The sequence below is a fragment of the Styela clava genome, chromosome 5 (genome assembly GCF_964204865.1).
Source record: "Styela clava chromosome 5, kaStyClav1.hap1.2, whole genome shotgun sequence".
In the NCBI taxonomy this organism is placed as follows: domain Eukaryota; kingdom Metazoa; phylum Chordata; class Ascidiacea; order Stolidobranchia; family Styelidae; genus Styela; species Styela clava.
Window position 1 is genome coordinate 14,465,234 of NC_135254.1, and position 143,794 is coordinate 14,609,027.

At 35.2% G+C, this 143,794-nt stretch overlaps 14 protein-coding genes across 23 annotated transcripts in view; 5 read left to right on the forward strand and 9 right to left on the reverse strand.

Annotated features, from left to right (window-relative positions):
* Positions 1-206: 206 nt before the first annotated feature.
* On the forward strand, positions 207-3,609 carry LOC120344033 (deoxynucleotidyltransferase terminal-interacting protein 2-like). Its single transcript, XM_039413113.2, has 4 exons — positions 207-774; positions 1,134-1,515; positions 2,243-2,367; positions 3,156-3,609. The coding sequence occupies exons 1-4, from the start codon at positions 275-277 to the stop codon at positions 3,247-3,249; spliced, it is 1,101 nt and encodes a 366-aa protein (XP_039269047.2). The 5' UTR covers positions 207-274; the 3' UTR covers positions 3,250-3,609.
* Positions 3,610-5,655: 2,046 nt separating this feature from the next.
* Positions 5,656-13,475, reverse strand: LOC120344032 (mannosylglucosyl-3-phosphoglycerate phosphatase-like). Of its 4 annotated transcripts, none has more exons than XM_039413110.2 (10): positions 13,340-13,475; positions 11,328-11,439; positions 10,682-11,213; positions 10,328-10,570; positions 10,031-10,204; positions 9,546-9,801; positions 8,880-9,085; positions 8,028-8,318; positions 7,610-7,888; positions 5,656-7,262 (listed from the first exon to the last, which is right to left on the reverse strand). In XM_039413110.2, the coding sequence occupies exons 1-10, from the start codon at positions 13,392-13,394 to the stop codon at positions 6,816-6,818; spliced, it is 2,595 nt and encodes an 864-aa protein (XP_039269044.2). In that variant the 5' UTR covers positions 13,395-13,475; the 3' UTR covers positions 5,656-6,815. The 4 variants fall into 4 exon arrangements, with proteins under 4 accessions (XP_039269044.2, XP_039269046.2, XP_039269045.2 ...); XM_039413112.2 differs by lacking the exon at positions 13,340-13,475 and adding an exon at positions 12,776-13,102; XM_039413111.2 differs by lacking the exon at positions 13,340-13,475 and adding an exon at positions 12,763-13,102.
* Positions 13,476-14,798: 1,323 nt separating this feature from the next.
* On the reverse strand, positions 14,799-17,748 carry LOC120344162 (protein ABHD18-like). Its single transcript, XM_039413261.2, has 2 exons — positions 16,601-17,748; positions 14,799-15,642 (listed from the first exon to the last, which is right to left on the reverse strand). Exons 1-2 carry the CDS (start codon positions 17,744-17,746, stop codon positions 15,352-15,354), a joined length of 1,437 nt encoding a protein of 478 aa, XP_039269195.2. The 5' UTR covers positions 17,747-17,748; the 3' UTR covers positions 14,799-15,351.
* A 50-nt stretch (positions 17,749-17,798) lies between these two features.
* LOC120344164 (WD repeat-containing protein 82-like) lies at positions 17,799-20,119 on the reverse strand. The gene has a single exon (XM_039413262.2). The coding sequence runs from the start codon at positions 20,058-20,060 to the stop codon at positions 19,116-19,118; it is 945 nt and encodes a 314-aa protein (XP_039269196.1). The 5' UTR covers positions 20,061-20,119; the 3' UTR covers positions 17,799-19,115.
* A 3,509-nt stretch (positions 20,120-23,628) lies between these two features.
* LOC120344988 (uncharacterized) lies at positions 23,629-34,095 on the reverse strand. The gene is made up of 14 exons (XM_078113013.1): positions 34,068-34,095; positions 33,719-33,831; positions 32,987-33,179; positions 32,710-32,887; positions 32,192-32,289; positions 31,233-31,334; positions 29,990-30,174; positions 28,102-28,324; positions 26,603-26,809; positions 25,790-25,879; positions 25,567-25,627; positions 25,243-25,385; positions 24,776-24,967; positions 23,629-24,200 (listed from the first exon to the last, which is right to left on the reverse strand). The coding sequence occupies exons 2-14, from the start codon at positions 33,829-33,831 to the stop codon at positions 24,039-24,041; spliced, it is 1,947 nt and encodes a 648-aa protein (XP_077969139.1). The 5' UTR covers positions 34,068-34,095; the 3' UTR covers positions 23,629-24,038.
* Positions 34,096-35,835: 1,740 nt separating this feature from the next.
* On the forward strand, positions 35,836-49,358 carry LOC120345124 (uncharacterized). Of its 4 annotated transcripts, none has more exons than XM_078112985.1 (5): positions 35,836-36,181; positions 39,274-39,698; positions 40,058-40,131; positions 40,671-40,731; positions 40,990-43,344. In XM_078112985.1, the coding sequence occupies exons 1-5, from the start codon at positions 36,085-36,087 to the stop codon at positions 41,005-41,007; spliced, it is 675 nt and encodes a 224-aa protein (XP_077969111.1). In that variant the 5' UTR covers positions 35,836-36,084; the 3' UTR covers positions 41,008-43,344. The 4 variants fall into 4 exon arrangements, with proteins under 4 accessions (XP_077969111.1, XP_077969112.1, XP_039270456.2 ...); XM_078112986.1 differs by having other exon boundaries at positions 35,837-36,181; positions 40,058-40,125; positions 40,990-43,343; XM_039414522.2 differs by lacking the exon at positions 40,990-43,344 and adding an exon at positions 48,980-49,358 and having other exon boundaries at positions 35,838-36,181.
* Positions 49,359-52,010: 2,652 nt separating this feature from the next.
* Positions 52,011-73,393, reverse strand: LOC120344819 (uncharacterized). 3 transcript variants are annotated; one of them, XM_039414130.2, is made up of 26 exons: positions 73,206-73,393; positions 72,369-72,644; positions 72,054-72,125; positions 70,897-71,214; positions 67,516-67,726; positions 66,909-67,036; positions 65,929-66,085; positions 65,435-65,515; positions 64,704-64,930; positions 64,207-64,394; positions 62,900-63,062; positions 61,131-61,343; positions 60,522-60,647; positions 60,219-60,271; positions 59,948-60,138; positions 59,264-59,366; positions 57,874-57,957; positions 57,674-57,799; positions 56,508-56,673; positions 55,779-56,032; positions 55,268-55,374; positions 54,950-55,076; positions 54,761-54,856; positions 54,123-54,249; positions 53,181-53,283; positions 52,011-52,667 (listed from the first exon to the last, which is right to left on the reverse strand). In XM_039414130.2, the coding sequence occupies exons 1-26, from the start codon at positions 73,336-73,338 to the stop codon at positions 52,637-52,639; spliced, it is 3,861 nt and encodes a 1,286-aa protein (XP_039270064.2). In that variant the 5' UTR covers positions 73,339-73,393; the 3' UTR covers positions 52,011-52,636. The 3 variants fall into 3 exon arrangements, with proteins under 3 accessions (XP_039270064.2, XP_039270063.2, XP_039270065.2); XM_039414129.2 differs by having other exon boundaries at positions 65,929-66,136; XM_039414131.2 differs by lacking the exon at positions 72,369-72,644 and having other exon boundaries at positions 65,929-66,136.
* Positions 73,394-79,418: 6,025 nt separating this feature from the next.
* On the reverse strand, positions 79,419-85,910 carry LOC120344914 (argininosuccinate synthase-like). The gene is made up of 8 exons (XM_039414241.2): positions 85,731-85,910; positions 85,067-85,135; positions 84,079-84,267; positions 83,382-83,584; positions 82,615-82,821; positions 81,743-81,939; positions 81,272-81,428; positions 79,419-80,752 (listed from the first exon to the last, which is right to left on the reverse strand). Exons 1-8 carry the CDS (start codon positions 85,848-85,850, stop codon positions 80,644-80,646), a joined length of 1,251 nt encoding a protein of 416 aa, XP_039270175.2. The 5' UTR covers positions 85,851-85,910; the 3' UTR covers positions 79,419-80,643.
* Positions 85,911-97,723: 11,813 nt separating this feature from the next.
* LOC120343925 (FAD-dependent oxidoreductase domain-containing protein 1-like) lies at positions 97,724-112,753 on the forward strand. Of its 2 annotated transcripts, none has more exons than XM_039412974.2 (12): positions 97,724-97,939; positions 98,272-98,386; positions 99,559-99,707; positions 101,368-101,481; positions 101,985-102,100; positions 102,924-103,071; positions 104,803-104,940; positions 105,720-105,866; positions 106,725-106,880; positions 108,862-108,963; positions 109,866-109,972; positions 110,746-112,753. In XM_039412974.2, the coding sequence occupies exons 1-12, from the start codon at positions 97,796-97,798 to the stop codon at positions 110,900-110,902; spliced, it is 1,593 nt and encodes a 530-aa protein (XP_039268908.2). In that variant the 5' UTR covers positions 97,724-97,795; the 3' UTR covers positions 110,903-112,753. The 2 variants fall into 2 exon arrangements, with proteins under 2 accessions (XP_039268908.2, XP_077969395.1); XM_078113269.1 differs by having other exon boundaries at positions 98,275-98,386.
* Positions 112,754-113,755: 1,002 nt separating this feature from the next.
* LOC120343928 (calcium load-activated calcium channel-like) lies at positions 113,756-116,714 on the reverse strand. The gene is made up of 5 exons (XM_039412976.2): positions 116,474-116,714; positions 115,913-115,990; positions 115,439-115,613; positions 114,529-114,673; positions 113,756-113,942 (listed from the first exon to the last, which is right to left on the reverse strand). Exons 1-5 carry the CDS (start codon positions 116,538-116,540, stop codon positions 113,853-113,855), a joined length of 555 nt encoding a protein of 184 aa, XP_039268910.2. The 5' UTR covers positions 116,541-116,714; the 3' UTR covers positions 113,756-113,852.
* Positions 116,715-116,883: 169 nt separating this feature from the next.
* Positions 116,884-125,999, forward strand: LOC120343926 (uridine-cytidine kinase 2-B-like). Its single transcript, XM_039412975.2, has 7 exons — positions 116,884-117,027; positions 118,085-118,241; positions 119,135-119,231; positions 119,660-119,805; positions 120,861-120,958; positions 122,743-122,791; positions 123,512-125,999. Exons 1-7 carry the CDS (start codon positions 116,944-116,946, stop codon positions 123,700-123,702), a joined length of 822 nt encoding a protein of 273 aa, XP_039268909.1. The 5' UTR covers positions 116,884-116,943; the 3' UTR covers positions 123,703-125,999.
* A 726-nt stretch (positions 126,000-126,725) lies between these two features.
* LOC120344396 (U4/U6 small nuclear ribonucleoprotein Prp4-like) lies at positions 126,726-133,810 on the reverse strand. Its single transcript, XM_039413604.2, has 12 exons — positions 133,590-133,810; positions 133,074-133,192; positions 132,214-132,381; positions 132,051-132,133; positions 131,509-131,602; positions 130,979-131,132; positions 130,272-130,488; positions 129,531-129,627; positions 129,038-129,171; positions 128,586-128,704; positions 127,969-128,018; positions 126,726-127,237 (listed from the first exon to the last, which is right to left on the reverse strand). The coding sequence occupies exons 1-12, from the start codon at positions 133,735-133,737 to the stop codon at positions 127,079-127,081; spliced, it is 1,542 nt and encodes a 513-aa protein (XP_039269538.2). The 5' UTR covers positions 133,738-133,810; the 3' UTR covers positions 126,726-127,078.
* A 659-nt stretch (positions 133,811-134,469) lies between these two features.
* On the forward strand, positions 134,470-142,157 carry LOC120344395 (5'-nucleotidase domain-containing protein 3-like). The gene is made up of 7 exons (XM_039413603.2): positions 134,470-134,751; positions 135,179-135,640; positions 136,159-136,409; positions 137,362-137,756; positions 138,540-138,719; positions 139,305-139,534; positions 141,676-142,157. The coding sequence occupies exons 2-7, from the start codon at positions 135,189-135,191 to the stop codon at positions 141,770-141,772; spliced, it is 1,605 nt and encodes a 534-aa protein (XP_039269537.2). The 5' UTR covers positions 134,470-134,751; positions 135,179-135,188; the 3' UTR covers positions 141,773-142,157.
* A 777-nt stretch (positions 142,158-142,934) lies between these two features.
* Positions 142,935-143,794, reverse strand: part of LOC120344773 (centromere/kinetochore protein zw10 homolog) — a 2,456-nt gene continuing 1,596 nt past the window's right edge. Inside the window, exon 1 of the mRNA XM_039414087.2 lies at positions 142,935-143,794. This exon is cut by the window's right edge and continues 1,596 nt beyond it. Coding sequence (XP_039270021.2) covers positions 143,011-143,794 — 784 coding nt within the window. The 3' untranslated portion in view covers positions 142,935-143,010.

A 143,794-nucleotide genomic window follows, 5' to 3' on the forward strand; every position in this document is an offset into this window, starting at 1 on the left:
TTGAAAATGATGGGTTTTTACCTTGAGTCTTGTTATGTTAGTTTTTCAGTTTTCGATCTTACAGTGTCTTTTTATTTGAAGGCTGTTTAATTTTTTAAAATTTCAATCTCCAAAATCTACACCCTAAACTCACAAGGAAATTTTTAACCTACTCTTACCAAAATTCAAAAATTTTGTTGTATTATCTGTGACACATTGAACTTATTTGTATATTTTGTTACAGTATTAAAAATAATTATATTCTAATTGTTACATCTATATTTTAAATGAAAATATGGTGTCAACACGTTCACAAAATTCGCCTAGAAAACCATCCACCCCTGTGAGGAAAAAGAGACCTAGAAAAAAACTGTCTGACGAAATCATCAGCGATGAAGACAGTGACACAGAACTAAGAGTCCGGGAGGATCAAATTCCATCTGAAAATCTAGAAACAATAAATGAAGAGAACGAAGAGATTGAAATGAGCAAAAATGATGACGACATTAAAACAACAGTTAAATTTAATGATTTGAGACAGAAACGGTTGCCACAAGATGACTTTTCACACACAATAAATAAGATGCCTATCAAGTTATTAGAAACAATTACTGAAGAGACTGCTCATGATGACAGTGGTAGGGTTGGTGCAGAGATTGGGGCAGATGAAATTCAAGTTAATATTGAAGCGTCATCTTCAGAATCTATAAAAGTGGATTCAAATGATTCTAGTACAAAAAAGAAGCATAGATTTCATTTTCCTTCTTCTAAATTATTGGTACCAGCAAATATAACGTAAGTAATTATGGAGTTTTATATTCTATTTATATATAGATCAGTATTTGCTCAGGATACTAGATTCACATATATATTTAATAATTTTATTGTATCCTTCTAGAACAGGGGTCTTAAACTCATTAACCGAGGGGCCATTGGTGGCAGAGTCTGTGTGGGTCTGGGTGCTGGGTCGCATCAGGTTTTCCACAATAAAAGCTTAGTCTGCAAAATTCAAATTTTCTCAAATATCTCTATTTTTTTAAACACAAAACAAGTTAAAAAACATGATTGAATAAACTGCGATTGAGTATGAATTTCTAAATGGTTTTCATTCCCTTTATTTTTTTCATTAATACTTGCATTTTTTTATATTTCAGCCCAACGAGTATAGACGTTGGCATGGAAATGCAAGATACTTATATAGATGTAAAATCAGCAAAACAGGGAAAGAAAAAAATAGAAAGCTTATTTGCAGAAGTTACCGTTAACAAAAAAGACTCTCAGCTTAAAGATTCTGTAATTACTCCAGACTTTGAAACTAAATTAGCTATTCCGTCTGAAAAATCTTTGCAACAACAACGCAAAGAAAGAAAAGAACAACAAGAATCAAGTGCTGGAAAAGACTGGTTTAATATGAAACCACCTGAAATGACGAGAGATGTTAAACGAGACTTGGAAATATTGCGAATGAGAGGTGTCCTGGATCCTAAAAGATTTTACAAACATAATGACAGACAAACTATACCACGATACTTTCAGGTATTTTTTTTTTAAATTAGTTGTTTGAACATATTTATATTCTTCAAATTCCTCTGAATTGCAAAACAAAAATGAAACCAAAGTGCATGGAAAATTACAATTTTCATGAGGCCTTTTTATATATTCACTGCGATGGAGGCTCGACAAGAAGCTCCTGTCATGTATAATGTACTTTTTTGGAATGCTCAATCTTCTTATTATCGCAGTGCCTGACGAATTTATGGCACCCTGAACAAGATGGTTTGCAATAGGTATTGAACCCAATGTCTCCAAGCTTGATGCCAACATGCCTCTAACCCTGACATGGGCAAACCACGGCTTGCGGGCCAAATCCGGCCTGTTGGGTAATTCAATCTGGCCCGCTTGATCAAACTAAAACCAAATTCTGATATTTTAGCTAAAAAAGAATTTGTTTAGATTGGAATTAGGTAAATTTAGTTTTGGCACGGGGCTTATTGTTTTCAACCTTTGCTTCTATACACTGTAAATATTGTTCATGAAATGTAAATTTGTACGTCACTTACATGGCCCGCCAGTCTAGGCGGACAAAATCTTTGGCCCCTGGTACAAAAACCTTGCCCGACCCTGCTTTAACCACTGGTCCATTGCTCCCATCATGTTTGCTTGTGCCACAGTATGTTTGATGTGAGCTAATGGAAAAGTCAATATAAAAATATTAACATGTTGCGGTGTGATTCCAATAAACTTATCGGAGATATTTCTTTAGATTGGTAAAGTTATGGATAGCCCTGCTGATTTCTATTCATCTCGCGTTCCTAAGAAGCAAAGAAAACCAAATCTTACTGAAGAGCTCCTTGCAGATGCAGAATTTCAGCAGTATCAAAAACGAAAGTAAGATTTTTTCAAACTCTTTTTTTACTTTTTTCATACCTCAATGTAATTATTTTTACATTTATTCTGTCTTCTTCATTTTAAAAAGGGATTGCAAAGCTATGTGACAATTTACTTAATGCTCCCATGGCTCAACCAGTCATTTTGGTGAGCATGGCTTGACCTCAAACTTATATCAATATATGTTAAACAAGGTCCAATCTTACTTTTTGCTGCCTGTGACCATGATATGCTTTATCAAAGCACCTCATTTACTTCGAGGACATGGGAATAGTCTTCAAATTCTCTTAGAATATTGAAAATTACTTTCTCCAAAACTTGCTTTCTCCCTGTTGCTTATATTGCTACCCATCCACTCTCCTTGCACAACTGTCTGTATGAAAGACCATATCATTATACTTATTTGATTTATTGCATTTTATGCTTATCATAAGGGGTGTGTGCCGCACTTTCATGTGTTTTAGACCAGTATGGTCTTGTGTATACATCCCGTCTTCAATGTTTATATTTACTAACTCCTGTGTTTTTACTTTTATGAGACTAATAAACATACATACATACATCCAACTATTTGAGCCTTCGCTTTGAATGCTTTTGTTAAGTGGCTTCACAGTGTGCTCATCTATATGTGTGTGAAGGTACCAGTGACATCTTCCCATATATCTGAGCTCTTTGCTCATGCTTATAATAGAAATATTCAGATATTTTGTTTTTATCATGCAAGAGTCAATGGCTGACCGAAATTCCCAGTACTGTAACTGTATACATGACATTCATCCTTTTTTTAGATACAATGAAATTCAAATGAAGAAGAAAGCTCTTGGTGCTAAGCATCGTAGGATGAAACGAGGGAAATTTTCTAGAAGAAACAAAGATGACTGAAATATGGAAGCTTTGATCATATTTGGATAAGAAACGGCTAGTTTTCCTCATAGGAGTCTTTTGGGTAACTCAATTTTTTCAACTATTCTGACATGAAATATAGGTGGAAAGGCATCAACCCCCAATCAATTCAACAAAGAACAGGTGAGCAGCAGGTCATTGGAGATCGCTGAAACTGAATACTGCTTTAGACAAGTGTTCTATTCAAAAAAGCTGTTATGATTGTATATTGGAATAAGAATACTACAATGCTGCTCCCTATCGCCCAAGTTGTACCATGTCTGCACGTCAGCCAACACAGAATTTGTATATTTCTCTGCTTCACAATCTGCAATAAATTAAATTAATGGAATGCCTGGGTTTTGTTGTCATGAGTTTCGATTCCGTACAAGTAGGGCTGGGAATGGTTAACCGGTTAACCGATTTTAGATGGTTAACGGTTTAGATTTATTTTTAACTGTTGACTGACATCTCAGGTACAAATCATCTTTATAATGTACAATTCTTTCAAAAATGATTACGTCATCGCATCGCAAATTTATCTCCTGTGGCCTTTAATTCAAAAGAATATCGCTAGCTGTGTTGGCGAGGACCTAATAAATGGGAAAAATAATTGAAGTACCAAGATTGCTGATCATGAAAATTTGACAATAATCAAGTATGAATCAGTTTTTCGGTCGAAATATATGGTGACCGTACATTTAAACCCATGTACATTTGAACCCATGCGTATATCCACGGGTTCAATCTATATGCGGGTGCTAAAACCCATGGGTTAGGGTTAGTATGGGTTTAACTATCCGTGAAACAAAAAAAAATTCCATAGGTGCAATTGTCATGGGTTCAAATGTACGTTGGTTCAAATGTAATGGAACCGAAATATATTATTCACGATTTTATTTCAAAATCGTACATCCAATGTCTACCAACAAGTGCGTAGTTGATGCTGTTTTTCTTTATAAATCTCAAAGTAGAATTTGCACATCAAACGCAGAAAATTTGTCACATAAATAATATTTAGTAACGGAATCGGGTTTTACTAAAATACTTCCATATTTCCTACCCACGCTACATATCTCTTGTAGCAGAGCGATCACGAAACTATATCGATTCGTGAATAATTTTGAGCGATAGCGGGATAAGGTCACGCGAAATTGCTTTGTAAACATTGTGACGTAACAAGCTAAAATTAAGAAGTATTATGTGAAACGTCACGCTGCGGTTAACCGATTAATTTTACCCGGTTAACGGTGAAAGTGTTTTCCCTGGAATTCCCAGCCCTACTTACAAGTGACATATAAACACAAGAGATCCACAAAAATGGCAATTGCATCTTATCAGATACTTTAAAATGAGATTTTCTACGTACAATGCTTGATGTAACACACGGCACAATTATCAGAATATTTTGAACTCAGTATGTGACAAAGCCAGTTCAAACATAGTTCATTGTTATATATATGTTCATATATTGTTATATGTCATTGGTGAATGCAAGTAATTTTAGATTGTCACGCAGGGCATTTTTACCGGTTATCGTCTTCACCAGTAGCTATAGTGCAGGAGTGGCCAACCCGCGGCTCTTTCTCCGGTTTCATGCGGCTCTTTTCGTCTTGGTTATTTTAAGGAAAAAATAATTCGCGAACTACGGTTCGTCATGTTTCGATTATTCATCGTGCATCCTTCTTTTACGAATTTACGTCAAAAATACACAAACGCTTTCGTTCACTCCACCACTCAATCGTCCATTATTACGTCACAATCAAATTCTTTGTTGTGATATGTTTATTGCACTACAACAGCTGTCGTAATCGTATCGAAAACGAAGTTCGGCGGAAAACGCGCAGTTTTCCATTTGGGTGAAGTAATTGAAGTGCAGATAAAACGCCACAGATTACGTCGTCGAGGACTCATTTAATTCTGAGACGGAAATACCCCCTAGTCGCAGTTGACCTCCATCATCAAGTCCATGCTTCCGAAAACAAATAACTGGCTAAGTATCCCATACCCGACCTGGACTGGTAACCGGACGAGAGGCCGTGGTTTGCCATATGATTAAGCCGTCTTATCGGCTTTCCTCTCCCCCGGAATAAATATGTAAATCCTTGAGGCTGCGACTGAGTTGAAGATGGTCAATCTTTATGAGGAAGACCCGCTAAAATGAGCTTAATAGGAAGAAACCACTGAGTTGCGCTTAGGATATTGTCAATGTTCGGGCGACATACGTCTGCGAATATGTGTTTTCTACCCTAAAACACGTGAACTCAAAGCAATGATCTGTTCTGACTGACACCCATGTAAAAGAACCGCTCCGATTGGCTACAACGACATACAAGCCAAATTTAAAGAGGTTTGTTCAATCCATGAAGTCCCACTAAGAAGCATGTATTACAATAAATGACTTGTAAATTTCTGTCATAATCATGTTGGTATGTGACATTTAAAATAAACATATCTGATAAATCATTGAAAAATAGCCTGCAACTGAAACAAGCATAATTATTTTTATTGATGAGCAACTAAGATTTATAATAACTGAAAAAAAGCTTTCTAATATTTAATAAGCAACTACAAAAATTTAGGATTGAATGTAAATTTTGATCGTATACTATTCTTGCAAAAAAGTATGATTCGACAAATGAAATGATAGTTACTATAATGTTCATGCCATCACCATGCTATTTAAATCAATGAGAAATATTTGCTAATTGCTATACACATATATATGTTACTTTGACATGCGTCGGTATGGACATTGATCACTGTAGTCATTTGGTGTTTTGCCGAAAACAATTATGACAGATTTACAAATTAATTGCAAGCTATCGTAAAGGGGTTTACTATAAAATGGTATGTCTAAACTGCAGTGATTAGTAGCGAACCTGGACTCAAGAAATTTGGATAGGGAAACATAGTTATATGTTAAAATACACTGGAGATTTTAATTGTTACAGTAATGTTTTTGACCTATGGGCGTTCTAGTAACAAGTAAGAACAGCTCGGTCAAACCAAGTTGTAGTGCATAGATGTATTTTGCACGTTCTATTATGAGAACAATAGCTCACAGTGAATTGCAAGAAAGTGAAACAAAAAATAATGAAAACGGTTGATAAAATTGATTTTAAATCTGATATAATATAATCTATTATTTACAAATATTAACAATGTTGGTGGATAATTAAATGTAAAAACTTAATAGAATCTGTAAGTGCGTATTCATAACTTAATGTTGCTGACTTCGCCGGGGCTAAAAAAATTTGAAGAGAATCATAATGAGACCAGGTGCGTTATGCCAATTAAAGTATTCGTCAATCAATTTTTGTAAATAGGAATTTTTTTTTAAATAACCAATCTTATCTCTGGAATGAAAAGTCCGACTGGGTCTTATTAATTATGACTTTTATACAAAGCAAAAACATAAGACTTGAATGTATAGGTATCATTTTGTAGTACCTTGCTGAAAGTAAAAGAAAAAACGTATTGCTTTGTTCATTTACATGATTATTTTGGTAATACCAGTCCCCAATATAATGATGTCACCCATACGAATGTATAATATTTTTAATTTATTTTTTGGAACAGTGAAAAATTCTGCCTTCCACCAGTGGCCAAATTTGCCACCTTACATCTTCATAACTTTTCTGTCGTTCTTTTAAAAGTTTAAAATTATTTTTGTTTTCTTCAATTGCGGTTCTCCGTTGCATCTCAGAAGAATCGGTTATTTTTTTCGACTCGTCAAATATCCCATCGCGGTTTATTTCAAGCAAATGTTGCATATGCATCGCTCGTCTATCATAGAGTGCGTCACTGACATCATTTACAAAATCGCGCTTTCTTGAAAGCTCACTGTCGCGTCGTTTTCTGTTGCCATTTATGTCGAGGTCTTTTGGTAATATGTCCTCCATTGATTTCTGAAGTTTGTGAACTGGCGAATCTTCAAAGCTAGCCGAATATACTTCGTGTAAATGCCCACTTGCTGATATAATTTTTTTTCCACATTCAGTGACCCTCAGCTAAAAATGTAAAAAATATGGGTACAGTTAACATCCCAATTAGCCGAAATGCAGAAATAAACAATGTGCGTCCTTGTTTTTGATTTTGTATGCATTTGATAGAACTTACTTACAATTTTTAGTTCCATCAAATGCATATAAAATCAATTCTACACGTTGGTTTAGAATAAAAAATATTGTTCACAAAATGAATCCGATAAGACGACATATTCCGACTACCATATTAGATATGGAAGGCAGCTAATTAGTCAAATATTTCGAATGCACGCTGCCATCTACATGGCAGCACTATGTAGGAAGTCTTTGAAGAGACATATTGACCATATATCTACTCCTAACTCACAAACCTTTTCTCCTGTTCTTTCTTGATGTTTGAGCAATTGAGCCACATTGGAAATGTGATTCCTTACCACCGTCGATACGATCGGGCCACTGTCAGGATCGTTGAAAAGCCTGCACGAACGAAAGCATTCATATCCATCTCGCCCTCTTGCCACATAAGCTTTAGTAGCAAGCTTATAAAATCTTTCCAAGTCCAAGGGTTCCCCGTGGATCTTCACACTCTCGCGAACCACGCGTTTTCCTGGAGATGCTTTAGGATCGAATCCAAAACAAAACCCAGAGACCTAAAAATGAGATAGTGCAAATGAATTATAAACGCTGGATTTTTCCAGAAGGAAAGTAAACATCGAGCTATGTACAAGCACTGGTCCAAGGCCACTATATAACAATCGGTTCAGAAATATGGTTAAATCGACACTTTACCTGAGCAAATCTTCCTTCATGTCTTGGGTATTTACAAACGGCATTCTCTAAGCCTCGTAAAAGCTGTTGACCCGTGACTTCTAGAATGACAACGTTATCGTGTATTGGAAGGATTGACATGAGGTCACGTACGCGGAACTCTTCATCACTGTGAACTGTGTTTGATCGGAAAGTGCCAGAGTTAATGAGAACGATGTCTGCTCTCGTTGTCATTCTCATTACATCGGCGACAAAATTTCCAAGATTGGTTTCACGACTTCTCACGTGTTTGTACAGCCCGTCCAATGACGTCTGGAAATTTATAGAAATGAGTGTTGCTCATTGTGTTATTAGTGGCTAATGCATATGACAAGATATGAATTCCTAATTGAGTAGGGCTTTTTCGCTAGGCTAGTCTTGGCATATAAATCGAAAAAGGCCCGTTACGTTCTGTTTTGAGTAAGAAAGGAACATTTATATGTAAAGCACAAAAAATCGACACCCTCGTCCGAAAGTTTTGGTTTTCGGCGTATACTTTCACCCTGGAATGCGATTTTTTTGTATTTTCTTTAATTCGTGTATGTAAAGTTCGTACTTTCAGCATAGTGAAGAAATAAATTACTGATTGATGATCGCAAATAATGAATACAATTAAGATTTTATTAACAATATCAAATTTTCGTCAGTTTAGCTCAAAAGTGATGACTTTTGAACAGTTATCTGGTACCGCAGGCTAAAAACTAATGAATTAAATTAATTAATCATTTTTGCAAATCATGAGTGACTGTGCATGCGGTACCCCTTTTGTGGTTTAGAAGAACATTGGCTTATCCCGAATAGGTCATTAAAACAGTGTTATATTCAGCACAATACCCTTAGTGGTCCGATTGATTCCTGTAGTTGCCTTTCTAATACAGTCATATAACGGTTAACGATATTTTCCATATCTACAGCTGGTTCAATCTTGGAGGTTACATCGTATCTGGTAACGCTCACGTCGAAGTCTCCGCCATTTTTTAGAAACAGATCAACGCGGGAAAACGTTTGAAATTCACAGCCACTTTTTACTATGACGCAATCTAGAGATAAAATAATGGTTTCATATTCCTGCATTAACACATCATTATAATGATGATTGATGGCCGACAATATATGAGTTACGTTACTACGCAATCATGGTACGTTGACTGCACAATGATTAATAGTACGGTTTTTCAATTTATTGTCATGATGCGTGCCCTCATCAATGTGACTCCTGCAGTGATATAACAAATGAGAATAAAAATAGAGCATAAACGTATCAAAATGATTACTATTTGAAACCGCATTACGCATAAAATTATTAAACTTCTCGACGTTTTGAACTTTGGTGGGCGTATCAAAACATTTACAAACTATATTATATGGTGCAAGTTTTACGAGTTTACACTGTTTAGACTTTATAATTCAGATTATATTTGAAGGGAGCTGTTCCTTGTTCATTTTATCTTGTGATGCTTAGTTTATCCGCGTTAATAAAACAACGAAAGAGATAATTACCATCCACAAGTTTGACTCCGTACTCATGGTCATGCCCTCCGAGAATTATGTCGATATTTTTCACCTCCTGGGCAAGACGAATGTCGTTCGGCCAACGCATATGCGTTAACGCGATAACCAGATTTGCACCTTTTGTCTTCAAATCACTCGCAAGCTCGTTTCCTCGTGTGACGTAGTCTTCAAAACAGAGCTCTGATTTGTCCACAGTTGTCAACGTGTCTAACCATTCTTCTTCTATCAAACCAATGAGGCCAATCTGAGAAGACACACAGTGAAAAAAACTGGGATACACAACAAGAGTAGTTTTAAATTATTTTCCTGTGTAGATATAGAAGATATGTTTAGAATCATGACAGTAATTGTCTTCTCCGATATCCCGAACATATGGAGTGCATAATATCAATTTTAAAATCCTGGTGGTTTAAGTAATTAATTATATAGTTTATAATTTGGTAATAAAGGATATAATTGATTAATTGGCCTACCTTTAAACCGTTCCATGGCATGATTCTACTGATAACTCCATCGCCAAAAGGTTCCCCGTTGTCTTTTTCTGTGACGTTACTAAGAAACCAAGGGAAATTCATGCTTTTCGCGCAGTCTGCTGCATGTTCCACACCGAAGTCAAACTCGTGATTTCCAAATACAGCTGCGTTTACCTAGGTTTTGAAATAGATATATATATATATAAAACTTAAAATTACAAATTTGAATTCTCGAATCCATTTGACTCGCATTAACACATGCCGATTTTTCTAAGTGACAGTTCATAAATATTTCACCTTTATATGATTAAGAACTTCGATCATGTGCCTTCCCTTTGTGGCACTAGACAGGATGGATGGATTGAGACAGTCGCCGCCAAAAGCAATAAAGGGTTTCTCTCCGTTACAATCTTTTTTTGCAACTTCGAATATTTGTTGGAAAAGGTTTGAAAATCTAGCAGCGCCACCCACTGGTTCCTTTTTTCGCTCCGTAAGTTCGTAAACATCATTGAAATGCAGAATACTGAACCTTTTTGTAACCTGTTAAAGTAAGTTATTGCACAAGTTAATATACCGACATTTTGGATAGAAGCCGTAATATCCCGTTATCGATTATGCTGAGAAAAATATTATTCAATATAATAAACTCACATCGGCAGGAAGTGAACAGATACTATGTGTCCGACTGCTGGTTGAAACAATGGATTGTTCCTGAGATGGTTTTAATCTGATATCTAGTATTGATCCTTTCTCTGGAAAATCAGCAATTGTTTTATTTTCGCTGTTGATAGTGGAGTCGTCATTTTGATGAATATCACGCTTTGCTTGTGCGTTATTAGAGTTTTTAATGTCGGAAAAATGACTGCGGATCCACCTATCTTCAAGTCCTGCATTGTCGTTGCACTTTTCGCTTCTTTGCGATTTTATAAGATCAGCGTCGCTTGCTGTTGCACATCCTTTCACTTCCAAGGCTCTTACTGTGGGATCTTCGTCGCTGCTGCTTGACTCGGTGCTGATCGCTTTTTCGACTATTCTATGTTGATTATGTGGATTTCCAGCCGTTACTACCCCATTTTGTTTATCCGTTGTTTGACTAATATTGGATCTTGTTGGGGACTGGGCAACACTTTGAGAGCATCCCATAGTGTCTTTGGTATTTATCGATGATTCGTCATAACTTCCTCTGAAATATATATACATAGAACGAGTTAATTACTCTCAAAATGGCGAGGTAAACGGCACAATACAAAAGTGGGCAATCTAAGCACCTCCATCATTTTAAAGTTATATAACTTACCTAGGACTGGGAAGGCCGGGCTTCGAGTTATTGGAATCGCTGTCACTAAATCCGAAACACGCGTAGCAACCAACGACGTCGTCATCACTTGAATTCTCACTGCATACTTTTTCTGCAAAAATAGACAAATTACAAACAACTTTATTCCGTAAATTTTATGAACTTTTGTGAATGAATTTTTATGACGAGGGTTTGTTACCGGTACTGCAGTTAGAAAACGAAATTTAGCAAGTTCGCAGTTAACGCAAAGCTAAAAATTGTCTTCACTAAGAGGCGAACCCTTTTTTTTCAATCAGCTAAAAAAAATATGGTTAGAGCAAAATAGCCTTAGCCAGTTTCAATAAAAGCGAAATCCTTTCAATTCGGCAACATTTAATTCGAAATTGCATGATCTTCTCTTCAAATTTACGGAGACTATGCAATTCTATACTGAACGATTTTAAAGAGGCAACGAAGAAGTTTTACAGGGGCATGAGCAGGCGCAATGTGTATTGAATATTTTAACGTACTTGTGTGACCTGCATTCGGTTAAATACACTCAGTGAAAGTATGAAAATTTCATTACTGTACAATTATTAATGGCAAAGGTACGGAACGAGCGGCCATGGTGGGTTAGCTCTGTGTGAAAACGGCCTATTCAGTCTCGATAATATTATTGTTTTTTACATCACACGCTATGAAGGTCGATGTCACCTTATTTTGCGATAGTTCTCTATCGATATCTGGTGACTACGAATCCGTGCGTTGCCAAAGTGAAAGCGTTCGTTGTCACTCACGAATATCAACAGGAATCCGAGAGCGTAGTATCGCATTGAGGTATTTGTTGAAGGTGAGACAGATATATGAATAATAAATGGGTCGGGTTTCTCTGGCTATGTATTGGCCCAGGGAAACCGTACGCTGCAGAATCGGAGGCCAGTCGATACTTTGTTCTCCGTTGAAATATTTGCGGGAACTCGCCCCCGTAAACATATATGCTATGCAATTAAAAAGTTGCTATCTCATAAAATTAAAATAATAGAAACACCGATCGGCCGGTATCGTTTTACGTCAATACCATGGTATTTTTAAATTTCAAAATTTATAATTTTTCATGCACCTATAATTGTGGCTTCAATATATGCGGCATTCGGATCCATTGATGGTGTATTTTGTTATAGAGGCGCGGAATCAATCATGCTTGACAAACTTTTAAAATATATCTTTCACATTGTAAGCCTTTTAACGTTGTAAAAATAAGCAAAGAAAATAACCAACGATAATACTAACTTACGAGACTTAATACCACCAGGACGCGCAAGCCCGTGAGCTGCGTTCCCGAGGTGAGCAATGACTCCCCGAACCCGTGTGCATAGCATATTAGTCCACTAATATGAGACTTGTTCACCCTAATAACAGGTCTAAACTTTCAAATAAAAACACAATATGCACCTACCGGCTGACTTTACCTCAAAGAAAAATCTTTTCGCAAAATATCCAAAGCGATATCTATCTTGCTGGCAGCGGGCAGAAAACTTCACACTTTTTGAATGCGTGTTATAGTCATTTATTTCGATTATTATGATGTCATAAATCCTAACTAAATTGATTTCCAGAATACACTCAATCAACCACGGGAGGTAAATTAATCAAGCTTTTCAATGGGTTCGTCAACGGTATAAGAGTCGCGATTGCATCTCTGAAAGTGTCAGGTCGAGCGATTTGAAAATAGAATATGCCGATAGCAGGTAATACGGAGGCGGCAATCGATTTTACACATTTACGACCGACATACTATTGAAATACGACAGTGCAAGCTTTGCCCGGTGCGCGGCATTCAAAGTCGTTGGACTTGAACATGAAATACTCATAGAACTGCCTTCCATAATTTGCCCAGGGGTGTATTCAACCTCATCATTTACTGAATAAACTTAATCGATACACTGCCTACCATATTATGTACAAAGTGCTACTTCTGAATAACCTTTCCTTGTACCGAATGTTTTATTGATTACTACAACATATTAACATACCTTGAAAGCGTTCCCGTACCGCCGTCGTGTAGTCCTTTTCCACTGTCTTCGGCATTTTTATAACCTATAGTTTACTATATTAGAAATCACATAACATTCTAAAAGCTGTAAATACAAAAAAAAGACAAGTTATTCTGGTATACCGCGTCTGACAAAACGAAAGGAAGAAAGTGGGTCTCTATTTTGACCTTATATATTGTGTCTTTTACGTGGGACTGCGACATAATAAACTGTTCAAATAACCACGCAAAATGTACACACAAACGTATTCCAACGCCGAATTGTGTGAGAATACCATCGAAGGTATATTAAGCCTTCAAGACATAATTTTATCTAAGCCAGTTCGTTGGGTATGTATTTGAACGTATATTACAAGCATAGGTTTGCTCATATCATACAACTTGTTTCGTTTCGAAGCAATACTAAACCACCATACAGTATTATAAAGCGTTATCGATTGACGTAACAAAAGCCTGCGTAACGAAGGGACAAAGAAGGAACTCGCCCTAGCGCGTTTAGCCTTTTTATTGATGAAACGTTCAGGTTTTGCCTTTTTCTCGCTGTAAGTACACGGCGCGTCACCATTTGTAGCTGAAACCATTTTATTTCTGTGATATTTATGAAATTTGGAAAGATTGATGAATTTTCAATAATATAATTTCAATATTTCACAAATATATTTTTGAAATAAAAGTTAGTAAAATGCTAATAGCAACCGCCTTATTGAGATGACAAGGAAATCGTCACGGCATGTAAAAACAGCTGATTTCTGTTGCCAAATACGAGTGTTGTGCTCAATAGTACACTTCGCTATGCGCGTGCGTAATGCATATACACAAGGCGGAAGTATGCGTTTTCCCACTCAAGCTGTGACTTCAGGTTATTATTCTTTATATGATTTAAAGACGCGTTAATTTATTTCGTTTCTGAAATACACGGCCACCTATTTAAAATTCTGTACTACTGGTTGCAATTGTGTAAATATATGAAAAAATTATCTTTTTTTTTTGTTTGCTGGCGTGACGGGCTATTCATTTCAGTGCTGAAACCAGTATTAAAAAAGCTGTTTTAAAGTGACATCTCGTTGATAAATTCTCGATTAACACATCTAACATTTTCTGCTTATGCTCAGCGTGCTTTCACCGCAATTTTACCCATGGCGGATTTGAAATAGATTATCTGTTCTCATCTAAGAAGTGTTGATTTAGGATGTTGATAAAACAAAAGCTACGACCGAAAACATGTGCATGAATCGCAAGACAGTTGTTGCTTTGGCTACAGGTTGATATTTTCCAAAACCATCTTAGCTATACATTGTTCTATGCTATTTTTGCTCCTGCATTTTTCCATAAACTCGAGTGTCTCACTAGGTAACTTATTTGTAGAACAATTGTGTCTGGTAAATTATATAAATGAGCAAACATTCACATTTGGCATACATGACAAGGGAGACAATATCCCACATATTTGTCATTTTATTGACTCAAACACCCAGCAACAGCGCATTACAACATCGCAATCAGGGTTCAGATTATGCACCAATAACATGTTTTCAAAGTATTGTATTATAGTGAATACGACATCCTGACCATTGACACATCTGAGGCAAACATGACTGCATAAATATGTTTTAGATATAACTGAAATTTTTTTCAATTGCAAGTACAACAGTATATAAAAGGAGTTACAATAGATGGAAAACTAGTTTACATCTTAACTCATAAGCTTAATAATACAACACTGAAGCACATTTGTCGCTAGCGTTTACCATATCTTTGTCGTAAATGAACTTACAGCAGGAAAAAAAGATTGGGATTATAAACAAGAAAATTAAATCTTCTAATAAAAGATTAGATAATGAATTTATTGAGGAAAAAAAAAACGAGAAAATTGAACCTTGTAACAAAAAATGGATGAAACAAATCTTTCTAAAGTAAAGTATATTTGAAATACTGTGGTGATTGAAGAGCCAATGAATGGGCTTCCTTCCGATCCTCCTCCTTTTCAAGACATCATGACTTGATTGCAAATATTCTGAGGGTTTGAAATAAACCTATTAAAAGAGTAGTTTTACTTTTTGAGATGCTTGAATTGTTATCCAATTCACGAATAGCGATAGGGCTGGAAGTAGTTTCACTTTCTTCCGACTCATTCAAATTCATGGTTTCATTACCGCAACTGTTGCTCTCTTTCGATGAGTGATACTTCTCTATAAGTTTTGAGAAAGTGTCAACAATAGCATTACAGAAATCGGTTTGATGCATCAAAAATCCACCTATATGTCCTGTGTTGAGTAGCCTCACCTGCAATAAGAAATATTAACAGTCAGACAGCTTCAATGACTTGCAACTTCACAAAATAGATTTTGAATTCATATTGCTAAAATAATTTGAAAAAAAAAAGAATGAAATGATTCCTTTTTAATCATTAATGGCAAAATTCAAACAATTTGATATTCAGAATATTAAAGTATACTCTGAATTATCAATTGGGTCATAATATAAACAAGCTGGTAGGCGCCCAGTATGGATCTCCGCCATTGCTTGAGCTATGAAGCCAAGTCATTTCAGGTTTACCAACTGGTAATAGGAAGACGCCATTGTACCAAAACTGCCAGGTCATTGTGAGCACTGTGCGTCTCATCAGTTTCAATCAGCGAAAGTTATGCTGTGGCTAATAATTAAAGCATGTTCAGTGAAACTCCTAAAGCTTTATCAGTTTATGGACTACAGAGATGAAAGACTTGTTCTTTGGATTGTTCGAAAAAGTATTTATTTCCGCAGAGGGTAGCATTCGCGAAATTTTAATATTCAAATTGGTTGAGGAAAAAGGCGAAAATTTATGAAAATAATCGGAATATTTTTAACCATCGGCACATTTTTCACTGCTGCCATGGAAACAAAATATCAATCTCGGCTTTCGGTGAAACGCACATTACTAGGGTGACAGCATTACTCGCGTTGGAAATTTGATACAGATCAGTCAAGCTGTTAAGAAGCTACAGCTTCGACACACTGACAGGACAGAATGACTGAGAAAAAGGGTACATATGTTCAAAAAATTAATTCTAAAAACACATGAAATTCCAGAAACAAGAGTTTGATGAAGCTATTTTGAATCTGCCTATCACATTTTAATCAGTACATAACATTACAAGCAGAAATAATCCAAATTGAGGAGTATCCAATATGACCATTTTTGATCCATTCAAATATTTGATTCAGTTGGGAATTTAATCATAAAAAAATTATTGAATGTTACCTCACAACCAGGCCAGACCTCATTCATTGGTCGTAAACTATGTATCGGATAATACGCATCAGCTTTCGCGATTACGAATGTTGCCATTGATGGGTCAATTGGAACTGAAAAATTTTGGAGATCTGTCACTTGATCCATAACACCTTTCATAAATCTAAGGGTCTGTTTCCGCCTTCTCTCTCTGTCATCCTTCTCCGATACCTGATCCCCAGCAACATTTTTCATTACATATGTCGGTTTCAGAGCACCTTTATCTTTCACATAGTCTTTACCTAGTTCATAGGAATCCACAGTGTTATATTTAATCAGGTCATTGATTTGGGTCTCATAATTTGGATCTTTTGCATATTGAGATTCCAACACCCTCCATGGTATGGCGTTACTAAGAACCCCTTCTGTCCAAACTACAGAAGAAGAAGTCCAAGACATGCAAGGTACAACAGCGACTGGTTTAGGTGAAGTTGTGGCTGCTAATGAAGCCATATGTCCACCCATTGATATACCAGTAAGACCGAACGGCCCAAAACCTTCTTTTTCAAGCCATTTTAGCAGAACTTGAGTTTCTAAAATAAGGCATAGACCCATTAAAAATAGGTCTTTGACATGTAGCAAACCGGAACGAGATTGATCTTTTGGTTTTCGTAAACCATAGTACGGATTTTCCAACAATAAAGAAGAAATTCCATGCGACAATAACGGCTTAGCGATGAGTTCTCGTCTTCTAGAAAACCCATGGTCGCCCGTTCCAGCCATATGAATGCACAGCGGATTTAAGTCAAGTTGTTTTATTCTTCTTTTCAAAGAAGTAATACTATCTGGTTTGGATTTCCTTGGAGTTGCAGGTAACACCATTTGGAAGTGTGACGTCTTACACTCTTCTGGTAGCAGTTTGGGTAAAAGTTTACAGACTGGAGAAACGAAACTACCATCGACAGTCACGCACCCATTGCTTGAGACTGGATTTTCCAAGGTCACATTAGATTCAGATATGTGATCATTAACATAATCCAAACATGAATCCCTGTTGGAAATCACACCATGGACCTTCAATATTTCCTGCAGTTCTTCTGGTTTACCCCATCCTCTGGTATAGAATTTTGTTAAGATGAGCCTTCGGTAGAATAAATCCAACTTGCTTAAATTCATTTTGCCACTCCTCGGCCCTCACACTTTTAATCAAATACTTTATATTATGTCATTATTCTGCAAAAAATTTATTGTAAAAAGAAATTGCAGCAACACAACTTACAATTTTACACCCTACAAAAATCACTTGCACGAAAGACTTCATATGCAAAAAAGATTTTCCAATCAACACCAAGGTCATAAGCATAAAGCCTGTCCACAACAAAAAATGCAAGTTCAAATCTGAATTACAGGTAAAACACTTCCAAGAGCTCAAAATCCAGTCAATTTTAATTCCAGAATAAAAGCATGCATATTCAGTTGTAGCAGTTCACCAATAAATCATGAAACATTTTTAGCATAATCCAAAAGAGAGCATGTAGTTCTTGTAGCATTTCTTGCACAAACCATATTAAAAGAAGGATAAACATGGGCATCCTCTAGTTAGGATAAGTTTATCAGGTCCAGGGATTTCCAAGATGAATCAAAAACATTTAAAATTGGATACATTTAAATTAGTTAAGTATTGATTTGGGGATTATTTTCATCTATCATTTAAAACATTTGACATCCAATAGTCAGACAAAAATAGACTTCAGTTAACTTTTATTAAGAATAAATCCCAGTAATGTTTATTCCAACTATCCTGTATTAACAAATTTGAGTGAAGTCGTCGATGAACAAGACACAATTTAGACACATTCGAAATTTATATCCAAAATATTGTTTCAGAATAATTTATATAACTTTAGCTATCCTTGAATTTCAGCCTGTTACGTACTTGACTAGTGGGGGGTGGTTGGGCTAATATCATACTTGGAAGTGGGGGAGAGACATTTTTTCCCTAGTTTCACTAAGGCCAAAACTTGTTAGTGTAAAGTGATATGATTCACATTTTAGCAAAAAAGTATGAACTATCTTTCAACTGTTATTATACTAGCAAATTGAACAATAAACTGAGACATTCCAGCCTAGACTAATATTTTGAGGACTCTCTCATATAAAAGCAGTCACTCACTCAGCTACTCCAGCCGTAATTTACTGTAAAACAAGTCATAGACGGAAAACTGTGGGAACAGAGTTCTTTAGTCATTGAGGTGAAAGTGTCTCGATTTCACTAAGCTTATAGGAAGCTGACCTAAAAATGAAATCTAAATAATCATGACAGCTTTCAGTAAAAATGAACAGTGACAGTCGACAGCAATAAAAGTGTCAAACCCAATAATTAAAGTACTGAACCCAACGTGGAGCTAAAAGTTTTTTTGTCTTTACTCAAAATGTTTTTATCAACAATAACAAACTAAGTGCTCATGGCGTTACGGCTTTCATCCGCATTTGGCAGTATGGAGTACAAAAGGCTTATCAATGCCTTTATGTCAATGAATCATCTTTATTCTTCTACAGTAGGCAACCAAAATGCCATGTTAGAGCATGTTGACGCAATCATCATATATCTCGGATTAAATTGTACGCACTGAAGTGGGCCTGGATGTTTTCCATCTAAAACAGCCGTCTTGCTTCCGTCTTCAGTACTCCAAACATGGATTCGACCATCTTGTGATCCAGATAGAATATACTGTGCATCTGGGCTGAAACTGGCCTCTAAATATAAACCTTTAGTGTTAATATGACCCATAAAAGTTTGGAGTGGCTCGCCATGAAAAGCATCAATCAATCGTAATGTTGAACCATTGGTTGAAATTAGGATCATTTTTCCATCGGAGCTGAATTTTAATCTTGTCCAGTCACAGTCTTTATCAGGAGTCAGTCGAAACGTTGTAAATGGACCTTTATCAAATGATCTCAAATCATATAATTTAATCATTTCAGAATTTATTCCAGCTGCAAAAATCAAACCCTCTGGATCGAAAGAAGCGCATGGTCGGCCAGGGAGATGCATTAAACCCTGGCAATTTGGAGATCTCAAGTCCCATAAACGTATTGTCTTGTCCAATGATCCAGATAAGAATGTGTCATCCACAGGGGACATACTTAAGGTCACTACTCTTTTTGTGTGTCCAGTGAAATAACGAAGATACTTATTATCATGTAATGATTGATATCGAATTGCGTCATCAACTTTGTTTGAAGCATAAATTACAGTGTTTCCAGCGTGAGTGTAGTTTATGTGATCGACACCATATTTTTTACTGTACAATGTTCTCTTTGGTTTTCCTTCTGTACAGCAATCATAAATTACAATCGAATCGTCATCGCTAGCTGATATCAAATTTTCACCATTTGGTGCAAAATCGACGCTGTTTATTTTTTCATTATTTTCACGAAAAACTTTGGCAACTCGAAAACTTTTTACTACAGAATCCAGTAGCTTCATTATAATATTTTTATATTCCAACTGAAAGTTATCAACTAAAAATAAAATGATACAATAGTTCCATCATAACATGAACTAAATGGGGTATAGGAATACAGAATAACTAACCAGATGGCATGGCTGATGTAAACAATGAAAATTTACAAGTTTAAGTGTCTAATTACAAGTCTAATTTTACAAGATCACACCATATGAATTAAGATGGCATGAACTTCTTTATAATGCCTATACTAGTTATATAAAAGGAGGTAAATTTCACGGTCATATTTTAGAAAACATTATTTCGTTCGTTACCCTGAGTCCCTGGGAGAATGACAAATGTTATGTGTTCGTTCACACTCTAGTTTACTGCATGTCACAAGGTGTGTTTACATTTTATTTACTGCATTGCTAAGGGGTAATTACAACTCAGGGTAACAAGGGAATGAGGGTCAAATTTTATCATAATTGTTTAAAATGCAACAGAGAAAATATTAATCACTGATATTTGATTAGTGATTTTATGATTAAACTGGCAATGAACAGCTAGAGTGGAGTCTAATACCAATAAGTTTAGGATATAAATCTCTAAGTAATTAGAATTGACCATATAACCAACATTGCACTTTGATCACTATCCTACTAATTTTCAGAAGCAGAGAATATGCAAAATAATATAGACAAATATTCTGCTATACAAAGTTGATTTTGTGCTGAGAGTTGCCACATTTTACCAGACAATATGCCAATTTCGGGTGGATTCAAAAGAGAGAGAGAGTTTATTTCATTTTGTCAAACCAAGAAAACAATTTATGCACACATAAACAAATACCAAAAAAATAGTTTTCGGTATATGACTGGAGGGCAACAATCTGACCTTTGGGGGTCATCAGAGTCAGTTGCCACCCAATTATATTAAATAAGCAAAAAAACAACTGAAGATGAACAATAAATTTACAAACTGTAGGCCTATATCTCTTTGTGTTAGGAAAAATTATTTATGAAAAAATATGGCAACTCTCTATGACTAAAAAATCAGAATATTTTTTTTTAAATGTCTGAAATTTCAAGATTTTATCAGTTTATACTAAGGATGCCGTATTTTACCACTGAGAGTAAAATATTTCTAAATGTATTGGATAAAATGATCGACTTATATTATTGTTCCTTGCAATACAGCAATATGAAAATGCAAATGAAATGGAACTCAAATCGATATGAAATAGTAAAATTAATAGATAATCAAATTACTTGAAACGTTGCCTATAAATTGCCTGGTTTTAGGGAGACCCTATGAGTTTTTTTTAAATAAATCATCCAAATTGAGGTTTTGAGGAGGAGCAAAAAAAACACATTTTTAACATATCTAAGAATATTATAGTTTATAAGAGCATTTGTTAAAACTATTTAATGATAGCATTGAGCTATTGAGTTGTTCAATACAATTCATGTCAATCTTAAAATATTCTATGAAGACTGATTTTTTTCTTTTACTTCAAGATTGTGCTAAATTTGATTGGTGATCATTGATATGTGAGTTTGTGTATTTGAACCAAATGTTGGGACATCAGAGAACTGCGCCCTACTGTTAGAGAGTCAAATGTTAATCATACATATATATTTATGGTGGGATTTCCGGCATTACTAATTTATGTACGGTAGTTGAGAGGCTAATAACATTGTAAGTATAATTTTATTGAGACTCCATACTGCCATAACCAGCATCACAGACCTTAAATTAATAAAAACATGCAAAAAAAAAAACTGATTACAAAATCAGTAGAGCAAACAAAACCTTGAGCGAGGTTTAAAAGGTAGGCTACATAATTCAAATAAACAATCTGTTGCCTAAAAGTGGTCGGTGTTCACTCATCTAGTATTTACCACCAAAGTCAATGCACACAATCAACGTCATTTCAGCATGTCATGACTGCATGAGGTACAGTGTCAGAGTGACTCAACTCACCTGACTGATCCAGCCTGACTCAACCAAAAATGGAAGTGTGGGCTACAGGCTACAGCAACGATGGCATGAAAATATACTTTATATCGGTTCACCAGAAAACTTATGTAATATATGAATATTATGTTGAAACTGCCACAAGATTTCTCATTCCTACATTCGCTACCGCTGTAATTGAACATCCTTTGCACCAAAGTTACCCCAGCCCACACTCGCTCAGCCTGACGTCAAGGGGTTAACCAACTATTTTACCACTTTATAAACGTTAATACAAAAAAACTTGGTGGCTATGACAATATAGAGACCATATGTGATATACACAACGCAAATGCAATACCAAGCCCGGCCCAGTTACCCCTAGTATGGCCTGTCAAAAACGAGTGTGGGATAGCGTCTCGAGTGTGGGCTGGGGTATTTTTGGTTCCTTTGCGACCCTCACAGCCTTATGAATAATTCGAGTTCAAAACATGACACACTATAACTAACTCGCTCACGGAGTATTGAACATAAAAGTTTACCAAACACTACTGTACTCTACATTAAAATACATTATCCTAAAATATCTTCACCAGGAAGCAAAACCATAATGCATGCCAGCCATGCCGACGCAAACGCCTGCGAGACGCGACACGCACGTGATACTTATTAGCATATTATGCATTTTGAATTCATGATAAGTGGCGTGATGCTGTTTGTACGCCTACACACAGTGTTTGCATTCTAAAATAATTCAAAGATTGATATTTGACTAAATTCAACTGTTTCATTAATCCGTAACAGGATTTACCAATTTATGAGTTATTTTTTTACTTTGCGTGCGTTCATGAATAACTATACGCACTCGTGATATTTCAATGAGTGCGGGGGAAATACATCATTTGTTCATCGTGAAGCCAGAGTTCTGATATTAGTGTTCTATAGCAAAATTTACTTGTATATCCAGAAATTTAAATAAAAATATGACGTGTCTTTTTCAGATGATTGACACGCGTGCAACATGATTGGTGATTTGCCAAACCTATGAGCATATATACATATACATATGCTCATTGGCCAAACGTATCGATGCCGCATATACGGTACTGGTGCCATTATAGACGATGCCCTGTTGTTCGAACGATTTGCCGCAACAAGACATATGCATAATCTTGTTCGTTTTATTCCATGACAACCACACCACAAATGCGAAGGAATGTAGGGTTTTCCCATCCGCATACATTATTATGCATTGTAAATTTATGGCGGTGCTCAATCCAGTTTATTTAGAGGTGCACCGATATTTCGCCGAAGATTTTCTGTGCAATTACAGCCCCCCGCTATACCTTCTTCATTTAGATCTAACATAGATGATATTAAATATTCTTATTGAAAAAATCAAGATCCATCAAATTACTGCAATTCATATTTTGACAGGAATGGTCCCAGCAGAAGATTATCACAAGAAAATACTATTCTTGTCAATTCCCATCTTTTAGCGATACAATCAGGCGTTTACCATTAAAACAATTGCGACGACCAATATTTCCGAGTGAAAAAGCTGTGCGAAGCTGCAGCTTTATTTCCTTTCAATCTCACAACCTTTTACTAGCTGAGGCACCAACATCAACTTGTGAGCATCTCACACTATTAGGCAAAATTAATATATTTAAATCAATCAAACAATATAAACAAATATTAAACGGTGAAACTCTTGACTAGATCTATTGCATTTTCACTGAATTCCAAATAGAAAACTATACCATATTCACACTCGAAAAATATCGGAAATATATAACCCATAGAGGCGGGAACTAAGGTTGGGTACTGAAAGTAAATAGGTATGGATTATCTCCACTAACACGCCACATTTTAATCTTTTGAGAATGCAAAATGAAAATAAATTATTCGATGTAACAGTAATTACAGTATATCAGCTGAGGTTAATCCTGGTCTTGATATGAAACTCTTGGGTCTATGAGATAATACAGTTATCGATATCCAACTTGATATATAAATTAAATGTGTTGGTCTCCATACAATAAATTTGGGAAACTTTATTACAGCTTCGACAATTCCCCCTGATTGTCACCCACATTGTATTCCACCCAGTCTTGTGCGATTGGGGCAGAAAGCATTTCATCACTTAATTTGAATGATGAACAGAGATGAAGAGCATCAGGTGCAAGATCTCGACATGCTTCAGCTGCAACTTCATTTACCTGAGTATAGAAAGTTAATTTTACCGTATATTATAACCATTTAATTCTGCAATCCCTAATGTTTTAAGTATGTCAAACACATGAGTGATAGGATAGGAAATACATATTATCTCAGAGGATATGAAAACTGATAAAATTGCTTAATCATATGCTGAAGCACGGACTCCCTATTACCAGACCATGTCTGGTATGGGATTAGTTAGCCATTTATTTGTTTGAGATACATGAACTTGATGGTGGAGGAAGCCGTAACCGATCACAGGTTATATGAACCACCCTATGGCGGTGAGGAGTCCAGAAACCACCGCAGGATGATCAGAGGTGCAATGTGAAGCATATTCCTAATGTTTAGCACGACACGCCACACCGCCAAGCCTGCTGTCACCATGTCAGGTATGGTATAATTACGCAATTCAATTGTTTCCATGCATAGTTATGATAAGTAAAAAAAAGTCATCTTTTTAATTTGTTACTCGAACCTTAAAGATTTTGCAGGTCCGAATGTAGTCAGAGTTGTTTATCTGAAATAGCCCACTTTTAAAAGATGGTTGAAAGTACGATATAAGATACTTTACCTGCTTTGCTATTGAAGGCGTGATGACCTCATTTGCCGCAAACCATCCAAGATCACGTTGAATAGTATCAATCAAAAATAAGTGATATAATTTTGATAAGATGGTTTTGAGTGATGAATGAGTATCTGGAGAATCAATTGTAAACTTCACCCTTTCGCTAATCAACCTTTCTCCATAAGATCTTGCAGCATTCTGGATGAAAAACAGATTCAATAAGTAATCATTTGAGTAAAATATTCAAAAGCAGAGCGCAACTTAATCATATGGCGAACCACCGCCTCTTGTCCGGTTACCACTCGTATGGGATTAGTTAGCCAGATATTTTGTTTCCAGATGCATGAGCTTGATGTTGGAGGAAGGCGCAACCGACCAGCGGCTACATGAACCACCCTACGACGGTGAGGATAGGAAAATAGTCATTCAATTATCTTTTACAGTCTAAAAAATACAGTAAACAAACTTAGTACCTGCACAAGATCGCTCTCTTGTAACATCCATGTATCGAAGATTTTGTCCATTCCTCCTTTCATTAATTTCACTCCAAGTTCAGAGAACTGAGAAGTCTCCCTTAGTTGGAGTAAATAATGAAGATAAGCCGGGCTCTTCAAATCTGAAATAGAAACAAAGGAATAGTATGAATTTTTTAAAATATACAAATTAATTCAAGCAATTACAAAAGGCAATTTGACAGCTTATAAATTTGGAATATTGATAACCTATTTTAAATAAAGCATAATAAAATGATAGCAGCACTTCTTGTTTAAATATATAATCTTTATAAATATTGTTACCTGCTTCAACTGGTTCAAGTTTTTCAGGATTGAAAAGGTTTAATCTCTCTTTGGCAACTTTCTAAATGGTAAAGGCAAATTTGAGTCGCAATTAATCGAAAACCCGCATCAATTTTACCATCTTATGGCTATGCTTCATATGCCAGACATTTCAAAGTCTCTACTCTATTAATCAACATCTGTTATGTTTAGGTTACACATAAATATAACAAGAAAAATTAACCTGCATGAGAACGCTGTTGTCTCCTTCCGCAGTTATGGAAGCATGACTCGATCCAATAAATGTACCGAATCTGTTAACACTGAGGTAGCCCTGAGAAAGGAAAATATTTGTAATAGAAGTAAATGTATTATATTCAATCATTATCTATTACATGGTGGACAAGGGATTTGAATCAGAGAATTTTAAGTTGCCATGAAAACATAGCAGAGCTTTAATGCTTTAACCCAGGGGTGAATCACTTTCCAGGGTAGGTTCCAGATAACAGACCTTCTTACTGGGGTGGAGGGTCAATATTAAACTATGATTAAAAACAGTTTACGGTTTACAAAAACTAGCGTAACAGTTATGTACAACAAACATCTATTGTACCACCAAGTTGCACAATGATTAACAGGACCTCTGTATCCAGCTGCATGCGTCCAAGCAGCTTTTTTAAATCAGGCTTGAAGCTGCTTGTGCTGATTCGTTACACCGCTCATAGGTTTGAAAACACTAGAGGAGATCTGTTTTTGCTTTTATTAATCTTCATACTTCGAAATAATAATTCAGAGATGGGTGAATTTGAGATCGCTCCTTATGCACAATATATTCAGGTGCGAATAATGATAAGGAATTATGGTATTTATTTTAGCCGACGATTCGTTATTTCAATCGGTATTTTTAACGAAAATTTATATCCCTAAAAACCGTGTCATAATTTCAGCACGTACAAGTGGGCCAGATAAAATACTTTGGTGGACGTTATTGATCCCGCTGAAATTCTCTTAAACGTCATATTAGATTCATTCTCCAGTCTATTTTACTAGGATTTACCTGACCACCACATCTCTCTCTTGCTACAGCAGCCATTTCCACAGCATGCCATCCGATGATTGCTTTGAGAGCACAGCATAAAGTCACAACATTGAGATGGCCGGTTTTATCAGTCGGTCTCTTGGCCCATTCTTCTTTGACATAATCAAGAGCAAGATTCATGGCGATTGTTCGAGCCATGAAAGGCATAAGTGATCGTTGTTGCAACTAAAATATATGACTAGGTTAGAATGGTGCTAGGTTGGAATGGTAGTAAATGGTGTTAAATAAGGATATATTATAAAACAAAGCCAATATAATTATCATACAAAGACTACTCAATGTAGCTCATCCTCCACAGTATATACAGGGTGTCTCAAAAGTAAGTATACACTATATTAATTTTGATTTTCTTTTTAAATACTCATGATAGAGCGATCATTTATTCAGAAAACATAGTACGAATGAGTAGTAAAATTTGGGTATTGTTTGCATTTTTCAACACCCACAGAATGACAAGGAGATTAACCCAAAAAATGAGGTGCAAAATTGCTGCTTGGCAATTTGGAATTAATTCGGCTCCTACACAACAAATAATTTATGTAATTCATTTTAAATTCATAGAAACTGGATCTGTAGTTGATGCAGAAAGATCAGGAAGACCAAGGAGCGGGCACTCTGAGGAAAACATTCAGAGCCGAATTAATTCCGAATTCTCTGTTAAAAAGAGTCACTGAGTTTGCCATACTGATTTATATGCTTCCTGCCAAACAGCAATTTTGCACCTTATTTCTTGGGTAATCTCCTTGTCATTCTGTGGGTCAATCAAAAATGCAAACAATACCTAAATTTTACTTCTTATTCATACTTTGTTTCATGAATAAATGAAAGCTCTATGATGGGTACCTGAAAAGAAAATCAATATTAAAAGTGTATACTTACTTTTGAGACACCATGTATAATAAAAAAGGCAATTATCAGTGGCAAATCTGCAATAAGCGATTTGATTTGTTGGAAAAAATTATCCAAACCGACTTGGACACGAAATTCATTCTCAGTATAATTCATTTTGGAAAAAAGCTGTTCACTGCAATATGTTCTTCCAAACATTCACATTACACATTTTGCATTGTCATGCAGATGAGTATACGAGTATAGGTGGATTTCTAGACATATTCATTATAAAGTTGCCAATCAGAACTGCACAATATATGGCAGACTTTTCTATGTTACCCAAACATTTTCATGTCAAATTTTGAAAATCAAAATTAACTAAACAGATAATTATACCAACGCCAGGCACATTTGGCAAGTATACGACATGCAACTGACATGCCCTTTCTCTCCTGCTACTTACTCCATTGTTATGACATAAAATGTGTGCAGATAATAATTAATGTATGAGCAATTTTGTGTTATTATGCATAAAGCATAAAAGTGGGGTCTCACAAAAAGTGAGGGCAACAAAAATTTTGTTTGCAGGCCGCAATTGGCCCGTGCCACCGCAATCAAGAACTAACCTGATACTGCAGAATTGCCATGTCAGATTTGCCTTGAGGACCAACAGTCATTCGAGTAGCTGCATACCGCATTGATATGGAAAGACCAGCTTTTGCACAACCGATTGCCATTGAAGCAATACAAATACGTCCGGATAATAATTGGTCAGCAACAGTGAGGAATCTCCCACGATTACTTTTAATTGAGGTAGTAAATGTCCCGTCCTCTGCTACATCCGAATACCTGTAGTAGTGTAGAAGGATAGTAATTTTACATTTATATATTGAAAGCTGTTAAGATGGGCTAAACTTATAGAGAACTACAGCCTCTTGTCCAGTTACCTGTCCATCTTAGGTACTTGATTAGTCAATCAGTTTTTGGTTCAGATGCATGGAATTAATGTTGAAGGATGCCATAACTGACCAGCAGTTACATTACCACTATGGTATGAGCCCAGCAATCTTCTTGTACATACCCCTCCTCAATAGAGGTGCGATTGATTGCAAGCATACTTCTTATGCTTAGCATGATGAGAGAAACTAAGACAAGAAATACAAATTCCAAAAATGACTTTACAATAATTTGTTCTGAATTTCCTGAAATTGAATAAATGGGATTTTACCTTTATTATATAACATGTAAAAACAATATTATTAAACGTACATGGTAGATAGGGCTGTCCAAGCGAACCAAATATTCGAAATCGAATCGAATCGCAAATTATTCGAATCGTTTTTCGGCTAATTTCCGAATCACTAAAATTAGGTACAAAAAGCGGAAACCACCCTTGCAGGACGTTTTTCATCGGACAAGGGGCGGCGCTTCGAGCTTAGACCACTCTCGCTCCCGGCTTAATTGGTTTCCCAATATTTCTCTGCCTTCATTTTGTGATAAACATGTTATTCCTAATGCCTACCCGGTGGCACATGATCAGCCATTTCATGCATGGTCATCATAACTTAAAAGTTAGAATCGGTAATGACGTTTTTAAGAGAGTACACCATTTCATGCATGGTCATAATAACTTAAGAGTTATAATCTGTAATGACGTTTTTGAGAGAGTACACAAGGAGAAAAAAGGGCAAATTAGAAAACGATAGTTCTATAAATAGAATCGATTTGAAGCTGTTGAGTTAGTTATCATAAGAACATGGTACAGGCAACTCAAAGCTGAAACAGGTGTTTTGGGATCCTTATGATGGCAATACCTTCTTTCAATGGAATATGTAATTTTTTATGATGGCAACACTGTATTATCCATCTATATACCAAGACAAATAATTGCACTCTTGAATTTTGATTGCATATTATAGTCATCAAACTAGCTTCGAATTTGTTAAATGCAATTTTGAATTTGAGCAACAGTTTTATCTATATTAATGGTTGTTATTATTTTGCTGAAAATTACACAAAAAACATGAGACTAGTGAATAGGATTAGAATAGCATTTACAGGCTTTACATGTCCTATTAACACTGAATCCATTAGAATTGAGATTGCAATTTTTGAATTGTTTTGCAATTTTTACTCTTAACACTCAACAGTTTGAGACCCAAATTTTGGAGTCCTCCACTTTTTTTTGACCAGTTCATGCAAGCGTTTGATCACCTTTCATCTGAAATCATTGTATTGCAAAATACCAGCAGTAAGTAAGATGTAACTGCACATATGTTACCATAACATTGAAGGGTAGGCGGTTATTGTATAATAGAGACAGATTCAGGATTGCGCAACAATATTCGATTATTCGGTTCGATTCGGCAAAAATATTCGATTCGAATCAAAAAATTATTCGATTTTGGACAGCCCTAAATTGGTAGACAACCCAGACTTATTTTTGAGGTTGATATCGGAATGAATAACATGAACATAATTTTGCTAAAAAATAAAATAAAATATATTTCCTACTTGTTTAGCAAATTTTCTCTTGGAACTCGTACTTTGTCGAAGGATAATTTGGCATTATCAACCCCATTTAATCCCATCTTGTGGCCCATGTCTTCAACTATGACCCCTGGCATCACTTTCATGTCATTGTCACGAATTCGCACCAAGAAGCCATGTATTCCATGATGGGTGCCATCCACAGAAAGCTGATAGAAATGAAACGTAACAATGTGAAATGACACAAAGCTGAGAAGTTACACGCTCTGAGACAAGGGTTTTCAATCTGGCTAAATTGAAATCTGGGGTCAAATTTCATCTGCCTCGGGGGTAAATTTTGCAGGCCAGAAAAATCACTTTTTGTTTTTATACAATAAAGCTATACATTTCTCTTCATAAGATAACTAAATTTTGCTGAGTCATTAAGGCACGGCAATGTGGCTCATCGTGCTTAGCTTTAGGAATACGCTCGGCACCGCACCTCTGATTACTCTGCGTGGGTTCGCAGGTTCGAATCCCATGCAGGGATAGTTATGTGCGAGAGGATTGCTGGACTCCTCGCCACTGTAGGGTGGTTCACGTAACGCTGGTCGGTTACGGCTTCCTCCACCATGTCCATGCGCCTGGGAACGAATAACTAACTGATAACTGACTAATAACACCCGACATGGAATGGTAACCGGATGAGAGGCTGTGGTTCGCCATATGGTTAAACCGCCTTATCGACTTTTCTCTCCCTGGGATAATTATATATTCTTATCGTGCATCAATTCTTATATAGTATTTCTATAAGGTAAAGTATTTAAGGGAATTTAAACTTTTGAAAAATTTGAATCATTAAACGCTCTGTTCAGGCAGTCTTAATTATTTTTTATTGTAAATAACAATATTATTATCTAATCTCGTCTTAATAATGCATAATGTATCACTTATTGTATTGTATTACTGTAATCAGTATTCTCTGAAGAATGTGAGTTAATACAAGATAAAAAAGATCATCTATGCCCATAATGTCTTTTTTGGGAAAATAATTCAAGGAGCACTAGACTAGATAGAGTCCAGCTAGATTCCTTATAATCATATTCCCTCCCTACTTGAGACTTCTTTTTCAAAATGTTAGTGCAAGTGAAATATCATTGGCAAAATATCACTGAACCTAATATTGAAAAGCACTGTTTCAAACATGACGGGACCATTGTTTGAATAAAGACAACAGCCAAACCCTTAATCACACAACTCTTAATGTTAATAATCAAGGCGAGCTTACCTGTGCAAATACAATAATGTGTTTGGCATGAATAGCACCGTTAGTAATCCAATATTTCTGAGCTAGTGTTGTTGGTGTATTAATTATGAATTCTTGCGTTGCCTGAAAGTGAAAAACGGACAGAAATAATGATTTAGCAATCGAAATAATGCATCACGATACACGAAGATTGCTTTTCATATTAGGACATTTTTAAGAAAGACAAATTTTGCACAAAACAGCAAAACCGAACTTGACATAATATATTGAAGCAAGAAAACTGAATGTGTTATATACGTTTACTGAAAAAATTATAACAAAAATATGTCTTTCAGCGTATATTATTGGGTTTTTCTAAATTTGAAGATGGCATTTGATACATTCTGTTGCAAACCTTAACAATCTTTAAAAACGTCTATTACACTGGATTTGCTATCAATTTGTAACTAGCCAAATTTTGTTGAAATTTCGGTACTCCCGTAGTATGTGCACCAGGTTAGGCCATAATTTTATTCCGATTCTCCTTATTTTAGTTCTATACCAGTTCGGGGACTGTCTGTGTTAGCCAAGTGAATATCCCTATCCCCCCTGCCCATAGGTTTCAGTCCCTTTACACAACTTGATGTAAAGTAGGCAAACAAAATTAGTTACCTCCATATTGGTACGCATACCGTACTTCTGGAGCGCCAACATTTTTATATCGAATAATAAACTGCCATTACACTTTTAATATTTTAGGTTTCAGAACATTAATTGGCAGTTTACGATTTCTGATCAGTTGACCAAATTCTTTTTCGATTTTAAGTTCCTGCCCTGATCAACAAATACCACATATGCCTCAAAATTATGCCAAATTATGATTTCATACGTGAATAAGGGTACTAAAAAGTGTAACTTAGATCTCTAATAAAATAACTACTAGGTTTATATATGGCAGCCACTATTTGAAAATCCTATTTGTTTTTCTGATACAAATTTACCTTGTCATATACTGCAGTTGTTTCCATCTCCACTGCGTTATTTCCGTAACCAAGTTCTGTCAGTCCAAAACATCCAATGTCATGAAGGCTATCAATACCTGAACAAAACAAAAATTGATTTTAACAACCCTAACTTGCAGAGAGATGTGTTAATGGGAATATAAAAGAACAACATGTTGTTCTCACTGTTTTCCACTTCTCATTCCTTTTTTCACTACCTATCTTCAGAGCCATGATCCACGACAAGAAAAGGCACTAAATCATAAAAATTTCTCAACACGTTTTATCCCGCTAACGTTCTGACTTGAACTGTCGCTTGTTAAATTGTCGAGAGCCAGCTGAGAAGCACAGCTCTTCATTTCACTTGGCCGTGTGCTCGGCTCAGGTGTTCAAGCTCCAAATTTCCATTCCACAGAATTTTTGACTCAAATTTTTTGGTTGACCACTGAATTGTTCAAATCCTTCGACTACGGAGGTATAGGTAATAATATATTCAGATTTGAAGTATTGATGCTTACCTTTGATAAGCATGTCATGATGTCGTTTTGTTCCAAGCATTACTATAGTTCCTCCAAACAAATTAAACTGCACTGTCATTTTTGTTGCCATTGCAGGATCTATGATAGCTGCAATCTCATGAGCTGCAAAAATTCTTAGTGGATTATGCCAGAAGTCAGTGACAGATATGAAACCAGCCTGTAAAACAGTAAAGATGAATAAAATTTGTCAGTATTATTTATGATGCTTTTCAAGCATAATTCAGACAATCAATTCAAAAAAAAATCTTAATCTCACATCACAAATTCTCTGCAATCGTTGTAAAGCAACATCTCTCTCCTCTTCAAGAGATATATTGTATCTTGGAGTCATACAAGGATCACTCATAAAGTCTCGAAACTTTGTTCGCATTTCATGATTGTCATGATCCAGTAACTTATTCATTTCATCAATGTCAAAAGATGGCTTGCTACCGCCATTCCAATTTGACCTGTGTTTTTGAAAAATGTTTACATTGTTGTAAGGTATGGCCCCCACAAGATTACATAATAACAATTTTTAATTAGTACTTGTACATATCAGCTCTTATTATCATAAGTTCAATTCAGATATAAATACTGAAACAACTAACTGGTAACAATTCCCATACCCGACATTGACTGGGAACCGAACGCGAGGCCATGATTGAGTCGTCTTATTGGTTTCCTCTATTCAGAGACAAATATGAAAATCCTAAAAGAACCCTTGCATGTGCATATTTAAGTCTTTGTCTCCCACGTCCCACTGAATATGGCTATAGAGAAGTGCATAGGGGAAACATGGTGGGATTCTCGGGGAAACATGCACTGAATACACCAATTTTTATGATCAAATTTTTCGAAGCCAGATCTAAATTCTTTCATTTGGTAATTCGGCGGGAGTCGCAATGGGGTAGGTATTGAAATTGAAAATTTCTCCGACCCCATAGCACAAGTATGTAAAGTTTGGAAAGGACGTGACTTGAACATAGAAACATAAGTAATTACTTACAAGATTTCAGGTGGGGTCATTTTGTTAGATAGAGTCTGATTCATAACCGCAGACGTACTACACAAAGTCTTTGTCATCAAATTGGAAGATTGATTTTGTTCGCAGATATTCATCTGAAATTTAGTCATTAATTCATATAAAGTACATATAGTGCATAATATAAGTATAAATTTACATTTTGGTTTAAGAAAAAAAAACATTTAAAAATTCATTATTTCATGGAACGAATAATATTCAATTGATCATTTTAATTCTGCCAACTTGGCGATACTCTCGAATATAAGCTTACTAATAATATAAAAATTCAAAAGTAAAAATACAGAAATATCATTAGAGTATAAATATATACCAAACCAGTCTCAAATATTGAAATCTGCATACCTTCTGACCTGAAAAAAAATGAAATGCATTGTAGAAATATGTGCTATATACACACTAAAAGTTGACATAGTAAAGTGCCAGGGCAGCACGGTGATGATGGCAAATGTGCCTTAAACTTCTAATTTTGAAACAACAAAATTGCGTAATTCTGTACCGGTACCGTAATTGAGGGGGGATTGTATAGTCTTGCAAGTACCGGTATACTGTTGCGTAAAATCTAAATATAGTCACAAACCTTACCTTTTGACATCGTTGATATCTGTCTAAAATTATTAACAGAATTGCAAGCTCTGAAAAACTGTCTGTAGTTAGCAAGAGAAATTCTTCCGGAAGACAGCATGGTCAAATAATACAAAAACTCGAGGTTAGCCTAAATTCTACAGAAAAAAAGGTCTCAGCAACAGATTACTTGAAACCAGACAAACATCAAAGTCCAAAGGTCTGTACACTCTGCGGGAGACCGATTACAAACTTGATCAACACGATTAGTCCATGCATGGGCCAAATAAAAAAGATTTGGTGTCAATTTCCGACCCACTCGCAATCTGTGTTGATAGGAGTCAAGAATATCGTTACTTTAGCAGTGCATAACGTAACCCCGTTATCGTGAATTTACATTGTCCTACTTTTATATTTTCCTTGTTTATTGGACCGCGTCAGTGTACATAACGATCGTCTCAATATTATATTGTTGTTGATGTTATTATTCTTCTCTTTCGTCATGATGAAATCCCTTTTCTCTTCGAATACAGGACCAATTGTTTTGAAATTTTCATCAGTTAAAGATTGATTTTTTTGCCAGAAAGCTATTACTTTTACCTATTTCAAAAATTTCTGTGGACTTTAGAGATTCGTTTGAGATGTGTCAGAATCAAAAATAGCGACACCTTGTGACATGTCCATATATTTGAGCACAACTCTCTTTTTCATTTAATATTAATTCTTGGATGTTTTGAATCAAAAAAGGGGAAATGATGCTTCTATTTTTATCAATCCCAAACAATCAAACAATACATGAAAAAATCCATGATGACTGTATTTTTTGGTTAACGAAATAATAAAACTCTCTATCTCTCTCCACGACTTAGGATAGGATAGGATTTACATATTTATCCCGGGGGAGAGGAAAGCCGATAAGACGGCTTATCCATATGGCGAACCCCGGCCTCTCGTCCGGTTACCATTTCAAGTCGGGTATGGGATTAGTTATATTGTTTGTTTTCGGAAGCATGGACTTGGTGGTGGAGGAAGCCGTAACCGTCCAGCGGTTACGTGAACCACCCAACGACGGCGAGGAGTCCAGCAATCCTCTCGCACATAATCATCCCTGCATGGGATTCGAATCTGTGAACCCACGCAGAGTAATTAGAGGTGCGGTGGCGAGCGTATTCCTAACGCTTAGCCCGTTGAGCCACACCGCCGGCTTCCTATTCATTCAATTCGTTTATCACGGTAAGCCGCGGCCTCTCGTCCGGTAACCAGTTCATGTCGGGTTTGAGAATAGTTTACCATATATTTATTTCAGATGCGTGGACTTGATGGTGGAGGAAGTTGTCACCGACACAAATACAGCAATCAAAAATTTTCGTGTATTAAAGTGATATTCTGGGAAGCACACGCATGGCGGCGACATAGAGCGGCCAAAATAACAAATCGTCCTAAATTTCCTCTTTATAACTCGGCGTTCATAATATACTGCTTCAGTTTTAATATAGTTCCGTTGAAGTCGGGCCGAAACCATTTTATACGTTGCCTTATTTTCTGGCGGAGGATAATTATTGAATGATATTCTAGTTACAATTTTTGCGCATAGTTACGAACGTCGATATCTAAGTTCTTCATAAAAAATGATGGTTCAATTGTGTTAGTACAGACGAAATTTCCCCTCAATAGGACTGATAGATACTTGTAGTATATTGTCTTTATTATTTAATATTGTAACTTTGTTCTACAATAAGCAGTGAAGCAATAGTGATCAACCCATAATGGGTTGTGGTTCATCACAAGCTGTTAAAGTTGGTAGTCACAGTGGTCTGGAAAATAGTTCGAGTAATGGATGGACTAAAGGCAATCTGATGAAAGGTGAGGTAGTAAAACATAAATTGAATTTCACTACGGATTCATAGTAAAACGAACCATTATAAGATTTGAATCGATGGATAATCAACTGTGCAATTGAAAGAGCATCCCTACCGATTATCGCGACGAGCCAAATGGACCAACCAGTGACGGGTCACGTAGGCAAAATTCATCAATTTATATGTAGGGATTTAAGCTGTGTAATGAAATTTGCAGTTTTTCAATTTTTTTTTTAAACTTGAACAAATGCAAGTTAAATGTATAATGTCCGACTGGCGAATGATCGATCAGTACTTCATTTTCTAGCTAAATTGCGCAAATATGAAATGTGACAAATATTCTGCTTATGATCGGTCAACGATTATGAAAATTCACATTTTTATTTTTTATATTTCTACAGCGGCTTTCAGGGACATAATTTGTATAATGAAGCAATTAAATTTCCATAATTGTAGCAGCCTACATGGTACATTACTTTATTCGACCAATAAATCACTAATTTCGATGTCACGCCAGGTCGTAAATATTTATAATCCTTTCTACGCGGGGGTTCTGCTAGTTACCAAAGTTCAAATAGTTTGATTACCTGTTTGCTAAATGTTGTGACATGTTTTTTAATAGTCGTTTGTTACGTCACACATCAATTTTGTGTTAATCGTGAGTATATTCAGTTAATCGACATTCTTGTTGTGCAAAGCAATTGTCGAGTACAATATAAATATATTCTTGTTACTTTCGAATTTTAGATGGTGGCCTCGTGGAGGCATTGATGGATACTTGATAGTTGTACTGGGGTTTTGTTGAACTCATTGCATGCAGTCCTAAAATGTATTTTTAAAATGCTCCGCAAAGCACATCTTTCTAACTTTTAAAGATGTTACCATTGATTTAAATAGTGACAATATTATTTATTTTTAAAAAATCCAATCCGAAAATTGGAAATATTCGAAAATTTTGCTAGGCACACACAAAAAAGTGAAAATGGCGTATATTTACTCCAAAATGTTAGTAAAAGGCCAATTTACTGTGCTATATCACAGGAAAACAGCCATTTTAATATTGTAAGAATGATCAATTGTAATTTAAGGTCAGCCCACTAGATATTTCATAAGTAAACTCTTACGGCTTATATTCTTTTTGGCGTCTTCCTAGTATCTATTGGTGACCTACTACATAGTTCGTCAAGCTGCTGTACAATCGATTAAAATTTAGGGGAAGTAAAACATAACTACTTCTGACCAATTCAATTTACGTCTAATAAAGAATATAAATTATAAAGTACTGCAAATTTGATATTAACTGAGAAACAAGTATGATTGTGAGTTCAATTGTTTACAAATTCCATTAAACAATAATTTCAACTTTTTCAATATACATAGTACGGTTAGGTAGTGACCTCTAACTCCAGAGACTATAAATTATGAAGCCCTGTCTGTCGTGTAATTATTCTTATCAACGTTGGTAAATATGCTTCAAGGGTCTGTACGAATATGGAACGTCTAGCAATGTTTACCAAGTCAATATTAAAGATGGTGTTAAGCTGGCTGTTTCAGTTTAGACTTTGCGTTCGGGCCCAATGAAAATACATTTATAGTATGTTAAACACTAATCATACCAAAATCGTTATATTAAGCATACCCGCTTTATTAAATACAGGTTTGCTCAGCAGTAAGCGCCGTATTCTGCTTAATCGCCTTTGATGTTATTTATAATTATTATATCTTCGTTACCCCGTTTGATTTAAATGCAACGCAAAGATTTTCACGAGTTGTTCAAAGTTTCAGATTCATATCTTTGCCCATCACAATATCAATATTCGTTTCTTGTAACCAATCCAGGTCCACATTTGAAATAATATTTTATTACCCCACGATGAAGTTAACGATAGATTTTACATGAAATATTTTGTGTTTTTAAAATATTGAATTGAATACCTTATTCGCCCTGTCGCTCACATGCAGCAATGGTTTTAATAAATTACTGGTTTAGAATTTGTCCCCGTTCCCCAAAACAGGTATCATATCGTTTTCGAGTGTTCCCAATGCAATGAATGCCTGTAATGATTCGGATTTTGTCGGTCTTCGTCGGATATATAAACGGCTAAGGATTTGGCGACAGCATGAGGATAATTATATCGAAAATATGCAAGTATTTTGAAATATTTGTTCTAGTCGCAACGTAACGTCAATGATGCGTCAGTTAGTGATACGCAAATATAATTTACAAACATGTAACTTCTATTTATTATTTGTTAGGATATAGTCGTATATTGTCGTCATGGGCGCGGTGATTACAAACAGTAAAAATATTAAACTTTGTGTTAGATAAAACGATTATACTCTAATTTAGTCAAGAAAAACATGTTTTTCTCCATTATGACATACCTTACGAAATCGCTGCCGATTTCCGTTTTCTTTGTAAGCAATTCATTATTTATTTACTGTGTAAATACTATTACCAGATTCCATTTTATATTCATCAATGAAATTATCACACAAGAGCAATTCTCCGCTATATAGTGAAGGACAATTCTACTTGAGCGTCCTTTGACATTTTTACTATTATCAATATGAATGACTATGTCGTAATAAAAATCTTTCAAAGCCTAAGCGGCTATTTATGCAGTGAATTATTAAAATTGCGGAGACACATTTCTCATGTATTACAGAGATTCAGAAATATTATAATATTATTTTGTTTTGTTCCCAAAATGGGGGGTTAACCTGTATATACTGCAAAACGTATCATATGCCGGCCACATAACCATTTTGCAATTATTTTCCATTCACGTGGTGGCTATTGTGCCCCGATATTTGATGAGGAATTAGAAAACTGTTTGGTAACAATGTAGGAACATTTATTATTTTAAAATAATAGTGACCCATAATCTATAATTCATCAGGAGTCAAAAAATAAAAAATCCGATTTACAACTGATGAACTGCGGCCTTGGTATTACTTGGATTGTTTGTAGGTTAGTCGAACATGGATATCCATGCCGTCACTTAATCTCCGTAGATAACCGTTTTAATTAATACCACTGGCTTGGCAATCATAACTGTATAAATTGCTAACCCCTCGACCGATCTTGTTCAGATTTTGATTCGGACGAAGTATTTCGGGAAGCAGACGTGATATCAACAAATTCAACAGAAATAATTGGACGTCGAACGTGGAGTTGTGATTCGGACAGTGATAAAAATGGTTATAATACAACATCATCATTACAAAAATCATCCGGCAAAAACGGCACTCCGGCATCAAATGCAAATAATACTGCGACAAACAAAAACAATGTACAAAGTCCGGAATTATATAGAACTCAAAGTCCTGGTAAAACTCCTGGAAATATGGACCTCAAAGAAAGAATTGATATTTTATCACAAAGACGAAGGAGTTTACAATTTGAAATTGGTCGTGATTCGAATACAAGTGACAATTTTGATTATTTACATGCTAATGGTAATGGAAGTCCTAAGCTACAAGGTTCGTCCAAGCCGCCTGCTCAAGAATTTCCAAAAGTAAGATTAGGGTTTATTTCTAGCAGTAGTAAAACTCAATGAATAATGATGTACTTTTGATGACGGATGGAATTGAATGTATATAAAGATAAGAATTCGCACAGTAATCAACTTTTCTACATTGCTGCTTGCCACTAAAAAGCACTCAAATGAGCCGACTATTTTACTAGCAAGTTTCAATATATAAGCATGTAAAGGGGTAGTAATTTTTTTAAACGCTCATCGAATCGCCCATTGAAAATTTGTAAAATTACAGTTTGTTTTCAGAGTCAGAATATTCGCATGGCGCACTTCTTTTTTAAAGCATTTTTCGAGTCCGACTCTCAATTGAGTTTTTGAAGTAAAAATATTTTTTTCAGAGAAGATCAATATTCCCTCCACCTCCCGATCGCAGTGAAAATCCGTCACCATTTGGAACAAGAGCCAGGTATCGGTATGATCATATTTTGAATATAGTGTGAAATAATTTCGCACACGCTTCTAATTTGTAACCAACAAAAATGTAATTGATTGAATTCTCTCTACTGGACTTTCAATAATTTGAATAAATAACACTATAATTCGTGAAATTGTCGATTGGTATTAGATGCCGTCTTACAGAACAATGAGCAAGCAGAAGTTAGTATACCTTTGCGAACATTGAATTGATTTGTGTTACCACCGTTATATTCGGTAAAAATGAATTCCACATTATGATTTATAATATTCATATGAATTATATTCATTTCTCATTTGGGAGTTTGCACGCTGGGTGATATCGAGTGACCAAACTAAATTTCGAGCTAATTATGATTTGTGTTGTATTTTTATTTGTAAATATACCCAACCCAGCGACACAACCGCATCAATCGCAAAATGCTAGTGTCGATAAAATTGGTTAATTTAGCTATTTTGCATGTCGCTAACAATCGCCGTAGATTTATTACGTTTGGCAAATTATTATTTTTATACGTATTCGTTATTTTATTTCAGATTAACCCTCACAGATAGCCAGAAGGAATTTTTTAAAATGCTGGACGAAAAAATTGCCCAGGTAATAAAAATAAATACGAAATTATGATTATAATTGATGATACTTTATGTAACCACCGACTCTATGTTGCTTTTTATGTGATATATATATTTTTTTTTTATATACACAACATATATTGTTCTATAGCCTACGACGCACTTTAGCTTAGCATATAGTCATATACCTTGCATAGGTCATGAGCCTACAACAGAAAATCATTATAACAACCGAGGCCATATCTGGCAACAGGCACTAATCATTGGAACTATGTCCGTTCAGATTCGTCGGGTGCATTGAACGTCGCTAACACTTAAGTACACACTTGTGGATTTTCTTACACAATACAATACATTACAAAGTTATCATTATCATAAGATTTTCAATACAAGATTCAATTCAAACGAAGATCTATTGAACCTCATGGTATTGTGCCGTGGCTTTAGTGAGCCACACAATTAACCAGCGAAGGGTTCGAAATTTGGTTCATTCATATAGAGATTTTTGAATGACTGAATAACCACGCACTTACAGTAAATATACTGATTTTTAAAAAGTACTCTCAGATAGTAACAAATTATTTGAATAAAATGCGAATGAATCGATTAGGTTATACTCTTATTTATTAAATATTAAAATTAAGAAAACGGGTGTTCGTTAGTCGTTTTCGGCTAGGTGCCAAAACAGGAAACTTTACTGTGGATATGTCAGCGAATTTTGATTATGCGTCATAAAAACAGTGATTCATTGTACCTCTGTGAAATTTTTTTTTAACACAACTGTGTTCTGGAATGGGTACTTATTTTCTATTTGTCGATTCCGCTGTCAATTAATGGTTGACTTTAGCTGCTTCCAACATTTATAGACATTGCGAAATTACCATCTAAGTATATTTCTAGCTATATCAATCAAATGTTTCCATGGTGCACTAAATATTTAGGTTTTTATTTGTACATAATAAACTAAAGACAAACAGAGTTAACTGTTCGGAACTATATTTAGAATTTGTACCTAGGTACACGACCAACAATGCGGTAGTGTAACATATACGATCTCAAAAGCAAATAAATTGTATATATGACAGTAATGCCTTATTATTAGGTGATCAACACCTACGGTATTGGTAACCGTCACAAAACAGTAATCTCAAATAACATATTCTTTGGAATTTTAAAATCATCCAAAATATGAATGCTGCAATACTGAAATAAATATAAATGAAATAAAATAGTCATGCGTGGCACAGAAATTAATTTTTGGAAAATGTTTAAATTTGGGGTTTAAAAATGCATTTTTGTCATCGGATTTTTCGAATTTATATATTTTGCATATTTGATGCTGAAACGCCAGTGCCGTTGCTTATTTTCATCTATGGAGCAGTTCGATATATAATAATAGATACTTGATATTTAGGCGATTGGTAATTTGGCAGTAATATTACTGATTTTAACACGCATCAGTTGTCCTTTGTCAGAGTATCACATTATAGCACATTGAAAACAAAGCGGCACGTGTCATAACCAAATGTTTTTTTTATGAAAGGCGTATCGCGTTTTACCCAAGTCAAGCTTTACGCAGGTCCTTAGCAATATTCATCGGTACATGTCTGGCATTGGATCATTATGACATGTACTCTATGTGCACATGACACAATTGGCAATAAGAAATAGCCACTTAGATTACTGTATTTTAGTGCATATTCTAAAAAATTACCGAAATCACTATACCCCTGGTGGATACGGAAATTAAAATTATACAACTTTTATATTGTAGATCCGTAACAATCAGTTTATTAGGTTAAACCTTTTTGTTTTGATATTGCCAGCTGTATTTATGCTTTATGTTTCGGTCGCACCCATATTTTCTTATGTATTGCTATGGCGGCAAGGACGTTTACTAAGATTTACTGTAAGAAAATTCATCGATTTCAAAATGCATTTCTGTGTATTTGAACCTGTTGATCATGCGTGACAAATCGCCATGTCTGGTTGTATATTGAACGTAATAAAAGTGTACCTAAATTATCAAATGTGTCCAATTTGGCTATATAAAAGATATGAATTACGCGGAAAGTATAGTGATTTTTCTACTTTCTCTTTTTATAAGCCATTTTATGATGGCATAAAATATTATTGCTCATACAGAAGTTACCTTTAGTTTTATGACATAAAATTGAGCCCTTCGGGTTATTGGGCTTGATGTCAGCACAATACAGAGTTTAACAACTGTGTAACGGAAGGTTGTTTACCTTTCATACGCTGAAGATTATAATGTTGCAGCAGTCAGTTATTTGCGTAGGAAATTTCTACCATTTGTTGCATTCTGCAGCTGATGAATATTTTCGAATGGGTACCAGGGAAACAATTTTACAAATCTTATTGTGCTATTCATATATACCTAAGAAACTGAGCGTATTCAATTGACAGTACAAGTGTGAATAACTATTTGAGCGTTTGTTCACGACTTCTTTTCTTATCGAATACCTTTCACATATTGCCTTGTGGTAAACTGAGATGTACAAGAATCTATTAAAAACAAAAAACATAGTAGCGTGGTTATTGGCCTGTATCATTTTATGAGCGTCAACCGGCGGTCATGTTTCAATACTATCACTTTAGACCTTGATGCTGTTGTTGAATGTTTGTCTAATCATGTTACAAGACAGTATCTGGTCAACTGTCATGAACTAATGTTTGCCAACAATGGATGGAGCACGCTATAATTTACAAATTAAAGCCGTGACTAGAGCAACAGCAAATATCAGAACGATGACTAGTGTTTCTACCAAACGCCAAGAAAATTGAGCGCCAAAATTGTCAGCATTTTTCTGTATTTGACTAACTTTGCAAACTTGGGTGGTTTTTCATCGCGGTTTGTAACAGATCATATGTCTTTAAAATCATTTCTTCGCAAAATTCGAACTGCATATTGTGCTTATACCTTGGTAAATCCAGTTTACTCTATATGTAATCTCCAATGGAAGCGTGCCTTGTAGAAAGCAAACATTATAACGCCCCAATCTGAGCGATCAGCACATGAAAGAGACTGTTTTTGACGTCATAGGGAATATTGATATTATTCGATTGTCCTATTTTTTCATCACTCAAATTCGTTTACTAGATAGTATTCACTACTTATTTTTCAACCCTTTTTATTCTACCAATCGATATTTCTATATGTACTTTTTTCCTATTTTGTTAATGGTATGATTTCACCAGAAGGCTCAACGGCCTTTGAAATACATTGCTTGAAGAATATCAGAATACTGACAAAAACTATTCTATATCGTCGTGAAATGTTGATCGGGTTTCTGTTATATATTGTGAACAATATCCAAACAGGTCACACAAATAATTGTTTCTACTAATATTGAGAAGATTTAGGATTTCCTAAATTTTTTGAGTCAAGCATATAAAATGCATGAATATAATTCTAATATACCGTATGCTGCCTATTTTCACCTAGTTTAAAATTTCTTCGAAAAGTTTAGGACCTAAACTGTTCATATTCGAGTATGATAAACAAATAATACGGTCTATTCAGAATCGGTAGATCATTGAATCATGGTTGGCAATAATAATATGAAATCATAAGTTTCATGTTTCAAGTGAAATCACTATGATGAAATTAAGTTAGTTTTGGTTATGGAATCAAATTTGATCGTTCTAAGATAATTTTATACAATTCCCTGAGTTTTGTTTTTTAATGCCTACAAATCTTAACATTCGTGAGTCGACCCTGTCACGTACAATTGTTCATTTTCCTTCAATAAGAAGATTTTACAGCTTTATAAAGTAAACACATTTTAATAAAGCTTTGTTTGCGTTGATAACTCTTTGTTCGTCCGATTAACTTTACCCATACACTTGATTAGATGGCATGTTCTGTTCTGATTCAGTATAGCTTTATTGAGTTAAAGAACATTCATTTTGTTATTTAAGTTATGACTATATAACTCTGCTCCTTTGTTTACGCAATTTAAAAAAAAAAACATTAAATATTTTTTATAATTAAAACGTGATTAAACATCGGGCCAATACTTTTGTGGTAATTTACACAACTGCTTAAATTGACTGCATAATTGCGGGGGTTGGGGGTGGGGACATCATTTTGTTGTTTTATCTTACCATCTTTTGTGTAATATGGGAACATTACATTTGGTCATCTTTATCCGCCGATCTTTCTGCAAACTCGATGCTCACAGCCCGAGCGCCACTTTCGTGTCCATATATTGCTCTCTTATTTGTACATATTGGAAGAGTTTTCCTGTGTCCGGCTCTTATATATATTATTAAGTATAAAATCAACACGGAAAGCTCGTTATATCGAAATTACTATGTTTCCCTAAGAATTTCAATAAATTGATTTTAACAATTAAGCTGAATAAATTAGCGCGGGAATTCATCTATTTTAACGCATATTTATCTTTGATGTTGACTTTGCAGTGGCAATTTTGCAGCGAATTACTCAATCTAACACTATTGCATAGAAATATGTTTCGTGAAACATTCAAATTTGAATATTCCTTCCCACACAACATTAGGTATAGTACGATATATTTTATGTGTACATTGCTCTTTATCTACATAGACTCTTGAGATGCGAATAAGGGTCGCCGAAAAACAACATATTTGTAATATGTCGGTCGTTAGGCGAATAATATCAGACAGTTAGACCACATAACAATACTCTTATGCTTTAATTAATCAATATAATACTCATGGTAACAAAGTTTGAAATCAGCTAAAAAATACGTTATTTTTAATTTGAATATTAAATCTTTTGATGTGACACAAATCGAGTAAAAGTGGTAGGCTACATTTTATTATCCGCCGCAAGGCGTTGCTTGAAATTCATTTTCTCAAAGATCACAGGTTTGTCACGTTACGTGGCAATTGTTTGACAGGCGCTCCGAATGCTTGTACCTTTGGACTGTATGCCAATAAAAACTAAAAATATCATTGTCAGTTGATAGACTAACCTGCTGCGCGAAAATGAATCTACAGCAATAAACCACCCATGACAAATATTTACGCGTATTTGGTGTAGTCATTTTATTGCCTTGCTGAAAAGTTTCGTCAAGGACATGTGTTGTAAGCACTTTTCATATAAATTATTATTCAATGGTTTTATATTTCACCCCATTGCTTCCGATGATGCTTTCACGAATTAAGATATTACTAAACTCATAGCATCGATAGCTATGAATGTTTAATTTCTGGGGTATATGGATCGATTCCACAATATATATGTTCCGTGATAAACCTTCCCTTTCTTTAAACGTATTGTTATCCTACCAAAAACTAGATTTCCTAAATAGGGCAAAAACCAGTGCAAAGAAAATATGCTAATGATGAAAAAACAAAATTTGAACCGAACTTGTTTGTGAAAATAGACGAAGATTGTAACTAACGCCAAGTTGGTGTGTTACCATAGGATTTTTAAAGCGCCCGTTTCGCAATTTAAGTCGAGACGAGCTATTCCGGAAATCAAATCTTCGTATTAGAAAATTTTATTTATCGATTTCTAATTTGAACTCTCCGGATGGAAGTGGCCTGTTTTGCCACTTAACAAGAATTAACTGCTAAGCATTCGATCCAGAAAAACTCAAATGGATTTTCCTCTTTTCATTGTTTTATGTGAACTCACTCGACTTTAACCGCAAAATCGGACTGGGTGTCAAAACGTCTGTTCTAATGACAGCGAAAACGTGTCGTGGGCTCGCGGTCAAGTTCAAGTTTAGTATTTCATCATTGTAATTCAAGTTTATCCCGTGGATAAGACTATTATCCTTATTTTAGTTTATTACATGATCATGCCGGATAGGATATGTTTACGTTAGTTGTTGATTTTGAGAAAAGCCTCAAACTAGCAAAGAGAAAACTGCGCCATATTTTTCGTCTTTAGAGTACCCCACTCAATTGAGATAAATTACAAATAACCTTTTGCGGTACGTCATCTAGCTATGTTCTAAGTGGATCGAGTCCTCTTGAGCCTATTTCATCTGTTTTTTACCGGATTGTGACCTCTTTCGGCATGGCTTCCGCAGTTCACTATTTCAGAAGATGACAGCGGAAACAGCCCCTTGCTCATTTTGAAATATGATGGATTACCTTGTTTATACAAATTTAATATACCACTTGACAATAGCGCTGGCGAAATCTATATACATTTTGAAAGTTATGTGTCGATGGTCATCTATTTAAGTTGAGCATTTGAAATTGGGTTTTCATTTTATCTCCTACATTCATCGCGTGTTTAGCCTACGGTAGTCTACTGTTGATCGCGTAACGTTACTCTGATGACAAGGACTTTGTTTACGCAGGCCTATTCTGTATTAATTCGCACAGTTTTGTAATCCTAAGTTATCGTGGAACGCAAAATCGGTCTTTCAATCCTAATACTAAAGTTTTCTTTGTATTGTTCGAATGTAACAAAAAAACATCCAAAGTATTATTGTCAACGCGCGTGCTGTGCTGGACATTGGTTAAGCCAATGTAAACATACGTAAAGGCTACCTCTTTTTGAGCACATACAAAACTTATTATTTACTTATTTCATAACAAACACATCTTTGACGATCTTTCATCACTGAGTTCACGGAAGAATTGAGAAAGGCAAAACTATTCTAGCCTGCATTTAGTTGTTGATAAATTGTTACTAACAGCACATATGATACGTGTATATTACGTACTCTATTGCTTCAGTTTTATTTCAACTCTACAACTTTGATCAATGTGTATTCACCAAAAAGTCTTTTTTTAAACACCTAGACCAGTGGTTCCCAACCGGTGGGAAATTTCCCACTAGTGGGAAATTTGGGAGTTGCTGGTGGGAAATAGAATGCCCCTCTAAAAATATACGCACAATAACACAATTATTATATACTACACAATGAAAATCACCATATTTATAAGCCTTGAAGCGGAAAAAGATTCCCATTCAATTAATCGAAAATTTGGTAAAATATCACGGTGTTTGCCATGATATTCGATCGATTTTCGTTGCAGACCTGCTAAGGGGGGTACTCTATTTTCATATGTCTCTGATATATTGGGTAGACATACGCTCTGATGAACAAATATCTGGCCGGCTCCCTCATTCTAATCAACTTTTAATAAAAGGTAATTATGACTATGTAAAAAGAAATACGATAATAGTTATCTCGGCTACGTCTCATGTTCATAAAGAAAAATTTTGAGCAACTTCTGCAATGCGTTGTTTGCCCATCTCCAATGGTCCGATGGAGCCTCATCAAATAAAGCAACATATTTCAAATATCCATTTGCCTATCAGTTTGCTAAAAAAATCGCAAAATAAAAACAAGATGAGATTCGACAGAAATTCAAATAAGTTTTAAGGTTACTGCGTCTTATGCAGTTGTCCTGCGAAAAGCAAGGACTAAAAAGTCCCACGCAATGGTGAGACATTGATGAAATTTTGTGTGGCGGAGTGTGCTGATATTCTGTGGCGTCAAAGACGAACAGGTCTCATTGTCCAATCAATGACATTTGATGTCATTGGTCCAATAACAATGCGCTTTTTCAAAAATCGGTTCAAACATCCAGTTCATCATATCGAAAAAAAAAATGTAAACTCTGATGTGTTCTTTATAATCTTATGCGTTGAATTGCTCTATTCGATGAAGAACACTAGTTTTCTTTACACGGATCGTCAATATCTTGAGATGCTAGATGGCGCAATGAATGTTCGTTCTCGCAGGGTTTCAACTTCTGCACCAATTGCAAAGCCTTTATTATACAGAAAGTCTTACCAATTTAACAAAAAAATATTCTTGTTAAGAGAGTCAATATGTAGTGGGAAATAATAACTCAGCCTAAATCGTAAGTTGGAAATCAAGATAAAAAGGTTGGGAACCCCTGACCTAGACTCTCATCCTTTTCCCTTGTTACACACACGATATTTTCCTATCTCAATCTACTGTATCTCACGAAGTGCCTCCCGCTCATAGTTACCATGAAATATTGTGGATAAATCCAAGGCCAGCATTGTTTTTGATATGACTGGAGACTTTGCAATTGCCACATACCTACTATAAACAGCACTTAGAATCCCATACCCAACCATAATTCGACCGTCGCTTGACTTATACAATTGTAATGGGAATTCGACCGTATTTATGCATTTTTATTATTAAGTGAGTTTAGGTAAACGAATACATTTTGAAGTAAAATCAAATGGCGACACGATACCTTACTGCCTGCTTAATTATAGACATAAATTTCAGAAACTATTTCTTATTATTTGTCAGGGTAAAGATTATTATTCCGAAGACGAAAAGTCTATTTCGTCTCTTGTGTCTCGCAGTGGAAGTGGGAGACTCACACGTATTCTCGCGTCCTTACGACCACAGCATGCCAGGTGACAATGCAACTACATGCCTGCTCGCAACGATATGAATCAGAATTGGGGGACGAGGAGCTTCCACTACGAACTATGATTATTTAATAAATCTTTGTGTATACATGAGGAGCACCAGCGACGGTGAAAAAGGCTTGGTAGCCTCATACACAACATGTATTTAGTAGTCTCACCAACACACATTCAACGTTGGCAACCGGAGCAATCATTCGCCATAAATACGATTTATTTGCTTTCCAGTGTTTCGTAACAAAGACATTGAAATGAAATCCACATGTCATCAAGAAACAATTTATCAATCAATATATTTGCACCATGATACAACAGATACTGGTAATTTTTCACTCAGATAGGTTTGCATCGTATCGAGTACTATCTCCCAAATATTAGGAAGTTTGATACAAATCAGTTTGCTTGTATTCAAGGTCATTCAGTGTAACTTCTCGGGTTGAGCAATTTAATTCGGAGTAATTGATTCTAATATTTTTAAACTAAATTTTTGTAAACAATCAGCATGATTATGGTTTGGTAAAACGTGGACACGTTTAGTGACTTTTCATCACTCAGCTAACGCTTTCCTTTCAACAGTGTTTAATATAACTCCAACAGGGTAGGGTGATGACCTGATTATCAAAATTCCGCTTAAATAAATAACCTAGTAATTGACTGAAAACGGATTTCTATCTGGTAATGTATAATATATATATATTTTTATTAAGTGTTTTGGAAACCGAAATAGTATATTTTCATTGCGTTATTTTTTCCACCGCACAATCCATGGCTTTTTTCATTTTTTGTCATAATGCCGATATGCCATACTCGAATATTTGCTATATATATTAGACATTTTATATCAGGTATTCGAAATTACATTTGAATCTAGTTTTATAAACTTCAAATTACTATTTAAGAGGTTCAAAACAAACAAAAAAATTCGACTTCCTAGTTTAGCCAAACCACTAAACATCCATTAGCTCGTTATATTGAGCTATTTATAAAGAATTCGTACTATTGCGGCATAAGTACACTTTTGTTAATGTACTTTTTTAGAACAACAATGTCTGAAAATTTTTATGGTCACCTTTTTTGTTATATTCAGTTGATTTTATATTACGTCATATCCGTAAAATATTTAATCGCACTTGTGACTGAAGTTGCACTGTACTCAAGCACAACTGTTAAATTATTTACATTTTCATATATTTGCCTTTATCCTTCTTTTATCGCACTTGTGAAAATTTTTCGTTGAAATTGCTACTTTATAAAATATAATAATTTTTTTTGTATATTTCTTTCACATTCATTTGACACGGATTTTGCCAATCCGAATTCTGCAAATTTCATTTTTCTCATTAATATGATTTTTATTGTCATTGCTTATTTATCATTCAAAAATACGAAAGAATCACTAAATGTCGAAAATGCCCCATCAGTAAGATTACTATTTAAATACAGTAAATTCTGAATTAGTTTTAGTCGATTCAACCATTTGGCTATAGTGTCAGTTGACATTTTTATATGCCAATTTGAGTTGACACAAGGTTACCACATTAGACCTTCATTATTGTTGCTGGTTAAAAATATGATCCCATGTCCAACACCTCATTTAGGAAGTAATCAATTGGCTAGGCTGTGCCAAATTTACCCATGTCTACAGCTTTTCGGATTGAGGTTAGATTGGTCTCATAAAGCCGTTTTTATTTTGAAATCTTCCTATGCCAATGGGCAGGGCTAAACTACATTCTTGCATAACCTACCACTGTAGCCGAAAACAATTTCAAACGGTAAAAACAACAAAGAAGGCGCTACACTATTATAAACTAAATCTACGCTGACGCTGTTGTTTTTGCATTCTCTTTCATCAATGAAGTATGTTGCAATATATATCATAAATTTTTCTTTAAAAACTCTTTTCCAATCCGTTCGGCGTTGTGCCAACGATATTTGCACTGTGTCACAATTTTGAACGTGATTCATGCTTGATCGAGTATAGTTTATGGTGCTTATTTTTGATATTCTTTAACGACAATAAATAATACTCGTTTATAAGTATTTGAAATTATATTTGTGCACGCCCATTTGAAACAGCCATAAAACCCAGCAGGAGTACATGTTATATGTCAGCCACGGGAGGACTATATTTGAAAAGTTTTGTAATTATTTAGATGGACCGATTGAGGGCCGTGTTAGATCTCGTGCTTTGGCAATTTTAATTCGCGATAAACAATGACGTGGTATGGCAATATAGAAAGAAAACAATGTTTTACTTCGAAGAGTTGACGTACTTCCCGTTTGATTATTTAGGTTTGAGGTTTAATTTCAAGTGGTTTCAGCTGGTTTTAATCAAAGATATGAAATATTTATTGGATTTAGTCCCGTTACTAGAAACTTCAACTTTGATATTGAAGTTATATGGAATTTACTCATAGATAATTAATGTTTGTATTCAAACAGGTTGTCTGCCAAAGTTCAGGTGTTACAGCTATATACATATCACGAATTCTGCTATTCATTATGTTTTAATTATAACCCAATGCGTTCACTCCAATTGTTTGAAAACAGTAAGAATTTACAAAGCTTTACAAAAGTATCCGTGCGACTGGAAGACGTTCTAATCCTCGCGTTGTTATATCATTCAATAACTCAGCCCGAAGGAATCGAGATCGCGACCGCAAATTAGTCCTAATAGTAAGAATTGTGTTCAGGTTTGTTACATGCACATCACGTACGGCTTAAAAGTTCCTATTGTTACTGAACCTTTTTTGAAGCTCAAATTAGATTTTGGGATAAGGTTCAAAAGAAAAAAGTATAATTATTAGATAATATATCTTTCAACCACACAAATCATTTTCTTTCATTATGGCCATTGAACGCTTCACTTAATTTTACGTGACCCGTATGACTGAAAATAAAAAATTGAGTCGGATATTTATGATTGCTTTATTAACGTAATCATACCAGTAAAATGATGGGTAGGAATGTCAGTTTTAACAAGTATTAGGAATCGGTGAAGAAATAAAGAAAAAATACAAAATATCGAAACACATCATCGTATATCATTTAAGTAACAATGACACATTGGAGTAACGCATAGATGACAATACTGACGCTGAATTAAAAAGAAACGCACTCTATTCAATTTCCACATGATGCGCGCTAATTCTCCCCTCGCACTTACTCTCTACAGCAGTGGTTCTTAAACCTTTTTGAGCGCGACCCAAATCTGAGTTTTGATGAATTTTCGCGACCCAAACCCTAACATCGCAAAAATGTATTTTTAATTTTAGTACTTTTTGACTCAAATACAGACAACGATATATTAAAAACCACTGCTCTACTGGAGCGTCTGGTTTAATATTAACGTGGCAATCTGGTACTTATTGAATTTTACAGGCTTCGCGATGTAAAATGAGCCTGCGAGGAGCGAGACTGCGACATCTTCGCAAATGCTTCCGCTCTTCGGCATACTCTGGCGGATTGTGTCCATAATAAAATTTTCCTCCAGGTTCTGAGACATCAATCGGGCATATAGTTCCAATACTTACACTCAAAGCGAACTTTCACTTCGTAAAGGAATCCTAAAAATATTGGAAATTTTAGATATTCACCCAAAAATTTGGAACACTATTTTGTAAAATAGGATCTAATTCCGCATAAATCAGGATACCATACAATGAAAATGGCACGTGTAGAAGAAATAATAGAGAGATGCTCAAATATATGGACAAGAGATCCAAAACGAAGTACGGATATCTGATCTTTTACATTACCGGTCCGATAGGATACTGTTGTCTTGCCAACTTGGATTGACCATCAGCACGCAACAAGCGTGGATGCTTAATTTTGATGACGTCATCGCATACAAAAAACAACTACCATAGAGAAGTCTTTGTAATAAATAAGTAAAAAAGTAATTGCCCTCTAGCGAAAATTACAATCTTTAAACACTAAAATTTGTTCTCCCTCTCCGCCATGGTACAAAAAATTACAACACATAAGACAAAAAAAAGCATAAAACGGTAATTCAGAAAAGTTGGAAATTATTGTATATTTTACCACTATTTTTAATTATTGTGGTAGATTAAATTTACCTTGCATTGTTGTTTATATACTTTTCTGAAAATATGTCATCACTATCGAGTTTATCCGCATGAGTTGTTGAACTTGAAGATAGTTGAGTCGTTAACTTTCGTTCTGTGAGTAATGTATAATTAGAATTGGTAAAGTGTGTGCAATTTTACCGCAATAGAATAGTGCAAACAGCATATATATATATTCATTGAATAGTGTGAAGTGTTTTTTTTTTCACACCATTTTAGTGACAGATTTACCATTGTTCAGCACGAAATGCTATTTTGCGAAGTGCTTTTTATTTCACCTTTTTAAATAAAAAAAAATAAAAAATCTATGCTGCAATCGTGGAAGGTATTGAGTGGTATCACAAGTTGACACTGATGTTGGTTTGAGTCTCTGACATTGGCAAACTACGGCCCGCGGGACAAATCCGGCCAGTTGGGTAAATCAATCTGGCCCGCATGGTGCTGCCACGCCAAACTAATAGCAATTGCGATTAAATTTAGTTTCGGCACAAAACTTATTGTTTTCCACTTCGCTTTTGTGATACTGGTCCAAAACCTTTGCCCACCCCAGGTACAGACAAATATTGAAGATTATAAATTCAACAGAATTAACAAACAAGAGAACAGAAAGGGGAAAATGTAAAAACAATAAATATTTTCAGTCTATATATATATATATATATATGTTAGGTACGGTAATTACAGTTGGCAAAATGGTACTCCTGAAGTATGCGCACCAAGATGTCGCACAAACTGAACCCTAACTAGGTACATAACCTGAGTTCAGGTTGTGCGCCATCTTGGTGCGCATACTTCAGGAGGTCCGGCAAAATTATAATTTTATCAAGGGTAAACAAGTTGATCAAGGGTAAACAAGAGTTTTCACGGGTTTCATGTTATTTGCTAAAAAAAATCACCATTTTAAAACTCTTATGATATTTTTATCTTACGTACTTGAGTCTCGTTTTATAAGATCTGTAGATGAAGTTATTCTCGATTTGGTCACCGAACAAACTGATTTTCTATTTCCGCTTTTCTGATCAGCATAACTGTGCCTTCCTGACATGTTACTTGACCAGTTCTGCAGCGGTAAAGTAAATTATATTTGTCGTAATATACGAGGTAAGTCCCACGGTACTCCTTCGGTGAGAATGTTGCAGAATATTGAATAACACTACTACTAACTGTGTAAAACATGCCAATACCTACAGCGCAGCCAATCAGTACAGCGAATAAGAAAATTTAAATAACCAATAACGGGATCGCAATTTTCTATTGCAACTAATTTTAGAATAGGGACTTATTTCACAGTCATATTCCACCCATATGAGTGTGGCTTCCTATATTACGAAAACATGTGAAAAACAGACTTTTTTACTTACGGCACAAAATGTGATTGTATACAAGCGTACACTTCATACTACAAATCCAATGCGGATCAATAGACTTTCATTGTTAAATTGAGCAATTGCGAACTGGAAACATACCAAAAACTGTCATTTTAAAGATGCTTTCAATATCAATAGATGTTCTACATGTATATGAAACGGCGTATGGATGTAAAGATGAAACATATTATGCCAACGACATACCTGAGAGTGAAGTAAAGTTTGTTTTCGCACACATCGAATGAACGCCGATCTCACTTCAGAGCTTAGTATGCAATAAAATAGCAAAATGAAGAATCCCTGTCAATATGAATGAATTCTGATGTAAAATTGGAATATTTACATAATTTCCCATCTAAACATGATGAAATCCTACGCGGAAAACTAACTTACTTGTAATGAGTTGAATATAGCAAACGCGTATAACAAGCTAACGTGACTTGCAGCTTGTGGTATCAATCCAAAAATCCACGGCACACCCAAGATAGGCATGAGTAACATCGCTCCTTTCAAGCATTTTCTTAATTGAGGAAAATAAACATAGCAGATTATAATTCAAACAATAGTGCAAAAATCATTTTATAGACTGCTGTGCAGAACCTTTATTATTTTAGAGTTTTAGTAGTCTTCGATAAAAATGTACTCGTCAGATAAATGATGTATAATGAAACTTATTTATGTAACTTTATTTATGTAGTCTACTACCGGTACCTGATATGTTTTTCTTTCTTCTGCTCTGTAGTAGGACGATACATATTAGCTGACTTTGCCGTTTGTGCAATAACCCAGGATACCTTTGCCAAAATTACTGCGTTTATCTGAAATAAGTAAAAACGTCATTCTAATACTGGAGATTATTAAGTAATGTGTTAAATAATTAATCAGTGACATTGTGGATTGTTTATGTCTGAATGTCAAACAAGGATGGTAGAGAGAATTTAACGGTGGTTTGCACCGTTAGGATAGATACAAAGTTCAAATAAAAATTATAGTGTACCAAACCAATTAGGACCTCCAGAAGTATGTGCACCAGAATGATGCACAACCTGAACATAGTATGTGTGTACCGGTTAGGATTCAGACTGTGCGATATCCTGGTGCACATACTTCTGGAGCACCAAAAATTACATAGTAGACGGTAAATCAGAACCCAGATTCCACACTGAATGCATCTACCATATACATTGCGGATACTAATATTTCACATGTTGGTCGAACTTACCAATAGTGTTACTACCGCAGGGGCCGCCATAGCCCAAATTAAATAATTAGCAGTGCTCAACCAGCACCATTGTATAAGTTGAACGTCGGGTTGTGCATCCGCAGAATCAAATGCTGAATTTGTCTCAGTTACATTTGGATCATCATTCATATTAGGACAACTCGTTTCTCCAACACCTTGCAGGTAACAGGTAGGATACGGGTGACGCGTAAGCCCGCATGCTATTGTAATTCCAGTTATGAAAGCTGGTATCACTAAATAAAAACAATTGATGAGAAAATTTGAAAAATAATATCATCTGCTAGGAGAAAACGCAGTTATATTGTGAGGAGAAATGCTTTTTCTTTCTTTTTTTTAGATATGGCGCATGCTAAAGGCAGTATTTGGGTGAGCAGTATTAGTAAGAGGCAGTATTTAGGTGAGGGGGGACGTCTCCCAATGCTAGATTCTCTATTTTTGATACAATCTGATCGAATTTTCAAATCATTATTTTAGCAAATATTGCAGAAACAACCACGTATATTGGAAAGTAAATATATAAATATATTTGTCGTAATTTTTATTTTATTCAAGAATAAGCTTTTTAGTAGAAAATAATGGGAATTGACTAAATATGGTAATCATGTTGTAAATTATAGGCTATACGAAAATTGAAGAAAATGCTTTTCAATTTATATTATTACTATACTATATCAATTATTACCATATTATAAATATAAAAAAACATACCCCATCCCAATACATATCTGATAACATTCATGTATTTCATTGAATGAAAAACGCTGATAACACTCATGTATAAAAGTATTCCTTCACATAACATCCAACAAAATGTTGCCAGGAGAGAAAAGTGAGTCAAAATTGTAACAATGATGCAAGGTAGAACGTTGGTGCTCTGGAATTAACACACAAACAAATCGTGGTAACATGGCTTGATAGATAACTTACATCCGAAATTTATCAATGGTAAGTCGGAGTAGAAAATATATACGTATTCCGAAGCGCTATAGACAGGGGTGGGCAAATAGCGGCGCGCGGGCCGGATCCGGCACACCTGGGCACACTGATGTGTTTCATCCGGCCCACTTGTGTCTGATGAGATTACGACTATAGTCTTTATGGTTATAAATTTCGGGTAATATCGATGAAAATAACGTCGTAATGACCCCGATCGTTACTTTGGGCTTCTTATTATTATATAAACACCAGCCTAGATTTTGTAAATAAACTGTTTTTTATTCATAGTTTTTCATATTGAGTTTTGAGCCTACGGCCCAGTAACCAAGTCTATATTTTGTAAATGGCCCACTCAGAAAAGTAATTGCCCACCCCTGCTATGGAGTAACATTCAAATGCTAAATTATTATTTGGGTAAAAAAATCATGTTAATGGAAGGTTAGCAGGCACGCCCTGACTATTGCTGATGAAAGTGAGAAGCTTATGCGTATGCTGAAGCGCTATACACTAACATTCAAATGTTAACTTCAATTCTCTTTCTGGTGAGAGAAAAAATCATGCTAATGGCATGTAAAAAAGCACAGTGACTCACGAAAAATTACTTTTCTTGAAGTACAATCCAAATTAATTTTGAAGTGAACCAAAATTTACCAAGTTCGAGTTAGGTTTTTGGTATATTTTGTTAATTAAATAAAGAAGTAATTTAACTTTTTAAATACGCTGTAATACATTCAAACTATAGGTAGAGTATGATGCGCAATAAACACGTATATGTGGAATGCAATTTGCGTCACGAGTCAATGGAATAATCAAATATGATTCATCAGAATTTAAGAATTCATAATTTAATTCTAGATAAACTGAAGATAATTAGTATCCATTTACCAGCACACCTTAAAAAAATAGATCCATTCTGTTTACCTACTGTAAAATAATACCTTTTCTTTCTCAGCAAAGACGACCAGTAATTGTGTAGTATGGAAAATAATGAGAGCAGAAACGAGATGAAAGTGCGCTACCATGCGAGGCGATTTCAGAGTTCGACGAAAAACGATAAAAGTCGTCTATAAAAATGAAAATATTTCACTTGCAAACGAAGCATTGAGTAATATGTAATATATATGGAAGAAAAACTTACAAGAGTGAAAACCAAACAAAACACAGATATTGTTTCCCCGATGTATGAAATGGTTTGCAGCTTTTGCATGTCAGCTTTGTTGATCTGTAGAGAAAGACGTAAACAAAGCGCAATGAATGTTGTTCAAATAAATACCATAATATCATTTACATATTCACAATCACCTATATGCACATTTATATTAATTAATGACATTTATGGTCTATGACAGGGATGGCGAACCACTGACCCGCGGGTCACAAAGTGACCCACCGCGTTTTATTCGTGACCCGCCAAGGCACGAATAAAATAAAATGTGATATCAGTAATAAAAATTGATAAAACCGGTCTTAAATTAATCTAACAATAACTAAACTAATATATATATAATGTACCGTCAGTTGGGCAGTCAAGGCTGCCATCACTCATATTCAAATTGTTAATTTCCGGGCCGGTGTGGTAATTTTCAAAACCCCCAATCTTGAACGCATGTCTGCACCGCTGTGTACCGTTATTCAGCTATTGGCCCTGACCTCGTTTATGACATAACAATGCAAATGGTCTGTTCATTTCTCGTAACGCCTTGTCTCCTTCGGACGTGCATCTGCAGACTGTTTTAGGGCTTATACGAAAACTAGATGCTACTCTGAATTTTATTGTTTCTCGCCTACAATGCCGTTGAGAAAACAAAATCTTTCAGACTTGAAATAAAAACCTAGAAATCTGAAATAACAATGGGGCAGTGTAAAAGTGCTTTAATGTGGTTGAGAGCTGATCGAACAATTTAACTAAATCAGATTGGGATTTCATCCAAACTCTTTGGAACCGTAAAATAATTTGCCGTATCATCCTAAACATTTTTGGTAATTCATATGCGTGTTCTCGTACTCTAATTTCAAAAAATCGAGTGATATAAAAAGTAAAGTAAAGCCAAAACCACACCAACACCAGCTTATGAGATTTGTTTCAGAAGTTTCTGATACAGATACAGACATGGATTAAATACCTGTGACCCACTCTCTTCTGTTCCACGATAAAAATATAATTTTTGACCCATTCATTGAAAAAGGTTCGCCATCCCTGGTCTATGACTTAAATTCATAACTTGCCAATCAAAGATTAATCAGCATTTGAATAGTTTTCATTATTATATTTTAGTATTTTAGAAATATACTCATGAAGTTGCCATAGATATGTCTACTTTTTAACTGATAACCCGGTTAACAGTAAACCGGGGTTACTTATATCGGCACCAAATCTATAATAATGAAAATGCTCAAAACTAAAGTAATACTATCGATTTTCAGTTTAAATTCGTTTGAACTCAGAATTGCGATTATTCATGAAAACAAAATCGATTTTATATATTTATGAAGAATCATATCTTTGACTAGTGACACTTCCGCCGTACCTTTGGAGGGACGACTTGTAGAAGAATAGCGAAGTTTGTTGTGTGATTGCAAAAGCAATATACTAGTTTTTTCACCTTGTCGACCTTTGTAACTTTGCATCCACTTAAACGAGATAATATGTTTTATTAGTTTGTTTAGAACAAGGTTTAGGGTTTGTTTTGTTACAAATTTCCTTGACTAAAACGCGAATAGTTATACACTCCTAGGGTGTAAGAGGGCGATATGCATGTAGTATGAAATAGATGCAAGAGTAGCACATCATTTGCTACGAGATTGTCTGATAATAAAAAATATCGCAAGCGGGGTGAAAGAAATTAGTAGTAGAAAGAATATCAAGGATAGCAAAGTGTTTTCTGGCACTCGCTAACGATCTCGTTTTTACAGCGTGCTTATGCTAGTTACTACAACTTTAACGTATAAATCTGACTGGTCCTTTATCTTCGAAGAAGTTTTATTATAGTTTTGTTATAACATGCTGGATATTTGAAATGAGACCAAATGGTTGCCATGGCAACCCAAAAAATAATTTTTGAAAAAGCAACACAAATCTGGCAATGTGAAGTCTCGAAAATTTTTGTTAGAATGGGTCAAAGGTCAAAAAACAGTTTTTCAAAATTTATTATTTTTCCTATTTGTTTATATTTCAATTGCATCTAAAAATCTTGAAACAGTTCAAAAATTACCTATCATCCCATTTTGTTTTCGAGGCTTCATCAACAGCAAGATATCGACATGAAAAATAGAATTTCGAATCTCTTTCTCGAGGATCAGGAATATCATCCTCTTTGTACGGCACCACAAATGTAACTGATGCAGGTACCACCTTTCCTCGTTCCATCACAGATGCCGAAATCACGGGAGATGAATTAATAAACTAAAATATTCAATACTTTTAGGTTATTCATCATTAAATAGATGACGAGAACACAAAAGTTATAATTGTTATAAATTTACCTCAATTTTGTTTTGATTTTTTTCCAAACAATCCTCAGTTTTACATTCAGTTTCTGAATAATAATACATTGATGTGAAGTAAGATAGAGTAAGGATAAATGCGCACTGTTGAAAATTTTTTTAGTGTTGAAAAATCACCAACACTGAATTTTCAATTTATTTTTTTAAATTACGACTCTGATTTCGACTTTGCTAACCACACTCGTCGAGTTTAATGTAAAAAGATTACTGTGATCAATATCAGGGAATTTTCATATTTTTCAAAACAATAGTTATTATACAATATCGAATAAAAGCTATCACCTTTCTTTGCGTTTTCCACTTGAGATATGAGGTGCATAACATTGGGATATCTTGAAACTATAGTTAGAGGTTGTTCTCCGGATTTTTCACCGATACGATCAAACTTTAATAAGTTGCTTTCATCGACTGGAAACACACAAAATGTTATTCATATCCTTTCCCCCCGAATAAGGCCTTGTATAAGCATCCACAATATGTATGAAGCTGCTATTTTTCGGACGACCGAAATCTTACCGGCATTGTCTACTTAGTTTATTTATTACACCTTAGGTGAGATGGTGGAAATCTGAATCCGAAATGTGTTACATACATGTTACTTTCTTAAGCTTGCAATTTTTATTAAGCAATGCAGTAGAAACAACTTGAGTTGGCACTGGTTAGCATTGAGATGACAACAGTTGAAAACAGGTAAATCATAAGAGTTAGTCAGAACATGGGCACTGGTCGAGTGAAAATGGAGATTCCTACAAGACATTGGAACTGCTCGTCTTTTACAGGATGCGAGCCTTGATTAAAGTAAGAACGAATTGAATAGTATCAAAGAATATCTGGTGCAGTTAGAAAACAACAAAATTAGGATAATTTGTGATTCAGTTCCATTGTATTTACCTGTTAATCCGTCATCTTGAATTTCCAAATTTTGAATTGTGCTATGTATATTTTTAGTCTTTATGTCCATGTGAAAAGTTGAATTTTCCCCAGCAGATATTTGAACTCCAATTTGACTAGAAGCTATCTCTCCTAGAACAGTTTCCAGAGTGAAGAGCATATCTGATGGCAATTTTTTCGATTTTTCTTTTGATTGCATACTTTCCGTAGCGGCTAAAATAAAAAAATAAAACCTTAATAAAGAAATAAACTAAATCACTGTTTTAAAATGAATTTTTTTTTACTTCGATATCATGAATTATTTTGAACAAAATTCACTGTTTTATTATCCTATAACTCGTTTTAAAATCATGTAGTACAATATTCGATACCGATCGTTTATTCATCGGTATTTTGTGACTCAAGGCATTTTGGTAGAATCACATATTTCGTCGAATTGAGTTTACTTGTACTGATTCACCGGGTAGTAATGATAGGTTAACACCCCGTAACGACCTTGTTACTCTGTGAGCTATATATTGGGTAATACTAATATATGTTAAGTGAAAAATTACTTTCCCGTTGTATGATTTATTGCAAAACGACAAAACATCTTGATCACACCTAATTAACGTTTAGAATCTTCTTAGAGTGTAAAAAGATTGTATTCGTTGAATAATTAAATTTTCAGCACCAGTAATTTTGGCGCTCTGGAAGTATCCGTACCAAAATGACGCACAACCTGAACAATCCTAACCTGGTACACATACTACGTTCAGGTTGTGCGCCATCTTGGTACGAATACTTCGGGAGCACCGTAATTTTTACAAGCTTTCCTCATTATCTCTATATCGTTGCATGTTTTTTATATCCCTAAGTTCTTACCCAGAATATAATAAATTAGAAAGCTATCTACAACTGAAAATGTTCTGATATTTTCTGAATTTTACTAATACATATCTGGGATCTTGTTAGATATAAAAATGCGGCAAACCTTATCAAAAGAAACACGTTATGTACTGCTTAAATTTCCGTGCCGTGAATCAGCTTTGAATGCCTTATTAGGCGATCTGTTATTTAAGTAAATGCATGCACATTGGGTTATTTCCGAAACCGATTGTGCGAAATGACAGTTTCCAAGAAAACTTATTAAATATTTATATTATTTATGAAGAGATAATTTCACTGAATAATATGTTTTGACACCTTCGTTGTTTTCCTTCCAAAATAGCTTCTGAAGCCGCGGTCACACAAAAAAGCGTCTGGCATAAATGGCAAACAACTGGCAAAGTAAAATTTGAATGTTGGTGAAAGACTTGCAAAAAATAACGACCAGTTCAAATGATGCTGTTGAGATCGCTTGAATGAATAAATGATTTGAATAATAAAAGATCCCGTTTGGTAAAAAGACACGCGATCACTCTGCGTTCTACTTGCTCAGTAACGTATGGTGTGATGCAGGGCATTCGATTAAATTTAATCCATTCTTAGAACAGTTATGGAACCACTTATCGAAGCAATAAATTTTTATGCTGGTCGGATACTTTATAGCAAATCAGAAATCATGTTCTATGAAAGTCCGTTTCTTTTCTACACACAATTTTTTTACATGGCATATTTTTAGGAATATTTCTCAAAACCGAACTATGCTCTGTACACATACGCAAAGAACTACTGTATTGTAATCATTTTAGTTCTTAATAGTTCCATTTTTTAGTGCTTATGAAATCGACCATACACCCCAAAAAGTGATTCCTAAGTTAACGTATTCATTCAATATACTTGCTTACTTTCCACTTTTCCATTGTTATTGTCGTTAACAATGACTTCCTCTTCCTGTAATGTCATCCATACATCAACTCTCTCGTCATCAACAATGTTATCCACAACGTTCATGACGTCTGATATTAAATTTTCTGCACCTGATCGCGACAAGGTTGTATAATTCATAGTCTGAAAATAGATTTGGTATACTTGTTCGTTTTATGCGTACGGATTTTTGATAGTCGTGTCAGTGATAAATAACCGTCCCCAGTTTTGCCGAGAGACAGATGGAGGTAAATTTCTGTTTCATGGGCCCGAGCCGTAAAGTACATTTTACAACGAAATAGCCGAATTTGTAAAAACGCAGAAGTCAAGATACTCGTAACCGCAATGCTAAATCGTCTGGCAAGTGAAAGATTTATTTTGTAAAAGCGTGATCAATACAGTCAGAAATAAGAAATGCTTGACTGGATCTCTTTACAAAACCCAATTTGGAATATTTACGCTTGGGGTGTAATTCCTATTTTCAAATTCATGGATGATTTGTTACAATTGTCATTCTGCAGTGACCGCATTTTTTTTTAAGAGACGGCAGGTTTATGGAATTTTTTGTCTTGTCTTTTGCAACAATACTTACACACACACCATAAATAACGAAGATATGGTTGACCGTTCAAACATCCGAGCAATACTCAAATATATGGAAACGAAGCCGAAAACGAAGTAGTACGTGTATGCAATATGTGACAGTAGACTACCGGTACCGCAGCCTCCAAGACTTCGCCTGACCATCAGAATGCGAATGCGGATCCGCCACAAGAGGTGCAATTTTTAATTTTGATCGCACATAAAAAAAAAAGGTACTCCCGAAGTATGTGAACCAAGATGGCGGACACGGAACGTAGTATGTGTACCAGGTTAGGGTTAAGCCATAATTTGATTCCAATTTTCCTTATTTTGGTTCTATTACGAGTTCGAGAACTAGCCAAGTGACTCCCGTAGTATTTGTACCTGAAATTATGGCCTAACCCTAACCTGATACACATACTACGTTTCGGTGTCCGCATTCTTGGTTCACATACTTCGGGAGTACCAAAACAACGAATCTCTTAGAGCCCACATGATTTTTTAAAATAAATATCTTTAATCACTGAATATTTTAAATAAATTGGTCCAGTAGTTAATGAGAAAAGCGATTTTCTCATGACAACAAGAACAAGAATACAAAATGACAAAACGATTCATAGGTCCATTTCGTGTCCAATAACCAGAAATCTTTAAACTGGGACAGCAACATAGTGCTGTAATAAAAACTCAAACTGCGTTTACTGACCTTGAGGGCTTGCACTGAATCTACTAAAGTTGATAACACCTTAGTGTCGTTTTTATTTTGGTATTGTATAGTAGCTGCAATCATGTCCATCTTCTCCGCGGCTTCTTCAGCGTTTTTATATGTTATTGTTCCAGAATTCTCCGATTTTAAAATGCTATCTAACGAGAACGAACACTCCGGATCACGACCTGCGATAAAATGCAAGAATTATGTTTTAAATTACGTATTTCACATGGAAAAGATGATAATTACGTCTATATTAATAATTTTCGAATTCGTCTTCGTCTAAACTTGACCACTTTTAGACAAATTGAATAATTTAGTGACTAATTCGTGTTCGCGATGACAAGTGTTGATACAGTGTGTAAAGGAGAAAATACCTTTTTTTAATATAACTCAAGTCCGACATAATAATCAGAATTTGTTTCGCTCCCCCCCATCCCCCCCCCAAAAAAAAATAATGATAATAAAATAAAAAGCAACATTATGCTGTTTACCTAACGGTATTTCACACACGACTAAATCTTGTTCTTTGACGACATTTCCAATGTCATGCGTACACGATACAGTCGGACAGTTTCTTGAATTTCCGAAGATATTAACTTGGCAGAAGACGAAAAACATGTCGTTGTCACATCCATTATCCACAGTTTGAGTATTATTGTTAAATTTTGTTTTTTCGAGAGACGTAAATTGGTCCACAATATTGGCACAACATGAAATGCTAAAAAACAAATTGTCGATATTTATAGTGAAAATATCAGCGGAGATATGGAGAATTCCTGTTCATGTAGTCACGTATTTAGTCTTAAAAGAGTTGAACATTCCCCAAAAACGGTTAAAAAAAGAGATTATTTAAGATAAATATTTCCAATTAAACTAATGCACTTCCAATACGCGACATGATTAATGGCTTCACTGCTTCAGTAGCCACGACACCTGTTTTTAGTCGAGCGTCATCATGCATGTTGTTGTTAAAACATGAAGACAACAGCATAAAAATGGTGTTTAATGGTAATCTACCTTCTAATATGCTAGCATAAAAATGTGCTGTCGCGACAAAAAGTTGAATCTGGATAACATCGAGGGGAAATAGTTCGAAATATCTTGGTATTGAAGACATTATGGAACGACCCATATGTCATATATCTCATACGACCCATATCTCATATTTCTGAATATTTACCGATTATTGAATATTTGCCTGAATAATATCAGATTTCCTTACTTTTCTACTGTGTCACAAAATGAAGATTTTCTCAAGTTGATGTCGTGAAATCGAAGCCAGGCCTTTTTGTTACGCGAACGACTGTAAGTAAAACGGTTAAATATCCACTGTTATAACAGTTTTTTTAATCAAAAAGAAGTCACAAGAAATGAAATTAAGCTGAAAATGAGGTAACTCAGTGTCATTTGGTTACAGTTGTGTTTTCAAACTGTATTAATCAAATGAAGTTTAAAATGACATGGGCTGTTGATTAGTGATCTGTCGTAACTTTGCCAATAACACAGGCTAGAGATATCTTAGTTGCGATACATGGCAAATCCTTTTTTCATACGAATCTCACAGTCCTACTCGGAATATAAAAAAAATAAATGGGCTATGTCGCTATGATTCTTCTAAAATCTAAACTATAGCTAACATTAATTTAATACGTGTACCGAGCTTTGCTCGAAGTGAGAGGCAAGTACACTGCTCGGGTTACCACGAATTTTACTTACTTCAACAGCCAGCGAACAATATCGTCCAAATGATTTCCGTCGTACAATTGGTAAATTCGACTTCGTGTTCCGTCCACCGCACAAATTTCCCGAACTTCAGATCCGGATTTTACCGGATGTAGAATAACCAGACTCTTGTCGTTAAGTTTGGAATATCCTGCAGCACGTTTAAGAAAACGGTAAATATCTGTCGGGAGACATCCTTTTGCTGAATGCAATGAAAATTAATATGTGCGGGATACACAGCGGGAAATAATTTAGTAGTGTATTCCGTGAATAAAGTGTGATGGATAGAGAATCAGCTCTGTTCATTTTTAAAGTCTCTGAGAACGGTCCAATTGCTACAATCGTCTATTTGATATTGGACAACAGTCACCGTTTTCGGGGAACAATAGAAAACTAGGGTTAAATTGAAAGTGTCATAATATTAAAGGTAATAACCTCATCGTTCAAAAAACCTTGCACTTTTTGAGGTATTACGACTGCTTGTATTGCGAGTTTTGTTCAAAGAGGAGGGGTGGAAAACACCCCAAAAGTGTAAGTATCGAGAACGATAACATATTATAAGACCAAGGTAGAAAGTAAACAATGACAAAAGACATTTAGTCCAATATATACATAATACCCTAGTAACCCTAACACGGGTTTCTCTAAAATTTTGTATCCCACTTGGCCCACCTGTCACACTTGCCCCACGTGTCTCAAGTGGGACACATGCTACGATAGGTGGAATAAGCGGGACAAGTGAGAAACGGAATTTTCGAGACACCGCCCTAACACTTTACCCTAACAATAAAATAATTTTTCATTCCCTATTTCAATTTCTGATTTGCAGGTTTAAGTTAGTATGAAAAATGCATTCAAAATACCCATATGTACACCCCGACGATATTAATCGGCGAAACTTGCGTTGCTCTGCTCTGACCCTTATACCTGTAAGTGACATTGCATGTGGAAATGAAAAGAAACCACTCACGTACCCAGCATTGGAAAGGCGAGGACGGGGTTTTCATTGACAGCAAGAACAACTGATCTTACAACTTTGTCGGACGAAGAATACACTGCCTCGCTCGAGTCTGGTATTCCCAGTTGATAATGAACGTTTTGCCTAGAAAAAAATGTTGGTGCTCAAAATCTATATATATATATATAATATAATTTTATTTGCGGTTACGAAAAGTTATTTTTCGCATATTTAGAGAGAGTCTTCTGGACAAAACTTCGATGATTTCTCGAAACGTTCAAAACTTTGGTTTTGCAGAATTCGAGCGAACTTGTGTGCAAAATTTTGGGTACTCTCGTAGTACGAGTATGTGTACCAGGTTAGGGTTAGGCCATAATTTTATTCCGATTCTCCTCATTTTAGTTCTATTACGAGTTCGGGGACTGTCTGTGTTAGCCAAGTGAATATACCCCCTGCCCGTAGGTTTCCGTCCCTTTACACAACTTGATGTAAAGTAGGCGAACAAAATTAGTTACCTCCATATTGGTACACTTACTTCTGGAGCGCCTAATTTTAATTGACATGTTTATTGTTTTGCGTGGTTAAAAACAGGTGAGATACACAGTAGTTCAGCCTGAACTTACTTGTTTATAAAGTGAAGACTTCCTCTTGGACAAATCCCGTATGGTGATTTGGTGGAGTTGATAAATTTAAGAATTCCATCTCTCCACTCGCACCTGATCAGTTTATCGTTTGCAAGTAAAAGAACAACTGATGGTTCATTGAAAGAAAAAACATGGCGCATTGCTGTGAAGGATTTCTTTGAATTTGGAGTCTTGCTGTATTCTGGAGTTGCTTTGAATTTTTATATGTACATAATATAAACAAGAATTAAAAACTGATTACAATAAATATCGTACCGCAACCTAAACCGCTGATGTCTGCCGGTAATAAGTTACGAAGATCGTGGCCAAGCTAACACAAAGTGTTTAATCCTAGCGCGAGTGTCACAGTTCTTGTTTACTGTAGTTGTTAGATCAGAAGACCCAAAATTTGGGATTGGTTATTTATTGAAAACAGAAACTCGACGCTTGAACTATCAATATAGACACAAGTAAAAAGCAAGCGACCCCGAGCCTACCGGGCGAAAAAGAAAGTAAAATATACTGTATTTTCATTAGCACCTCGTGAGTTTTCGGAGGCTCGTAATGCAAATCAGCATTGAAAAAGATGTTCGCATAACAGTATACGGAAATATGAAAATAATTATTCCACATACACGGACATAGGGATCTTTGCGTATAGGGTGAACTGAAATCACAGAGATAATTTTTTTGCCATAGAAACTCTTCAATAACAGTCCAATTCGATGCCGTGGTCTGGGTGACTGAGTGATGTTTCAACAAATGAACTTAAAATTATTCCGGCTGTTTAATTTTTAGCGAGAGTCTTCATAGAAAAATTAAAAAAAGTCACCATGGTTTTAGTATTTAAAGCATAATGGTATGGGAATTTATCCACACAAGGTCGGTCGTGAAAGCAATGGCGTTTTTTTACCGAAAAAGCGTGCGCGCCTTACTATACACTTCACTATCACAATTTTTATTTCCTGATCATGATTTTAGACAATGCACGTTTTTGCTGAACTAATCATTATTAGATCCCCGGCATGAATGTAATTTTCTATTGCGTTTTTGATACGATGCGTCAAGATTCAAATACTTTGAATCTTGTATCAAGTGTAAGCTTGGATGATCGCCACGTCCTACAAACTTCCTCCTTTGTATAATTGATGAGCCACAAACAATATTTCCTGTTGCTCATTGCATGGAATTACCAGGAACCGTGTTTGAACCTCCATCAAATGAATATTTCCGTGTACATTACACAAAGCGCAAATTATACAAATACGAGGAGCGAAAATCCGGACCAAACTGGATAGAACCGGTTTGATCATATAGATCTATCTCCGAATAGATATATATTCTGATCCGAAGATACATATTTTAATAGTAGGCAAAGACGATTTAGATTGTTTAAATTCGTCTTAGGTTTCACACTTGGCAATGCCCCATTTATAATTTATAAACTGTGTGGATAAGAGAGTAAAATTTGACCGATTTTCATATAAATATGCCAAAATAAATAGAATTGTTTTAAAATGAAATAAACCCAAAAAGCGAATATATTCGGCGAAATTGTTAATATAATCACGATAATCATGAGGTATTATGGAATAATACGTCGGACCAATTCTTTAGCGACAGACTCAATTGAAGAGTAACGCACAGAATCGTCGTAAGTGAGATTCCGACCCCGACCTTTGACCCCGATTTTTTTTCTATATTTTACTATTGCAAAATAGTTGATGTTTATTTTGACAGTGTTGCTGCTTGTAGTGGCTCACATACTGGTTTGCATGTTTGCAACGACCATATTTATTGAAAATATTAAACCACGTGACGCCTACAAGTACTTATAGTTGATTTTAGCCTAGTCTATCGCATCGTTCTCGGGACTAAATTTTGATTATTGCAACTAAACTGGACGTCTTCGGAAGACATAGTGGCGATCAAATTATTTGATTGATAGGAACTGACAAATAGCATGAAAATTCACAAAATGTTTACAAACATGCTTGAATATTTATCTGATTGAAAGAAGTGTATGATCAGCTCCACAAATTGAAATTGTTACGTCATTGTCGACATATTTCTGAATGGCAATTGTTACAGAAATAAACAAGGAAATCGATAGAAACATCTATTATGGTTGGATTCAAACTTGAGTTTATTCAGAAAGTAGATCAGATGATCACACGCTGAGATGAAAATTTTCATCAAACGTTTCACATGAAATTTTTGAATTCGGGTTTTCGACTTTTGTATGCTCAAAGATTGCAAAGGAATAAACTATTCAGAATTCTAGAATTGCTTTCAAATTATTCTAAAATGCTGGTTATCCTATTTTAATATAAGAATAGTTTTATATTGTCGATAACAAGAATTCAGATTTTTTAGTGTATACGTTTTATTAAATTTAAGTTACCGGTATATCAATAAAAATATTATTGTCATGATCAAAATTGTAAAATGTTGAGTGGATGAAATAGTCGATTTATATTTATTCAGGAAGTGCAATGTTGACGGGATCGTTTATTTGAATGCTAAACTAAGGCTCTCGTTCGGTTACCACCAGGTAGAATATGCCTACCAGTCTTTACATAAATCACCCTCGGGCGCAAAGATTTGACCCCCACCTGCGAGGAGTGTAATCAGCGGTATGATGTCACAATACATCCAATCCTTGGTGCGTAAAGCTAAGCGACAGAAAAACTTAATGGACCGCGTTTTTGTCATAACAATCGCTTGTGGTTGTAACCTCATGGCTATTTCTTTACTTATTTCGGGACGAAGATCAGTCTATGCTTAACACCTCATACGGGCACAATCCAACAACTCGCTTGTGGTCGTAACTTGATGATTGTTTCCTTACGTATCTCGCGACGAAGATCAATCTATGCTTAACACCTCATACGGCACATTACATTTTGACATTTATTCAAATAGAAAATTACTAGTTTTCTAGAAAATAGTAGCTTCAAGATTCACCACGCTCCTCGAATAAGATTGAAGATTAAGTGCATCAGTAATTTCCATGAACGGTAACACAAAGCAATTTACCCATACCCATATTTTCTCGGATCGTGAGGTAGTCAACAAAAAGTCTAATAATATTCGTAAGGCAAAAAGTTCGCGGAATATAATTTACTTCTGTCCGATTACCAATCCATGGCGAGTATGGGAATACTGTAGTTAACCAGTTATTTGTTCCAGATGCTTTGATGATGAAGGAAATCGTAACCGACCAACAGTCACGTGAATCACCCTACGAAAGCTAGGAGTCCAGCACTCCGTACACACATAAATACCATCAACGTTTGGAGAGTAATAGTATATCCGGAAAGCACACCGGCACTGGAAAAATGTTAATAACCTATTCTTTGAAGAAGATAAATATCTTACCTTGTATTATACAGTCTTTATATTTATGAGGAGAAACTTCCGACCAACTTGTCTTTGACGCAAAATTTAATTTGATCATTGCTCCTGGTCTTTCGAAGTACACAAACAAATATTTATCATCGTAAGAGGAAGCAAAAGTTATTACATCATTGTTTTTCAGACTGGTGCATAAGTTCCAAGATGTTTTGATATTCTCCGAAGGAGGATCTCCGAATGACGTCATGTTGTCATCGTAAAATTTATAAGTTTCATAACCTTCCCTACGCTTAGTAACGTAGTAAATTTTTTTACGAAAATGATACATGAAATCGGGAAACACTGTAAATTAAAACAATAACGATCAAAGATGAGTTAATAATTTAATTACCAATCATTTATTTTGTTATTCTTCGAATATGGATTACATCTGAAACCTACCGGGGCGGATGTACACGAACACACGTCGGGCGCCAGGCGAACCGATGAAGAAATTTGTACGTATTGTCAAAATTTGAAATTGCCAAAATAGTTGAACAAATTGTCAATAAACTGGTATGAAATTATATTTAATACGAGCTGTTTTATTTTTACATTTGTACAACTTTAACGCTTTATATCATACTCGGTGCAAAAGCTACAATTAAGCTGGGAGAAAATCCAAAATGCTCCCACAAAATATTATATTTTTGAAGGCGGTTAAACGAAAACTGCAATTTGCCTTGAAGGATTATTCGCTTTAAAGAACACAATTTCCACATTTACAAAAAAGCCGCATCTGAACTTATTGTCATTGAAACAGGATCTTACCATTTTACAAAATTTTATTTTGTTCAATAAATCCGAAAGCTATATGTACAGACTAAAGTTTATACAAAAAAACTAGAGGGAAAAGTGCATTGTACGTTACACCTTTTAGAAATGTTGCATGCTTTGGGTATATAAATGTATATTTGCGTTCAGGTACATTTAAAAAGTGGTGTTCCGCATTTAAATTTATAATAAGCTTAGAAAATTTACGTTAATATAATCACATATGTATATTACAAATGCATTTATTACGATTACAAATGCATTCATTATTACAGATAAAATTTGAAGCGAAATTACTTTATCTATAGCAATTGGATGAAATGGTGAATAACAAATGGATGAGGGCCGGTTTTTACCAACCTACTTACCGAACTCGGATGCATTTCTATCGCAGGTTGGCAAGGGTGTGTTGTACGTAGTATCTTCTTTGAAGTCTTTGCCTAAGCATAAAATGAAACAATATAACAAAGGGAAATAATATTTCACGTATTTTGAAATTAAATAGTCTTATTTTTAACATTTACTTTAATCAATGTATTTGTTTAATCATTAACATGCCTTCACATTGCAATAACTTTGTACATGCATCGGCATAACATAGTTTCGAACAAGCGTGCAAGCGTTAATTTTCAATAAACATAAAAATAACGTTTCAGAGATGAATAAACTAAGAATGAACTTACAAGAAGGAATATCACATTTGCTGAACAAGCCAACACCCATGTAACACCAAGGACCACCGGTATATTCCGGGTCAGGATTACGGCAATTGCTATGGTTTCCGATACCGTATTGACGCCTCTCTTCTTTTGTTTTACCCCAAAATTTGCCACCTAAGACCCACCAATTCATGCATGATTCCCCGTCTCGAGAAACGTTAACTTTCCCTCGAAATTCTTGACCGTTACCGGTATAACAATTTTGATTTACCCGTTTCTTGGCGGGGTATTTTCCTTTGCCTAAATATAACGAAAATGGAAAATAAAAAAGATGAAATCATACAAGAAAATAAACCGAACGGATAAAAAATGATTTTATGATATAAAAAATTAATAATACTAAGCAAGCATTGAAGTTTGATGGGCTTTGACCACAGATCAAGTGCGACGCATACATGATTCTGCCTGATACTACAGGATGTCAAAACAGAACCTTTGGAACATATTCCTGACTAAAGAGAACAATTTTTTGTGAAAAGCGTCACAAACAGAAAATAAAGCGTTAGTTGAATTTTTTTCATTTCCGTCAAAAAAACTTATGGGTTCTTTTATGTTTTTTTTATGGCACCCTGTATGTAACAAACAAATTATCACAAAACAGAGTTTGGGTGGAAATCACTCAATTCAACGCTGTAGTATTATATCATGCGATGGGTAAAAGATAGAACGTACAAGACAAGCTCAAAGCTGTGATGTGCTGTAGTTAAAAGACACAAAACAATCATTGTACTCGTTCTAAAAAAATGAAACGAAATCGATAATTAAATGAAAAATATTGGAAAAATGCTGGATTGTACTTACTAAACATACAGCAATCGGTATTGTCGCATGAATTCCCTGGCGTTTTCTCGTGAAACCAGTTGGTTGCAGGGACAACATAGAATAGCAGAACAAATCCGAAAAACAAAACATATTTGCCATCAGCAAAGAGCATCTCTGATTTAAATATTTGAGATTACTTTAAGTTCATTTTGTATACACTAATAACAAATTCTGCAAAATGAGTTAAAATAGTTTAAACACGAAATCGGCAAATATTCGAGGTATATATATATATTAATTATATCAACCGAAATGTTTTTTTCAAAACATTCGGCTGAAAAATTATTGAGCACGTGCGCTATTTTTCATCTCAGCTAAATGCATTTGAAATCATTTAAAAATAGTCTCCACATAAAACTTGATTGGCAGTACATATCGTACAGGGCGTAGCAGCCCCGAAAATCAAAACCGCAGTCTATATGCAGTCAAATAGTCTTCCACAGAAGAGATCATTCAAATGGCGACTGGGCCCTAATACCCATCGAATTGGGTCCTTATATCCATCTCACAATATATTGAAATACAGATATAGATACTATCTATTATATATATAATAACCTTTTTTCATATTTTCACAAACGAGAAATTTTCACACAAAAAAAATACAAACTACTAACTACGTTTACAACATCTTTTTAACATTTCCATATATTGTACCCTGCTGGCTACTGCATGACATCTCAATGATATCAATTGTATGTCATAAAATCATAAATAATGATACCCGAAGGATATGGTAATAAAACAATAATGTACCTATTTCTAAAAGCGATTTAGCTTTAAACACATCATTACCAACTCTCATAAGAGCGATCTTAATATATGTATATACTAATTCTACCGGCATTCTTCATATGAGAATGCATCACCAGAAAACTTTGCTAAATAGAAATCAATTTTAGTGATTGTCAAGAATATCGCGTATGCGCCAGTAGTGTCATCTATGTTGTTGAATTAGAATGACTTAATATATCCTGTTGTTAATACTATTCAAGAGATGCTCCAGAGCCAAAATTCCTAGGAATGTGTAATCTTCAAAACCCAACACTTTCTGGAGATTCTTAAACAGTAATTTCCATACATAAAAGATTCCATGATATGGAGATATATCTATATTAAAAACCAACCTTTGAAGCCTACGAATGCGACAAAAAATCATTATAATATTCTTCTATTGACCTTCTCTGAAAATATCCCTCGATCTACTAGCCTGCACGTTTTCTCGCACGCTATGGCTTCAATGCTCTGTCGTGTATAGAGTGCATCGGAAATTGCGCATGGGCTTACGCATAATCATATTTTCCATGTTTGAGGACCAGTAATTGTGTTTTTTGAAGTGGTCTTATAATTCAGGGAATATGGTCATCAATACGATTCCATAAATTAGGATACGTCCGTGTAGAATGCTTCACAAACTGACTGCCCTTTCAATAATTATATGGATACATCATGCTTTATAGTGTTTATACAATAAATATATATTTGAAATTATATGAAAATAGCGCAAAGCTAAGTAGTATCACGGGGGATATACTGAATGGTAATTTTCAACACTAAAAATTGAGTCTAAAATGTGAATTAAAACATGCTTTCTTTGCAAAATACCGATATTCTTTAATATATGAATGATTTCATTCATTCGCATATTTATATCAGTTGCGGATAGCGGTCACGTGATAGCTGGTATCAACACTTTGAATTAGTTATGCATTGTTGTATAACTGCGGAAAGCTTCCCAATTGACAGTCAAAGCCACGAACGTTTCTGTACGCTAGCTGTATTCCGCTAGAAAAGCATTCAGCAATGACATTGATGAGCGTCATCAGGAAAATTAATTTGAATTTTTGTCTTCGAATATGCAAATTTTTCTGACTCCATTCATTGTATATGCACGCATTTCGAGAATGTCACCTTGGCATAATAAACAGTATCATAAGTTACAGAAGCATCCATGCCTCTAAAATAACGAAAAACAAACGGCAATTTAGCATTAACTCACATATCTCGACATCTAATTTCGTTGTAAACAGTGGGAATATCGCTGTTACTGACGTATCTTGCAATTCGATTCGGGTAAAGAACAAGTACGGGGAAAGTGATTAAAGGCGTTTTAGGTCATGTTCGACTTGAGATCATGCTTAGCAAAGTAACCTTATTATCATTCGAATAAATGGTGGTTAACTTATAACAAGCGACTTCGAGGGATTACGGGGATCAAATTGCCTGATCATTTGCTGGTTAACGATCCTGTTTGATATAATTTTCGACAACGATCTGAAAATTGTGATCCGAAAATATTAGGCCGAGCGCTGACGTTTTACATATTACTTTTATGGAGTGCGTTGCCTTTACTGCAGCACCAAAAACTTTCTTATCCCAGTGATATATTTACATTCTATTGAATTTCAATTCAAGTATGATACCGGACAGCAATAAGGGACTTCAAAAATCTGGCAACGCTAATTCGATAAATAGACTGCCCTAAGTTGACTTTTGTAAATCACCTAAAATCTACTTGAACAAATTGAATATACTGTCTGTTCTCGAATTTCAGCATTTTACTAGCTATTCTGTGATTGTTTTTCGTTTCCACCACTACAGTTCGAAATTTTATCGCATTCGAAACAATTGTTTAAAAACTTAAAAACAATAAAATGCTCAATAAAATCAAGGTGTAGGCTAATTTAAACCAACAGAAACATCATCGCGCCGTTACTGATATTTCAAATGCTATATTACCTTGAATTGAATTTTCGTCCCTGAGTAGACCGAGAGAAAAACAAGCGTGTCGCGGGGCTTTTCAAATTAATAAGAGCTTAGTTGTGTTCGTATATCATTTATTTTTAAAAGTTTAGAAGTACTTTTTTCTGCCCCTCGATATTATTATATCGAGGTATTAACTTTTGGGAGCTTCGGAGGAGCAGTTTGGCAATTGGTGCACATATCCTAAGATCACATGATAAGTCTCAAAGCTGCCGATTTAGTATTGTTATCCACATGTTCATGGCTCTGCGAATATATATTTTCTGGCAGAAATCAAAAGTGAAAACGACAGCGAGAATCGACAACGAAATACAGCAAAGACGGAACATTGTTCCAACTCATTTACTCACAAGGCTCATCCATGACATTAGGTTTTGCAGAAGTCGACATTGGAAAATTGAATCTCAGAGTGAGCTCAAATACAGACTAGACATGCATAATTCAGGAAAAAAATAAACGTCATAACGAATGCCCGCAGACCAATTGTCCAACTCAATGATGTTGACGTAATAATGACGACATTTGTGTCGCTGGAATATTTGTGAAATAACAGAATTATTTTTTGAAAAGGAACAACAAGCGACTAATACGTATTAATGGTCAAGGAGATGCCTATCGCGTACCATCAATAATTTTGTTGATAGGTCTTCCGTCTCGGGTCAAGATATCGTAGTCTAGGAAGATTGTGGATTTGCTTCACAACACTTTCAAAATACCGAAGCTCTAGACATTCATTCTCGCCGCACCATTCGATTTCATTTTTTGAAACATAAATATTGTTTTTTGGGGGAATGCGGTTTAAAAATACATGAACTAGTTACAGAGTGCATTGGATAATACCGAATAGTCAGGATGTTCCGTCATATATTTCGAACTAAGATCAATGTCTAGGCTTTTTAATATGGGAAATAGTTGTATCGGGCCTATAAATATTGTCCAAACGGGAATATTTTACAGTTTAAAGACTTATCAAACGGATCAGAGAAGTTTTATTTTAAAATTGTCCTGCAATTTTAGAGATTTTTTTACTTTAGACTGACATCTAATTCAATTTGCATTAACCAGCATTAATAAATCGAACTTCGAATCGCTCAGAATACAGACATTCACAAAACTTACATTTATGGTACAGAAATCTGGTCGTCGTGCGTCGAGTGATTTTTCGAAGTGTCTAAAAGTATGACCCCAGTCAAATTCATTCGCTATACCGTACACTTCCCAACTTGAACAGAGCAACCATCTATAACGCGCTAGTCCTGATAATATCTATGAAAGTCCTTGACGGCCCTAAAAAAGTTTCTGCAGTACCTTCTCTATCTGATGCATCTCAAACTACGAATGACGTATTTTGCGACGCGATAAATGTATCATTCGATTTTGACATCGTCTTGCTAATGGCGCCACTATTGCTTTATACTCGTTTATGGTTCAATGATATTCTCACATAATAGATTTTAGATCATGTTTGTTCGCTTTTGCATAGTCGAGTATGGCCATCGAATGACTATGCTGTTCATAAGTGGCCCATATCAATGTTTTACGTGACTGGTAGAATATCGAATCCATTAATTCCGACGCCATTATTTAATAATAAGTGGCAAATATCACTCCTTGACGCGACTTAAAAATCTGACAATTTAATCTACATTCTAAGGTTATTGAATACGGCAACGAATACATGGCACTTTCATGTTCCGATTTACGCCAAGTATGCTTTTCAATGAAGTATTATACGAGGTCAATGGGTTTCGATATATTGGTGGTTTACTCATATGAAATATATACTGTTGTACACTCAAACACGACCAATCGTGAACTCGTCCTGAAAATTATCTTACGAATACCATATCTGATGCAATAACCAAAATTGGATGATTGCAACACTTTTAAATATATATATATATATAACGTATAAATACCACGTCTGAATTTCGGAGCAAGAGCCAACGGTCAATCAATAATACTTTCCGATTATTTAACCCGATATTTGAAATTAAATGGCGTTATGTCTGACGTTTTTCAAAATTGCATTCATCTTTTTGTCGGAAATATTTTTTTTATTAAAGCAACTCGCTGCATGTATACGAAAACATCGAAGAACCTTTTTACCCATCCGGGCGACAAAGCACCCCTCCAGCTCTGGGTAGCGTTTATTTGAACAATCTGAACGATATTAATTATCCCGAACTCGACTGACTGTTAGACAGAAGATAGTTTCCATTTCTTCATAGTCTAGAACAGCCTTTCCCAACCTTTTTTGGTCGCGGACTAATTCTCACCGGCGAAAACCTTTGCGGACTCAAGGTGCGTTTATCGCAACCGTACTCTGCGTGAAGAAGCAATAAAACCAAACACAACGAAATTTGAACGAATTTAAAAATCGCAAATTCGCCGCAATTACGCGTCCGTTAAAAGAGCCGACTTTTTTAGTGTATAATGGCCTTTTCTGTCGCACTATATTCAATCCATGACAACGACGAGAATTTAAAATGTCTTTCTATTTCAATTGTGTTCATGGTAATTCGCGGTTGCGTCGACTTGCCATGCCATAGCTATCTGCTAACATATTGCCCGATTATATTTAGTTTTGATATATACATATTTTTAGAGATCTTGCAAATTTGTTATCGTCGTTAGAAAAATCCTACTATCTGCTATAAATGTCCAGAAAGTACAACTTGATTTAGTACTTATTAAAAATATATTTAAAGTATATATTAATAAATCAAAAAGACATATTTACCGCCTTCCCACCCACCTTGCAATGTCTGAAGAGGCGTTTTTAATAGGTCGCGTACAATCATAAAACAAAAGTTATGGTGTTCTCCGTTTTATTTTTAGTATTTGTATTGCCGCTTTTCAATTTAGAAAATTTGGGTTGCCACCATGACATCTACTAAAAAAAAATTATTTCTCGTTGTTCGGACTCGCGAGAAACACCACGTGTGTGCTCGTGTTTTCGTCGGAAATTCGCAAGTGGGTTGTGAAATCCAATCGTTTTGACCTGGCGCGTCACCTGTTACCAAATTTTCGAATAGTGCATTGCTATTCTAATAGTTGAATATATGACCGGCCCTACTCAGTAACTAGTAATAATTTACTTGATTAATGTTATGTGAACAAACTTGCTTTTTACGTTTTATGTGAATTTTAACGGAAATCGTAACTTGGCTGATAGTTAACCTTCGCAAAAACGTTTGCGGCCCGCAGTGAATTTCTGTCTCGTTGCGGACTCGGGTTGGGAAACACTGGTCTAGAATCAAAATTGTATCTAGGAAGTCTTACAGACGCCAAGGTTTTCTAGTCAAACTTCCATGATTTTCAAACTCCTCAGTTACGAAGGAACGAACCATGGCCCCGTTTGCAACACTGATAAATAGAATATTCAAACCAGCTCTCTCTCGACACCACTTGACTAGATATTAAATATACAGAGCAATGCATCTTTTATTTTGCAATTTCGGTGTTTTATAATAAGCACGGTCATCCGATAACCTGTTTTCACCACAATCGGAATAAATCAACAAAAAAAAACTAAACAACGGAACATTGAAAAAAAACTTCCAACTAACAAAATGAACGAGTGAACATAATTACTATCATTCAGATTTGAATGAACAAATGAAAAAACAATCGGTAGTTAAACGAACTAGTACATTTAACCGCAATCAGGTTTGTATCCAGAAATTTTCACGGGGGGTCATAAATTTATATTTGTCAAGTTTGATCGTAACAGCTTGGGTTCTAAAAAGCGTTTCTATCTACAAAAAAATGCTATGTTTGATACAGAAAAATAACGCACCATGGCTGCAAATAATTACCGCAACGATATACAGCGTTCCATAATCAGTATAATGAAAATTAATATTAGTCTAAATCAGCGGTTCTTAATCATGGTGATCCTTCTAAATTAGGAAATTACCCCAGAAGAGGAATTTCTCCTAATAGTATATATATAATTATGATCGTCTAATTGCCACAAAAAGGGTTTTCAAAACAAATATTGAAATTGGTTATATTCTGTTTAGTAAATTTATGATTTTAAAAATAATTTTGAATATTTTCATTTGACAATTTGCCATATATCAGTTAAAATCTGATGATTAGGCAAAAATAGACCTAATTCAACTGTGAACCTGGAAAATCAATCAAAACGATGTTTTTTTTAACTATTCTACATTACTAAATTCAAATAAAATATTATTCACTCTATTTTTCCCGTAGAACACTATATCAAAATAATTCAAGCGCTCATAACGCTCCATTTATAAAAAATATGATTGTTTACTTTTGATTTCGACAGATACATAACATGATTGTTTTTAATTTAGAATACGCAGTCGGAAATAAAGATGTTCAGTTTTTAGTTGGTAAGTCAGCAACAAAAGTTGAAAGAGTTTGCGAACACAAAAATATTTTGAAAATTTTGTTTCTAAATCAGAGGACATTTCTTTCAATTCATTCAAGTTTGTTTATTTTCTGAAGTGAGAATCTGGAGTATAAATTGCGATTAAATCATAAAAAAAACATTTGCAGACACGATGGCAAACTTCATTTTTTACATAACTACATAACACCACAAAACAAGGACAATGCATCGTTACGCTATTCACAAAAGCCTTAACATGTTGGAAATGCCCAGTTCCCCAAATCACTAATCTTTATGTTTTCTCTTAATTCGACTGTGTTCCTGGAGTCGCAGTGCATTGCATTTGATGAATCCACCTGCGTCGATTGGATCGTAATCTCCTTGAACATCCATACTGAATAAAAGATAAAAACATTTAAAAAATGAAAGTTGAGAACATTTTCAATTGACGCAGATATAATATCACCATGTTTTAATATGATATTTCAATAAGAATAATCTGTTGCTGTAGAATTGAAAAGCTGCGCCCGTTTTGGGTATAGTGAGTTTTTGAAATTTTACTTCTCTTGCAAGTGTAATTGGGGTTTTAGTGCTCGAAAATATACTATTACCAACACACAAGATTAAGTAAAAATTTATGCACAATTTCAAGCATCTGAAACGAATAGCTGGGTAACTATCTCCATACCCGAAATGGCCTGACAACTGGACGAGAGGCCGTGGTTCGCCATAAGATTAAGTCGTCTTTTCCCAACCCATGATTAAATATGAAATCCTGACCTATGTCTAGGAGAAATTCTTGTGTTGCGTCTCTAATTGACGCCATCCTAAGGCCACTCCTAATCCACTTTCGCACCTATACCTATGTCTCTAAAATACCATATTACAGATTACCAATACAAATGTAACATACCTGACCAACTCCTCATTATACAGAGAGATTGGTGACTCTCTTCCAAGAACATAGACAGATCCTTTATATAATTTTAAATACACAGTCCCTTTAACATTCTCTTGGCTTTTATCGATGCAAAATCGAGTGAATTCACACTCTGGGCTGTACCACATACCTGTAGAAGTCAAAATTAAATATTAGCAAAGTATCTTGCGCTGATTATTTGGTTTCTGCGAGACTAACTACTTATCCTTCCTCTATGCTTTTGTGTCGGTGGATCCGTATGTATATATTGCAAGGATGCTGTAGCAAGAGTAGAGATAACAATCCTAAGTGATTCAAGAGTCTTGCTGCACACTAACACAAATATATTTCTGTAACGTTTCGTCTGACCAAGGTCAGACTTCTTCAGACATACATAGTTCAACTACAACAGTGTTTTTGGAATAATTTGGAAATTTTAAAAACAAGGATTACTCTATTGCTCACCATTATAGACTTGATGACTGAACTGGACTGCTAAACCTTGTTTAATTTTAAGTAATTCTTTATCCATTGTAAAAATCTCAATGTCATCGTGAGCCTCCCATAAAATTGTCCCCGCAGGAGTCTCGTAACAGCCTCGAGATTTCATCCCAATGAATCGATTTTCGACAATGTCTATCCGGCCGACTCCATGCGCCCCACTGAAAATGAATTGTAGACGTTATAACGGTCGACAGCATTGTTTATACGGGAGGGTTAGCGAGGAATGTCATCAATTTTGAGTGAAGCAAAGTTGGTGATCATTATTACAAATATATTGTTTTTTTAAATACTGAAAAAATTCACCAAGCGAGTTTCTCCCTCAGAATTTGTAATGCCATCATAGTTAAGCACAACGCTCCAACCCTGACATGGGCAAACTACAACCCGCGGGCCAAATCCGGTCGTTGAGTAATTCAATTTGGCCCGCCTGATGTTGCCACAACCAAACTTGAACCAAATTTCGATGTTTCAGATAAAAATTAGCTCAAGGAATTTGTTGAGATCGCGATTAAATTTAGTTTTGGCACGAGGCTCATTGTTTTCCACTTTTGCTTTTGTAACACTGTAAATATTTTTCATAAATTTGACTTACATGGCCCGCCAGTATAGTTGGGCAAAATTTTCGACCCTAGACTACTAGACCGTCGCGATAAAATATTCAGGAAAAATTCAACCCTATACCAAATTGATTCTTCGTTATTTTATAACGTTTTGTTCACATTTTATATTGAGTCTTATTCTTAATCCATTTGGAGTACCGATTTCCGCATTGGGGCATTTCGACACCTTACTTTTAACAATATGAAATAGTAGAAACAAAAAATGCCAAGTACCCGACTTTGTTCAAATACATGTACAATTCAAGAGGGTCGGTTTTCACGATATTTTCTGTGACGTTGACAACTTTAGTAGGAACTCCTTTATCGAATGTAATAGCAAGTTTCACTGGAGTATCTGGAGCTTTCTCAGCAGCAGCTGTCATCTGCCACATATCCGATTCTGCTTCTGTTGCAGGATTTTCCAGCATTCCGGATTCATAACTAGAAGTTGAAGTATATTATACCACTTAGTTATTAATCAAGGTAAGCAGAGAAACGACGGGCTAATATATTGACTACACTGCGGTACTAGGTTCCTAGCCCTGAAAGAACTTATTCCTGTATCCACGCCTACGGACAAACACACACATTTTAAAGGCGGGCTCGACAGCCAATAGGCCTCATAGTCATTTAAATCCCACTAGAAAAAAAAATATGAAAAAGCGCTAACTTTAACATTCTAACTTCTCATGGGGAAATGTGTTCTCTAGCGCATAAATTTGCATTTTTTGGAGTTTTCAAGTTATTGTTCATCGATAACGTGGGTATTCTGATTATTAGAAAATGTTTTTGGTATTTTTCTCAATATTTGCAATATAACATACATGGCCAAGTTTTTAGATAAACGTTTTTAAAACAAAGTTTGTATTCAATTTGTATCGTAATAATTTTCGCAAATGAGCTAACAATTTTTTATTGTATTGTTTCCTCTGCTAAAATTGACGTTTCAAACAAAACTCGCTTTTCCCAACAACAGCTCATTTCATATAATGGAATTATACCTTATATGCATTAAGTTGTCATCAATGCTCCACAATTTTGATTTCGATCTTGAAAGTGGAATTTGATTTTGTTCTGCATATTCAATGAGATCTTTTCGACCTTTGAACCTAAGGTAGAATTCAGGAAGTCGCCAGGGAGCTAAGATCTTTACGCCAGGAAGTAAAGCGTAACAACCAAGTTCGAATCTGATCTGATCATTTCCCTGTAAATATGTGTAAGGCATTGAAAACATTACAACTAAGTATAGCAGAAACAATACAACTTGAAGGGGTATTAAAATTGAGCAAAAAAAATAAATCCCACTTTATCAGATTTTGGAGCCCAAGGCGCTTTATCTTCTCAACCGCGATAAATCTGAAATTATTTATCTGATCATAATGGAAAGTTAAATGGACAAAGACTATAAGCTGAATTAAAGATAGGATAGGATTTGCATATTTATCCCAAGGTAGAGGAAAGGGAATAGGACGGCTTAATCATATCGCGAACTACGGCCTCTCGTACGGTTACCAGCCCATGTCGGGTATGGGATTGGTATTCAGTTATTTGTTTCAGATGCATGAACTTGATGGTGGAGTAAGTCTTGCTCCTATATATCCCCAAAGCGTCTGACAAGTCAGGTTAAAATGCGACAAGATTCTGAATGATACATTGTACAGAAACAAGAGGACATATAGTTTGCATTTTGCAACATACCTTCCCGGTTGCTCCGTGTGAAATAAACTGCGCGTTTTCCTTCTTTGCAATTTCCACCATGTTCCTTGCAATGCAGGGTCTCGCAAGCGCTGTTCCAAGCAAGTATCGGTTTTCGTATTTTGCACTTGCTTGGACACCAGGCCATATGTGATTCGTAACGAACTCATTTCGGCAATCCACAACGTACATCTGTTTGGTATTTGAATAATATTATATTCATTATTGTCAATCGATAAATTCAAATGTGGACAAAGAATTATACGTTTAAAGAATTTAGGTTGAGCGATATTCATGGAAGCACAATAGCTCTTATGCAGGTACAAATACATCAATTAATAAGTATATTAGCTGTGATTTGGCTGTAACTCTGTTTTATTATTGAATGTTACGAATAAACAAATTCACGAAAATCGGTTAAAAACAAATTAAATTACATTTTTTTTATTGAAGACTCGGGGCCACAGAGTGGTGAGGGTATTTAGAAGGGGTCATGGATAATGGAAGTTAAGAGGTCACACGAATGGCGATTGGGAGTAATATATTTCCCGATTTGTGAAGTTTTATATTTTACTCAAAAGGGTGTTGACAAAAATTCAGGAAGTCGGAATATTTTTTTTTCAAATATGCATATTTTAGAATAAAGTCTTGTGCCAAATTACAAACATTTCATCATTTATTATAACTCTATAAATTACACCATTCTTGTATACCAATGGAACAGACGGATTCAGGGCGCATATATCAACATATTTACTTCAGTCGGATCCGGCTAAGCTAATTGAATCAATACTATCATTTTACGGTAATAATATAAAAACGTTGATACGCAAGCTTCGTGATCTTTTATAACGCACGTTTTCTATTCAAAGATAACACATAATGGGTCTGACCACAACAAGACAGAATTCCGTCTGTGGCCACGTAGACACGTAACCCATTTTGTTACAATAATATTTATTTTAAAGCTTTACTTGAAAAGCAATCTAACCTTCTTGGCGCCCAGAAGAAGAGCTTTCTTTTCAGCATCCACAAAATCACAATCTTGACCTACATTTGCCTGAACAGAGAAGATCAAATGTTTAAAAATTCAATATCTCCCATCTGAAAAGACTAATGAATCAACATGACATGTCATTTTGGTGTCTTAAACAGTGTTGGACAGGCTTAAGACCCTTTTCAAAGAATCGAAGTGACACTATCCTTTTGAGGTAATGATTCGATTCGAATTCGAGTAAGGGCAGGGTACTTGATAAGACTCCGGAATGATTGGGACAAAATTACACTGTACAATACGATATACTACGTCGTTCAATGTTGCAGCAATGACCCGAAATAGATGCTGTTGGTAAATGTTATCAATACATGAATGAAATCTAGTTTTATTGATCAGTTTCATGCAAGCTTTCTTTAATAAACTATCAAGAATGATTGATAAATTGATTTTTTTAGAGTTTCTGTAAAAAGTTTTGACTTATTTTATCATTATTGAAAATTTGCAATCGCGAGTTCGCGAATCCAGAGAATTCAGATGTTCGACTCTGAATCCTGATTCCTGCGAGTTCAACAATACGACTCCGGCTGCATAAACTTCGACTCCTGGCATATTTCCGTTGCTATAATAATTCATTAGAGAAGTGCAAACAAGTGCTTACCAAAAATCCAACAACGTCATAGTTTTGTTGCTTTAGCCACACAAGTATGCAAGAAGTATCCAATCCTCCACTATATGCCAGAACAACAGTACCTTTGCACGAGTCACCAGAATCACCCATTGTTATTTTGTTTAATAGATCGACAGACAGATGTATAATTTAAAATTATTTAGGATCAATTCCTACAAAAGTATATATAGAAAATAATTTTAATATTTGATGAAATAAAAAAGGTTATTACGAAATGGGCGGCAACATAAATTTATCTGGAAACGCCCTCTTGGCATACACGATATAAACGAGATGTTAAAATCTATCAAAATATTCGAGTTCTTTCCAGCTGTAACCTCCTGAATATTGCGTTAGCAATAGCTCTCCCTTATGATTTAATCACGCTATAGAATTTCCACTCCTTGAAATAAATATGAAAATTCCGTGGTATGGTGTGCTACATGTTCTGTGATACAAGATAAGTGAACAGGCTCACCGTGGAAAGCGACGCTTCAGAAAACAACAAATGTTTTCTCATGATATTGAACAAACATGGGGATCGATTGATCGATCGTCATTTTGAAGCGGTCATTTACCAATAATAAAAGCACAGGCCGGTAAATTGGTTATTAGATTTGCGAATTATTGTAATTGCAAAATGAAGCAATCAATTTTTGGTTCCTCCGAAGGATGTGAACCAAGGTGGCGGACACCGGAACGTAGTATGTGTACCAGGTTAGACCATAATTTCAGGTACAAATACTACGGGAGTCCTTTGGATAGTCCCCGAACGCCGGTGTTCGCCATCTTGGCTAGATTCTCAAATCCAAAAGAAAATATTCTAAATTATTCCGAAAATTAACACTATACAATATCGAATAAATTTCTAGGGTATTCGGATATTCGGTGAAAATGCGTTCAAAACAGTGAGTCACAAAGAAATCACATTTTTAGGTAAAACAAAAATATTCATTCAGATTATATTCCGAGCTATTGTCCGCTGAGTACCGACGTCCTTATGCGACATATTGCTACAGTATAGTGCAGGGGTGTGCGAACTGCGGCCCGCAGAGAAGTGCCCATTTTGAATGGTGTGCCCGCGAAAGCAGTTTTTCAGTTTAGTTAATCTTGTACGTGCGAGCAATTATAATATATTTGCGTCGCAAAGCCTATACCAGTACCTAAGCATCACTTTCGAATTAGCAAAAATTTGCAAGCAAAATACACAACGTTACAAACACGCGTTTCTCGCTCGGTGTGAAATTAAATTTGTATAGCAGCTTTATTTAGAAATTTATGTCTTTTAAGTCGCTATTTCTGCAAAGACCCCTACCAATGCTGTAAGATCAATAGCAAAATGAAACAATTTTTTTGTGCCTGCAACTATTAGAAAGGCTATCTTGAATGAAGATGCGGGCCGCGACTTCAGCGAGTTACTTGTATCTGGCCCTCCTGTAATAAAGGTCACACACATCTGGTATAATAGCAAGTTTCAGTCTTTTTTTCACGGAACTTCGCTCAATGCACGGTCACGTTCACTGACTCAAAAATAAAGGAGATTGATCTCTGAGTGATGTTACGGGCGACCACTAAAATAGCAAAACCTACTTGACTATAAGGAATTATAGTGCCATAGACGCCAGTCTTGCTTGGTTGAGCCGTTGTTCCACCTAAGCACACGAAGGTGCACCAAACAAAATTGATTCTTTTCTTTCAAAACCCCCGTTAAATCGTCTGTTTATATAATTCATGGGTTTATTGATGTTTTTATACTGAAATTCAGATGGGAGAATTGACTAAATCAAAAATTTGAACACCTAATTAATATTCAAATGATCGCCAAGAGGGTTAAGCTTGGCTCATATGTTGCACTAACGTATCAATATCAAAATATTGTAAAAAATATTTATTTTCATTATAAATCTGTATGGAAATACAATAGCCGTTGTAGTAAAATAATATTTTAACTGTATGCCATGGCTTATGTTGCATTATAATATTTAATAATTAATGTCTGTTGCGGTATAAATGTGAAATTCTATCTCTTCAGTAAAAAATAACGGAAATCAAATAGAATATATGGATACTCGATTACAATATCGGACATATATTGGTCGAACGGAATATGTTTGCTTTTGTAACCACGTAGGCCCTCTACTTGATTTTTGACTGATGCTCGGCAAATCAATTTCTCAATAGGAATGGTTTTACATCGTATACGAATTGACGTTAAGGAGAAATGCGCATAAGCCGAAAAAGTATAAGATTGATTTAGAATGAACTTATTCTTCAATATTTTTGTCTATCGTTTAAACAAATCATTTAAATTATTCGTGGGCGCTTGCTTGTGCAGAGCCTAGTCCGGAGTGTATGGCGTGTACATAAAACCATGAATGGTTTCAATTTTAGCTTGACATGTACATTTTAATGTCATAATAAAAATATACAAATATTCCAGCACTCTGGCTAGAGATCTCCAAAACCAGGACATCATTTAGAATTCAAAAATACGATAAGTTGCAGAACAGAAGATAATAATAATGGCCGATTTTATCTCTGATAAAATTGATCGGGAATTCAAACTAGAATTTTTTTTTTTGTATGCTCAACAATTATGAACTGATACATGGATATTCACATTTATATAACTTACCGTGAAGCTATAACAAGTCTAAAGTTCTTATTATACGCAACATACTCGTCCTGGACATGTTACAATACCAGGTTATAAAGTCAAACATAGCGCACTTGCAGTGTGTATTACAAGAATACATGAGCCTGGGGGTATTACATATTTTAAAACTATTTGTTCGTGTAACTGTAAATCACTAGCAGAGAATATATTCCGCCTCGAAATGCTCGTAATACAGCGTAGTACTTACCGGTAAGCAGTCCTGAATTTTTGCCAACGTTTTTTTCTCGGACAGCGGGAAATTTCCCACGAGATACCAAAGCTGATTCAAGAATTATTACAGCTAATATTTACATATTACCCTGCGCATTTAGTTGAACTATTTTAACCATCAAAAACAGCCGATCGTATCTTTATGCCAAATCGAGCTAAAAATAAAACATTGAACAATGTATCTACCAACTCATTCTTCAAGCGAGACAACTAAAAGCAGTCTTACAGCCAAAGAATGTACCGACTGGAAATATTTCAATATGTGGCGTGGTTTATTTATAGGACCAATCGCATGTTTGACGATATGTAGTAACAATGTAACTGAAATAATTTAGACGTGACTTGAGTTACACCTATCGAGTGTTCGCGGCTGAGATGATACAGCTATCGAGACAGGTACAGGAGAGAATTTTACATTAAAAAGTTTAATGAGATAGCAGTGGCTCTGACATGAAGTCTATAACAGTTCAGTATCGCAACTAAATTACTTGACGAGTGAGATAGAAAAGATTGTTTGTAAGACTTGCTAGTTGCTACTTCGTATTAAACACAAAAATATTATCATTAAAACCTTTCTGCTACGTTATACCATTGTTCACACGGTACTCCCGTAGTGTGTGTACCAGGCTAGGATTAGGCCATAATTTTATTCCTATTTTCCTTATTTAAGTTCTATTACGAGTTCGGGGACTGTCTGTGTTAGCCAAGTGAATATACCCCCTGCCCATAGGCTTCCGTCCCTTTACACAACTTGATGTAAAATAGGCGAACAAAATTAGTTACCTCCTATTGGTATATACACTTCTGGAGCGCCGATCACATTACGTTGCCGAATTAAAACTGCTCATTGCCGAACTGATACGACGAAAGCTAATATAGCTGAATAGAACTATAATCTAAATATAGTCTCTTTTTTAAATTTTTTCTGTCGCTCGATAATTCGTTCGAACCCAAATCCAATTTATTGAATTCTGTCTGAGGTAAAGAACTAGTAAAATTGTGAACGTGGTGTCTAACGTTTGCAGTACAAGTCTGATATCGTGATCAAAATAGTCACGTTAGAAAAAGGTTATTTTATCGAATGAAACGTTTCATCATACAGAACGGTGTCTGGATTTACCGCGCTTTTGCATGACGCAATTCCAGGATCAGCCAGACGGCTTGAATACACGTCCCGTCAAAACAATGTCTGTCGCCAGTGATTCTATAAATAGCAGTAAACACCAATGGCTTTATGCCAGGCTGCTTTCGGAGCAGGTGGTTGTGTTGTCAGTTATCACCGCTCCAAAATCAAGTGGTTTTTCACAAGAGGAATATTGTTAATCTTGCCATTCAAAATAAAATAGTGTTTTTAGAACAAGTTCAAATTTAATATATACATTCTTCATTCAAGACAAAACGCATTGAATAAATAATAACTATTTAAATTACCTCTGTAATTTGAAATAAAATGGGAAACAGCACACGTGTATTATCAGCTTCGAAACAAGTGAGCGTGGTTATCGATATACCGTATAGTAATTACAGTGTTACGCCATCCATAAAACACGTGTTTTAGGCCAGTTTGATTATGGTCGGACAACCTAGCTCGGGGTGGTCCAAAGTTGTCGGCTCCGGGGCCGCTTCCGTGAAAGTAAGTGACTTCGCACATCGATAACATTTTTAAATCAAGATCTTAACTTGGGAAAATGCTCATTGCTCATAAGATTCTGAAATGCCCTTTTAAATTATATTCTTTTGTCACCGACACATGTGGCCCGCGCACCTGAGTTTGGACCACCCTGCTCTATGTTCTTTAATGACCGCTAAACGTGGCGATTATGATGCCAGAAATGCGACCCAGCGTATATTAGCCAATATAATGGCCAAGTGCGCCAGTAGGGGGCGTTTCATACTGGGAATTCCGAATTACCCATTTCTCGGTGAAGTTAAATCAGCTGTTTACATAATTCGTGAGTTCATTGTTGATTTATATTGAATTCTAGGTACAGGAGAGTTGACTAAACCAGAAATTTGAATCTCTAATTAATATTTAAATGATGGCCAAGAGGGTTAAGCTTGGCTCATATGTTGTACTAAAGTAGAAATATTAAAATATTGTAAAAAAAATCTGTTTTCAATATAAATCTGTATGGAATTACAATAGCCGTTGTAGTAAAATAATATTTTAACAGATATGTCATGGCTTACGTTGCATTATAATACTTAATAATTAATGGCTGTTGCGGTCTAAATGAGAAATTCCATCTCTTCAGTAGAAAATAACGGAAATCGAATAAAATATATGAGTACGCGATTACAGTATCGGACATATATTAATTGAACGGAATATGTTTGCTTTTGTAACCACGTAGAGGCACACTTGATTTTTGACTGATGTTCGGCAAATCAATTTCTCAATAGGAATGGTTTTACATCGTATACGAATTGACGTGAGTAGAAATGCGTATACGCCAAACACTGTATAATATTGATTTGGAATGTTAATTATTCTTCAATATTTTTGTCTATCGTTCAACAAATCATGTCATTGTTTAATATAAAAAATTATTCATTGCCTAGTCTATAGTGGTTGAATTTGGACTTGGCTATGTTTTATCTCAGCGGATGCTTGCGTAGAGCCTAGTCTGGAGTGTATGACGTGTACATAAACCATGTAAAATTTCAATATAACATGTACATTTTTATATCATAATAAAAAGACACAAATATTCCAGCATTCTGGCTAGAGATCTCCAAAACAAAGCCATCATTCAGAATTCAAAAATACGATAAGTTGCAAAACAGAATATAATAATGGCCGATTTTATCTTGATCGAGAATTCAAACTAGATAGCGATCTGAGACCGCCGACTTATCGATTATCCGCATGATACCTTCGCTCTGACTCAATAACGACACCGCGTATCCCATCACTAATCAATTAATAACTCGCTAATTATACGACATAATTAATCCAAAATCAATAGGCTTCTGGTCCGAGATATGATGCACATGCAAAATTTGGAGCAGATTCAACCAGAGATGTATCGATATCGGCCAAATTTTCGGTATCGGTAGTGTATCGGTATCGGCTGAATTTAAACCGATATTTCCGATATATTTAGCCTCTCAATATGATCCAGAATGTTTTAAAAATTAGGTTAGAATACTGATCCCAAAATTATTTTTTTCTTGAATAGATCGTGAACTTATGATTCATGCACGTCCCCGCCCCCGCTAGTAGAAACAGGAATCGTATTCTGGCCTGTTTCTCGCCATTTATCAGCCAAACTGGCTCAATCAATTTGAGTATTTTCACTGACAACTTTTTATATTAACATTTTTAATATAACTATGAAGAAGTATATCGATCAAATATTAGTGGATGTTCCGATGTGTAAAATACGACGTTATATTGGCACAGAATCCTGTGCACGTAACTCAATGTATCAGTTTCATACGTCAAGTAAGCTAAACAATTATTTATTTTACCCTCAACAGTAGCCAAATCCTATTAGTTTTCTAATTGAACACCGAGATTACTAGCGCCAGTGCTCAATGCATCTGAATCAATTAACGCATTTGGATCCCAAACATCTACTTCTTAATATATATATATATATGTGTGATATTTCTTTTTTTATCCGAAATAATGTGCACTATCACTAATGCTCAAAGACTATTGTTTTAAACCGTCTGTTCTGCACACTTGAGGTAATATTTAACTCGAATATCGGTATCGGTCTTTTCAGCTGGTATCGGATCGGTATTGGCAACAAAAGTGGTATCGGTACATCTCTAAATTCAACCTCGCTTTTGTGAGATATCGCGTAACATACAAAAGTGTCTTAACAGACAAACAAATAGACAAATACCTATCAACATATTGACCGATCGAGATCGATAAATAACTAGAAAAAAAAACGCATTTCCGTATGCTCAACAATTATGAACTAATACGTAGATATTCACATTCATATATCTTACTGTGAAGCTGTAACAAAGTCTAAGATTTCTTACGAGATACCATAGTTGATTCAAGAATTAATACTGTTGATATTTACATGTTACCCTGCGCATTCAGTTAAACTAGTTTAAACATCGGAAACAGCCGAGGGTATCTTTACGCTAAAACGAGCTAAAAAATAAAACATTGAACAATGTATCTATCAACTCAACCTCCAAGTGAAACAACTCAAATAAAATCTTACAGCCGATGAATGAACCGATTGGAAATATTTCAATATGTGGCGTGGTTTATTTATAGGACCAATCGCACATTCGACATTGTGTAGTAACAATGCAACTGAAATAAGTTAGGCGTGACTTGAGTTAGTTCTATCGAGTGTTCACGGCCGAGATGATACAGCTATCGAGACAGGTACAGGAGGGAATTTTACATTAAAAGTTTAATGAGCTCGCAGTGGCTTTGACATGAAGTCTCTAACAGTTTAGTATCACAACTAAATTAATTGGCCTGTGACGATAGGAAAGATTGTTAGAATGCCTGGCATTAAACACAAAAAAAATGTATTAAATAAGTTATCACAAAAACATTTCTGCTACGTTATGCCATTGATCACACGGTACTCCCGTAGTGTGTATAGGTTAGGCCATAATTTTATTCCGATTTTCTTTATTTTAGTTCTATTACGAGTTCGGGGACAGTCTGTGTTAGCCAAGTGAATATACCCCCTGCCCATAGGCTTCCGTCCCTTTACATAACTTGATGTAAAGTGGCGAACAGAATTAGTTACCTCCATATTGGTACACACACTTCCAGAGCGCCGATCACACTACGTTGCCGAATTAAAACTGCACATTGCTGAACCGATACGACAATAGCCAATATAGCTGAATAGAACAATAATCTAAATATAGCCTAGTCTCTTTTTTGATTTATTTCTATCGCTCGATAATTCGTTCGAACTCCACTCAAATTTATCGATTTCGAGGTAAAAAGCTTGTAAAATTGTGAACGTGGTGTCTAACGTTTGCAATACAAGTCTGATATCAAGATCAAAATAATTATTTCATCCAATGAAACGTTTCATCATACAAAAAAAAAACGATGTCTGAATTCAGCGCGATTTCGCATGACGCAATTCCAAGATCAACCCGGCAACTCGAATACAAGTCCCGTCAAAACATTGTCGCCAGTGATTTTAAAAAGAGAGGCAAACGCCAATGGCTTTATGGCAGGCTGCTTTCGGAGCAGGTGGTTGTTTTGTCAGTTGTCACCGCACTAAAATCAACTGGCATTTCACAAGAGGAATATTGTTAATCTTGCCATTAAAAGCAAAATATTGTTTTTAGAAAGAGTTTAAATTTAATATATACATTCGTCAGTTAATGCAAAACATATTAAATTAATTATAACAATTCAAATTACTTCGGTAATTTAAAATTGAACAGGAAACACGATACGTGTACTGTATTATCAGTCTTCGAAACAAGCGAGCTTGGTTATCAATATACAGTATAATAGTTATACCATCCATAAAATAAATTACGTGTTTCAGGCCAGTCGGACAACATAACTTATTATAAGCAGCGGATATTGAGCTGAAATACCGGTGAATAATCTCAGAAGAGATACTGCTGCTGCGTTTAGACGATTTGCCTTAGCCTCGTCGATGTGTTTCGTTGTTCACGATACCTTCTACATCATAATTCGAAAAATGGACGACCTATCCCGGTTAATTAAAGTTTATTTACCTCAAACACTCTGCCATGTTATCTTCGTTCTTCACAGCATAATGATTCTATTCTGGCTGTCAAACGTGGCAATTAAGCAGTGTTGCCAGATCCCAGTGATGAAAAAAGCCAAATCAAGACGAAGAAAAAGCCAACAATTTCACCAAGTACGAAAATCCTATGATTTGATGTCCTTAGCACAATAATGGGTTTGCAATATGCTGATGTAGAGCCATCAGTTTATTTAGGCTCGGCGGTGTGGCGCATCGTGCTAAGCGTTAGGAATACGCTCGCCATGGCATCTCTGATTACCCTTCGTGCGATCGCAGGTTCGAATCTCATGCGGGGATGATCATGTGCGAGAGGATTGCCGGACTCCTCGCCGCCGTAGGGTGGTTCACGTAACCGCTGATCGGTTACGGACGGCTCCCTCCACCAGCAAGTCCATGCTTCCGAAAACAAATAAATGGCTAACTAATCCCATACCTGACCTGGACTGGTAACCGGACGAGAGGCCGTGGTTCGCCATATGATTAAGCCGTGTCATCGACTTTTCTCTCCCCCGGGATAAACATGTAAATCCTATCCTGGTGAGCCACACAAATGTCTTTTCCCATTGAAACAATTCAGTACTGGTAAGTAGTAAGACCGTTTTTATTCCATAGTTTTGTAGGAAAAGCACTGTTGTGTTACACATACACGTCTCAATTTAATTTAAAAGTCGTGCCCGATTTTATATTGTGTTTTTGTTTTATCGTGTTTTGACTGTTTTGGGTGGACGGCACGTACTTGTACGTTTTTAACTTTTGTTTATTAAGTTATGTGGTTATGCCCGTCCTCCAGGTCCTCTGTATTTTGTTTGTCCGTTTGTTGTTGTTTTGTGTTTTGTTTCTATCAGAGTGACTAAATAAAATTGGCGATTCTCACTTCACCGGGATGAAGGGGTTAAAAGTAAAAAGGATTAATTGAACGGCAGCACCAGAATCTACATTCGACCTAATACATTTAAGCTAACATCTACATTGGAAAGTTGGAAAAATATCAAGCGGACAACATTATTCAACAATTCAATATATATACAGAGTGTCGTTTTAGTATATGATATAGCAATGAGCATATATATGCTCATTGGATATAGCCTAGGCCTACATCAAAACATTCTCCCTAAACTTTTCGAAACCATCCTGTGTATTAAAAAAAAATTATCTAAAAAAGCTCTTGGGAAAGCACAATGACAATTAGGATATAAAATTATTTTTTGGAAACATATCTAAAAAATGACAAATAACACGCAAAGCTAAAAACGAGGTAATGTTTACAACTTCTTGAACATCTGTCTGAGGGGCTGCAGAAACTGCACTTATTTCTGATTGGTTATGGTTAAGCGTTAATGTAATAAACAAGGGATTCGATGATCGGGGAAATCTAAATGTTAATTAGATAAGCAATAGGTTATTGTTACACACTAAATATTGTATTAAATATGATTTTAAGAGACTTAACAAAGCCAAGAAGCCAAACAAAAATTCCGACGCCAAACGTGTTTGAAAAAAGTTCAAAATGGCAAATTTGGCGTTTAAAAAGCCAATATGGCAACCCTGCGATTAAGATGCCAGAAATGCGATCCTTCGAAATTCCAATGGTCAAGTGCGCCAGTAGGGGGCGTTTCATGCAGGGAATTCCCCAAGTATAACCGGATAAAACTGGCCAAAACAGAGTACGGTATATTAGAATGTTATTTTTCGTCTGATTTCTGAGAGAAAAATGGAGGCAATATTGTTAATATGGGTTCCATTACATTTGAACCAACGACAATTGAACCTGCATACTATAGCACCTATGGAAATTTTTTGTTTTACGGATATTTGAACCTATACTAACCTTAACACATGGGTTTTAGCACCCGCATACCGGTATAGTTTGAACTGCGGATATACACATGGGTTCAAATGTACGTGGGTTCGAATGTGAGAGATTTTGATATTGCCATATTATTATGTTTTTACTTACAATTAAGGCTAGAAGGTATAAAATATGGTTACAAAAAACCCTGCTATATTTGAAGTGTGTACCCTTGATAGCCGTACACTCATAGTAATCAAACAAATAAAAACCGGTCTTACTACTTACTGAATACAGCGCGAAACACCGCAAAGAGCGCGAAACAGCGCAAAACAGAGGGAAACAGCGCAAAACAGTGCGGAAACAGCGCAAAAGAGCGCAAAACAGTGTGAAGCAGAAAAAAATTTTGCAATGAGTTCGGGACACCTTGTTTTGAGTTGGAGTACCACGGCAGCAAATTAAAAACACAAACCAACGTATGTAGCCAGTAATGCTGTAATGGCAGGTCTGCCCCTGCTGGTGACACATTTAGGGTACCATAATTTAGAACATTTTCCATATGGATATGGTTGGCTTTAGGGTTAGGGTTAGGTAAAAAGGGACCTCCAGAAGTATGTGCACCAAGATGGCGCACAACCTGAAAATAGTGTGTGTGTGTAGCGGATTCAGGTTGTGCGACATATTGCTGCACATACTTCTGGAGCACCAAAAAGGTAGATAAAATTTCGCATGATGACCTATAATCCGGTACATAACCTTGTAAATATGCCGGAAATAGCGCCATAAAACCATGGCGAGAGGCGCCGTGGTTCTTTCGTGGCAGGAGGTGGTAATGACTGCGTCTCCTGTTTTGCGCTGTTTCCCTCTGTTTCGCGCTGTTTTCCTCTCTTTTGCGCTATTTTGCGCTGTTTCGCGCTGTTTCGCGCTGTTTTGCGCTCTTTGCGGTGTTTCGCGCTGTATTCAGTAAGTAGTAAGACCCAATAAAAACAGCAATCACTTATAGACTTAACATTGAAAAAATAAAAAATCGCCTAACTTTGTCAAAGAATTAGAAACACTTAGAAATTGTATTGGACTAGTGAACATTTTTTTCTCTCATTTTACATGTTATGTCTGGGCCTCCACATTGGCACAAATCTGAAAACTGGCACTCTGCGCAATAAATTGAAAGAAAGCGCAATCTGAAAAACATCACCATTGGATTCCTTGAAAAATAATAATACGATTTATTGGAGAAGAAAAAAATTTATTGTAGCATTTAAAGGTTTATAGAAAAAGAAACGCAATTTTGGTAATGTTTTCATATTTTATGGGGATAAACAGTTTTTTTTTTTTTGGCTTTTTTTCCCAATGACTTTCAACTCTGTTACTTATGGATCATCCTGGCAAAGGGAAGAGAAATATTTAATTGGAACTTAACATTTTAAGTACTACTTTTTTTCACTTTATATTTTGACTTGAGCTGCATTGAAATAATTTTTCATATGAATTGTGGAAAGGTATAGTCAGATTTGTAAACTGTTTACTTGAATGCTTTCACTCTCATGCATCTCTGTTTTTTCATTGTAATATTCAGTCTGTTATATTAAATATTATTATCTTAACGTAAAGATACGATTATTCAAAATTCACATTGATTCATATCGTAATGATGGCCGACAGAGTTAAAATATTGCTGGGGAGATGTCTTTCAAGAAAAGTGGGTAATGTTCTAAATCGATCATCTTCCATACAGAAAGAGAGAACGTTTGCGTCTCTATGCCAATCTTGCAATTATAAAAGACATGCTGTGGTAAGAATATTTTGATAATGTTGCTTCGATTTGTATGATACTAAGCAGAGTCGTGTTATTAGTAAAGGTTTATATCCGACTATGATTTCAAACTCCTAGCCAAAAATTGAATCTATCTTTGGGTTGTCAAGAACTCCGGCTCATGACTAGGTTGAAAAGTTAAAAAAATTCTGACTTTTGATAACAAAAACCTTTTTCAATGGAGTGTTCAGAATGCTCAGACAACTTGTTTTCATTGTCCTGGTTATAAGCATGTTGATTATATTAGGAAATTCCATTATCGTTTTTATACATCAACATACAAATAATGTAAAAATGATTTTTTCATTTAGAAGCAACCTCATATGCAACCGCTGAGAGATTACCATGAGTATTATTCCCCATATTCTCCTGATGAAGTCTATGATATTCATGAATTTGGTGATGCAGGGCCTTTAATATGCCACAGTAAGTTTTTTTGTGCTTTTCGTATTTAAAACTAAAATGAATTGGGGATTGCAAGCACTGATTTTTTAGTGATAAGATAATACTATTTTAGTGTAGCATATGGCGTGGGTAACTTTATAACACTGAGATAAAATTAGAAAGATATTGTTGGCAATATTTGAATTTTGTCTTGCACAGTATTCTTAATTCCAATTATTTTTATTGGTCAGTGTTTTTCCTAAAGAATTTTCATATAAAATTTTGGTTTTTCTATATATATTTTTTTCTGTTTATTTTCAGCATGATAAAAAAGAAAATTTTGATAACTGACTGATTACAATAAATTATCCCTTTTGACATGGAATAAATTGTGTGCTATTGAGTGTATAACTAGATTTTGTGGGTAGGAAGGCTATGTTTGATTCCATAGATGCTATTATCTCATTATGATTTATAGACCTAAACTTAATGTTTTCTTTACATTATCATTCACAAATATCAATGAGATTAATTGCCTGATGCACAATTGAAATAGTATTATTGATTTCTAGCAATGTCAGCAGTTTTGTGGTATGTGTATAATACTGTATAGCAATAAAACATGGAGATCTATCATGGTGTTGTTTTTGTTATCATTCAAATTGTACTTGTTGGAGTTTTTGATGATGAGTACTTCATGATTTATTATGTTTTGAAACATTATGAAGTATTATATTTTATGGCATTTGATATGTTCCAATAATATCGAAAGAAAACGATCAGAATTAATAAACATGAAACAAATGAGAGAAAAATGATCAATTTATATTATTTTATATTACACCAAATGCTTGCTTCAAAATTCAATAAAAATTTACGGCATAATTGGTGTTGTGCAACTTTTTGATTCATATAAATACATGGGACTATGAGAGGCCATATGTATCACTTTGTTGATATACATCTGTACTTGGAGTTAAAAGGATAATATTTTTAAACTATTGATGGTTATTGCCAATAAATTTATTTGCTATATGGTGGCAACCCTAATTAAAATGCTTAGCACACCACTGTTGTACACCTCTATTGTATCGTCACTGGGTATTCATGAGCCAAGTGTTGTTTGTCGGCCAAGCTGTTTCTGTGTCCAGTTTGTCCGCCTACAATATATTTCCAGTTAAATTTATCTAATGATCATTTTTTTTAATTTTCAGATAATGAAGTTGAATATTTGATAGTGGGTGGAGGCGTGATGGGACTTTCTATGGCATTTAATTTATGGAGAGAAACAGAAAATTTTACCTTGTTAAAAGCATCTAAATATATGGCACCTATCACTGCAGTCGTAGAACGTGATCCTACAGTAAGTCCACAACATTATTTATATAGAGTACAAATATGTATATATATATGGTGTAAATCTTAAGGTAGGAAATTAAAATTTAAATGTAGTAATGACATTTATAAATGTTGAGTACAGTAGCTGATAATGGTAAGTTTTTGTGAATGTGAAATGTTGGAATACCTCTTCATTTTTTATCATTTGGAAGAGAAAACTGTTAAAATGACATGATCATATCACTAATTATAATACCCTGACCCCCAAATTCTGAACAATTTGAAAAACCACTATAGCTCTACTTGTTGCCAAAATTATCTTTTCTCTGTCTCCAAAATCCAGGTTGAAGAAAATTTTGAATCTTGATCTTTTTTGTTGAGAATGAGTAACCAAATTTATGATAGTTTAGTTTTGACAGAAGATCTGATAATCTTTTTACTCATGATTATTCCGAATGGCATTCAAACTCGGGGTCATTTGAAATGTAATTCGAGCGCTTCAAGACAAAAGGGTGAAGGCTGAAATTTAAAAAAGGGTTTTGTTTACAGATATTACAAACAAATTGGTGCTTTTTAAGCTGGCATATAATTATAGTTTGAACTGAAGCGAATTCCACTAAATTATTTCGATGAAAAGTTACGAGAGTTTAAAAGTTAAGTTTCGCGCTAGAGTCCTCAGTCTTCTAACTCAGTGATCACCAAAGTGTGGGTCGCGACCCCAAGTGGGGTCGCCTTAAATATTTCTGGGGTCGTCGAGTGCCCATCGTTGTCTTTTCTTTTATTATTTTTATTATGTGTGTGACTTCTCGGCTTAACGCTAGATACTTCAAACAAAAGAATGAATAACAAGCACGCAGACAGGTAATATCAAGAGCAATTACGATAAATCAAATATGACATCATAATCACAAATTTAGTCCGTGTGAAAAACAGCGTTCTATGACCCAAATACACAACAGTGTGCAGTCTGCACTGTTAAGTTGAATAACGCTACATAGGCTAGCAAGTTTCGATATTTCGAATTGGAGTGACTTCTTTTATAATAAGGCTATTACGTAACGACAGTAATTTATATTTTAAAGTAAATCGTTATTGTTTCTTGAATGAACTGTACAGTGGCTGTTGCTTTTACTGCAAAGCCTCATTTTCCCGGCTACCGTCATATTGATAATTACAATTTGTTAAATGGCTGATGAACATAAACGAAAAATATCGTATTTTTGAAGGTTGACTTTTAGTGCTATGAGTCTGCTAAAATCAAAGCACCGAAATCGATTAAACGTAGAACACGATTTGCGTTTGAGCTTAAGCAACATTAAGCCACGGATGCAAGATCTCGTTGGAAGAAAGCAGTCGCATTCTTCACACTGATTTAATATGGTTGTTGTTGGGTTCTTTTAATAAATTTCCTAATTTGATGAATATTTTTTTCGTGTCTGTAGGTGAACATATATATATAACTTGGGGTCGCGAGTGCTTATCATACGTAATAATATTGTAGATGGGGTCGGGCCTCAAAAGGTTTGAAGACCACTGTTCTAACTCATATAGGCATCACAAATGAGACTGTTCCTAAGGTTTTACATATCAAGACATATAGCAAAAATTGAGGTATATTGTAATGTGATCCATTTCCTTTTAATTCATGTCTAAAATTATATTAACAATACAAAAATAATTTTCAGATGACAAAAGCATCAACTGGACTTTCTATAGGTGGTGTCAGACAACAATTTTCCCATCCTGCAAATGTGAGACTTTCAATGAAAAGTGCAGAGTATCTTCGTGACATTAAATATGTAGGTATATCGATAGTATTGGCAATGTCCTTCATTCTCTAATATTGATTGGACTACTGTAACTGAGAAACACACGGTCACATCCTCAAAATCAAGAATAAAATTACAAAGTCAATGCCGAACCAGAGAGATTTCAATAGTAGATCCATCACCTCTTCGTAACTGCTTGTCTTCAGTTTTGGTGTCGCTGACTCGACGACTTTCCTAGTCTTTTGTGCCCCCTTTTTTTTTCAAAAATTAATCTAGTTTTTACATTTTGTTCAAATGTACAATGTTTTTTGCACAACGAAAATAAATATCTGAATCTAGGTGGCAAAGATGTGAACACACTCCATGACAAAAACTATTGTTATATTGAATACAGCTCATTTCAAATATACTTGAATACTGCATTGGTTATGAAATCACCTGTATATGCTATCCACATTCTATATACGGAATTACTTTGCACATATGACTCCATGGAATGAAATCTCACAAAAATTCTGATATTTCCATTTTAGCATCTTGGGCTTGCTGGGCACGATGTCCCTGATATTCAATTTCAACCTCAGGGATATTTGTTTCTTGCAACAAAAGATGGAGCTGACAAACTCATGAAAAATTATGAAACACAAATGTGAGTGGATTAATTTGTCTTACTAATGCTATGCATAAAAATGAGTCCTCGTTCCGAAGGTTAGACATCAAAACCCATAAGTTGTCGAAATAGGGGAACGCTGATAATCTAGAGATCTTTTTTAACAAAGAAAAATGCCCAAGTAAATGGACACAAGGTTTGAATGACTGGTGTGGTCACCACACAATGCAAAATGTCAGAAGAATTGTACAAATTCCCATATGAAGGTTTGCCCAAGAATTATTTAAACCATCAAATTTGAGTGAAATATTGCTCATAGCGGGATGGAGACAATTTGAAAAAAGTAATAATATTCTCTTAACATGTTCACTCTTCAAGTACTGAAAATTTGAAGTCGATTGGCACTTTATTTTCGAATTTTTTAAATACCAACCCCAACGAAAACAACAACTTACAAAAACTAAGTCCACTTTGTGTCCAAAAATAGTAATGCATTGGCAGTCGCATAGATAACTAGATACCTTTTGTGTGAAAAGATAAAAAAGTTAGCTAGCATGTGTGGAATTGAAAATGTTAAACCATGCTTTGCAATAAGCTCGTTCAGTGCATTGAAAGTATATATATTTTAATGAATGAAAGAACTTTTTTCGGTATTTAATTTATTATTTTACATTGATATCTTTAAGTAGATATGATATTAAATCGAAGCTTCAATTGTAAAGATAAACTTGCTCATAATATCATTTTGTTAATGTACAATCAAGAGTGATTTATAGATGAAGCATGTCGTTGAAACATGAGCCATCCATTGTCAATACCGACATATATTCACTTCACATCATGCAATGAAATTTAATTTTAGTGCACAAGGTGCCAAAGTAATGGTAATGACGCAAAATAAATTAAAGGAGTTGTTTCCTTGGATTAATGTTGAAGGAATCGAACTTGCAACCTATGGACTTGAAAATGAGGGATGGTTCGATCCTTGGTCACTCCTGACAGCTTTAAAGGTAACAGTTGTAATGATAGATAAAGGCTGAAGGCATATAAGCAGTGATTCAAAATTTTAAGAACGGGTTCTCTGGTGTATCTAGCTCACTAACATCAGGTTCCCTCATTTCAGAAAATCTATGCATCTCGCTACGTAATATGCATTAACATGTTGTGCTTTGCATGAATCCAATGCATCATTTTCGAAACGCCAAATATAATGCTAATCATCAGCTGTGGTGCATATTACCCCTTTGCTGTCGCCGCCTAATGTCCGCCCATGTCTTTGCAATCTTGCAACTATTCATTCTGAGTGCTAGACCCAACGCTGTGGAGTCGAAAAATTCTTGCTTGGCTCTAAGCTTTGAACAATTTAAAAAGGATACCAAGTACCAACTCCAGGTTAAAGGAAATTTCAACTCCCACTCCAGCGCCCATATATGAGAAAATCGAGTTTTGTTAGAGGAAACAAGTCTTCTTTAACTATTCCTCTTGACTTGTCTTATCTTATCTCGATCTATATTAGTGGATTTGATTCTGTTTAAGTTTCGATTACCATCCTGACAAGTACACTGAGTTCACGGGTTACGACTAGGGCTGTCCAAGCGAACCAAATATTCGAAATCGAATCGCAAATTATTCGAATCGTTTTTCGACTAATTTTCGAATCGCTAAAATTAGGTACCGGTACATAAAGCGTAAACCACCTTTACGGGATGTTTTTCATAGAAAGAGAACAAAGAGAAAAAGGAGACAATTTAGAAAACGATAGTTCTATAAATAGAATCGATTTGAAGCTGTTGAGTTAGTTATCATAGGAACATGTGGTACAGGCAACTCAAAGCTGAAACAGGTGTTTTGGGATCCTTATGATGGCAATACCTTCTTTGAATGGAATTTGTAATTTCTTATGATGGCATTACTGTATTATCCATCTATATACCAAGACAAATAATTGCACTCTTGCATTTTGATGGCTGTTGTACACTAACAATATTATAGTCGTCAAATAATATTGTCATCAAACTAGCTTGGAAATTTTAAATGCAATTTTGAACTTTAGCAACAGTTTTATCTATATTGATGGCTGTTATTATTTTGCTGAAATTGACACAAACAAACATAAGACTAGTGAATAGGATTAAAATAGCATCTACAGGCTTTACATGTCCTATTAAAACTGAATCCATCAAAATTCGATATTCGATATAATATTCGATTATTCGGTTCGATTCGGCGAAAATATTCGATTCGAATCAAAAAATTTTTCGATTTTGGACAGCCCTAGTTACAACTGTCGCGACTTACGCTGTTCCAAGGTTTCTAACGCGCCCTCCATAACGCTGTTTCGAAGTCACGAACGCACTCCATAAAAATATAAAAAATAATACTGTACTGTAATATCTAAGCCCCTAAACTGGATCATTGTGATCAAGAAAATCATTGCTTTGGGCTCATTGGTTTTTGTCATGTACATCGTAAATGACGTGGACAATTGCAAACTATTATGATTATGAACGAATAATCACTAAGTATCAGTCACATGGTATACAGTTTCAGTGATACTGTACGCCATTTTGGTTGTTCCGACTTACACTAAAATTCGGGTTACACCGCGTCTCAGGAACTGAACAACGTCGTAAGTCGAGGACTCCTTGTATGAAATTCCGAATTCGAATTTTTTATTTTGATGAGAATCTTTGTTTTTTAAGTATACTACAAAGTAACCCACTCAGTCTTTTATTGTTCAGTCAAAACTCACCAGCTTTGGAACTGAGTATATACATGGAGAAGTTGTTGGTTTCAAGAAAGAGATCCTTAGAAATTCAGCTGTATTTTTACCACATGGATCACCAGCAGATCTCACTGATAACATAGATGGAGTATATGTAGGTTATCAATTAGTAATTGTTATTTAGTAACAAATTATGCTGTCGCTTGAAGGTTTCCACTCAAATTTTTCTGATAATTGTCTGAAGTCTTTTCAAGTTGATGCTAGCTAAAGTGACTCTTTTAGATTGTACCTTTTGCCTGTTTTACTAAAGTATTTATTTGGTTTATTTTATTGTTATATTTATTGCTATTGTCATATTTTACTCATTTATTTTCAGTAGTTATGACAATGTCGATGTTTAACATGGACATGGATAATACAGGCTAGTAATTATCAAAATTCTATGATTTTAGCCCTCTCCTGAAAACTCTCGACACTTGTGGCCCACTTCTTTTCTATATAAATAATGAGACTTCAATCCCTTATGACTATAATTTTCCTAGTGAAACTATTATAGCTCACTTTTGAAATCGAGAATTAGAAACATCCAATGTAAAAAACTGGTGACCGTACATTTGAACCCATGTGTATATCCGCGGGTTCAATCTATATGTGGGTGCTAAAACTCATAAGTTAGGGTTAGTATGGGTTCAAATATCCAGGAAACAAAAAAAATTTCCATAGGTGCAATAGTATGCAGGTGCAATTGTCATGGGTTCAAATGTACGTGGGTTCAAATGTAATGGAACCTAAAAATCTATCTAGTATCTCATAGTCTGTATTTCACCTATATGAGAGTTTATGAAACAGCATATTGATGAGTTGTTCTCTTCCTCATTGCAAATTCATAGTTAATATAATTCCTATTTTAAATACATTTATATTTGGAAACAGATAAAGGTTCCTCATGTTGATAAACCTGTTTTTGTGAAAGCAAGAATTGTTATCAATTGTGCTGGTGCATGGTCAAAGAAAATTGCTGAACTTGCAGGTATTGGTGCAAAGAATCCATTATGTGATCACGAGATTATGGATACACCGGTAAGCACATTTAGATTACCAAGCGAAAATTTGAATTCCAATTTATCTGATGGCTGATAGTTTTTGAAAAACTCATTGTTTTTGTGAGGCGCATCATGCTGAGTCTTGGGAATACGCTCGTCACCGCACCTCTGATTACCCTGCGTGAGTTCGCAGGTTCGAATCCAATGGAGGATAATAATGTGCGAGAGAGTTGTTGGACTTTTTTTGTCGTAGGGTGGTTCACGTAACCGCTGGTTGGTCAAGGCTTCTTCTACCATAAGGTTCATGTATCAGAAACGAATAACTGGCTAACTATTCCTATACCTGACATGAACTGGGAACCAGATAAAAGGCAAGAATTCGCCATATGATTAAGCCGTCTTAGTTGTTTTCCTCTCCCCCGGGATAAATATGTATATCCTGTGATCCTGTCCTGCTTTTACAAATGTATCATCGTCATTTATCATCGTGTAATTTGTTCAAAATGGAGTTGTGAAAATGCCTCATAATAGAGAAAAAAATATTGTATATTTGGTTTGCAATATTTTAAACTTCACAAATTTTGTCTACTTAGATTGCCACATTTATATAATATAATCACCACACTCGCCAGAGTAATATCGGTAGTTAAAATTTTGAATTTTTGGACTCAGAATTCCATACTTATCAATGACAATGATGAAAGTGAAAATTTTATTTAGAAATTCAAAAACATTAGGTTAACTAAGCATTTTTAACAAGCTATTAAAAGAGGCTTGCATTCATAACTGTTTTTTTTTGTCAGAGTTCAGAGTTGAATTCAGAAGTCGATATTTATTTTTTTTGTGCATCTCTGGTTTTATTGGTCTATCGAATTTTGTCTTGTTCTTATTCTAGTTGCCAGTTGAACCCCGAAAACGTTGGGTTTATAATTTTCATTGTCCAGATGGCCCCGTATTTGACTGCCCTATGTTGATTGACCCTTCGGGAGCTTATTTTAGGAGAGAAGGATTTGGTGGAAATTACTTATGTGGGATGTCACCTCCTGATGATGTGAGTAGAAATGCAAATATTTTTTATTGACGTTTTTATACATGGTTTGCTTCGAACAAGGCTTTGGACTATTGGCTATAAATTAGAACAGGGTCGTCCAACCTTTTTGGCCGAAAGGCCACATGTAGTTCACTGATAATTGCGTCGGTCACTTATTATTGTAGTCACTTATTATTAAAACAATAAAACTGTTGTTTCCAAACCATTGATGGGGCGCCATCAGTGGTTAATCCTGAAAGTTTCGCCAAAGTCAAGCCAAGACGCTTGATCATTTTTATCCCAGCTCCCAACAAATCAATGCCTCTAGTCGCCGTAATAGGGAAAATGGCTGCAAGCGTGTCGGTAATTCCAAATCATCATTAAATCCCCGCAAAAAGATCGCCGAAGTCACCAACTGAGCAGTAAACATGATGTCAATGCTTTCGTCAAACGCCAAGGAATACGATGAAATTTTCCCGCTTTTGCAATTAAAGTTTCCGCTATAGAGTTCCCAAGCTCTTCTACGACAGGTTATGGTCTGTCTTGACAGGATATTTTTGCAAACACCTCTTTTATTTCCGGACGTAAAACGTTGGCAACTCGAACAACACATAATATACATTCCTTAACGAATTCTCAATCTGAGAATAGCTTCAATTGTTTTGCAATAACATCATATAAAGTAATAAAATACCAAGTGTGTAAGCGACTATGTATCAATATCTCCTCCCAGTTGGTTTCGATTGAAAATGGCCCTCATGGCTCGTTTGAAAGGGCTGGCAGAGCGCATTTCAGGAATATAAACAAATCATATGTATCCCATCTTTGTATACTACATCACTTGAAAAATAGTTTTACTTATTTTTTTACTCTAAAAATGCTTCCGCGGGCCACGGATTGGATGACCCTGAATTAGAAGGACCAGGAACTTACCAGTTCGGCATTACCCACCAAATTCATTACAACCTGAGTTATGTGGTGGGCATGGGATTTTAACCTGCGATGCCATTATAGATAAGTCTAACACTCTAACCCAAGGGTGAGCAAGGTTTTCGAACCAGGGGCCAAAAATTTTGCCAATCTTGATCTCGGCCATGTAAGTGTGATGTAAAAACTTACATTTTATGAACAATATTCACAGTGTTACAAAAGCAACCGTGGAAAACAATAGGCCTCGTGACAAAAGTAAATTCAAACGCAATCTCAACAAATTCCATGAGCTATTTTCAAAATTTGATTTCAGCTTGGTTGTGGCAGCATCAGGCGGGCCAGATTGAATCACCCAACGGGCAGGATTTGGCCTGCGGGCCGTACTTTGCCCATGTCTGCTCTAACCACTAGACCATTACGTCCACAAAATATTATTTGAAATCAAGTTTTCCTGTATGAGTTGTATACATTGCCCCAATACTGAATCTGTATTATTTGATACACAAAGATCATTGTATTTCATCTTCAGGGAATTTGAGTAATATTGAAATGAAAAGTATGGTAAATATTTACATATTAATTGGTTTGGGTGGAATTCATAATCAATGGCAATTCAAGGGTAATTCTGGTCAGAAACCAACGGTAATTTTAAAATACTTTATCATAGGGTAAAGACAACCTGAATGACAATTACAGAATAATATATAGCGGAGATATGTGCTATTAATGGAGTATAATATGGAGTTTTAATACAAATTTGACCCTCAATTAACACAGAATAAAAGTTTACACATCCAGAAATACTCTTGCCATCACATCTCTGAATATACTGCAGCAGGTTCAAATCCCATGGAAAAAAAATATGTGCGAGGAGACTGGGCTCCATGCTGGTGTAAAGGGGTTTGTGGCTTTCTTCACCATCAGTCCATGCATCTGAAACAAGCAATTGGTTGACTATTCCAACGCCCGACATAACTGGTAACCAGACGACAGGCCATGCTCCACCATTAGGTCATCTTGTCGGCTTTCCTCTCCCTCAGTATAAATATGAAAACTCGTATCTTTTTTACAGGATTCTATTGATCATTCAAACTTGGACGTTAATTATGAATTTTTTCATGAAGAAGTTTGGCCAAGACTTGCTCATAGAGTTCCTGTGTTTGAAAAATTGAAAGTAAGTACGATATACAGTACAGTAGAAACTCTACTCAAGAAAAATGATTCATTCCGGAAGCTGTTTCGTAAGCAGGAATGCATTTCACCCTGTAAATGCTAGATGCATTCTAAGCCTTCACAATACTCTGACATAATATTTGTATAAATTTTAGTTAATTCCAATTCCCCTAATCTGTAGTTCGCCATATAGAAAGTACACGCCACACTGTAAATACAGGGGTAGGCAAGGTTGTTGAGCCAGGGGCCAAAAATTTTGGGTGCTCCCGAAGTATGCGAACCAAGATGGCGGACATCGGAACGTAACATGGGTAACAGGTTAGGGTTAGGCGATAATTTTTTTTTCAATTTTCCTTATTTTAGTCCTATTATCAGTTCGAAGACTAGCCAAGAGCCTCCCGTAGTATTTATACCTAAAATTATGGCCTAACCCTAACCTAGTACACATATTACATTCCGATGTCCGCCATCTTGGTTCGCATACTTCGGGAGCCCCAAATTTTGCCTAACTAGACTGGCGGGCCATGTAAGTGTGACGTAAAAAGTTACATTTAATGAACAATATTTACAGTGTTACAAAAGCAAAAGTGGAAAACAATATGCCTTGTGCTAAAACTAAATTTAATTTAGCTGAAACATCAAAGTTTGGTTGTGGCAGCATTGAATTACCCAATGGGCCAGATTTGGCCCGCGGGTCGCAGTTTACCCATGTCAGGTATAGAGTGTCTAGTTTGAATGCATTCAATTATTCTCCAGAAAAATTGCTTGCCTAATTATATTTAATTACCACTTTCATACTTCCCGTAATTATTTGATGCATAGACCATATGCATTTATTGTGGGTTCTTTTTCACAGCAAGTCAAATTATACTTTCAATATGAAACAATGTTTTTTATTTTTAGTTAAAGTCTGCCTGGGCAGGATATTATGAATATAATACATTTGACCAAAATGCTGTTATCGGACCTCATCCATATTATAAAGGACTTCATTTTCTAACTGGATTCAGGTTTGTCATATCCACCTTTGTAAAGTAAAAATATCTATCTCAATTTTTTAAAGATTTTTTTATAATACAGAGCAGGGCAAAGAAACTCCTCACTTCCAATTTTGAATAAAATGAAGGGTTTCTTTGCCTCACCCTGTACCTTACCTTTTCATGTTTGCCGCACTGAACAACGCCTGATGCATGAATCCAGATTTCTAGGTGGAGTTTTTTTCACCTTACCTTGTATCCAATGTTCCCTCTAATTTTTTGTAGTATGTGTGCGCAGAAATTTTGGTGTGTGCGCACTTTTTTGGAAATGACTAATATTTGTGCAAAAACCAATGAAGAAATTTTGGCGTTCTAACCGGGTAATAAGTGGGCCAACAACAAACTTTCTCAACCTGCCAACCGAGCACATTGTTACATTACATCGAAATACGTCTGTGCGCAGTAAATCTATGCACACCTTAGAGGGAACACTGCTTGTATCCTTGCTTATTCGTGTCTTTCCGCTCTGAAAACAAGGCCCTGCACAAGCATCTACTGATATTTAACAATATGTAAAGAGCTACCATTTTTAGAAAGGACCGCAGTTCGGCGTTGCCCTCCCAATTCATTACACCCCTGGATGAAAGCCGATATGTGTAACTTGCTAAGCCAACACAGCTAATTCTTGCGCTTCAACTGCTTAGTGGCCTTTACACCCACCACCAAAAGAGACCAAAATCATTCCTGTTTTTTGATTGAGTGAAAGTTTTAACTTCATTCATTTTGATGCGCTTTTTTCAATTTAGTGGTCATGGAATTCAGCAGGCAATGGGAGCATCTGCATGTCTTGCAGAGCTAATCACCACTGGACCCGGCGATCTATGCAATCAAATCGATATTTCAACTTTTTCTTTTGACCGTTTTGTTATCAATCGACCAATTAAAGAGATAAACATTGTGTAATTTACCTAACTCATTAGAAGAGTTGTTGGTTCAAGTAGGAGCCAAAGACATCAGAGGCAAATTTGACTTGTTATAGTTAAATTAAAATGAGCAAATTTTATCTTTGTATAGCTATGTGCAGCAGGTTTTTTTTAGGAGCTTTTGTGCTGTATTGAAGTGGTGATTGCATGGGACATGGGTTTATTTACCTCAAGGGCAATTATTCGTTACATCTACCAATATATGTATGTGTCTGAACTTATTTCAATACACCAAACTGCCAAATAAATTTTCTGATTTATTATGGCTATATTATCTGTTTTTATACCATTATATAATTGTGATTTTTGAGCCACTTTACCATCAATGTTTAATGCACAATTCGAAATAATGTTCAATGAATTTAGCCAATGATCGTGCTTGTTTCCGAGCATGTTTTACAAAATTGTAGATAACTGAGAACAGAGCTGTGGATTCGTTTGCCATGTGAGTCGTATCCTCCCTGAAGTCCAATTTTACCTGTTTAATTGTAATAATAGCCGTCAAAATCTTCTACAAAAACCGATCAATTTTCAAAGTGTTCTTATCATCCTATTAAAGCTGGAGTTAGGATAGGATTTACATATTTATCCCATGGAAGAGGAAAGGCAGTAGTACCACTTGATCATATGGCGAACCACAGCCTCTCGTCCAGTTACCAGTCCATGTCGAATATGGGATTAGTTAAGCCAGTTATTTGTTTTCGTTTTTCCCTGACTAGGAGGCCCTTTGTTAACAATGTGAAAAACCGCTGCGGTTCCTGTCAAGCTTTTCATTACCTTTCTATTTGGTGTTTCATATGATTTCTTAAAACAAAAAATGGGTGTTATTTGAAATATACAATATGTAAAAAAATTGGGAGCTCCAGAAGTATGTGCACCAAGATGGCGCACATCTTGAACATAGTATGTGTACCAGGTTGTTCGCCATCTAGGTGCACATACTTCAGGAGCACCAAAAGTTTATGTGGTTTTCACTTTTATTGACAATTTTCTTCTATTATTTATGTGAATATATTATTATTAGTTTCTTGTATGTGCGCCACATATGATACAAACTTAAGATTAAGTGTGTCTATAACTAAATAGTTTGTTCAAATGTACATCTAGGGTTCCATGTTCAGTATCAGCTTTAGTGTGAAATATTAAATCTTCCTGAGTAACCAATGACCGTGACCTATTGTAAAAATCGCTTTTTCCGCTAATGACCAATTATTTCAAGACTTGAAGATAGAATAAGTCTCTAAAATACCGTAAGTAGCTCAAAGTCAAGAGTCCATAAAATTTTACTGTTTTATTTTTTTTTAATTCATGTGAACACCTTTATATATAAACTTTGACCTCAGTATCTATATATTTTAGCACTGATCTCATTCCATTGAGGCCAGTGAATACATTCTAGTCAAGTGCTTTGGTTCTTAACCTACAGGGCACCATCTAAAACCACACTAGATCGTGACAGTATCACAAGTAGTTACACAATGTCTGATATTGATGCAAATGGTGGGACAGGCATCAAATGTTAAATTTTACTCCCTTCTGATAAAGCTAAATACAAACACGTTTTGACAGCTGACGTTTTCGTTTACGGAGTTTTAAGAAATGATGGTAATTGGAAAAGACCAGGCCTGCATTTCTTCAATAATTCTTTGCGTTTCCAACTTGTATAATTAAGTGATCTTTAATTCTGCAAATGCTGTGAACTACTACTACTGGTACAAGTTCTTTCTGAATTATGTGTGAACACACTGTTACAATTTATCATTGCGTTAATTGTTGGTGATACAATCCATGTGATTGCTAGTATGCTGCAATATAATATTTATTCTTACAATTTATACCTGATGAAGATTTAGATGGATTTAGTGTAAGTTGGTCATAGGTACCGTATATAGGCAGTGAGTGACTGGTTTCAACTTTTTCAAACTGCAGTTTCTTTTTGTATCGATCTTGCTAACAACAGGTTCCCTCTAATAAAATGCATGCATGCCACACCGCACATAAATTTTGAAACACCATATATAATATTTAGTTTCCCAATTGCTGCGTAAATGTTCATCTGACATCTAAAACAAAGAACAAGTTGACACAAACTCTCTGGATACTACCACTGGTATGAAGACAACAGCCATTTGCAGCGTTTCTCAAACCTTTTTTGCCTGGAATACCGTACCTACGCTTTTTATCTCGCCTCCTGGAACACCAGGTAAAATTTAAAAAAATTGCGTGACAGATCCACTTTGTGCATCCACCGGCTTATCTTGACATGTTTTGAGGCTTCCAGTTTTAAGCTAACAACTATTGAGAAAGGTAGTATTCAGAAAATTACGTCGACGATATGGAATGGTTGATGAAAACGCCATGGGCATGAGGCGTTGTCCGTCTTTTTAGATAGCAAGGCCTGTTTGTCACCAATTGAGAGACAAATTTACGACCCAGAGGTGCCGAAGTACAGCCGAGATTGCCATGGAGATCGATTTAGTAGCAATTCACAATTTCGATGCCTGTCCCGGGGAACACTCCAAAGAACCTGGCGGGACACAGTTTGAGAAAAACGCTGCTCTATCCTACTCGAACAGTCATCCATGGATGATTGCAAGGTTAAAGCTGCCGGAAGAAGTTAATGTTTTTACTTAACGAGGTGCATTTGATAATCATGGCTATGAATTTTTTTTCTGTGTGTATTTTTCAAGTCTTGCTATCAAGTCAACACTACTAATTTGTTCTGTTAAATTACCTGATTAAAGTTTCCTACACAAATAAACTTTTGAACTGCACTTAATTACTATCAGTAAGCCAGTATCTGCTGTTGAATGTGATAAAACTACAAAATTATTTTGAAAACGGCTACTGCTGCTTATAATTCCGAAACAAATAAAAAGCAACGAGTTTTTTGAACTGAACAATGAACAAATTCTTGTAGTATATGATTTTTATTTTGTTTGTTGTGGAGGTTGAAATAAACCACCAGACTGTTTACTTGCAGCTCTTGAAGGTGCAAATCCCAGGAGCTTCTGGATATTCTGAAACAAATAATGAAATGTCAAGTATTTCATCAAACTTTGTGAATATGTAAAAACTTTTTACAAAAAGCACCAGAAATCAAATTTGATCTAAATTAGGTGTGACAATGAGTCTGTACCAACAATTAATTGGTTCACGTTTCCCATTCTTGTACACCTGTAACTAACTGGTATTTACCTATTTTTCCCAGGGGAGAGGAAAATGGATAATAAGGCTTGACCATATGGTGAACCACGGCCTCTCGTCAGGTTACCAGGTCATGTCGGGTATAGGATTAGCCTGCCAATTATTTGTTTTTAGATGCATGGCTTGATAATGGAGAAAGCCCTAACCGAACAACGGTTACACAAACCACTCTACAGTGGCGAGGACTCCATAATGCGCCACACAGCCAAAATGGGAGAGTTTTGTCATAGAGCGTTAGACTTGACTGGGATGGCATTGCAGGTTAAAATTTCTCAGGATCCCATGTAACCAACTCAACCAAGGTGTATTAAATTGGTTAGGCAATGTCAAAATGGGAAGATCATGGGCCTTCAGAATTATTACGACAACGCTTGATTCCACTTTAGTTAATTTTCTCACCTGCCTGATTGACATTGTGCATAAAATATATAAAAATATAAATGAACAATCAGTGTAATCTTCTCCAGCTAAATTTCTATGAGATAATCCTTGGAGAAGTCCAATTGGAACAAATGGTAGTTTAGCTACTATCCGACCTTCAAATCTAAAAATGAAAATATTTTATGAATATATATGCTAACTTGGATAATATTTGTTATTTCCTAATACAATGATACAAGTGAGGCATGTTTATGGCAAATTATTGGTATGAATCTTAATTAGTAATAAGTAATTAGTAATAAAAGTAAGGGGGTATTATTTTAGACCAGGGGTGGACAATTACTTTCATGAGTGGGCCAGTTACAGATAATACACTTGGTAACTGGGCGGAGGCTCAAAACTCAATATGGATAAAAAAAAATATTTTTAACAGATAGTCCAACAGCTAGGCTAACGTATAAAAATTAAGAACAATAAGGTAATAATCGTAGTCATTTTGACATGATACAAGTGGGCCGGATCCGGCCCGCGGGCCGTAATTTTCTCGCCTATTTTTAGACTATGGCTTGATTTTGCCCAAAACCACCCTATATGGATATGATAAGATATCCATATAACATAGCTATATACTATCATATCGAACCGATTTTACAGAACACAAAAGCGACGACTAGTAACAAATATAATAATAGGATAGGGTTATTTGATTTCATCGTTGATTATTTATTACATTGCATTTGAAGTGCTTACACCAAAGCAGGTATTTTTACTTCTGGACGATCATATTTCAGAACACCCTATACAGTTTATTACATCCAACTATCGACCGAAGCTTGCCATTACAATTCCCAACTATAGGTTCTGATTACAAAACAAACTACAATAATATGCAAGACAATATGAAACTATTTTAATAAATGAAACCTACACAGAGTTTAAAGTTCCAAGTAATGCTGTGAAACAGAATCCAATCGCAAACATTGATTTCATTCTGACTGCAGAAAGATCTCTGTTGTTATTTTTAAGTCTCTCTTCCTCGCGTTCAAGTCTTCGTTTCTGGCTTTTGTCACTGTGCTCTCCCACAGCTTCCTTTCGTTTTTCAACTGTAACATGAAAAAATAGAAATATTGGATACAACCTGTCTTTGTCGCTAAGTAAAAACAATAAAAAATAGTGAAAACTATTCCATGGTCCCAGCAGAGACTACTCACTGCACTCAGCAAAGGCATTTACCCCTTTGAAGGGGCTAATAAATTTCCCTACACTTAAGTATCCTTGACTGATAAATACCCAAGGTAACGTAGATGCCATAATCGCAGGTACAACATGATCTGAAGCGTAGGAGGCATCTTATCTATTATATATGTCAAAATATAGCATCATAGAAAGCAGAAGATTTTACGTTTTTTGCATTGTTTGTCAACTTCAGACTTCAGTTTCTGATATTTTTCAGTCTTGTAGACTAGCAGCCATGTTAAACCTGTAAATTAAAAAAGGTAAGACAGTAAGAGGTAAAACATATTCTTTTACAGTTTTATTTATGCACAAGCAATTTTATTTTCTATTAAATTTTTATCAGACAGAGTCCCTGTACTCAAGTATGCGTAATGTTATCATATTCCCAAGGACTCGACTAATATTATTTCGAAAATTTATAACAAATTAGTTGATTTTCGAGCCCCAATCACCCCCCAAACAAACAGCATAAAATCCTAAAATATATTTCATTGTTTTTGAGTCACTTTAATTAGGCACATTGCCAATAACTGAATAATGTAATTAACACAATTAAAATCTCTTTAAAATGTAGAAGAAAAGTAGAACAACACAGGAAAGTAACGGTACCCAGTTTTGTTAGAGAACTTGATATATTGCGTAACTGTGTATAGATTATGTTATTTATGAAGTAAAAACACGGCAGGTAGTAAAAATATTAATAATGGAATAGGTTATGAAAACAAACCTTCTGCCACCAATGCAGTGAATATTGATATGAAGACAATCAGCAAACTATCTCCTAACATGGACATTTCGCAGCGCTAATGACAGTGAATTGCAAAATATCACAGAAATCAACGAGAAAAAGAATTACTGAACTAAGAAACTCTTTCTCAGCGGATTGTGGGGAAATTCCTGGCAAATTCTTATTGCTGAATGGATAATATATTCGCACTGAAGCATATCCATATAGGTTAAAATCGATAACCAGCATAATACAATCGTTTTACTATTTCTAGAATGAAATTGTACAAAAATTATGCAACAATGATTCAAAATTATTTTAAAAGTGAAATAAATCTTAGATTGATATTAATTAAAGTGTTTTCATTTAATATAATATCACCAAACTATTGATCCATGACGAAACCAACTAATTATAAAAGCTTGCGTTCTCGGCGTGGAACGCAGTTGAGCTGGGAGCCTCGACGCGTAATGGACTCTTCTTCTCTTGTAGACATGGTTCAATCTCCTTGTCCGTTTATAATTGGAGTTTCTGGAGGGACATCATCAGGAAAAGTTAGTTTTATTATTTCATTTCTATATATATATATATTTTTTTTCATAATTCGATAACAAACGCGAGTGGTGGTAAAGCGATGACGTAACCGTGCGAACATAGTGCATGACTTGCTTGTGACGTATACCACGTATGGTAAACAAAGCCGTCGCCACGTGGTTTCGCAACGAGACCAGACAGGAACGAGCGTACAGACGGTGATGCCACTTCTCCCTACCGCTTTACGTTGCGTGTCATATTATTTAGAGACAAGATATGTTTTGATTTTTCGATGCTCGTTTCACCATATAATGATTAATAAAAGCATTCTAAGCATAATAAAATTTTCTGGTGAAAGTCCACGCTTTATAAGATAACTCTTAGTCCAGTAGTCAAACTAACTGGAATTATTAATTAAACAGGAAATACGTTTCAACATTGCAATTAAGGATTTTTTATTGACCAATAAGATGTTGTTCACATTCACATTCCAGCTACCTAATACTGTAATATACTGTTCATCAATGTAAAATAAAAAACCTAAAATCCTGCTCAGAATATTCTGAATTCAAGAAAACCCCAACGTCATGTATTACATCAATATATTTGGTTGTTGTATATCCATATTATAGGTTATTATGCAATACAGGCTTTGATATGGGACAAATGTTATATAGCTAGATTAAACTTCTATTATTCCATTTATTCTCAATATCTGGAATTGTTGTCTTGTCTGCTTATGCACTGCTTCCATGTTTGACTGGTAATCAAACAAGAGGCCGTGGTTTGCCATATAATTAAGCCGTCTAATCCCCTTTCCTCTCCCCCAGGGTTGTCCAAAAATAAATGAAACCCACGAAATTGGTAATCGAATTAACGGGTTTCATTTATTTTGGGATACCATGTATATTTGCTGACTGGCACACTCATTATTATAAGATGCTTCATCATGCCTTTGCTCTAAACAAGGCATTGTATAAGCAGCCACTGATATCTAACAATATGTAAGAAGCTACTACATTCATTTAATGCCATATCTCAATTTCAACTTCTAATAAATGTAATTTTACATCACAGACTTCAGTTTGCCAGAAGATCATACAATGTTTAAAAGAAACATCTATGAGCAAATGGGGAAAGGTTGCAATCATAAGTCAAGATGACTTTTACAGAGAACTCACATCGGAACAGATTGCGTTAGCTAACAAGTCTCAATATAATTTTGACCACCCTGGTGAGATCTAGCTTCTTTTATTGTCTTTGATAAATATGCTTTGGAAATTATAAAAGGCCTATGTGTAGCTCATCGTGCTAAGCATTAGGAATACACTTGCCACCCTTTGATTACTCTGCGTGGGTTCGCAGGTTCGAATCCCATGCCGCGATGGTTATGTGCGAGAGGATTGCTGGACTCCTCACCCGCCGTAGGGTGGTTCACGTAACCGCTGGTCGGTTACGACTTCCTCCACCATCAAGTCCATGCTTCTGAAAAATAAATAACTAACTAAACCCAAACCCGACATGGAATAGTAACCGGACGGAGGCCGAGGTTCGCCATAGACACTTAGTCTTATTGGCTTTCCTTCTCCCCCGGGATAAATATGTAAATCCTATTTTAAAATTGCCAATATTGGGGAAATTTCGATTCAATATACTATTCGTCGTTAAGAGGAATATTGTAAATCCTTTGTGCTGAGTATTAAATCCTAGATCAAAGTGTATAGTGATGTTTTAATTCCATGTAGTAAAAATTAAAGCCATTTGTTTTATAACTGTTTTTTTTTTCAAGTCTGTGCCATTTATTATCTAATTTATGTAACTTTTTTATGTAATAAATTTTGTTGTTTATTTCCATATCTTATTATTTTATAGTAGGCAAATTTTAACTCCTTTTTGAAAATTCATTATTATTCTCTCTAGTTGTGTGATATCATATTATTTTTTAATTAAAATATTGTAGGATTTTAGAGATGTGGATTTTTGTTCAGGTTTCTTTTCAACTAGCATGAACTATATAAATTTTTTTTGTTTTAATTGGAGATTTGTGATAAAATACTTGTCCTTTTGGCATTTCCATGGTATTTAGTAATTTGTGACTAAAATGATTTTTTTTTTTGTTATACTCAGATGCATTTGACACAAAGCTCATGAAAAAGACATTGAGTGAACTTGTGCAGGGAAAAACAGTAAAACTCCCAAAATATGACTTCAAAACCCATTCAAGGTAATATTGATTATTCTTCTTAAGTTGACGTTAAATCAATATTTTTTTACAGGTTTGCATTATATAAGCCAACTGCTTAAACACTGTTTGTTTCATAAGTAAATTCCCATTAGAATAATCTCCGAAATAGAAAAAGGAACAATTCAGTTATTTGCTAAATTCTGTTATCTAAAGCCAATTGCTATTATTTTACAGTTTTTATTACAGTAAATATTTTCGCTGAAAAATTTGTTTACTTACCTTATCGACAAATAAAAGTTTTCTGGTAATATTTCGACATCCTTCCGATTGGAAATTTAAACATCAGAGTTATTTATTTTATTGTTGTTTTCTTTGCATATCAAATATGAGTCATTATTTGCCCTGATCATCTATGATTTGATTTAAAAAGTTTCAGTTGGATGAGAAAATCTCTTTCTCCGTTTTAGATTAAAAGACGAATGGACGGAACTTGGACGATGTGACGTTATTCTTTTCGAAGGAATACTCGTATTTTATCACAAGGAAATCCGAGAAATGTTTAACATGAAATTATTTGTCGATAGTGATGCTGACACAAGATTATCTCGACGAGGTGCGTTTTCATGTTTGGTTAAACATTCAACATGTTTCTTAAGTTTTATTTTCACATAAAATGTGTAAATTTCCACATAGATGATAACACTTTGATCATCCTCGTTTTGACATGATCAATTGATTCATATCGAATTTCTTTTTTAAATAATAGAGATATTTTCCTGTCGTATTCTATCTTGGTCAACAATATACTTCTGATGAATGGCTTTTATATTGATGTAATGACATCAGTTATATTTTATTGTGAGTTACATCACAATTCAGAAAATTCACGCCATGACGCAATGCCATGATCTTGGGAATTAGTAATTGGCATACAAGCGGTACATATTTAAATTATGTCTCGACAGTCCTCAATTAGAAAATATGAAGAAGTAGGCTTATAATCGTAATATTGTGAATGTCCAAAAATTTTAAATCATAGTTATTCGATAAAGATTTACTTTAAAGATTCAGATAATAGTTCTCTGTAAAAAATGTTTTGTTTTTTTGCGTCAATATTGTAATTTATGTAAAAGTAAAATTTGTCATATGGGGATTTTGATGCTTAAAGATAGATTACGAATATTCAAAATTAAATAGTACATATTAATTTTTTTTTATTACTCTTGTCATTCTTCATGGATAGGAGTTTATAATGGTTTTGTTGTATAATGAATATTCTGAAATATTCAAATTCTAAATGAGATTCTTAATACCAAACATTTTGGTTATTCATTTCCCTCGTATTCAAACAGTAAACAGGACCCTAATAAAAATACATTGTCAACAAACTTGCCCTTAATCCTACATTTATGACTGTCAGAACAATGCTGTAACAATAATCGTTGACCTAGTTTGCTTTTAACAATTGTTGTAGGCCTATTTGATCCTTCTCTGCTTTAGCAAGTAGTGAAAGATTTATATTTCTTCTGTAAACGCAAGCTCTATGTAGGCAAATTATTTTATGATTGTTTACATATTTGTTGAATAATATCATTGTTATCACTTTTGGTTCTAGTAGAGATAAAATTCCAATTATTTAATCTTTTCATTATTAACTCCTTTTCACAGTATTACGCGATATCAGCGAGCGTGGACGTGAGCTGGAGTCAGTTTTACACCAATACACAACTTTTGTAAAGCCCGCTTTCGAGGAATTCTGCATGCCGGTATGCATTTGCTTTCTAAAATCTGGTCAATATTGGGTAGTGTGTGATCATACATGATTTGATAGTAATGTAGTGAGGTGTACTCAGCACAGGCCATGAATGGGCCATGTCACACCGGTACATGCCATCTGTAGTTATCAAGGTTGAGCCATAGATAGATTACCTCGCAATATTGCATCTTCTACTTAGCACATAGTCGATAAATGCCAATTTTGAGTAAAAATGGTTTATAAAGAGATCCGAAGGCTTCAACCCAAAAGGCGAATCTTGAAAGAGCTACTTTCGGAATGTGAGTAAAAATATAAAATTTTAACGAATATGAGTAAAAATATGAAATTTTAACATTTGTTCTTTGCTAATTCTTAACTCATGGTTTAATCTAAAAATATCTTCGCAACTCAGAAAATTTTACAAATTGAGCAATCGCATATGCTATTTGACGTTTGTATCATTCATAAATGAACTTCTTTCAATAGGATCAATACAACCATGTCACGTTATTTTTGTCATGGAATATAATTTTGTTCTAGTTAGGTATCAAGAAAGGATTAAATTGGATGTAACATCTTTATTTGGTAGATTCATACATTCACTAATTTTCTCCATCCCACAACTCTGCCATTTATCCTATTTCCGATTTGCCACTTGATTATTCAATGAGCTGTGAAATATTGCTTGACGTTCGTGGCCAATTTTGCCTCGTATTATTGTGAAGTGTCGCAAAAACGAGGTTTCACACTTATATGATGTGAATTAATAAGGTCTGCTTGCTTTTCTGAACTTTATGTATGGTGGAATTCATTTTTACAGTTTTTAATTTTTTCAAAAAACTCTATTTCTAGGTCTTGAATTCACTACCTTATGTCAATTTTACTGATGAATAGTAACACAGATGTATTCATTATCGAATATTGCTTAATTCTGCAGATGCAATATACCATTTATTAGAATTGTTGTTCATTTTAAAACTTTGCATGGCATCTAAAATCGAAATATCAATGTAAGAAAATGAAAAAAATCATGATTTATATTCCATTTTACAACATAAATTAAGAAAATGACAAATTTCACAAGAAAAAATTACTTTCAGCTATATGGATTTTAAAAATACCCTTCTTTAGAACAGCATTTATTTCAGATTATAAAAAACTAAACTGTTTTCACATACCTGGTTTAAAATGGTGGAATATTATATTATTGTGTTCAAAAAGTATATTCTCAAACTGAAACTAGACATGACAATGGTATTGTGTACTTTGTGTATCAATATATCTTTGTGTCAGGGTTCCTGTTTGCCACGTAGGAAGGAGACAAAAAGTTTGAATTATATGTTTTATGTACCGGTATTAATATTCTTATGTATCATATGTTCCATTTTTTTCTGATTTAATAATTTGTATGTTCAAAACTAGGGAAGGCTAAAGAAAATGATGAAGAAAAATATAATCAAATTTTTTATGGTGAAGTCATAGTTAATGCTTATATATTAAATTTGGAATTTTAAATTTGGTGCAATATTAATGAGTTCAAAATTCATATTTGCATGTAAATATTTGGATATGAACTACGTGCTTTTGGAAAATACTTATTGCATGTAATGAATGCAACAGGATGATAATTTTCATGATAATGAAGGACAATAAAAACCACTCAGCTGGTTACGGTGTCTAAACGACATTTTAGTGCATATCTTCATAGCCTGGAGATAAGATTACGACACACCTATATAGATACCAGTAGTTGAAATTAGTGCATCATGGCAAAATATTTTTCACTATTTTCAGACCAAAAAGTATGCTGATGTTATAATTCCAAGAGGACACGAAAACACTGGTAGGGGAATTAGTTTTTAAGTACCTAAATTTGGGTGAATTCATTCTACGAATGTATTGTGCTTTCTTTTAGAATTTTACATTTGTTTTGCTCGCATCTACTATTAATTTGGTTGCAATGACCTCAGTTATGTTTGGTTGTATTATTTATTATGTTGTTTAAAAGTACCTTTTTCAAAATGAATGAATTTTCGGAGCTCCCGAAGTATGCGAACCAAGATGGCGGACATCGGAATGTAATATGTGTACTAGGTTAGGGTTAAGCCATAATTTTAGCTATAAATACTACGGGAGGCTCTTGGCTAGCTTTCGAACTGATAATAGGACTAAAATAAGGAAAATTGGAAAAAAATTATCGCCTAACCCTAACCTGTTACCCATGTTACGTTCCGATGTCCGCCATCTTGATTCGCATACTTCGGGAGCATCGAATTTTCTTATGCAATGTTTGATCAGCATATGCCCTGTAGTGAAATTAATTTACATAGGTTTACGGAAGTAAAATCTTCATATATAATATTGGAAACATTTTGTGGGTTACTTTCGATAAAATTGTTGATGTTGTCTTCATCTGTACCTGTGTTGCTTATGTAATTTAATCATTAGGCTGAATAGTAGATATACAGGAAATTGACTTATTTGCTACACTGTGAAAAAATTTTTAACTTTTTTTTGTTGTTGCTTGTTTCGTTCACATTAATTAATAATTGCTTATTTTCAGTTGCAATCAATTTGATCGTCCAACATATTAGAGATATATTAACCGGCGGTGTCAGAAGAAGACAGAATGGTCATGTCACCAATGGTTCGGGCGATCACTCTCACATGAATGGTCACGCGAAAGCTGTGAATGGTTTGGTAGGGGTGTTACCGTCGCAAGAAATTGCAAATGGAACTTCCAGACCCCACTGATGGTGCTTTTTTGTTTCTCGTTTTTTATTATTTAGTTTACCTTGGGTTGTGATTGCCGCATTCCTTTTATTGTCTTTATGATAGCGTTGTACTTACGGTAAGTGCCAATTTGCTAATTGTGGGGAGGGTGAGTGTAACAATCAAATGCCAATTTGCTAGTACGGATAAAGGAACGGTTCTGTATACCTCTTGCACACTGCTGCTTAAGCATTCACACTTATTTTTAGTTGTTTTATTCACTTTAAAATGTCCCGTCATCATTACTATGATCTGTGACGTTTCAAAATTATACTGCTGAAATTACTTCAAAATATCTTGCCATTTCAAAATAATAGACCAATTGTTTTGAGTAATCTAGTAAAAACTGTTCATCCAACCCTAATCATTTTTGGAAACAAATATATTCACAGTTAATCAGTTTCATTTGTGCAATATTCAATGATGTATCATTAAATGGAAAGAGAGGTACAAACCACATTCATTTCCTTTACACTTTTGACCTGCCAGTGTTCTACATAAAAATCTCATTCAATAATCCAAACAAATTTGGTTGATGAATATGATACCAATATTTTTGTATTTTTGACGGCTTTTGTTTGGAAACTGTATGTGTTAGTTGTTCATGGCCGGGCATTTGACAGTATTTGATCTTCAATAATTTAATTAAACAATTGTAATCATTAGAAATGTATTAACCATTTTTAGACATAATTGCTTTTTTTCATTGTTTAGGTTAGTAAGAATGAGATCCATGCTTTCTCCTTCGTTAGCTAGTATATGCGGGCGCAATGGCGTTGCACAGAAAGCATATTAAAATCTGAAAATTTATGGGTTTTTTGGTGTTGGAATTATAACCCTTATAGGCAGATTTTGTAGGAGTCAAATCCAAATCTGTCAATATGAGTAAATTCCTGCACTCGAAGACCAAATACAAACTATCTTAATAGTAACAAGATTCTGCTACAATGTTAAACTCGCTCTGAACATTTGTGAACGTACAAATCTAAATTCTGCCAATAGACTGGTTTCTTTTTTATGAATTATTGTTACTGTGCCTTATGTAAATACTGCTTCATACTTGTTGTACTCCCTGATGGAATTTTATTCAATCTCATGACACTCGTGCTGCCCAGATTATATGACCACTTACTCTGATCTGAGAGGCCAGGCGTGCGGTCTCGCAAGGAAAAATTATGCGGCCCGCGGAGAAGTGGCAATTTTGAACGATGTAAAACAGCGAAACTAGTTAATTCATTTTAATCCGGTATTTGCGAGTAATTCCAATCCCTTTGCGTTGCAAAGCTTATACCAGAGTCCAATTTATTATTTACGCATATGACGTTGCAATGCCCCGACAGCTAGCTTGTGCAAAGCGAACAACTCCCGTTATAGCATCAATAACCAATATATTTGTGCCTGCAACCAATATCTTTAATAAAGGTGCGGCCCCGTGTTTTCACCCAGTTATTTGTATTTGGCCTGCCTATTAGTGGGTACTGTCCAAAACGTCGTTCAGAATGTGGGTGTGAAATTAAATCCATCATTTGTTCCTGTAGTCTAGGACAAATTTACAGTCAACTTCTGATGCCAGGTTAGAAAATATTTCAGGACTCTGAGAAAATTTTGATAACAGAAATATTTGGCATATTCAAGCCTCCTTTGATATACTGTTAAGTAAGCTTTGTAAGCTCCCAACTAAAATATGGGATTGTGCACAAAGTTCAAATATCAATGAATTTTAGACTCTTGGTGCAGTTTGAGTTTGAAAATACCTCTCCGGCTTTAGTAAAAATAAGCCAAACAGACTCGATAACCATGACTTGTCATAATATATGAAATGCCGTTCACATCCAAATTTACAAGTTTCTCCTTGTTCCATGAAATTCCTGCATATTGTTCTGTACATATTGTAGCTTATATTAGTCCTTGATATAAATTACTCCTTTGTTTTTGCAGTTAGTTGACTTTAAATATACACTGATGATAAAAATGTTTTATTTGGTTCATATTTCAGAAAATTTGAATGCAACTCTGTTTTGTCTATATGTTTGATACCTTTGCTTTTTATCAACTCGATATGATTAAGGCTATTCTAACTCCTTGTTTTTTGAATTTGAAATGCTTTTCTGCAAGTACTACTACCTTTCAAAATTGAAATAGGCTTGCGTTTTTTTTACGAATGCATCTGTTTTGATACATGTATGATCTTACAACAATAGTGGTCACCTGCCAACATTCAGTTGCAGTTTTCATACTTTGGTTCAAGATGTTTAACCAAATAAACTTGCTGGGAGTAATGTTGATTTTATGTCAGAAAAAGTATTGTGGGTAGTAGTATTTGTAACTTGCAGAAGTGAGGCAATCGGGCCTTTTCAGGTTTACATTAAATGCAGAAATGAAATCAGGATGTGCTGGAGAAAAGTCGAATGCTGATAAATTGCTTCTTGCTTGTATGGTTACTGATCTTGATCTAGTTACCGTAAGTGTTTCGATGGAGAGGCTGTTTTTGACAGTGAGTAAATCCAGTGGTGGGATTCAGCCGGTTCTAGAACCGTCTCACGGAATTTAATGAGATTAGCGAACCGGTTAGCATTACTAAAAAAAACATGTAACAGAACCGGCTGACAAAAAATTTGAATCCCACCACTGAGTAAATCTTGTTAGATTCAAACATGTCATTAGTTTTGAGGCAAGCTGCAACAAATAGAAACCCAGTTAGTGAAGAAGAATCCGGCAATCCTTGTGGCACAATGGTAATATGTTAGTTAAGCTTAGGCCGTTTTTATATTCAAGAGAAAAAATGTGAATATTCAAGACCTGTTGGCCTAGCTGAGGTCAAATCCATGCATCTGAGCAAATAAACTAAACCGTTTCCCTGGCAATCTATCCAGGTTTTATACATATGATCAAGCCATCTTACCCCAGGACAAATAAGAAAATCCTACCCCAATACCTAACATACCTTCCAAGAAATGCTGCTCGTCAAAACCCCCAGAAACTAACATAATCATTACAGACACAGATTCGTAGTTAAAATTTAATATTGGCATCAAAATACATCATGACAATACAGTGTGGAGAGCGAAATACCAAACGCAACATCCACTGATTTATATGTCAAAAATGCTACGTGATAAAACAACTGCTTGGTGCGTTCTTTTCAAGTACTAGAATCAGATGATAAGCTTCCAGGTAAAATGAATGTTCGTGTAAGGTCTTCAGTATTTTGTCACCCAGCTCGTTAACAAATGATGATTATGTATGCATACCAGCCATAGTGTACGAACATGGTATCTGCCTACCTAATCATCTCGCCAACCAGTCGCACAGCTTGCTGCTTGAATATTTCGAAATACTTTTTAGCACCTGAATTGTGTTAAGCTCCCAGATCTGTATCTTTAGCCCATAATTTAAACGTTCTATCAAATGAACTTGTGGCAATATATTCTCCGTCTGGTGAAATATCCATTCCCATAACTTTGTTTTCATGCCCTGCTAATGTCTTCAACGGAAGAAATCCAGGATGCGCCCAAATCTAAATATAATACAAGGTTCAGAAATGTGGTATAACCTAAAGAGAATGATAATATAGTATAAAGCCGGGTTGGGTATTTAGTTTGAAATCAGAATGGCTCCAATCACAGAGCTTATTTTTTTACCTTGGAGCTTGGTTTCTGCGCTACAAACATGACAGTGTTTTGCTAGGACCACTGCCATGACACATCAGCCCAAATGCAGTTTTGTGGCAGTGGAACTCAAAACCATGATATAAGGGTTTCAAATTTTGAACTTTTAATTACACAAATTTAACTTGAAATTTCAAATTAATATTAGTTATAATATTTATTATTTTTTATTTACCATTAAAAAATTATAAATAAGAAAAAATAGACGATTAGGATAATTTTGGGTAGATCCACCTCCACCCATTATGGTTAAGCTTGGCTCTGTCTGGCCAACAACATGTCATGGCACCGACCTTGGTATTAACAGATTTGGTCGTGAGTTCGTAACACAGACAGGGCAATGTCAGACTGGTTTTACCATAATGACACGATTAGATATAACAATCAGGGCAATGTCAGACTGGTTTTACCGTAATGACCCGATTAGATATAACAATCAGGGCAATGTCAGACTGGTTTTACCATAATGACACGATTAGATATAACAATCAGGGCAATGTCAGACTGGTTTTACCATAATGACACGATTAGATATAAGTCATACTGTGATCAGTAATGGCGAAATCTAATTAACACTTACTTTAGCAGTACAGTCATATGATGCTGATACAAGGTAGTCTCCATTTGATTCTACAAATTGAACAATGATAGATAAGTTATACCGGATTTTAACAGAGTAAGACTCTATATTCAATATATTCAATCCTACTATAAGAATTTAGAGTATTTAAAATGTGATATACAGGGTAACCATAATTTAGCTTTGCAATGAATTTTTCAAAAAAGAACACCCTGTATATTAAAATAGCTGATAATTGTGAGGGGGATTGCTGGCCTCTCCATTTTAGTGGTTCATATAACCGCTGGTCAGTTATGGCTTCCCTTACTACCAAGCCCATTAATCTGATTCATGTCACTGAATATATATAGTTCCATACCAGACATGGAGTGGTAACTGGAAGAGAACTAGTAGATTTGTCACATGGTTAAGTCGTCTTATCGTCTTCCCGCGTATAATTACGAAAAATCCTATTTAGGTCTAATCCACACAGCAAATTTTTACAGTAGGTACATAATGATTTTATTGCTATTACATGACTAATTGCTTTGAAATTTTTGATGTTTCAATACCATTATTATTCTCTGAGACAAGCTGGAAAGAAAATAGTAATTTTTCAATCAAACTTTAAAACATACTTTGATACTGCAAACTTGATACTAAATTTGTGTGAGCAGGAATGGTGTAAACGCATGTAGTTCGTCGAAGATCCCAAACTTTTACAGTGTTATCTGCACTTCCAGTTGCAACTTGGTAACTGAAGAAATGAGGAAAGGTCTCAAACTGACCAATAAAACTAAGCATTTCATATCTCTTTTGACTAACGCCAGCAAGTGCTACTACTCCTCATATTGGTTTGGCATTGCCTATCCAATTTTTAACATTCTGGGTAATTAGTGGGCATGTTATTAGGACCAGAGTTTTCAACTTGTGATGGTAATATTTTAGTTAGGCCTCATTTCTCGCTAATTAACCATTTGGCCACCACTCCTACCCTCAATTGGTATAAAGGGTTAAAACTTAACCATGCTTCAATTCTTGCCTTAACAATATCCAATAAACATTCTACATCATACTAAAATTAATTTACCTGTTTGGTGAAAAGCATATTGCATACATTTCTTTCAAATGACCTTCTAAAAACATGATGCATCTTCCTGTTCTTAAATCCCAAATTCTACCGTATGAATCAAGACCACTTGTTGCGGCTAATGCCCCATCATCCTGTGATCGTAAGAGGATAAAAATTCAAATTTTGACATTGAATAAGAATTCCGAAAATGGATTAGGTTATGGATATATCCAGAATATAGCAACTCATTTTGATGCCGAGCAATCTAAATAAATTAACTTGAGTACATTTCGTTAATAATGAAAAGTTTTAGACAGACAATTACAGATATCCTTAAAGATGAAGAATTAATAACATTGTTTAAAATTGAATTCTAATTAGTTCTTCAAGATAGTTTGTTGATACTATATGAAACATTGAAATTGAAGATTCATTTTTTTTTTCAAAATGGCTCGATTTGATAGTCCCTGAGAACTTTCAGCAAGAATATGTTCCATTGATCAGTACTTACCTGGAAAGATATATCATGTACTCCGGCACTATGACCTTCTTGATGTAAAACCTCTTCTTCCTGTTCGAGATCCCACAATCTCCAGGAATTATCATAACTAAAAAAAACAGAGATCCCATTTGAAACATGTCAACTATGAATCAATTGAATTATGCCAAAGATTACTTATTCTTAGCTGGTTGTGGCCTCCAGCTCCTAACTTCAAGAAAGGCAAATTTTTGAAAAAAAAACATTTGCACATTCAAGCATTCTTTATTAATAGACTGATAAGAATGCTTCGTGAAACTTTGGTAAGTGACTTATTTTATCACCATTGGGAGATTTCATAATTTTGAGAATATGACTTCGACCTCAAATCCATGAATATACCATGCGCATGCAGCAATTAACCAGTTTACTATTCTCATACCCGGACAGAGACTGGGATTCCTCATATGAACCATAGGACCCCTACATATTTATCCCGGGGGAGAGGAAAGCGATAAAACAGCTCAATCATATGGCGGACCAGCGGTTATGTGAACCACCCTACGGCGGCGAGGAGTCCAGCAACCTTCTCACAACATAATTAACCCTGCATGGGATTCAAACCTGCGAACCCATGCAGGGTAATCAGAAGTAAGATGGCAAGCGTATTCCTAGCGCTCAGCACGAAGTTACTTACAATGCATCATAACCTAACTACTAGCAAACACACAATGTAATAAAAACTCTGATTTTGACATCAATTAGACAACCCACCATGTCGTTCCTAAAAATCTTCCTGACGGATGATACTCCACCCTAGCAACCTTCTTTCCCCCGTGTCCTTCAATATCTGCTACTGGTTCAGATGATTCAAGATTCCATAATTTAATCACACCATCAGAAGAACTTGATGCCATGCAACATGTCTTTGGTTCTAATGATATCGTAGCTTGTGGATGAAATGCTATAGAACAGACGTTGATATTGTGTCCTGCAAAAGTAATTGAATAAAACAATATATAGACAACATTGATATAACAATACTTATATTCCATAGATATACGTGATTGGAATAGGTTATGCTTTACTTTTTTATTTTTTAAATCAATGCAGGAACTTTGTCAACCCCCTGGAACAACTCAACCGAACTGCAGGTTTCGATCAACCTTAGATTAAGAAACACTGCGCTTGAGAGACTCATCTTTTGAGTGCATCTTAGGCACTCTGTGGGCCATGCACTAATCAGACTAACTAGAATTTGAAACCCATTATTTTCAACTTGGGACGACAACCCAGTCAAGTTAGTATCTTGGACCCTAGGCCCATTAGGGATGACAAAAAACCCAAATTCCAAACATTGAATATTTTTCAAATGAAAAATAATTTTGAGAAGCAGCATATATACAGATATCAAATTCTAACTTTCTTACTTTTGTTGTCTGTAACATACAATTAAAAGAACAACAGTTACCATCACATACCTCTTAAAGTATTAATTTCCTCACAATCAGGAACTGACCACAGTTTACACAAACCACTCCATGACGTTGTTGCAAGTATTTTAGAATTAGGACTGAATTTACAAGAAGATATTGGCCTTGAATCACCGATTTGACTTCCGACACTGTTTACCGCCTATTAAAAAAGTAAATATATTTGATCATTTGTTCATCATATTTGTTAGCTTGTGGTACAGTTGGTCAATTATTCCAACACCTACCTAAGCTGATAACCAACTAAAATATGTGGTTTGAGTTTTACTCTCAGGTCTTGAAAACTGATTTGGCTTGGCAAAATCACAATGATTACGGAGCCACAGTATATTCAAACTGTGGGTTCAGCTCCGAGACCTCATTTTTTTTACCTCACAGGAGTCACAGCCACGCTATAAACTACTCATTTCAGTGCACAATATAAAATAATTCAATAATTCGACTTTTATGGAATATCAAGTCCAAGTCCTTATATAATTTTCTGTTCGAGTAACAGCTGATTTTGTCAATGAACATACTCGCATATGCCTGTGTATCTCTTGTACCCTTGCATGTTTTTGTGTTGTTGATTGCTCCTGTTGTTCTCTCGCTTTCTGCAACCTTGCCTTCGCCCTGAAACAATATATAATATATTTCAGTAAAAAATTTTCCAAAAATTGACAATATCAAAACTACAATAATATGCCATGGCCTAGTAGTTGACTTAACTGTGATACACATATTAGGTTCAAATCCCATCCCCACTGTAGGCAATGATGAACTGGAAAGACTTGGATCTCCACAAAAATAGTGGCTCTTCATATATCAGTGGCATCTTGAATAGGGCCTTGTTCAGGACAAACGGTTCGAATAAACGTATATTTTAAGTTTCAATTTATAATGAACTGGCACCACTAGTTTACACAGAAAGTATTTAATTTCTAATTTACTCTATATTTTTACTAAATTACCACTTTTATCAGGTTAGTTTATATTTTATCAGTGTGATCAATAATCATTACTCTCTTACTTGAGCAATACTACGTTATCCAATCTTTCCTTGAAAAATCAAAAAAGTTACCTTGGAATAGAAAAGTCAGCAATCCACATTCTTGCTGCCTTTAGACTTTCTGGACCTTCGTGATACCATGTTGTCTTAGCGAGCTAAAAGGAAGAATATTATAAGCCTCTTTACACATAATCCGTTCTTTCAATCACAATCTCTTAATCAGTTTAAACGTTACCTCTTCTTTTTCTTTCTGGGCCAACAATTGCTTCTCTGAAATTTTGTTTTTCTTTAAATTATCTTCACCAATGAGTCCAATAATCTCACGGAGACGTTCCCTCCTGTCCGCAGGACCTTCACCAAACAAGGTTATGGGTTCGCCGAATTCTCGAAGTTGTTTTCTCACCTATTTTAATCACATAATGTTGTCTAATAGCTATTATTCCAATTTTTAACACAAATTGGGCCTAAACAACAACTTGAAAAGATATTATTACTGGAATTATGCTACTATACTCGATAGTTGGGATGGAATTGTACGAAGCAGAAAATGCGGGTATAAGAATGTAAGTGTTAGCAGTTCCACAAAAAAGTTTTCGTATGAAAATCCTCTGACTAGGAATATACCCTATTAGTAAAAAATCATTACTTTTGTTTGTAAAGTTTTATTCCTAGTTAAATCTGATGAAGTTTGTTGACTAAAAAATAAAACATGACATTTGAATGAACAGTCAAAAATGGGGCTTTTTAATAATTTGTCTTTGAAGATCATAGTAAGGATATAAGGCTTCCTATGCATATTATTTATGAATGCATAGTTTTTTTGTTTACAAATTCTGTGAAGCTATTAATTTTATGTAAACAGAACATGGTCCAAGCCAAATTCAGTTTTGACTTGATTTGATTTCCACTAAAAAGGTAAATGTTTTGAAAAAAAAACTTATAATCTTAAGCATAGGAAGTTATAATATTGAATTCTCATAATGAAGAGTTATTTACTTAGATTTTGGGGATCCTTATTTATAATTTAATACTAAGTTTAAAATGTGTTGGGGTAGTCAATTTCAGGACGCTTAAGTCGATCCAATATAATAATACCTCTACGTCATCTGTTGTAACTTGGATTTGTCGTAGCTGTTTCTTTCTTTCAAATTCAGCAAGAATTTCTGCTTGTCGTTTATTTATTCTGTCTTCAATTGACATTTCCATGGTATCACCTGTTAAAAATTTCAATTGAATAGGAAGCAAAATTCTCAGTTGAAAACATAATAAATTATGTTGCGTAAAAAGTTAGAGTGACAGCTCAGTGGATAAAGCATTGCACTTAGATATGTTGAAACCACATATTTAAATAGTGGGTCCAAATTGAAGCAAAACCTACTTCCTAATTAAAATTCTGATGCAATGGAAGTTGATATTAGTATATCTGTATATCAATTTAGTTTTACCAAGATGTGGCCTCGTGTGTTGTGTACCCCAATATAAGTGACTGCTTGTATACAGCCTTATTCAGAGAGAAATGCATGTAAATTGTGTTCACAAAAAACTATAAAAATGCTGTAATACAGTGATAAAAGTAACGCAGAATTCATAACATATATTATCAATACTTACTCATGTTGGTGATATTAATATTTCCTGCTTTAATTCCAAGCTGAATTGCTTCTTCCCCAGACATACCGACTCTGTTTTCAATGCTTCCATATTGGACAGTCTTCCTAATCTTTCTTGGAGCTTCACCATCAGAATCGGAGTCAGACATCCTTCTGTCTTTTTTATTTGGAACAGTTTACTTATTCATGCATATATCCAGATAATAATCTGTTAAGTAAAATACTCTCTTAACTCCCAGTCAACTTCTGTGTTTACTGGTTTATAACAGTACCGTATAAGCACAAGGCGAAAACCAGATATCCCATACGATAGTACAGTAGTATCAATGACTGAATGGGCAAACAGGAAAATCTGTTTTACCACGGTACCTTCGAAATCGGCCGCGCCAAGATGATCCCCTACTCACGTTACAAATTAATACCAAACAAACAGAAAATCTTCACTGATTGATTATGAAAAGCCGGAAAAATAGGTATGAATGTATTTCAGAATATGGCTACGACACTTTCCCACATGCAGACGGGAATATTAGCAACAGTGGCCTCGAAAACTCTCCTAAACACTGAAAAACCGATTTCAACAAATGCGCATGGAATCCTAACACAGTCCCGGAAAAGAACAGAAAATTCATACTGATTGATTATGAACAACTATAGACGAAGATATGTAATCGTTTTCATGCTATAAATATACCAGTGCGAGGCATGCACGCTAACAAGTGATAGGATTGAATCGGTACGTTAGTCGTTGGATTGAATGGAACAACCGCATTAAAAACTAATTTCAACAGATGCCGCATTGTGGGCGGAGCCTAGAGTGAGACTATGCGGCGATTGGTCCAAATAATATTGTCTGACTGTCTGGCCGGTTAATGCTTGAGTCGGCACGGTATAAAGTTGTGCAATCTTCAGACCTTGCGGCATTTATTTGCGTTTGTATCACCGTGGGCAGGTGGGGAGCAATGTCTGGATGTTGGTTGTCTTCCAAATAATAAACAGTGGTGTGGATGAGTTCTTTTTAAAATGCCTCGACAATATATTTGAAAATAACGTCGGAACAATCAGAGACTGTGTTCTGGCAATCGAGTTAGTTCAGGATTTATTGTTGGCTTGCAGACTTCATCGCTGTCTTACTTAACCTGTTAACGGAAAAAGCTATTTAGGTGAGTCGTTATGCATGTAGTTTTTGATGTAGGCATACCAGTGAGAATTTGTACGATTGTAATCAAATATAGCTTTTGAAACATGAAATAACCCACAATACTGCAATATTGAAATAGAGACAATGCCTGAATGCACAACAGTGCTGCAGTGGGATGACTGCTGATTGCAACATAGAGCTTACAGACTTTAGGATGTATGATACGAACAGAGCAATGACAGTTATCAATAAAATTATTTTCATGGTTGAATGTATGACAGTAAATTCAGTAATTTGTTTATATATTCCTTTCTGAAATATCTTGTTTTTGAGGCATTTTGAAAGTAAATTATTTTTATGAGAATGTTGAAAATTGTTTTGATATAGACTTGGCCGTTTATTTGTGATATGTTTTAGAAATGAAAATAAACCATAATTGTGCTTTTCAGGTGATCCACAATGTCAACAAGTTTTTGTTTAAGGCCGCTGATTGGTCGACTGAAAGGAAGGAGTATATGTCCACGTTTTTTCTCACAAGAGTCATGTTCAAATCAAGAATTTATGCAGAATCGTTATAACGAACTGAGAGCTCTTATTTTTGATGACCATCAACAGATTTGCAATGTTAATCCTCGTGGACTTTTTGCCATTAATCAAATCAATTTGGGAGAAATAAAAGTTTATGGATTTGACTATGATTATACTCTCGCTCATTATTCTGATGACATGCAAACATTCATATATGACAGAGCAACTGAAATATTACACAAACAGTTCCATTTTCCCAAAGAGCTTTTGAACTACAAGTACGTTCCAGGGTTCTGCATTAGAGGTCTTCATTATGACATTCAACGCAGTTTACTCATGAAAATAGATGCTTGTCACGTCATTCAATTGGGTTCAGTGTACAGGTAAAACAATTTGAATATTACATATCACATGTTAATAACAAAGATAAGGATGACAGCGGTGCAGTGTGCAGGTCACGTATTTGCTGGTCCAATACAGATTCTTTCACCAGCCATAAAAAAAAATTATAAAAAAACGTTTCCACTTGTTCAGTGTCTTTAAAAGTTACGAATCATGAAGGTTTGAAAACTTGTCATCCAAGTATTAATTGACTTGCTCACCTATTTCGAGTTTGAGTGATCATGCTTGCAATATGATTAAGACGTCTACTTGGCTTTCCACTGCCCCAGGATAAATATGAAGATCCCATATCTGAACATAGAATTGATAGCATCCAGATGCTGTGAATGCATCGAATATTTGAATACATCTGAGATATATTTTATACAATAGAGAAAAGGCATTTTTTCATTTGACCAGCTGAGGCGGAAGTCAAGCCAGTAGTGGAAAAAATTAGCACAACTCTTTATTTTTGAAAATCAATACTCATATAAATTTTTTTAATATCTGTTCTTAACAGGGGGCTAAAACAGCTTAGTGAAGATGAAGTACTGTCTCTATTTAAAGGAAGTCGTCATATTCCAAAACGTATCATGGATGAATCTCTCTTTGGAGGAAATTCTCTCAGACAGTTGCTGGATATATTTTCAATGCCTGAAATGATGTTGCTCACCAATGTCGTAGAGTATTTTGTCCAAAATAATATAACTTATGACCCACAGATTTTATTTGAGAGTGTGCAAGCAGCTGTCAAGCAAGTTCATGTTGGAGGTATGTTTTAGTTTATAGTAGATCTGAATATACCTGAATTGAAGCTCGACGACTATACATAAATCAAGTTATTAATTTTGTAACCCGAAATCATGAATCAGGATATAATTCTTTTCGAGGCTTTGGTGAAATTCCCTATATAATTCATTAATGACTATTATGTATTATACCTAATCTCTGATGTTAAGTCACCTGTTCATTAATTTTCAAGTACTGGATATAGTTCTGCATGATTTTCACACCTAATAGTCTAATACTGATCATCATTTGTAATTGATTAAGTTTAGAAGGTATTGATGATGTGAGAATGATTCTTTCATTTTTAACAATAGTAACCTTTTGAACCTAACATTAAATGCTGATTATTCATTAACCTGACTGTGCCTCTGAAACTTTAAATCTGATTCCAAATAGATATAAAACAACACCTGGTTGACTAAAATTGTAACTATGACAACTGTTCCAGGAAGTACAAAAAACAAATTGTACCCAACCCCACGATACCAATCTTCAGCCATGAAGATCTGTTCGAACTGGGGGGAATTAATGTGTGCCGGAGTATCCCATAATGTATATAACACTGTCCTCTGAAATTGCCTGATTGCAAAGTAAAACAACATTTGTTGACAGAATTTAGTATGGTGCATTGATATGTAGATATCAGTAAATGCTGTCAAGTCTTACAGCTATATCAATTTCAATTTTTTTCACATTAATGACCTGTAGACGTTGCATCATTATTGCAAATGCTTTACAGTGAGTAAAATTGGGTTTTGAAAAATGGTTGTTAGCCTAAAACCCATTTTTTCTCACTTCACATTGTCATTATTTGTTATGTCATCTGAATCAGCAAAAAATTCCTTGCAGCGTTGCAGGCTTGCCCGCACCATCACTACTATGGCTCTGAAATTGAAGCTCTGGTGTTAACCAACAAATCATTATTCTTTTTCAGGCCATCTTTTTCAAGAAGTTTATGGTAATGTGGATAAGTATCTTAAAAAGAATAGTTTAACTCATCTGATTGATCACTTAACATCAAATGGAAGAAAGTTATTTCTCATTACCAACAGTAACTTGCAATTTGTTAATGTTGGAATGAAGCATCTTATTGGGAAAGATTGGAGAGATGCATTTGATGTTATTATCGTTGAAGCAAAAAAGCCAGGATTCTTCCAAAATTACAAGAGGCCATTTAAAAAGATTATAGAATCATCTAGAAACGGTAACAATGGAGATAATAACCATACTGTATCATGGGAGAGGGTACATGAATTCACCAAAGGCAATGTATATTATGGAGGTTGTATACAGGACTTGATGCAAATATCTGGATGGAGTGGACATGAGGTAAGACTGCATTGTGTGATGACCTAGAGCAGGGGTGTGCAACAGGCGGCCCGCGTGCCATAACCCGGCCCCTGTCAACACTCAGATTTCCCCAATCAAGCATAAAATCCGAATCCGAGAGTATGTTTAGAAGGCACTCACTTGTATAAAAATATATACGGTAATGTTTTTCGCTCTCTTGTCGCTGCGTTATATCGTTTTGTCCGATCACTTTATTACTGCAGGGCTAAGCAATAGCATTATCTTTTCTTGCCTTTCTCCATATGTGGCCAAGCTAGATGTCTGAAGTTGGTTTTGAAGCCCATCGTGCTGGCCTAGAGGTTGAAGTTTCAGACTTAACTATGTTTGCATGTTACACATCGCTGGTTGAAATCCCATGATCATCACCTCACTTTGGGCATAAAAAATTGAGTAGGCAAGGCTAAAGATTAGTCTTTTTTTGAAAATTGCTCCTTACATATATCATCAGGCATCGGTGAATGCTTGCGCATGGTCTTGTTCGGAGCGAACGACATGAGTAAGCACATATAAAAAAGCTCTCATTGTTTTAAACCACATCATTTTCTGAACCTCCTCAAAACTTAAGATAAGTTGAAATGAATATGAGATTTTGAAAACATCACAAACTATGAAGATTTTGTTAAGTTATGATCTATTTCGGTAATATAACATTCAGAATCATGAATGAATTTAAATTTTGATAGAACTTAGCATGCGATAAGTGTTATACCTGCAAATTTTTGTTAATATTTGTCATATTCTAATTTATCCATTACTTTTTAGGTAATATATTTCGGAGATCAAATCTATACAGACTTGACAGATCCAACGTTCACTTATGGTTGGAGAACTGGTGCCGTTATACCTGAACTTGAGGATGAGATCGGTATTATGAATTCCAAAGAATTTGGACGTTCTGTAATTTGGGTTCAAACTTTGGAAAAATTGCTAGAGAGAATGCAGGTATGAGGGAATTGATAATTCATAAGTGTGTGTCGACTCTTAAACATATTGGTCGTAGCTTTTTGACCACTTGGACAGGTCAGGAATTTACCATGGTGAAGATGGCTTTAACTACGGTTAGTAAGACTGTTAATGTCAAATAAGTTATTAATTTAGTGAATATTCGAAAAAATCTATCTGATTGCAAGAGTGTGGAATTTAGACACATTTTCTTAGTAATTTTACGAACCATTTCCGGGCATTTACAAGAAGAACCCAAATAAAACGGAACCCATAAATTTCTTGATTGCTTTTGAGAAAATTTATTTTTGCCCAGAAGTTTCAGCAATCTAGGACGTTTTGCACAGACCTGATATTTCATTGGGTCAGTAGGTTGTCTGTCTGTTTATTAGGTTCTGTATGATAGATGCTGTATTCATATTGACATTACCTTTGACACATGCTACTGGTCTTACCAGTTTTAGGTTGTTTATAACATGTGAAAAACAACGCTAGTTGCCAGTTGGTGTGTTTCGTAATGAGCCATCATGTTAAAATAAATCTATATCTTATAATTAAATCAATCTGGCACATTTTGTCATTCAGTTGTACAGAGATGCAGAATCTCGCATGTTGCTTCGTGACTGGTTGAACGAGAGAAATAATTTCAAGAAGCATATTAAAGTCATATTTAACAAGAGATTTGGTTCAGTTTTTCGCTCTAATCTACAAGCCTCGTACTTTTCATCGAGAATGTGCCGAATAGCAGATATTTATACTTCCTCAGTCTGCAATCTTGCCTACTATAACACTGATCATTTTTTCTTTCCCTTCAGGTTAGTAGAAAGATAAGGTAACTTTATTACTTATCGATTTTAATCGGTAAGTATGTTGATAGTAGGGATGGGCAATATAGAATACCGAATCCGGAGGATTCGAATCCCAAAGTATTCGAATCCAACGGGATCCGATAACAGGATTCGGTTTCCGCCTCTCCGGCGCCAAGCGTCAATTTTTGTATTTCGGGTTTCTAATTTATCAATTATAGACGAGCGTTTTTCTCGCGTGGAAATCTCTCTCGTTTAATTAAACTTGCGTCTGCTCGCAAAGAACCCGTAAATCGGTAAACATCAAACACTCTCATTTCAATCGGCATATTCAGGACAAGAAGTCGGTAATATAACCTCACGGCGAGGACTCGTTATTGCACCATTTTTGCGTTTTCCTCTTTCCTATCTAGCTAGCGTTATTTGTGCCGACTTACTGGTGATATTCCTATAATCTGAATGCAACAATCTTTAATTGTTTACAGACGTGCCTTGCCTCATTTTAAATTAAATGATTTTTCGCGACCTACGAGTTTTCCCAAAAAAATGATGCTCGTAAACCAAAAGCCAGGCGTTAAATGTTATAACATTACTCGCCATTAACTTAGATCAAATATTTTACGAATAATTTTATTATACCATTTTCCGAAATACAAAGTTATATCGCAAAACGCGAACAACTGTCACATTTAAATTTCACTCCCAAAAGATTACATATTTTTCGGTCCGTTTCTATCGTTCAAGATAGCACGTTTGATCGTGTGTCTGTAGTATTTTAGTCGCCGATAAATTTTGAAAAAAGTTGCCGCATCTGGCGAAGATAGTGACGTATTGAATTTGAGTAGGGCTAAGTCTGGGTAGATAATGATTAATGATAACATTTCTATCGTTCAAGATAGACGCACGTTTGATCGAAAGTCTGTAGTATTTTAGTCGCCGATGAATTTTGAAAAAAGTTGCCGCATCTGGCGAAGATAGTGACGTATTGAATCTGAGTAGGGCCAAGTCTGGGTGAGTTCTGGAATGAGTTCGTCTTCAGATGTTATTACCTAATAACTAAGTACGAAATCGCGTTTACGGGAACTTGGTTTTACGTGTCTTGCTCTCACAGAATAAAAGGTTGATTTTAATTGATAGTGGTTAAATTTAATATTTTACAACGGCGCATAGGTTGCAGTGGTCACACGCTGGGTCAGCATCTAATTAATTCTCAGCGGGTATGTTTTAGTATACTCGGCAGACTTACATTATTAATGATTTACCGCCGTTTCATGTCTATTTTGTATTTAACCGCTTACTATTAAAGTGTGTAAAGCGTGTCTTAATAATTTAGCATATCAGTATTTAGGGATTACATACATTTGGAACAATTGAAGGCAAAAAATATTGTAAAATTCCTAAATTTTATTGTCCTGGGAACTGTCCTGGTTTAGTATCAAATGAAATTCAATGTTCAGAACATTTCCAAATAGAGAACACATTTATAGTGGGTAATACATTTGCAATTTTTTACCATCTAAATCCAGCAATGTGGAAATTCCCACTATTTGAATAAGTATGAAAATAGAATAGGATTCGGTATTCTGGATTCGATTTAACTATTCTAGAATAGTAAATTATTCTACATTGCCCATCCCTAGTTGATAGGTATTTGTCTGTCTGTCTGTTAGATGCACGCGATATCTCACGAAAGCGAGATTGAATTTGCTCCAGATTTAGCATGTGCATTCATCTTATCTCGGACCAGAAGCCTATTGATTTTGGGCGAATTATGTCGAATAATTAGCGAGTTATTAATTAATTAGTGATGTGACACAAGGTGTCACTATGGAGTATGAGCGATGTTTTGGGGGATCCCCCAACTTTCGATCAAAATGTTTAATGATCATAAGGGACAGGGTTCTTATCCATGTAAGCGCCTTTTCAGACATCAGGATTTTATGCTCGGTGGGAAAAAATCGAGAGTGTTGACAAGGGCCATAGTAAATATAAACAGGTTGTGGCCAGCGGGCCGCCTCTTGCACACCCTTCTCTATCATATTCTTAAATTTTTTTTTTGTGTTGGAAATTTATTGGAGAGAATTTGCTTCGCAAATTTTCATCACTACACTAGTAGCTAGTTATTTAATACTGATATATATTTTTTGCAGAGGAACACTCCCACATGAGATCGTTGTAAGCCTAGCCTACCTGCATGATGGATTTGACCTGGCGATAGAACGTGCTATTCAGAACAGGAATCCCTGATGCCGAATAATATACATTTTTAATTGTACACGCCTTGAGTTCAACATTTTGCTTATAAATTTGAATAACCTGGTTTTAAAATTTGACAATTATTATTTTAATAACCGATTTTACTGCTGTAATTTCATAATTGATTATATGTGCTCTATGGATATGAGCTTTTTATTTTCTGTGCCATTGGTTATGTATTATTATTTGTGTGACTTGTTAAATAGTGGGGCTACAACATTAAGACTCTGGCGATATAATAGTACTTTCATCATCTCGTTCTGAGTTTCTATGCACTTAGATGAAAATAATTGTCACTCACTGTACAATAGATGTCAAAATGCTATACAATATTTTTCTGTGCCAATTTGTTTCGGAAAGAAAAGAATGTAAGAGTGAAATGCAAATTTTTGTTTCTGACTTGTGGGAAGCTTCAGATTTTGCGAATCTGTATTCCAGTGAGGGCCACCCTCGACAAATCATAAGTAGTAAGAAACTCAAGTCAACTCGGTGCCAGAGATGTCTTGACATTATTACTCAGACAGCCAATACCTTCTGTATCCATCCTTTCAATTTTTTCCTATCCTACAAATATCTGTTAACACATGTCCAATAACATTTCAGGGTTATTACCAGACATGGATTGCTTATTTTCTCCACAGCAAAAAAAACATTCCTAACAGAGTTGACTATTTTAACGAGCGCTGTAATCACAGTGAGCGTTTAAAAATCTGAGATAGTAATTTAAAGTTAAATAGGAGTTTTTTTAAAACGCTGGTCATAAAATGAAAACCACCCCCTTTTGGTCAGAGCAGCCTGGTTTGCACTCCTGTTCACTTGTGCTGCTGCCTCTATTTTTTCTTAGTAATATTGATTTTTCATGTTATGGCAAATAGATTTATTTTCGCCACAGAGGTGCAGGAAATATAGTAACTTTAACGAAGAGTTCAAACTATCAGAAAATAACATAGGAATTCTGTTAACAGGCCGGAAATGAAATAAAAAAAATAGCAATTTTCAAAAAATTTAAGCAATTCTAGGCTCAAATTTCAAGGATTTACAAACTTCATGAACCTCCTTGGCGTTGTCAGAAAAGATAAAGAATAACCTTGCATTATACCATGAATTTCAAACACCAGAAACCCTTGCTCCTGTAATAATTTGTACAAAAGTATTTACAATAAAGTGCAGAATTAAATATCAGCACCAACTTGGAACTCAAAAGATAGATAGATATTTATTAACCATGTTCATCTAACACTTATTTTTGAGATAGCTTGTGCTCTGTGTTCAGTATTTTGAAATAATGCTCGGATAAGACCTTTAACTTCAGTTATAGAAAACGCGGCAGCCAGTGGACCTTTCCCTTCAGACCACCTATCAACTATCTCTCGAAGACTCCCAGAAAGTACAAGAATAAGCTCTTGCAATCGATGCCATTTTGGAACCTGTTTTTGCCATGTAATATCCAATTCGATGTCATCCTTTCCCTCTGCCTGGAAAATCATAGGAATTTTATCGGAAAGCATAAGACAGTAGAGCTTTAGTGATATTGAATCATCAGCAGAGATATCTTCCATGGTGCAAATAATCAAAATTAATTCAGCAATGCAGGCATTAACAAGGGTGCATAATGCACGTTTGAAAATATGTGCCTGAAGAACTTCAGTCCATACCTTTTTCAAATGATTGAGCAAGTCAAGAATTTGCCTTATAGCTTTCTCACCAATTTCATACTTATCAGCACCTCGCAGTTCAGAGAATGTAAGAAATGGTTCAAGACATTGAATCATTATATCTTTCTGCCTCGACATTTGTTTTAAAAAGCATTCAGCACCAAGTCGACGAAGCACAACAACTTTATCCATAAAAGTCAGCACTCTAAGCAGTTTACTTGCATTCGGTGTTACTGAAAACTGGTGACCAAACGTAATTAAATGGTGGGCAAGATACATGCAATCATTGTAAAATATAGCAGAAAACTGAGGAAGATTTTCCAGCGAATTAGCGTGGTAAATTGGATATGCAGTACCA

Excerpts from the sequence above, each read along its gene's own strand:
- LOC120343925 (XM_039412974.2), top strand. The coding sequence starts at position 97,796 with ATGATGGCCGACAGAGTTAAAATATTGCTGGGGAGATGTCTTTCAAGA. Across the intron at positions 108,964-109,865 it reads CTGTGTTTGAAAAATTGAAA|TTAAAGTCTGCCTGGGCAGG; the intron begins GTAAGTACGATA and ends TTTTATTTTTAG. Across the intron at positions 109,973-110,745 it reads CATTTTCTAACTGGATTCAG|TGGTCATGGAATTCAGCAGG; the intron begins GTTTGTCATATC and ends TTTTCAATTTAG.
- LOC120344819 (XM_039414129.2), bottom strand. The coding sequence starts at position 73,338 with ATGCTCTTTGCTGATGGCAAATATGTTTTGTTTTTCGGATTTGTTCTG. Across the intron at positions 57,958-59,263 it reads TACAAGTCGTCCCTCCAAAG|ATCAACAAAGCTGACATGCA; the intron begins GTACGGCGGAAG and ends CTTTCTCTACAG. Across the intron at positions 54,857-54,949 it reads CTATATTCAACTCATTACAA|GGATTCTTCATTTTGCTATT; the intron begins GTAAGTTAGTTT and ends TCATATTGACAG.
- LOC120344162 (XM_039413261.2), bottom strand. The coding sequence starts at position 17,746 with ATGAATTTAAGCAAGTTGGATTTATTCTACCGAAGGCTCATCTTAACA. Across the intron at positions 15,643-16,600 it reads AGGTCTGGCCTGGTTGTGAG|GTGAGGCTACTCAACACAGG; the intron begins GTAACATTCAAT and ends TTCTTATTGCAG.
- LOC120344914 (XM_039414241.2), bottom strand. The coding sequence starts at position 85,850 with ATGGGTGATTCTGGTGACTCGTGCAAAGGTACTGTTGTTCTGGCATAT. Across the intron at positions 83,585-84,078 it reads CACACGGAGCAACCGGGAAG|GGAAATGATCAGATCAGATT; the intron begins GTATGTTGCAAA and ends ACATATTTACAG. Across the intron at positions 82,822-83,381 it reads GACAACTTAATGCATATAAG|TTATGAATCCGGAATGCTGG; the intron begins GTATAATTCCAT and ends TTCAACTTCTAG.
- LOC120344395 (XM_039413603.2), top strand. The coding sequence starts at position 135,189 with ATGTCAACAAGTTTTTGTTTAAGGCCGCTGATTGGTCGACTGAAAGGA. Across the intron at positions 135,641-136,158 it reads CAATTGGGTTCAGTGTACAG|GGGGCTAAAACAGCTTAGTG; the intron begins GTAAAACAATTT and ends TGTTCTTAACAG. Across the intron at positions 137,757-138,539 it reads CTGGATGGAGTGGACATGAG|GTAATATATTTCGGAGATCA; the intron begins GTAAGACTGCAT and ends ATTACTTTTTAG.
- LOC120344033 (XM_039413113.2), top strand. The coding sequence starts at position 275 with ATGGTGTCAACACGTTCACAAAATTCGCCTAGAAAACCATCCACCCCT. Across the intron at positions 1,516-2,242 it reads CTATACCACGATACTTTCAG|ATTGGTAAAGTTATGGATAG; the intron begins GTATTTTTTTTT and ends ATATTTCTTTAG. Across the intron at positions 2,368-3,155 it reads CAGCAGTATCAAAAACGAAA|ATACAATGAAATTCAAATGA; the intron begins GTAAGATTTTTT and ends TCCTTTTTTTAG.
- LOC120344988 (XM_078113013.1), bottom strand. The coding sequence starts at position 33,831 with ATGAATATCTGCGAACAAAATCAATCTTCCAATTTGATGACAAAGACT. Across the intron at positions 32,888-32,986 it reads GATTGCAGAGAATTTGTGAT|GCTGGTTTCATATCTGTCAC; the intron begins GTGAGATTAAGA and ends ACTGTTTTACAG. Across the intron at positions 32,290-32,709 it reads TCATGACATGCTTATCAAAG|GTATTGATAGCCTTCATGAC; the intron begins GTAAGCATCAAT and ends TGTTTTGTTCAG.
- LOC120344164 (XM_039413262.2), bottom strand. The coding sequence starts at position 20,060 with ATGAAGCTACTGGATTCTGTAGTAAAAAGTTTTCGAGTTGCCAAAGTT.
- LOC120344032 (XM_039413109.2), bottom strand. The coding sequence starts at position 12,685 with ATGCTATGCACACGGGTTCGGGGAGTCATTGCTCACCTCGGGAACGCA. Across the intron at positions 9,086-9,545 it reads CGGAGTCAAACTTGTGGATG|ATTGCGTCATAGTAAAAAGT; the intron begins GTAATTATCTCT and ends TTTTATCTCTAG. Across the intron at positions 8,319-8,879 it reads AATCAATCGGACCACTAAGG|ACGTCATTGGACGGGCTGTA; the intron begins GTATTGTGCTGA and ends ATAAATTTCCAG.
- LOC120343928 (XM_039412976.2), bottom strand. The coding sequence starts at position 116,540 with ATGTCCATGTTAGGAGATAGTTTGCTGATTGTCTTCATATCAATATTC. Across the intron at positions 115,991-116,473 it reads CACTGCATTGGTGGCAGAAG|GTTTAACATGGCTGCTAGTC; the intron begins GTTTGTTTTCAT and ends TTTAATTTACAG. Across the intron at positions 113,943-114,528 it reads GCACAATGTCAATCAGGCAG|AATATCCAGAAGCTCCTGGG; the intron begins GTGAGAAAATTA and ends TATTTGTTTCAG.
- LOC120343926 (XM_039412975.2), top strand. The coding sequence starts at position 116,944 with ATGGACTCTTCTTCTCTTGTAGACATGGTTCAATCTCCTTGTCCGTTT. Across the intron at positions 119,806-120,860 it reads CACAAGATTATCTCGACGAG|TATTACGCGATATCAGCGAG; the intron begins GTGCGTTTTCAT and ends TCCTTTTCACAG. Across the intron at positions 120,959-122,742 it reads TCGAGGAATTCTGCATGCCG|ACCAAAAAGTATGCTGATGT; the intron begins GTATGCATTTGC and ends CACTATTTTCAG.
- LOC120344396 (XM_039413604.2), bottom strand. The coding sequence starts at position 133,737 with ATGTCTGACTCCGATTCTGATGGTGAAGCTCCAAGAAAGATTAGGAAG. Across the intron at positions 131,603-132,050 it reads GCTGACTTTTCTATTCCAAG|GGCGAAGGCAAGGTTGCAGA; the intron begins GTAACTTTTTTG and ends ATATTGTTTCAG. Across the intron at positions 128,019-128,585 it reads ATCAAGTTTGCAGTATCAAA|AATCAAATGGAGACTACCTT; the intron begins GTATGTTTTAAA and ends TTCAATTTGTAG.
- LOC120345124 (XM_039414522.2), top strand. The coding sequence starts at position 36,085 with ATGGGTTGTGGTTCATCACAAGCTGTTAAAGTTGGTAGTCACAGTGGT. Across the intron at positions 36,182-39,273 it reads TAAAGGCAATCTGATGAAAG|ATTTTGATTCGGACGAAGTA; the intron begins GTGAGGTAGTAA and ends GATCTTGTTCAG. Across the intron at positions 40,132-40,670 it reads GGAACAAGAGCCAGGTATCG|ATTAACCCTCACAGATAGCC; the intron begins GTATGATCATAT and ends ATTTTATTTCAG.